The sequence below is a fragment of the Balaenoptera physalus genome (assembly GCF_965194825.1).
Source record: "Balaenoptera physalus genome assembly, chromosome: 6".
NCBI lineage: Eukaryota > Metazoa > Chordata > Mammalia > Artiodactyla > Balaenopteridae > Balaenoptera > Balaenoptera physalus.
In genome coordinates, this window is record NC_138885.1 from 99,705,277 (window position 1) to 99,827,172 (window position 121,896).

Genomic DNA, 121,896 nt, shown 5'->3' on the forward strand with positions numbered 1-121,896 from the left:
CCTATTCCAGCTTACTAATTCTCACTTCATCTGTTAATGATGTGCTGTTTCAGGCATCTATTAAATCAATTTCAATTACTATGTTTCTCACTTTCTCAAAAGCTTATGTGAAATTCAAGTATTCTCTTGAACAAATATTTTTCTTTTAACTCTTATTTTTCAACATATTTTATCTTCTTATTAAACAATTTCAGTATCTATTTAACTTTGTTGGTCCAGTGCTGCTATGACATATGGTGCCTTACATCCTTGTGTGTTTAATGATTTTTTTATTGGAAGCTTAAGAAGCTTGCTTTTAGTGCATTACTTCAGAGAACATTTGCATTCACTTCTAGAAGGTGCTTAGAGAGAATAATAGCCTGAGTCTACTTTAAATTAAACTTGGGTCACACATGGACATGTGGCTAGAAATATCAGGAACATTTTTTTCTCCTTTCCTCCACTCTACACACCCACACACATACATACATACTCCACGCAGAGCCAGGATTGAAACAAGTAATTTACTTTCCAAAGGATAGGTCACACACTAAGGCACTATGGGTGTTATTATTTGGGTGACTTGTCCTTACATGGATAGGAGGGTGTCTGGCTTAATTCTCCATCCTTCTTAGGCCCTTGGTTTCCTCCAGTGTTACTTTACATTATCAGAACCGAGGCTCTGAGTCAGCAGTGGCAGCAGAGACACTCAGGAAACATTTCTAAGGAATTTTTCTGAGGAAAAATTCTAAGAAACAGCTGAAGAGATTTTCTAAGAAAACCCTGAGGAAACATTTCTGGCCTCAAATTTTTCCCTTTATTTTAGAGCCAACTATGTCAAACTTAAAAAAAAAAAGTCTCTATTATTCCAGCCTCCATTCAAGATCAACATTCTCTTCATGGCTAGACTCACGTATTTGTCAGGAGAGGGCCTCATCAGCCTCGTGCTCTCCTATGAAGCACACATGATATTGAAGATGTGAAGTCAGCTAATAAAAAGAAATTATGAGGAATTTTGTAAGAGCTGTTTTTTTTTTTCAGGGTTGGAGTCATAAAATTTGGAGCTGGAGGAGACTTCAAAGATTATCTGCTCCAACATTGTCCTTTCAGTGTTCTTTTAGAAGTTCAACAATATTTATTACATGCCTACAGTGTGTTTGACATAGCATTAGGCAATGGAAAAAATTAAGATCAAGTCTTTACTTGGTGCAGCCTACGGTCTAGTAAGGGTTGTGGACACATTTCACTGTATTGTGTAAGACTAACCATAGAAGTACTCACTATATATTGTAAAACCACTGATAAGGAATTTTAATTTGTCCTGTGTATCATGGATGACTTTCTGGAGAAAGAATTGCCTAATCTTGAGCAAGGGTGGGTAAAACTGAGATAGGTAAAGAAGGAGGTAAAAAGCATTACAGTCATAGAAAACAGCATGGACAAAAGAAAGCGAGAATTAGCTGTACACCACCTCATTGCACACAAAAGAATAAATAAACCAGGTATCTAAAACTGTGAAAATGTGAATATTATGAAACATTAAATGTGAAAATAGATAAAATATTAAAAGAGAAAATTTTTTGGCGCTCTTTTTACGTGAAAATACGATATAATTAAACCTGGTAAAACTTTGTCTATATTTAGGTAAAATTTTCCAGTCATATTACTAATGAATTTAAAAATGTATTTGGAAGTTTTATCACATTATTTTAAACAAATAGAATAAAAATTTGAATTTACAACTTAAATTTAAAAATTATTTGGACATTTTACACTTCCTGAAGCCAGATGTTATTCTTATGTTGGTAAAGTCCACGGGAAAATAAAAACAATGTTTTTATGCATTTTTTGATCTTCATCTCGTTCTATATAACATCCAGTCTATGTTATATCACTAAGAACATAAGAGAAATGATTAAAATGGACTTGGGATAGGAATAGTCCCTTAACCAGGCACTTGAGAATTTGTGGTATTATCCTTAGGTTGGAGTTACTGTGTGTGTATATGTGTATGTGTTTATAAAATAAAAAACCAAGTGGGTAGTTATAAACATGATTTTTTTCTTGGCTCATTTGATTGCCTGCATTTTGATTGATCTATATTATTCCTGGCAGAACTTTTTTCTCTTGTTTTAAAGATGTGATTATCATTCCATAAGATTAGGTAGCTGATGATTTTAGTAGAAAATTAAAATTTAGAACTATAGAATTAACAAGATGCAGGGCTTGAAATAGGTCTTCTAAAAGAAACTTAGAACAGGGGAGACTGAGTTGCCCAAAGAATCACAACCCGTTGATGATCAGCTATAAACTAGAGTTGTGATCTCGTAGCTCCATGTCAGTACAGTTTCCATTATTAACTATCTATTAAGCTTCCAAACTTCCAAAAAGTTATTTGTAAAGTTACATATGATGGTATGAAGTCATTTAAAAATTCTTGGGAGTTAAATTTCTAGAAGAAAAATGTATCGTGATATATGCATAAGGTGCTAGGAGTTGTGATTGTTACTTAATAATTAACTGATATTTTGGAGGGTGGAGAACACCCTCCAACATACAGAAGTTGACTCTGAATCAGAATTTTCTGTGTGCCTACTGATGCTTCTTTGAGGGGGATGAATGGATTGGTAGAAAGTTGCACTTAGCATTAGTGAGCCAAACTTTACTTCTTGATGTTATCCTTTTCTAATACAAATGACTAGCAATTTAATTGGTTAATTCGTAAAGCGATGAAAGATCTTCACTTTTGTATTTCATTGATCATCATAATTAATCAATCTTTGGAATATTTTTATATAAGCTACAATAAAGCTAACCCCACACTGAGTTCATATAAAGTACCTCAAAAGACATTACACTTTCATTGGCCGAAATAAGCATTTATTGAATATTTACTATGTTATGTGATGAATTATATCTGTTCTAAATGATGACAAACTCAGCCTTTAAATTACTAATAAATTATGGTCTTAATTAGTTTGAACTGCTAATTATGCTTCTGAATTTTACTTTTTTTTCAACATTTATCACAAGAAGCACAATAAGTAAAGGTAATTGATGTAACACCTAAAACATTTCAGATAAAAGTGAAAAATAAACATTTGAAGACCAACTATTTCAGTATAAATAACCTAATTGTATGTTCTTACTTTACAATTTAAAGAGCGTTTTATCCTGCTTACAGTAATTTGAGAAAATTTAAGAAATATAAATTATGTTTCCATGGAGTTATTGATGTGCCCTAGGGCAAAATGATATTACTTATTTAAAATATTTTATTTAGTTATTTTATTATAGTCTATAATTGTTTGTGTCATAAAAATATTATAAACAAAGATTAGGGGAAGCAATATGAATATATTTACATACATAAAATGAGTTTTTTCACTGTGGAAAGATAATTGGGAGATTTTGAGCACTTACTACATTATCGTCTGAATCATCAACAAAGTAACCATTTTAAAAAAGAAGTGAAATATTGCTAAAGTAGACCACAAGATGATCAACATTACTTTTAGTATAAGAATGTATAATGATGAAGAAAATATAATCCCTTATGATAAAATATATTTTATTTCCAAAGGATAGGTTTCTCTTTGGAAAGCAGTCTGACAAAATATGTCAAAAGCCTTCAAACTATTTATATCCTTTGACACTGTGATTTTACTTCTAATAATTTAGCCTAAGGAAATATTTTAAAATGTGGGGCATTTTTAAAAAGGCAAATATGAAAAGAGATTTAAATTTCTAAGAAAATATTTGGTAAAGGAGAATATATTCACTCAGTACAATAGTATGTGGCCATGAAAAATTATGTCTAAAAAGTTTATAATAGCATGTGAACTTTTTTTGTTATAGAGTTAACTGGAAAAATAGTAGCATGCAAGCTTGAATACAATTTGTAAATCCAATTACTTGAAACCAAAAGAAACTATTCATAGAAAAAAGTTTAAAAGAAACAAAATGTTGACAGATTTTTTTGTTTGTGAGAATTTGGGAAATTATTTTATCCTTTTCTTTTTATTTTACATGTTAAAATATTTTCTATAGGGAGTTTTATTTTTTAATAATTCAATCAATATGTAAAAATCATTGTTTAATAATATAATGAAATAATATTCCAAAAGTAGCGTATACTTCGGTCCTCTTTCTTTTCCCAGCATTATAGGGGGAAATTAGTGTAAAGCATTCCTTTCAACTTCTAAGTCAACTTCTTTCCCTCCAGCAGGAGTTCTTTGAATGTCTCTCCAGCATGTGCACTGTTGTATATGCCGTTTATTTCAGTTCTGAGGCTGTGGATATTCTCGTCATTAGTATTTTGGGTGAACAATTGCCAAGCAATGTCTTTTCATAATGGGACAGATTTAAAGTTCTCAGAACCTTCTGTGCAACTAAATATTTCACCAAATCACTATTTTAATACTCAGTGTATTGATATTCTATTATTTCACTTTGAAAAACAAAATCTTACTGCATAGACTTCCATGTTTGGCCAAGATGGTATAATAGGGATCAGAAACTCTCCTGCCTGAACAACCACAAAACTAACGTATATATATGTGCATGTGTGTGTGTGTGTGTGTGTGTGTGTGTAACAATGATTTTCAAGACACTGAACATCAGGCAACAAAGGACAGTGATCTCTGGGAGATGAGATTCATATTTCCCAAAAGAGTTTGTATCACTGGACAGAAATTTGACTTGACATACAAAAAGGAAACATAGATAAACCTGCACACAAGTAATACAGTGTCATACAGTATCAATTTAGTGTTTTTTTTAAGGCATTTAAACTTTTGTTCAGTTTATAACAATACAGAGATAGGCTGGGAAATGTATTAATGAAAGTCTATGACTGTGATAGGTTTTCTTTATTAGAAATACAAAATAAACCATCTATGCTTTAAAATCTTATCTTTCTAAACACTTGAGTAGTTTGTCCTTCCAATAACTTGGAATAGGAAGTTGTATTAGTGAGTTTACTGAACAGAAAAGGAATGCATGTAAGCTCTGGTTTTCACACAAGTATTGGTAGAGTTGGACCTATTTGCTAGGTTATCAGAGATTTTTCTGTAACATTTGTGTGTTTTTTTTAACAATTCCAAAGATATTTATGCTAACTCTAAAATTCGAAGACATTTATGTTAGCTCTAAGCTTTTCTTCTTGATTCTATTTGCTCTTGAATACACCCAGGAAATACATTTCAACAGCCTATTAAAAAAGAAATCAATAAAACTTCTCATTTTTCTTTAAGAAGCATGGATAGGAAATGTGAAAGATCCTAGTTTTAATGATGTTTAGCTCCCTCCCATGATGGTTCTTTTTTGAGCATTATTAACTGAAACTGAACAATTATGAGGGGGTTTATACTGCTTTACTTTAGATTAGGGTCAAAATAAAAATAAAGTAGGATCAAGCTGAAATGAGCCTGCAAATAATCATACTGTAGTTATTAGCCTAGTTGTTTTCACTGGAAACACAGAACTATGTATTTCCTTTCATCGGCTTTACTAAATTTCTGCTTTTTTATGGAGGTGGAGGTCTCACTTTTACCTCTTCTCTCTCCATGACTAATTTTATCTAAAACTATTAATTTAGTATGTTCTCTTCATTTACATTGCACCATGAACCATGTCCGCATGCCCTTATTTGTGACTTTCATGCTGAGAACTATAAGGACATAGTGACCATGATGACAGGAGAGTAAAGGAGCTGGGGTCTCTGATAGTGATCAATGGCATTAAAAAGGAGACCGAGCAGCTGGGTCAGGGGACTGAGCAGCTGGGTCTCAGGGCAGTTCCAGGAAGCCATGCCTGTATTGCCTATACCAGCCACCACAGGTCGCCCTGCTCCGCATCAATGAGACTGCTGTGCTGCATGGGGAGTGCGCCTTCAAGAACGCGAGCTGGGGAGTAGACCAGGGAATGGGCAGATTTGAAGAGGAGCTAGAACTTAAATCTCAGCTAAGAAACCTTATTAGATCTATATGAATCATAATGAGAGTACTATTGATAATAGTAAATTCAACTGAAATTGAGTTTACTGTTTGAGTTTACTATTAATTTAAAAAACACGGGGGCTTCCCTGGTGGCGCAGTGGCTGAGAGTCTGCCTGCCAATGCAGGGGACGCGGGTTCGAGCCCTGGTCTGGGAAGATCCCACATGCCGCGGAGCGGCTGGGCCCAGGCGCTACAATTGCTGAGCCTGCGCGTCTGGAGCCTGTGCTCCGCAACAAGAGAGGCCGCGACAGTGAGAGGCCCGCGCACCGCGATGAAGAGTGGCCCCCGCTTGCCGCAACTAGAGAAAGCCCTCGCACAGAAATGAAGACCCAACACAGCCATGAATAGATAAATAAATAATAAATAAAATTTAAAAAAAAAATAAAAAACACAAGATCAATGTTGTTTGTGCACGGAAGACCCATCTCAGTTTCACTGGAGACGGAGCAAATATGATAGGGAATGTGCAAATGCAGGCTTCAACTGTATAGATAAGGTTTTATTTACTTTCTAAAGATCTAAAACACAGATCTAAAGCACATTTGGAGAAATATTGACATCTCTTAAAATCAGGTGTGAAATGCCTGTTTATTTGTTACACTTTTCTGTGGAGTTAGAAGTATTTCATGATGATTTTTTTAGTACTATTGTTGTCAATTTTTTTCAGTTTTATTGAGGTATAATTGACAAAACTGTAAGATACTTAGAGTGAAAAAAAAAAGGAACATGGGATAACTATTTTTAGAGGGATATGCCCCACAATAAATATACTCATATGCAGTACAGTTTGTGACTGTTTAAGATTGCTGCTATAGGGTAAAGGTTTAAATTGATTATATTAAAAAATTATTGTTATGAAAAGGGCACAGACTTTTCTACACAGATTTTTCTACCCATTAAGATATATAGACACTGGTCTGGTCTCATCTTTGAGGCAAATTATTATGATAAAATAACAAATACATGAAAAAATTTAAATAAAAGAAAACAAAACAAAAATCATGTTAAGGCTAACTTACAAAATTAGAATTCTCCCCAAAACAAGGAAGTATTTTTCCTCAATAGTTGCTGTAAACTAAAATTTTTTTCATAGCTGGGACAAGATATAGCCAAAATATTTAACTAAAGAGTTCAAAATAATATTATACAAGTTATTTATTTATCCTTTTGCATGTAGTCATTACATTGAAAAATCCTTAAAATTTTATCTAAGGGAAAAATCATTCATAGCATAATTATGTCATTAGGACCTCACAACTTGGGAAATAAGTTATCCCTGGGAAATGAGAGAGAGAGAAAAATCTCTATGAATATAAAATGACCTATCCTTACAATAAACTAAGGTTATTTTCCTGATTCCAAACTTTAAATTCAAATATGTTCATACATACATAAATTCTGATTACAATCAAGGAAAGGCTTTTTTTTCTGTGCATAAAGTATCTCAAATCAGATTTATCAATTTGAAATACTAGAAATTAACTGTGGAGGTCTTATGATACTTAAAATCATGGTAAAGATGAATGAAGCAAACTGCAGAAGACTCTAAAAGGGAGAGATAAGAAAGTAGACTGTCAAGAAACTTCGGGCATTCAAGGAGAAATTCGGTGGTAAGCCCCCTGTTTTTTGTTTTTGTTTTGTCTTCTATCTGTCCTGCTCTTGGCACAGAAGAACTGTGCAACCCTAAAACACTAACAGGCACAGACAGAAAAAAAATGAAAACAAAGCAGGATAAGCCTGCTGTTTCTGGGCAGGGGACCAAGTGAGAAGGAGGTCCTGCAGGATAGACATTTTGATGGCGCAGGCTTTGGTCCAGCTGAACACCACAGAAAAAACTACACCCCTCCATCACCTACTGCATGTGGCTGCAGACACAAGGACTGTATGAGCACAGCTCTGCCTCCTGGTTGGAGGGAGTCTTAGAGATTGTGTGACTCCATTCATCCCTGGACGTGATGGACTGGCTTAATCTAATGATTGTTGAACATCTACAGGGGCTGTGGGCATGAACAGAGCCTATTAAGTGTCCTGCCCAGGCAATGAGGCAGCTCCACCGGAAGTCCTGGGGTCCCTAGTTAGTATGCCTTTCTACCTTTCAGAGTAATTTTATGATTACGTGTTGTATTATGTCCAAGGATTTCAGCTGTACCCATCAGAGAGAAATGAGGCTACATCATCTTACAAAAAATTGCAACTCCCAGTAAACTTTTTTCATTTATTTTTTATGAATGTGGTTAGCCAATTGTAAAATTTGTATGACAGCGCCAAAGATCTAGATTAATCCAAACAATTGTTAAAAGGCAAAAGAAAGTTGGAAAACTTACATTACTTGATTTCAAAGGTACAGTGTACTGGCATAGGATATTGATTAATGGAACAGAAGTGCAAGTTTAGAAATAGGCCACTATATATGGCCAGTTTATTTTCCAGAAATATGCTAATGTAATTTTTTTTTTTAAGTTTTTATTTATTTATTTATTTATTTATTTATGGCTGTGTTGGGTCTTCGTTTCCGTGCGAGGGCTTTCTCCAGTTGCGGCGAGCGGGGGCCACCCTCCATCGCGGTGCGCGGGCCTCTCACTATCGCGGCCCCTCCCGTTGCGGAGCACAGGCTCCAGACGCGCAGGCTCAGTAGGTGTTGCTCACGGGCCTAGTTGCTCCGCGGCATGTGGGATCCTCCCAGACCAGGGCCCGAACCCGTATCCCCTGCATTGGCAGGCAGATTCTCAACCACTGCGCCACCAAGGAAGCCCCTGTGCTGATGTAATTCTGACACATGGGAAAAGATAATCTTTTCAGTAACTGGTACTGGAAAAACTGGATATCTACATGTTACCTCTCACCATTGACAAAAATTAACTCATAGAGATCATAGACCTAGATATAAAAACTAAAATGATAAAACCTTTAGAAAAAATAAAGCTTTGGATGTAAAAATTGGCAAGTAAAGATAAAATCTTTTGGATGGTGGGAAGAAAGGGGCTGAGCCAGAAAGGCTAGGGAATTCTCATACGTTGTCCCATTACTGGAATGAGCGTAAGTAGTATCAGAAATGAAACAGCAGCTGCAGAGGGTGGCTTCAACAGAGTAAAAGTCAAGCTTTTCCTCCTGGTAGCTGTATGCAGTCCTGTGCCACGAAAAGAGACTCTAGACCTTAGTGAGTTAGTTCTTAGCCTGATTAGATGATCTCCTGTTATGTAAATGCGTAAGCATCACTGCCCCAACACATTTTCTGGTCTTTAGGAAGAGCTCTGAAGTAGCTATTACAAACTGCGTCTTAATCATTACTTTTTAAATTTTATTGATTCTTATCTTTTTTTTTTTTTTTAAATTGAATGCAAACTAAGACCACTTGACTGTTACTGAAATGAATAGCCCAGTTTGCTTTTTTTTTTTTTTTTAAAGAAATTCACGTTCTTTTATTTTATTTATTTATGACTGTGTTGAGTCTTCGTTTCCGTGCGAGGGCTTTCTCCAGTTGCGGCAAGTGGGGACCACTCTTCATCGCGGTGCGCGGGCCTCTCACCATCGCGGCCTCTCTTGTTGCGGAGCACAGGCTCCAGACGCGCAGGCTCAGCAATTGTGGCTCACGGGCCCAGTTGCTCCGTGGCATGTGGGATCTTCCCAGACCAGGGCTCGAACCCGTGTCCCCTGCATTGGCAGGCAGATTCTCAACCACTGCGCCACCAGGGAAGCCCTGATTCTTATCTTGATAGTGTCCAGGGCACCTATAATAACTATCCTCTACTCCACCCACTGGTAGCAAAGAGCTCAGAATATTTTCACAACTGTCCCCAGGTGCATTATGATTCATGCTCAAATTAGATCCTAATGCTATATAAATGCTATAATCAGAAGTTGAAGGAGAGTAAATAAGCTATAAACTCTGGGTGTCTTCTGATTCCTCAGAACCCCTTATAGTTTAATGAACAGAAAAGTTTTCTGTTTATTCCAAAGTGTCAACTATCCACATACATGATTTCAGTGAGTAAATAACAGACTTACAGTCAATGGTGTCTTCAATTCTATTCTTCCCCAAACGTTTTTTTTTTAGTAGTGAAACATGTTTAAAAAGAAAACATGGCAATATATTAAACATAAAAGCAGATGAACCCGATTCCTCAGATTAAATTTTAATTGTTTGTCTGAAGATGCATTACTGATTAACGAACTTGAGAAGAACTTCTGAGAAAAAGCAGACTTGAAAAACACTGCTCTGTATATGTGTGTGTGTGTGTGTGTGTGTGTGTGTGTGTGTATGTGTACTTAATATGACTTCAATCCTACTTTCTCCCTTTTTTTTTTTGCACAGTTCCCTCTTGACTTAAATATATATACTTAAAACTAGAAATGGATGAGGAGAAAACTTCATGTGTAACAAGGTAGATATGTAATCAAACACCTAAGGTTCAAGTCCCAGTTCAGCCACTCATACCTTATAGAATACTTGGACTGAGATTTGGATTACTAGTTGTAGCAAATTCAGTTTATGCTCAACCTAGACAGGTACACTTGTCCAGTTTTCTGGATGGAGATGTTTGAGAAATAGTTTGTGTTTTGCCTAAGATCGGGAGCCAGTGTGCCACTACAGCTACCCACACAGTGCCCAGTGGCAGGGTAATCATTACCTCTGTACACTGGCTGGATCAGGTCTTCAGGACCATTGCTTCTCAAACAACTCTTTGGAGAGGTCAGGTAACTCTACCAGAAAGTGTGGAAGATTTAGCTTGGACTAATGAGAGACAGGGGAGAGGAGGAAGTCAGTGGACAAATTCTCCTCCCTTTTCCCCAAAGATATCTTGGGAAGATGTCACCTGACACAGAGAACAAAATGCACTTGTTATAAAGATGTAATCTGTTCAGTAAGATTGCCCTCATATTTACTTTTCTTGACTCAGTCCTTCTTTCCCCTCACACTTCCATCCTGGAATTGCTCTTTCCATTCAAGTATTATCAAATAAGCTTCCTTCTCAAGATGTGCTTTCTCAGTCATCCAGAGTAAGACATTCCTACACGAAATTCATGTATGAAATCATAGTAATGACACTATCTAAATCACTAAATATCTGTCAGTATCCAAAGAGATTAAATGAATTAAAAATGAATGGATGGGGACTTCCCTGGCAGCTCAGTGGTTAAGAATCTGCCTGCCAATGCGGGGGACACAGGTTCGAGCCCTGGTCCGGGAAGATCCCACATGCCGCAGAGCAACTAAGCCCGTGCTCCACAACTACTGAGCCCACGTGCCACAACTACTGAAGCCCGTGTGCCTAGAGCCCGTGCTCCACAACAAGAGAAGCCACAGCAGTGAGAAGCCTGTGCACCACAATGAAGAGTAGACCCCACTCACCACAACTAGAGAAAGCCTGTGCACAGCAACGAAGACCCAACACAGTCAAAAAATAAATAAATAAATAAAATGAATGTATGGATAAATTTGTTTATTTCTTCAATAAATATTTATTGAACTTTGCAGTAGGCACTGTTATGGGCAATGGGGATTCAGCAGTAAACAAACTGAAAATATGTTCTGCCTTCATGGAATTCACATTCCAGTGATAGAGCCACTGTGTGTAGCCAAAGACTCTTTGCCCATGTGGATGAGATTAAGAATGAACTCCTCTCATTCTTGTTCTTAGGGGGAAAATGCCTGTAAGATCATTGAGTTGTATGAAGAAAAATGTCTGTGTCTCTGAATTCCTGCTACTGACTTATAACCCTGGGAAGGGACAACAAAGTCAGATCTACAAAAGTCTTCAGATTTGGGTCTCTGAAAAAAAATCACTTCCACTGATTTCAAACTAGGGTTAAGGTTAGATTTTTAATCTTTAGAGAATGACTGAGAAATATATCATGTTCCTTTCCAACAGAAATCAATAGAGAGGATTGAAAACCTCATTATTTCCCAGCACTAATAAGAAGCTGTTATCCTTTCTCTCAAGGCGTTTATCTGGCAAGAAAGTATTATGCCAAATATTTTAGCCTTGGCTATCACATTTATAAGATGCTCAGTATATATTATAAGAGTATGTTGCAGGGCGATTGAGGAACACATAGGTCCTTTTCAGAATTTACAGGAGCCATAGCTCTGAAGCCAGACTCTTCCCTGCAGTGTTTTCACAGAAGCCATTCTCCAGGCAAAGCAATGATTGCAGAGGAAAGGAGGCACTTCAGTTTGTGTTCAGGAAAAAGCAACAAGATCATACTACTTTCCAAATGATCTATAAAACAGAGCACTTTTAGATTTTATTCAACAGGGCCTGCTTGGCCAGAAGCACTAAAATCCAATTACGAGATAAAGCTAATGTTCAGAGCTGCTGAGAATTAGAGATGAAGAACATCCAAAATGGAATTGTTCAAGCTCTTCCTATGTCTTGATGGGAGATTATGTCCTTTTTATAAAACCAATTTTTATAAAATTGGCTATGATTATAAAACCAATTTTTGTTCTTTTTAATTAGAGTTAAAAAAATAGATAGTTCTAGATTTATATAAACAAGGTAAAAAATCAATCAAAATAATTTCCTTTTTAATGATGCATATTTTACTTGCGACTACAAAACATATTTGCAAAATGGGTAAGGAAATACTTTGTTTAATTTCAAGAGGAAAATATTGTCCCAATGCCAATATTAACTAGACCAAAATTCAGAGCGTGTGGCTTCCATTATTGAGCAGTAATGTGCTATATTACACACTAGGGCCACAACAAGTGGATTTTTAAAGGAGTTGGAAAGAATATTGTAGTAATAATAATGAAATAATGAATTTCATGTTAAAGAATGCTATAACTATATTGATACAGTAAGTAATTCTTTTACCATGTGTTAACTCTTATAGAGTAACTTTAAAGAAAAGCATGATTGCTTTATAGCAAATAAAAAAAATTTTTTTTCTCCTTACCCTGTTTTTCTGACCTTCATTTTTCTGTCTTCAGTTTTCTGTAGAGGTTCTAACATATTCAGGGAAGTTCTTTGCCAAGGTACTTGGGGGTGAGGATGGAATTCTGCATTCTCTGCCTTAGATGGGAGTTCCACTGTAGTTCTGTTACACCCACGTTGCTTTTAGAATTAGAGAGAAAATAAACCTCCTCAAGTGTTCTTCCAAGAACCAAACAAGGGTAAAACAGGGTATACTAAATTTCTTTCTGAGCCTCTGAGAGAAGCATAGAATCATGAGATTGACAGTTGAACCTATAACCAAGATTTTTCTCCTAGGAGATGTAAATGTTTGGCTCTGGGAATGGAGTGGGAAGGAGCTGAACGTGGAAGAAAGCCTGATCAGTAGAATTGATTTTTGTTTTTAACTTTAAACATGTAGCTAAGATGGGAAATGAAGGAACAAAGCTACATCAAAATGTCACTCAACTTTTTTGTGAGCGAGCTGTTTACAATATAGAATAATAAGCTCTGGAATAGGACTTGATTGCAGGATAGTGATAAACATGAGATGTAAGAAATGAAAGGAAGAAGAGAGAAAAGGAATTAAGATTTCCTACTCAAAATGAGCTTTCAAATGAAAATTCCAAAGCATATAAGTGAAAAAAGGTTTTGGTAACAATAACATCAACAAGAGATTTATATACAGAATATGCATTTTGTCTGGCTGAAATTAAAACATGAGGAATGTTTGAAAATTTTCTTTTAGACTCTAGAAGAGACAAATTAAGAAATGACGTTAATAAAAATGAATGATAATATTGCCAACATTTATGAGGACACTTTTACATGCCAGACATTGTTCTAAAAGCTTTACATTTAACAACTCAATATTTTTACAAAAACCTTAAGAGAACAATTTCCATTTAGCAATGGAAAAACTAAGAGAGGGAAGTTTAAGTGATCTGCCTGGCCTAACATAGTAAGTAAGTAGTGGAGCTCAAATTCAAACCCATGCAATATAGCTTCAGAAACGGGATTCTCAACTACTGTGTACCAGAAATTTTTTTTAAAAATGAAAGAAAACAGTGAGTAGAATTCAAATAAGTACTAGTAGATATAAAAATAATAAAAAAGAAATTTTGGCAATAAAAATTTAGTCATTTAAATAAAAAAATAAGACACAACCAAGATAAACTTTAGTTTTCACAGACATGAAAAACAATTAAGTTGGAAAACAGAATTGAGGTGTTGACTAAAAAGCATCCAGATAAGTGAAATAAAACGTCTGAACTATTTTCAGGCATTTAAAAGAGATTTAGAAACTCCAAGATCTTTCTAATAAGAATTAGAGAAGAACAGAATTGAGAAAATGGTGGAGAAGCAAAAGTGGAAGAGATGAGATAGATGATGAAAATTTTCTGCAAATGGAAAAGACAAGTGTACTAAATGGAAAGTTCAATCCAATGATTAATCTCATAATTTATGTATTTATTTATCTCTTATGTATTTGTCCATATAACTAGGGACAGTTTCATTTTTTCCTTTCCAATATGTATGCCATTTATTTCCTTTTCTTGCCTTATTGCACTGTCAAGGATATCTAGTACTAAGCTGAATAAGACTAGTGATTGTAAACATCCTTGACTTTTCCCCAATCTTAGGGAAAAACCATTCAGTCTTCTGCTATTACATATTATGTTAGCTATGTTTTCTTTTTTTTGCAGATGCTATTTATCAAGTTTAAGAAGTTCCCCTTTATTTTTATTTCTCTGAAAGTTTTTATCATAATTGAGTGTTAAATTTTGTCAAAGTCTTTTTTTATATTAACTGATATCATCATGTAATTTTTCTTCTTTAGTCTGTCAATATGGTGGATTGCATTGATTGATTTCTGACTATTGAAAGACTTGCATCCTTTCAATAAACTCTACCAGGTCAACATATATAATTTTTATATATATTCCAAATTCAATTTGCTAACATATTTTAAGGATTTTTGCATCTATATTCATGAGGAATATTAGTCTGTAGTTCCCTTTTTTGTATTGCCTTTGTCTGATTTTGGTATCAGGGTAATACTAGCTTCGTAAAGTGAAATGAGCTCTATCCTCTTATATATTCTAGAAGAGATTTTATAGACTTGGTGTTAATTTTTTACATTGGTGGTATAATTTTCTACCAGAACCATCTGGACCTGAAGATTTTTTTCTGGGGGAGAGTTTTTAAAAATTATAAATTAAATTTCCTCAATAGTTATTGGACTATTTGAATTACTTCATGCTGAGTGTGTTAATTTCTGTTTTCAAAAAAAATTATCCATTTGTCTAACTTGCAAAATATGTGTATATAGTTGTTTGTAGAATTTCCTTATTATCTTTTTGATGTCTGCTGGGTCTATAATGATATTCCCTCTTTCATTCCTGGTATTAGAGATTTTTGTCTTCTCTTTTCTCTGTGGCAGTCCTGCTAGAGCTTTGTTCCCCCTTTCCTGATCCTCTGGCTAGAGAAAGCAGGATTTTGTTGAGGCATTCTTTCTGTGCCTGTTGGTTGCTTCCAGTTGGCTGGCTTCTTCAGCCAGCCTCAGCCTCAGATACATGAGAAGAAAAACAAAACCCTCATGAACTCCTCACCATGTCTTTCTTTTGGACCCCCAATTCCTAGCTTTTCTGCCTTTTATCTTTACCTTTCAAAGGCTTATGTTTGTTTTACTTCATGGGAGGAACAGGGGAAATGATGTCTACTTTATCTTCCTGAAAGAGGGAATCCTCTTATTGTTGTTGTTTTAAGCAAGAAAACTTTGGGCTTTTTGTTTATTTGTTTGTTTGGATGCAGCAATAGATAACCAAAACACTTGCCAACTCATTCTGTGAGTTTTTTGAACCTCATAGACAAGAACAGTATGAAAATGGAAAAATCAGGCTCATCTTATACTTGTCCAGCTTCATCCTCTCAACTCTAAGGTGATTCTAGTGCTTCCTCAGCTCTGGGTGTGCACTGCATTATCCAGGCTTCCTTGGCCTGAGAAGACCAACATCTGGCAGAGTCTTGGTGGTCTCCACAATCCACAAGCACAGTGAGATATCAGACACTCACTGTTCCATTGCAATGCCCTGAGCTACACCACCTGTGTCTACTCAAGCAGCCAGCTGTGCACTGTCCTCTTGCCCATCACGAACAAGAGGCCAACTGAGACTCAGGAGAAGTTCATGTTCCAGGTGCTCACTGTAGCTCAGTAAGCACCAGAATTGGTGGGTAGAGTGGCCATGAGAGCACACTTCTACAGAGGGGACTTGAAATTCTGTCTTTGTATATTTCTGGTACTTCTGCCCTTTTGAGGCATCTACACTAGGTGCATTATGACCAGTCTAACAGACATATACATTCTACCAGTGAGAGCGTCATCCTTATTTTGAAATACTTGATTTGAAAAAAGGTTGATTGGATTATAATTTGATTTGAATTTTTACAAACTCAAAGCATGTATTTCATTTTCTTCTCACTTCAATGCTGTCTTTCTTGTCCATCAACTGGACTGCCTGAAGTGTGGCTCCAGTCCACATGTGCAATGCTGAGTGGGTCTGGTAAAGGAGAGGAGAAGATAATGAAGACCAAGAGAGAAGATGGGCTACCAAAAATGAAAGGATCCTTTGGCACAAAACCTCATGATTCTGACAGAAGTCACCAGAGAGATGTAAACTGTGGCCAGTTAAGTCATCCTGCTCAGACAGCAAATGAAGTCTACTTAACAAAGTTATTTATATTGGCTGGGCTGGATTAGAAACCATCTTGAAAAGTTATATAGGTCAACCCTAGGTCATCACAGCCCAATAAAATGAAAATGAATCAACTATTAAATTTATCTTCCTCTTTCACTTTACCTTCTCCAAACTCTCCTTCTCTGATGTTTGGCTAACCAGAAAGAATGACAATTTCTGCTAACCAAAATTGCATTTAAACACAGTGAAACTAAAAGCACTTTTCAGGAAGCCGAAAGGAAATATCACAGAGATGTTTAGTGACCTTTCAGATAATGAGGCTACATAGGTGGGTAGAAGAATAGAGACTATGCTTAAATAAAAAGAAATCCCTCTTGCAGTATGGTCTGTTCAGCCCCATTTCTGATAGAAAGGAAGTTACATCTCTGGCAGAGACACGCTTAGTGAGAAACATGCCTTGGTCTATATAATTTTTAGAGACTGTGTTCTTTCCTATTACATTGTAGTAATCTCATAAAATCTATGATTATGATCACCAATTCAGTATGGTGAGCAGACAGTGTGCAGTAAGAAGAATTCATCACCGAATGCATTTTTTGCAAAATTCTTATTCCTAATTAGTATTCTAAGAAAAGTGGCTCTAATACATTTTAGGGGAAAATAAACACATTGAGAGATATTTTGTTTTAAGTGAACTACGTGTGCACAGCTTACTTCAAAGTCAAATCAATTTCCAATATCATGGAACTAATGTATGCAAATGTTACTCTTTCAAAATGTATGGCTATTTTTTCTATATCATTTTAATGTTCTATTCGAACATTAATGTTGCTTTAAAGAGAAATCTAGTATATCTGACAAAATGAAATAAATTTGATGCCATCAAAATGAAACTAGTTTAAAGCTGAAATCCTATCAAATGTTTTCAGTTTGGTTGTTTGTGGTGGGTCAGGGACTCTAATGCATCTAAAATTCAAGCTTTTCAAACATAGAGCAGAAGCATAGAGTCTTTTTTTTTTTAATTAATTAATTTATTTATTTATTTTTGGCTGTGTTGGGTCTTCGTTTCTGTGCGAGGGCTTTCTCTAGTTGCGGCGAGCGGGGGCCACTCTTCATCGCGGTGCGCAGGCCTCTCACTGTCGCGGCCTCTCTTGTTGCGAAGCACAGGCTCCAGACGCGCAGGCTCCGTAACTGTGGCTCACGGGCCCAGCTGCTCCGCGGCATGTGGGATCTTCCCAGAAAAAGAGGAAAGTACAAACAAAACGCAGGGGAAAAATAGCTATAGTAGGTTATTAGAAATTTTCTAAACATTAGCAAGCTTCATTGAATCACTAATAGTTCAAGTAAGAATTAAAAACAAAAAACAGACAAAAAAACACCTGTGTCTAGCAAAAAACTACCCAAGAGCTGAGGCATATCAAGATCTAAGCAAAATAAGAATTTTAGTAGAAATATGTTTGTATTCCTACTTTTCTTCTTTGAGCTGCGGGCGCTGGTATCCTTTGGAGCAGCATCTTTGTGTCAGAGGCATGGGTAGGAAATTTTAAACCTCCTGTGAATTAGAAAAAAGAATATATTGAGTGAATGGTCTTTTTTATGTGTGATTCTTTCATATTTTAATATTATATAGGCACATGTAAAGCAAGCCTCTCTAAATATTATATCTTTTTTCAGGAAAGGAAATAGAAATGCAGACTACAGGCTAAAGTTTATTTAGATATTGAAAAAAACAAGCACACAAATTAAAAAGGCAAGAAATTTGTCATCAAGAAATATGGAAAAAATAAACATCTACCATAATTATTCCAAAAACACAGTGACAGAGAATATTTTACAATAGATTTTGACACATTATAGTTGGGAGTTCTGGCAATAACCATCATGACCTTAGGTAACTCAAATAACCTTTCTAGTTTCTTTCTCTAAAAAGTGAGGGAGTTTAACCGAAAGATTTGAAAATCACTTTCAAATCTTAACATTCTACTGTTTTACTTTACAACAAGGGGGAGGAAAAGGAAAACTCAGAAATAAACATTCCAAATGGCTTTAAAATCCTCCCTTTCATTTTTATTTTTTGTAGGAAATACGGTTTAAAAAATCAACTTTATTAGACTGCTTCTAATATTTTTAGATTACATCTAATTTTAACAGATAAAAATCTACTACTGACCCTGGGATTATGCAACAAAGTACTATTATTCTTTAGAGAAAATTACTTCAAAAGCCTTTTATCATCTTAGTAAGTGTCATAACAAACTGTCTACTCTTAAAGATCAAGGAAATCAATCAGCAGTCACGGTCAAAATTTTACTCTTGGAGAATATTTCCCTCACAAATTGCAGCATAATAAATATTTAATTTCGAAAATGATTTTCAAGTAACATCTTGCTCCCGGTTTTCATTATTTTTTCTACGTGGAAATAATGTACCTCATCTCTCTGAGCTGGAGTTAAATAACCATTGTTAGTAACTCCTAACGTAATATAAAATAAAATAAAAGTCAAAACAGAAGTTAAGATGTTATACTCTGTAACATTAAGATTCGTAAAGAAAGTGACCTTGCTAGAAGAGGGGAATGGAAAATATTCGTGATAACTTTTTCATTCAGTAGGATCTGAGCCCCTGATCAACATGGCCTTCTCGGTCCCAGATGCTGCATTTCTCTATTTACTGTCAGAATTGAACAGAGGGGAGTACCAAGAGGTGACAGAGGATCACCTGGATGCCAAACATCCTATGCTGTCTTCTTGACTGCTGGTCCATGGACACAGGCTGATCGTTCAACAAGACGCATGTTGCAAACCCTGGTAAAAGGGTTCATTCTTTGGGAACCAGGGCATCTAACCCCGGAGACAGGAATGTGGAGACAATAAGCACAAATTTCCTAAGTTGGTCTTTGAAAGGAGAGGTAAGTGGAATCACTCCTTTCTACCCCTTTGCTTCCAGAACCATGTATTTTACTGTTGGGGACTTGGCATCATATAACATTCTTTGATTCCAGAAGAACTCCTGGGTGGTGACTCATGACTATGACCAGTGGGTCCATGATCACAGACCCTCTCCCACACCTTTTTTTACTGTGCAGCGGTACTTTTGGTTGATACGATGTTTTACAACATCCTGTGACAATGGATCAAATGCTCCATAAACCCTTGGGTAGTGGGACTAGCCAAGGCCCTACATACAGAAAAGGCAAATTCATACCCAACTTGCATATCCTTCCCGGCATAGTGAATCACTGGCTTAAGGCAGTCAACTTGCCACCAAGTGACTAGCAGTCTCCTCAAGGGAAATGTGCCATATCGGGGGCTCAACATTGGCCTCTGTTGTTGGCATGTTGGGGGCAGTTGGCAGAGGCAGTAGCTAGATGGCTTTTGGAAGGGAATAGGGCATGTTGTTGAGCCTATGCATGGTCTCCATCTCTGTCACCATGGTCACTTCATTCATAAGCCTATTGTGCCAGCCGTAAGGTGGCAAATGCTGTTTTGTATCAACTCAACAAGGCATTTTATCTATATGTTTATTCTTGTGCCTCTTTATTGTAAATGCTCTTTTACAGTGTTGGGCATTTACATGTGATATAAAGACTTCTACACTTCATATCCATTCCTATACATTCATCCACATGCCTCTGCCCCCAAATTTCCACGTTTTTCCTTTGTTACTACTAATTAGCTGGACAGACCACTTGCTACTGCCCACATGTTCCTGTACATTCTAACTTTTGGTCACTTATCTGCCCATAGAAAATGGATAAACAGGTACATTGCCCAAAATACTGCTCAGTAGGAGGATTTCATCTGTCACTATCTTTCCAGGCCATTCATTAGTGAGGGTATAATGCAACTGCCACTATCTATTTTCAGTTTGTACCCACATACCAAGCTGACCTATCCATGATGCAAAAAGCTTGGGCCATTGGGTCACTTCCTTGTCCAACAGCTGATCAGAAGTGACTTCCCACACAGCTCTAGGTGTGAGCTGAGAGAGAGCTGCTGATGTAACAGTCATGGATGACATGGAAAGTTGGAATATCTGTTCACACTGGCAGCCTTTTATGTCACCTGGCATAAGAGCATATACTGCCAGAGCAGTAATTCCCAAATTGGAGTATTCCATCTTGAGGAAGCAAAGAGCCCTACCAGGGATTGTGCTTTCATCTCTGTACTAGTGTATGGGTTTTCTACTGGTATGAATTAAATTACCAGAGAATCCATGCCTTGCAACAACATATGTCTATGATCTCAGTTTCTATGGATCAGGAGTTGGCAATGTTGGCAGAGGCTTTCTTTCAGATTCTCACCAGGCTGAAATCAGTGTGTCCGCTGGCTATGTCTTCATCTTCAAGCTCTATTAAGGAAATATGTGCTTCCAAATCCCTCAGGTTGTTGGCAAGATTCATTTACATGGGACCATGTGCTTGAGGGCCCTCTTTTCTTGCTAGCTATTGGCTGGGGAGCACTTCCAACTCCTCGAGAGTACTCTCAGGTATTTGCCACCTGGCCCGCTCCATAGGCAGTTCTCAACATGGGCTTTTTTATTCTCTAAGGCGAGCGGAAGAATGTCTCTACTTTAAATCTCTTTACAGAAGGCCTGGACTCCCTTTCTAAGGGCTCACCTGATTAGATCAGGTCCACCCAAGGTAATCTCCCTTTTGATTAACTCAAAGCCAGCTGATTTAGAGCACTAATAACATCTGCACAATCACCCTACCTTTGTAGTGCATATTAACATACCCCTAATCAAGGAAGTAACTATCTCATCAGTCTATACCCAAAGGGAGGGCATTACACAGAGTGTTACCTCAGGGGATAGGAATCTTGGAGACCATCTTAGAGTTCTTCCCACTACACTTGTCAGTCACATTCACTTGTTTATCCCCCTAATCACCAATCTATGATGTACATCTTAATCAGGCCCGTGAAACTAACTGCTGATTACTTTAATTTTCAGTCTTTCAACATGCCATATTCAATCAGTAGTAGGTAGTTCTGAGAAGCACTAGGAAATGTTCTTGTTGCCAATGATATTTTTACATTAACACAGTGAGGTCACTAAAGTGTCCATTTCGCTAAGCCCATCAAAGTAAAACTGTTACCAGTGAGGGAGTGATATGACTAAGCTAGCTATTTCAACAACAGATAATGCAACAGATCGGTACCAGTAGGAATAGAGTGTTTTGAAAGAAATTAGAGCACAAATAAATATATTTTGATGAAGATTAGTCTCTAAATGTCTGGAACCTATAAGCTCTGCGACGAAGTGAGGGGTAAATAAATATGCAAAGCATACAAGGATTCAAAACGATGCTTTGTTTTGTCTACAAAAACATTATTAGCATAAAAATTTAGTTATAAATTTAAAAAAAATAATTCAGCATTTACAGTGTGGTATGTATATATGTAGAGTAATTTTTATCTACATTAAAGGAGAAGTTAGTTAAATTTGAAGTGTCTCAATTAGAAAAACACACTTTAAGACCAGGAAACAACCAAAAGTCTCTAGCTGCTTTGGCTTACATTTCAAATCTGTACACTAAGGAATTCATTAGTAAATATGAGGAATATTAATCAAATTATTCATGAGTTGAGTAACTTTCAGAACATGTAAATTGGCTACATGTGGTACAGGCATCTTTACCCTACTGTATGAATGGGGTTTATGAACCAAGTGAGGCTGGTGGTTAGGTTTTATACCTACCTTTGGAGTAGCACGTGCAGTTCAGAATTCCTTTTTTGCTATTGTCATCCATCATGTGACAATAGATTATGTTGTATGATCCAATCAGAATGTTAATAGATGACAGCGAAAGAATATTGTCATTTTGGCTTCTGAATAAACTAGCACGATGCTACTCAGAAAGCATAAAAGGAAAGAGAGAGGGGAGTTCAAGTTTACAGTAACAGTTAAACTCCTTTTGAAACCCTTTCCTAGTAGATTTTTTTGATGTATGGCATACTTTGATCTTAGGACTTACTTTCGTAGTAACCTACCACCAGGTGTAAGGTATTGATTTCTCATCTTTTTCTTACCTAAAAGGCTTCCGATATTCATTAAAAATAGACAATTATGAAAGATAAAATTGGCTTAGTCTGATTCACAACTGAGATAAACAGCAAGCAACAACTATATATTCATTATATTTCTATTACAATGTGTACAGTTAAAAAGATTGGGCATATAAAGTAAATCCTTATTGATGAACATTTATTGTTTACAGTTTTTGACTTTTGCAAATATAACTGACATGGACATTTGCATACAAATATTCAAATCTTTGTATGAACATATACTTTCATTTTTCCTGAGTAGAGTGGAAGGGAGGATCATATGGTAGGTATGTGTTTAAGCTAAAAAAACAAACTGCCAAGCTGTTTTCCAAGGTGGTTGTATAATTTCACATTCCCATCAGCAGTGTATGTGAGTTCCAGTTTCTCTTCATGATCAGCAGTATTTTGTATGGTCAATCTCTTTAAGTTCAGACATCCTAATATGTGTGTAGTAGTATCTCACTGTGGTTTTAATTTGCATTTCCCTGAGTAACAAAAGATGTTGAGGATCTTCCTATGTACTTAGTTGCCATCTATATTTCTTCTTAGGTGAAGTGTCTGTTCAAATATTTCACCCATTTTTTGGGGGGTGGGCTTTTGTTTTCTTATTATTGAGGTTTGAATGTTCTCTAATATTTTGGACAAAAACAATTTACCACATATGAGATTGCAGATATTTTCTGACAGTCTGTAGTTTGTCTTTTCCTTAAGAATGGTGTCTTTTGAAGAACAGAAGTTCTTAATTTTAATGAAGTTCATTTTATCATTTTTTTTTCTTTTAAGGATCCTGATTTGCTGCTGTATCGAAGAAATAATAGAAATATTTAGAAATAATAGAAGTATGACAGAAATATTTGTCTAACTCAGGGTCACTAAATCTTTTCTCCTGTTTTCTTCTAGAAGTTTTGTAATTTTAAGATTTAACTTTGGATTAAACTAAAGGGAAATCTTTAAGTGGGGGGGTTGCTGGGGAGGTAAGAGTCCTGCCAAGGCCCTGGTGCTGTAGAGGGAGAACCGAAGGAGGCAGTGGGCTACTGAGAGAGAGGACACATGTCTGAGAGGAGCCCACTGGGGCTGCCCCTGCAGCATTGCGGACCAAGTGTGCGGAACAGGAGTGGGAGAGCAAATGGTAGCACCACCAACACCAGTAGCATCATGGGCGGAGAAAAGGAGTGCTGTCTGGGATGCTGTATCTACGTCCATGAGTGCTGGGACTCAGCTTTCTCTCTAAAATCCAGTATTTAAGTTTAAATACTAAATTTAAATAAGCCTGATTTACCGAAAGGTAAAGTATCCCACATGTACATATGATCCATTTTGAGTTAATTTTTTATATGTTGTAAAGTATGCATCAAAGTTTTGTTTGTTTTTGCATATGACCAGTTATTCTAACAATATTTTTTGAAATGACCTTCATTATGAACAGAACTGACTATGCTTCTCTGTCAATTGATTGATTATATATGTGTGGGTCTATACCCGGACTCTATATGCTGGTCCACTAATTCACTATATGCTGGTTCACTAATTCTACCTTTATATCGATACAAGTACCATACTGTGTTGATGACTGCAGCTATATAATAAGTTCTGAAATCAGGTAATGTAAGTCCTACAGCTTTATTCTTCTTTATGAAAGTTTATTTTTTTTCTAATCTAGGTCATTTGTATTTCTATGTGAATTTTTTTTATACATCTTTATTGGAGTATAGTTGCTTTACAATGCTGTGTTAATTTCTGTTGTACAACAAAGTGAATCAGCCGTGTGCATACATATGTCCCCATGTCCCCTCCCTCTTGAGCCTCCCTCCCACCCTCCCTATCTCACCCCTCTAGGTGGTCATAAAGCACGGAGCTATCTCCCTGTGCTATGCAGCTGCTTCCCACTAGCTATCTATTTTACATTTGGTAGTGTATGTATGTCAGTGCTACTCTCACTTTGCCCCAGCTTCCTCCCTCCCTGCCCGTGTCCTCAAGTTCATTATCTACATCTGCATCTTTATTCCTGTCCTGCCACATCAGTACCATTTTTTTTTTTTTTAGATTCCATATATATGCATTAGCATATGGTATTTGTTTTTCTCTTTCTGACTTACTTCACTCTGTATAACAGACTCTAGGTCCATCCACCTCACTACAAATAACTCAATTTCACTTCCTTTTATGGCTGAGTGATATTCCATTGTATATATGTGCCACATCTTCTTTATCCATTCATCTGTCAATGGACATTTAGGTTGCTTCCATGTCCTGGCTATTATAAATAGTGCTGCAATAAACATTGTGGTACATGTCTCTTTTTGAATTATGGTTTTCTCAGGGTATATGCCCAGGAGTGGGATTGCTGGGTCATATGGTAGTTCAATTTTTAGCTTTTTAAGGAACCTCCATACTGTTCTCCATAGTGGCTCTATCAATTTACATTCCCACCAACAGTGAAGAAGGGTCCCCTTTTCACCACACCCTCTCCAGCATTTATTGTTTCTAGATTTTTTGATAATGGCCATTCTGACTGGTGTGAGGTGATACCTCACTGTAGTTTTGATTTGCATTTCTCTAATGATTAGTGATGTTGAGCATCTTTTCATGTGCCTCTTGGCCATCTGTATGTCTTCTTTGGTGAAATGTCTATTTAGGTTTTCTACCCATTTTTTAATTGGGCTGTTTGGTTTTTTTTTTTGATATTGAGCTCCATGAGCTGTTTGTATATTTTGGAGATTAACCCTTTGTCCATTGTTTCATGTGCAAATATTTTCTCCTATTTTGAGGGTTGTCTTTTCATCTTGTTTATGGTTTCCTTTGCTGTGCAAAAGGGAAACACAAAAGACCCTGAATAGCCAAAGCAATCTTGAGAAAGAAAAATGGAGCTGGAGGAATCAGGCTCCCTGACTTCAAAGTACACTACAAAGCTACAGTAATCAAGGCAGTATGGTACTGCCACAAAAACAGAAATATAGATCAATCGTACAGGATAGAAAGCCCAGAGATAAACCCATGCACATATGGTCAACTTATTTTTGATAAAGGAGGCAAGAATATACAATGGAGAAAAGACAGCCTCTTCAATAAGTGGTGCTGGGAAAACTGGACAGCTCCATGTAAAAGAATGAAATTAGAACACTCCCTAACACCATAAACAAAAATAAACTCCAAGTGGATTAAAGACTTAAATGTAAGACCAGACACTATAAAAGTCTCAGAGGAAAACATAGGCAGAACACTCTTTCACATAAACCACAGCAAGATATTTTTTGACCCCCCTACTAGAGTAATGAAAATAAAAACAAAAATAAACAAGTGAATTTTAGAATAGGCTAATCATTTCTGTTTCTAGAAGCCTAATGGGATTTCGATTGAGATTGTATTGAATCTATAGATCAACTTGGGAAGAAGTTACATTTTAACTATGTTGAGTTTTCTGATCTATGAATATTGTTCTCTAATTTGTATCAATGATGTTTTGTAGTTTTCAGTTTATATAATGACAATTGTTTTTGTCAGATTTATCCCTAAATGTTTCACATTTTTGATGCTATTGTAAATGATATTATATTTTAGTTACAATTTCCAATTTCCAATTGCATATTTCTAGAGTGTAGAAGTGCAACTGATTTTTGTGTATTAATAAACTCAATCCTTAAGTATTGTAATTTTTTTTGTAGATTTCATATGTTTTTTTTTTGTGTAGACGATCAAGGTGTTTGTGAATAAAGAACATTCCGTATCTTCTCTTCTAGTCTGGATTAATTTATTTCTTGTTCTTTCCTTACTGCATATGGTAGAACCTCTAGTAAAATGTTGAATAGAAGTGGTGACAGCAGATAACACTTGCCTTGTTCTTGATCTTAAGGGTAATGATTTTAGTATTTCATCACTAAGTATAATTTTTACTTATAGATTTTTCACAAATGTTTTTAATTAGTTTAAAAGGCTTCCTTCCTATACTTAGTTTGATGAGAGATTTTCTGTCATGTTTATAACTTACAACATGTGCAGGTAGAATGTGATAGGAGCACAATAAAGGCATTCTTTTCTTAACAGAATAAACATGGCACTGTAGAAGATAGTAAACAAAAAAAACCTATATATCATTGGGACACGCACACATGATACTGCCTGTCATCTGACCTGAATCCTCCAAGATATTATGCAACACATCTTACAATTCTTTAAAAATGGTTCCTGTGCTGTTTAAGTACAATATTTGAAAGCAACCAATCATAAAAACAAAAGCAAAAACAAAGAACACATGCAATCTACTTTGTGAGTCAAAGAGAGATGTGAACTCAGAATCAGCCTTATTTGGTAACATCTTCCTTTCTGAGAGACAGTTTTATTTTACACTCTTGCAGTTTCATATTTTTATTTAACACTCACTCTTAGAGTTTGGATCTTACTAGCTGAGGACCCTGATACCACGGGGTCCAGGCAAACCATCCATGCCATTCCTTACTCAAATTCCTGACCCACAGGATTCTTGAGCATAATATGGCTGGTTTACATCACTAAGTTTTAGAGGTGGTTTATCATGATAGCAATAGATATTGGTTTTAGTACCAGGAGCAGTGTGCTAATATAACAGAAATCTAAAATATGTAGGTAGCATTGGTTTTGGGACTAGGAAGAAGCTGGAAGAACCTTAAGGAGATTGTTAGTCAAAGTTGGAGTGGTTAGGTAGAGGTAGAAGTTTAGAAAAATTATTTTCTGCAATAACATGAAAAAAGAAAATATACCTAATAAATATGAAGAACTAGCTAAGAATAACAAGTAATGTTGAAAAGACATCTGGCTATCAGCTTCTTACTAGAAAATGAGAGAAGAGAGAGATAAGCTAAGAAAGTGACTTAAAAACAAAGGAGCCAGGACTTATGGGATATGAAGATAAAACTCATTCTCACAATTTGATGAGTCTTGGGGACATTGTGGGAGAATATAAGTGTATTTTATGTGGGAGAGAGGTGAATTGTTATGCCTCTATGGAAAGACTGCAGTAGGTTGTATTTCCAAAAGATAGTCATGCTGATCTATACTCTACCCAATATCCTATTCTTACAATGGGACTGTGCCACTCCCCTATGAAGGGCTGGCTCTATATCCAACCACCCTGAACCTGCTGGACTTTTGTGAGCTCCTCAGCCAATAGCAGAGGGGAGAAGAAACACTATGTGATTTCTGGGGGTTGATCATAAAAATGTCATGCATCCAGGTTTGCTTTTTGAGAACCTTGTTTCTTAGCAACCACTTGCATACTGAGGAAGACCAAACTGGCCACTCAGAGAGATCACAGAGAAAGGTCACATGCAGATACTCTATCTGAAAGCCCACCTGAGATCCATGATATACTTGACAGTAACACTCTGACGTGTGAGTGAAAGCATCACCATATCCTTCCAGTCACCATCCATCAAGTTAGCTCAGCCTTTGAGTCTTCCCAGCTAGGGCCCCAGAGACAAGTTGTTCCTGATGTGTGCTATACTTATTCTTGACTCACAGAATCCATGAGTATAACGAAAATATTGTTTTATGCCACTAAATATGGAATGATTTGTTACACAGCAAGAGATAATTGATGAACTTTGAAATTATTTTGAAAAACTAACCAAGCACATTTTACTTTGATGTTTAAAATTTTTTCATTATATGTTTAAATATTTTAAAAGATTTCATTTCTGATTTCTTATAAATATGAAGGTTTTCCTAAAAATCTGAGATATGACCAATACACTTTTCATGTATTTGAAAAATACATGAGCATATTTTTCTTTAGCAAAATAGGAAAATTTGTATTGTTTATTTTTCTTCATGAACTCAGATTTCTTTCATAGTTCTTTTATAAATATTATACTAATGTAACATATGGTACTGTTAACAATTTATTTTTCACAGCATTTTGGAGAATTAAAATTTGAGGATAGATATTTTGTTAAATAGGCTTAAATTGTACGTATTCCACCTACTCACATTGCTGGAGAGGTTTTTGATTATCTGATTACTTGTGAAGTTCAGCCCTGCTGTAATTAGGTGCAGGAACAAAGTGCTTCACCATGTGAATCATAGGCCCAATTCAAATACTGCTATAAGTCTTAGGTAAACAACATGTGTGATTTATAAAAGTAATTTATTAATTTGTTTTTTACAAAGGTGCAATTTTTCAGAGTAAAGGATGGGGTAAAAAGAAATGTCCTATAATCAAATTCCAGTTCAATACAGTATAGGAGAAAGCAAGCTGACATAACAAAAAGAATGGTTTTACCTTAAATGTAATAATAATTTTAAAAGAACTTAGGATACCTTCTTAATGTTTTATCAACAATACAACTATAAAAGCATACTAATGTATAAATAAAAACCCAAACTGTAATGAACAAACATAGGTAAATTACACTTATATTGTTATTTTCAGAACATATTATATTGCATAATACACTCTGCGAGGTAGTATGCTCATACCCTTTGTCACAAAACTCCTATATATCCTAGCTACCCCCATACCTCCTTGGAGCAGTTTTCTCAGGGTTACTTGAGATGCCGCCTCCCAGGTTTGAAGTCCTCTGTACATGTCTGCTGAATAAAACATAACTCAACTTTGAGGTTGTGAATATTTTTTAGTCAACACAATTATAGTGATCAAATCTATATTCATAGGCCCATAAAGCTTTGAAAATTAAGGCTACATACATCTTTGCATACATACAATTATTCCTTTAGTACAAATTCTTAGAAGTAAGATTGCTAGGACCAAGGCATGCATATACAATTATATACAAATGCATTTATACATAATATTATATAAATGGGATACTAAACCTATTGTCATGCAACTTGTTTTAAAATGAAATACAAATTGTACAAAAATAGTATATATAACATGAGTGAATAAGAAGAATAAAAAACAAATACAGTATCCAATATATGTGCTAGAACATTAGTCACACCTGTGAATCTACTGGAGGGCTTTTCTAATCACATCTTCCTCTCTCTTCATCACAATCCTAAATTTTGTGCTCATCACTCCCTTGCTTTATAGTTTTACTATTTTACTATAGTTTTACTATTTTATTATTCCCTTGATTTATAGTTTACATGTCTTTACATATTATATGTTGTTTAATTTGCCCATTTTTTGGTTTTTAATTAAATAAAATCATTTTTTGTGTGTATTTTTTGCTTGTTTAAGATTATGTCTCTGTTCACATATGTAGCTATTCATTAACTCTTCCTGTTTTATTGTGCCCCATTCTATGACTATATCACAATTATTTATTCTGTTTAATGGACATTTTGATTCCTTCTTGTTTTTCACTATTATGAATAAAGTTGTTTTGAATATTCTTTTACATTTTTGGTGTTCCTGTTCAAGAATATCTTTAGAGTTTATACGTACTAGGGGAATTATTGGGTCGTAGAATAGGTACATCTACAACTTTTACTATAAATTGCAATATTTTTTCCAAAACGGTTGTGCCAACTGTAATTTCCAATAATAGTGTTTGGGCTCACATTTTTATAACTTACTTTTACCACAAAATGATCACAAACATGTTCTGATATTAATCACTATTTTTAAAGATTACAGAGTATTTTCATCCCATATTGGTCAATATTTATGTGTTTTCTTCTATGACAAATAATGGAATGATTTCTCAGGATGGATTCCAAGAACGGAAATTTTTTTATCAAAGCGTATTTCAAAAAATTCCACAGGTATTTTTGAATGGCTGCACAATAAGGTTCTAATTTACTAACATTTATAGTACTCGTGCTTTACTTCAGATTGGTTTGTTTGAGAGACTCTTGTCCCTTAAAAGGCTGAAGGGATGGGCTTCAGCATAGTCAGCCTCTTACTGGGCTCTCTTACTTAGGGACAGTGTGGCTTATCTGACACCTATTGAATTCCAGGTCAAAGACCAAGCTAGAGCTACTCTATAGGAGGATTTATAATTTAATGAGAGAATATAAACACACAATGAAGAAGGGAGGAGGGAACTCACAGGGAGCAATGAACTGACGAATAGATTGTTCTGTGTTCACTGCTCCCCAGGAACTCTGCCTCCGGGTCATAACACCAAGCTGTAGAAACAAACTCTGGCGGCTAGGAAAAAGCTTCTCATTCTAACTACAAAGTGAATTTAAGTACTTTTAAAAAAACAATACTGAATGAGGAACCTGAAGAAGGAACAAAGGGATCGAAGCCAATGACAAAAATGAGTCAAACTGTGACACTAGATACAAATAAAAGTGAGAAAATAATGGAGATTTAAAATTTAAAAAAACAGTTGGGTTGGATTGGAGGATTATATTTTGAAACAGTAAAGGTGTTTTAAAGGTGAGAAAGAAAAAAAAAACCCAGCATGCAGCGATTCTAGAAGCAATATTGAGTGCCTACTTGTGAACGTTCTCTTTACAAAGCCCCAATAATGTGGGGGGTTGAGAAAAGAACGAGTCTCAGTCTATTTCTGAGAACAGTTCTCAGAAAAAAGTAACCTATTATCACTTAGGGCTTACTGTGGTGCAAATACCTGCAAATCCAAAGCATGGTGTCTTAAACCAAAAGGTAATTTATTACCTCATGTGATTGGAAGGCACAGTGTGAAGACAGGCCTGCTGGTGGTTTAATTCAGAGACTCAGCGGACTCACCAAGAATCTGGGATCTATTTTCTGTTTTCCATTTTGTCCCTTAATTCTTCCTTTCCAGTGTCAGCTTCATCTTAAGGATACCTCCTTTCCTAAACACATGATTGATGCTAACAGTATCCAGGGCACCATGTTTCCTCCTTCACCTTCAGGGAGATTAGATAGCGTCCTTCTCCAAACCATCTGAACAAAAGACCTGGTTTTCATTGGTATTGGATTATTTTAGATCACATGCCTATCTCTGAACCAATCACTGGGGGAGAAAAGTATGGGATTATCTTAACTGGTTTAAACTAGTTCAGGTTCACTCCTGGAGTTCTGAATGCAAACACTCAAACACTAGGAGTATCTGGGCACTGTGAGGAAAGGGAAGGAAAGACTGATGTTGGGGCTGTATAGGCAATCAAAAATACGTTTACCACACAGTCCTGGCAAAGAGCAATAATCATGTACATATATAATGGCAACCCAAGGCACAGTTAGCAGGTACACCAAAATCAGAAGAGTATACATGGCACGTTTCTAATGTAAATGCTGCCTCTTCCACCATCATGGAAATATAAAGTTTGGCTTTGTTCAAAGAGAGCTTCCATGCCCTTCATGGTTTCATTCAGGTTTTTTTTTTGGTTTTCTTTTTTTTAACACTGTAGTTAGAACTACCTATCAACACTATGTAAAAGAAATCAATACGTTTTCCTGATAAGAGTGTGTTGCACCCTCTATATGTCTTTTTCCCCATGGTTGTCAATATTTATGTAAATCTCTATTACAACGTGAGGCTTTGCCTTAGAAAAGAGTCTTTTATAATATATTTTTTTAAAACATGTTACCATATTTGTTTCATTTCTTTTGACAGATTTTCTCTCATTTTGTTTACTCCCTCCCACAGAACTCCCAGCCTGAGCATAGGATTAGGGGCTCTGTAGAGTTCATTAGCTGTTTGTGCCAACGAAAGGGACAGTAGCAAGTTGTTCGTTTGGAAAATTAGATAAAAGAAAACAAGGAAGTATATTCCAGAAATGTCTTGAAATGTTACCAAATTACAATGGCAATACTTTCTGAATATTTCTATAAAAGAAACCAATAGCTTTGGACACAAAGCTTTAAGTATTTACCAACAACATCACCACTCAGCAAACAAGTCTCTATCCCCTGAAGCTCTTTTCTGCCAATTTCCTTAGACTTCTCTACAGCAGAGGGCACTCATACCCAATGTCTTTGAAAGAACAGTGTTTAGATCAAACAAAATAAGTAGAAATATAAGCTTAATTTCTCTATAGGAGAATGGTTATTATGAAAATTAAGAAAGTTCTGCTTCAGCCAGAGGCTCCTTGAAGAGAGGCCATGTCCTGGTCAGTGCATTTGGAAGCATCTCTCTTCACAGCTTTACTACAAAGAAGGTTCCAGATTATTTGTCACCATACAGTGGTGGCTCTAGGCCAGAATGGACATGTCTTCCTTTGCTTCCATTTCCATGATCTGTGGAGAAGATGATGGAAATGCTCTGGGTTCAATAAGAACTAAATAAAACAGAACACAACAAAAAACCCCAAAACATAATCATTAATTAAGCAAAAATGATTAGTGAATATGCATCATTCTGTCCCAAAGAGAAAAATAACATTTCTAACTTGGCTCTGCTGAAGAAACAGTTTTCAATTCAATGTTCCTTTACTAATTCTAAATGTGCAGATAACTTTACAGACCCAAATAAAATAAAACTAAAAGGAAATGCTAAAAAAAAAGAGACTCTAGTCTTGTTTTATTTTTAGACCCAATGGCTAAGTGGAGCTGAACACAATTAAGAGACTTCTAAGCAGACGCTACAACTTCTAGATCTTGGGCTCTTTGCTTGAGTGAATTTTAATTTTCTCCTAAATTAGAGCTTTGATCTTAGTTATGAAACCACATTTCCAATACACATGACAGTCTTTCCATGCTTAGGCTTCACTGGCTTCAAGAGTGGGTAAGGAACGTGGAAAGAGCTAGGGTTCTGTCTTCTTTGTAAACTGCAATCCTCAGACCCATCCCTTGAAGTGTCAGCCTCCAATGTCGGAAACCAAAGGACCTCCTTATGCCAGGAGTGGTTTTGAATTGTTTTTCTACTCTTTGTTCTAAATTTCTGCAACTGAGAGTATGGGGACCCTGGGAGACTTCTGAAACTTTTTTTGTTTTCGTTTTTCCTGTGTACATTCCTCTATTGTATTTATGCCTCTGCCGCTTCCAATTATTCTGCAGGGTGTCAGAAGTAACAGTGATGTGTTGGAGCTGGCTCATACTGCATCAGGAGACTGATGGATAAAATTTTAGGAATCTGTGAGCTGGTTATTAAAATATTGTCGTCTTGGAATGGGTCATGGCAAAAGTATTTCTACCACAGAAACTGTCAATTGCAGAAATACCTTGAGTAACAAGGTCATCTGTTGGGAATGAGTATAAACTCTTCCTGCTCTACTACAGGCTTCCTTCCCAGAGCAAGTCTCCCTGAAATATGAAATGAGAAGTCGTGCAAATTTGATTCAGTCTTAAGAGAAAAAAATGCAATTTTCTATATGCAACCCATCAAATTAAAATTATTCTCATATAGAAAAGTAAGTATATATACTTGATCATAAATATCTGGATCCATAAAAATCTGGAAACACAAAAACTATTCAGTAATTCTTTTTTATTATTTAGTGTGTTTGGAAAATGAGATGGTCTAAAAAAATACTATCGTTTTTTAAAAAGTGACCAAAATGCCTAGGTTTAGATTTGGATTACTAACTTTGAGGAAATCATGTACAAAAATATATACTTAATAAAATTGTACAGAATACTACTTGGTTTTGTGATGGTTCGTATGGCTCCTCACTAATTAAGAATCATCACTGTGAGCAATGTATCTCATCATATTTTAGATGTTCAGAGATTACTGATGAGCAGAATGTCAGGGGCAGAATACACACATATATGTCACAAAGGTGACAGTGGAGAAATTCAGATTTCAAGGGAAGTCACTGTTAGAGATATTCTGCCAATATTTGGAGGTACCTAGTACTCTTCAGCCTAGCTTTTCAAACACTTTTACCCAATCTCCTGTGTTCCACATATGTACATCTGGGTTTCAGCAGAACAGACACACTGTAAGTATAATGGGGAAGGGGTTTAATATAGGAATTAGTGCTTAATTAAAGGATGAAGTTGCTGAGGCAGTAAAGGTTTGGAATGCTGAGGCTGGATGGTTGGAAAATCAGTCACCAACACCCTCAGGCTGAAGCACTGCACTGAGTAGTAGAGTCACTGCTCTTGGGGAAGTCTAGAGGCCCTGGCCACACAGCTCTACTACTCTGCCGGACATCTGTGAAGCCACCATGTTTGGGCACCACAGCCTCCTGAGAATAGTTGCTTCTTCTTTACCTCTGCATTCCAAATCTTGCAGGAGTTTCTCTCACTGGCAAACTACAATCCAGAGTCATGTGGGGAAGAGATTCTGAGAGACACAACTCCAAGACTTAGAATGGAGCAATGGTGGTGTCGAGTTGATCACACGCAATCTAGCACAGCATCTGTATTCATGGTTCTCCAGAGAAACGGAGCCAATAGGATGTATATATGTATGGAAAGAGATTTATTATGAGGAACTGGCTTATGTCATTATGGAGGCTGAGGTTGAGAGGTGCCACAGTCTGCCATCTGTCAGTTGAAGACCCAGGAAATCTGGTGCTTTAGTTCCAGTTGGAGTCTGAATGTCTGAGAACCAGGAGATCCAATGGGGTGAGTTCTAGCCCAAGTTAGAGGGCCTGAGAACTGGAGGGCCAATGGTGTAAGTCCCAGTCCTAGGGCAGGAGAAGACCAATGTCTCAGCTGAAACAGTCAAGCAGAGAAAGAGAATTTTCCCTTCTTCTACCTTTCTGTTCTATTCAGGCCTTCAGTGGATTAGATGATGCCACCCACGTTTGGGAGGACATCTGCTTTATCCAGTCTACTGATTCAGATGCTAATGTCTTCTGGAGACACTCTCATGGACACACTCAGAAACAATGTTTAACCAGATATCTGGACATCCATGGCCCAGTCAAGTTGACACATAAAATTAACCATCACAGCATGCTATAGGGCAGTGTCTCCCAAATGTCCCTGCTTTACATATCATACTCAACCCTTTACCATTTCAACCTAACATCTGTTCTAATAATGGCTTACAATTTTTCAATTCACTTTTATGTTACTACCATAAAACCACAGGTATGCTGTACTAGTTAATTAAAATAATGACATAACTGTAACAGTGTAGAATGCCCATTATAAAAAAAAAAAGAAAAGCAGCCATGACAAGATGGTCAAACTGATTACTGGTTGGTGCCATCCGTCAGGCATCAGTGGTGCCGGGAGTTGGCCTTTCCTCATGGCTAGCCTGGCCTTACAAACAATTTCTCAGAACTCCAGTGTCAGACAAAGCGATTTTGTTAACTGAGATGGATTAAGACAAAATAAAGCTGTTCTAAAATCAAGTATGAGAATAACAAAAGCATGAACACTGTGCAAATTAAAAATATGACCAACATTCTCTTATTCTCACATTCTGGCTCATACTATAAGAAAATGCTGATTTTTTTAATCCAACTAAGCTCCAGTCTTGCTCCATCCTTCTCATCTAGATAAGAACTGTTACGATCCTCAATCACAGAATTACCTTTGCTTCCTGACATCATTCAACCCAAGCAAAGTCCTGCTTCCTTAAACCCTCCCCCAGTCACCTAACTCATGTCTGAATCCTAAATATCCTTTCTAACACCCTCTAACTGAAACCATCCATGCTTTCCCATGGTGTATATTTTCTATCATTTCAACAAGGCCATTAGTTTAACTCTGTTCAATTGTTCAAATACAGACATGTTTGGTTGGTTTTGGTTAAAGATCATTGACACCATGTATTACTTAAACCAATCTTCAATACTTACATAATGGGACAACACTTCTACAGGACATTTCCACATGGACATATCATTGCCTATCACACAGTTTCTCTTTTAAATCAAAAGGTCTTCCTTCTCTAGCATACAATTTCCTGCATACAAGGTTTGTAACTTTGTAGACAGCTTTGTTTTTTGCTCCCTCTTTCTTACTTACCTTCCATGTTTTGATATAGATATTCTTATGCATTATAATCTTGGATTGACCTTTTCTCCTTATTTCTCAGCTCTAATCTATTAACACCTGAACTAATACGCTATCTTCACTGTACTCCCTTAATTTTCCTTCGTTTTTATACTATTACAGTCACCTGATTCTTTAAATATAATGTACATAGTCACCTTTGCTTGGTGACTCTCAACTGCTTGTCACATTTAATTAAAACACTTGGCACTATTCTTAACAGTCTTCACATATTGGTCCTTCCTTTCAGCTCTGTAGGGACTAGCCACCCCCCGTGGCACCTCAGAACCGTGCACCACAAGGAGTAGTAGAATGATTCCATATGAATGGTACAGCAATGATAATAACTTTTTTTTTATTATTATTATTTATTTATTTTTGGCTGCGTTGGGTCTTCATTTCTGTGCGAGGGCTTTCTCCAGTTGCGGCAAGTGGGGGCCACTCTTCATCGCGGTGCGCGGGCCTCTCACTATCGTGGCCTCTATTGTTGCGGAGCACAGGCTCCAGACGCGCAGGCTCAGTAGTTGTGGCTCTCGGGCCCAGTTGCTCCGCGGCATGTGGGATCTTCCCAGACCAGGGCTCGAACCCGTGTCCCCTGCATTGGCAGGCAGATTCTCAACCACTGCGCCACCAAGGAAGCCCCAGCAATGATAATAACTTGATCCAAAGGAATCTTCCAAATGAAGTAAAAAAATCTGTGATTTGTGTGGACCACTAATTACGATGTCACTTCCCAGCTGAGTGATCTTGGGTGTAAGTTACTCAGTCTCTTCATGCGTTAACTGTAAACTGGGGTAATGATAAAATAGTAGCTACCTTATAAGGTTATTGTGAGATATGAATGAAATTAATACAAGTAAAGCATTGAGAACAATGCCTGGCATATAGAAAATACTAAGTGACAGATATTTATTACTATTTGTATTATCATCATCTTCATTATCATCATCCCCATTTCACATATATGGGAAACAAAGCACAAAGAACTGTTCAGGTATAACGTGTGTGTGTGTGTGTGTGTGTGTGTGTGTGTGTGTGTGTGTCTTTCCCATTCCATTGTGAGGGTCTCTGACATATAAGTTTCTTTTTCCTTGTTATCATATAAACATCTCTATGATGCCTAGTATAGTTCCCTGGACTAATTGTTTACATCAGTATATCCTTTACTTGATCTAATTCCCTAACAGATCCCTTCCAATGTTCAGACTTTTCACATTGATATTGCTTTTACCCATATCATGTATGCTGTAAATGCAGGATAGACTGATCCTTGGGAGATCCTAGATGAGGTCAGAGGACACTCTGCTGTGCCAATCTTGTTTAGCCAGTCTCAAATCTGTGCTTGTCTGAGATTTGGAACTCATGGAGGAACTGGAATGGAGAAAAGGCTTTAACACAACCTCACCCCTCTGCTTTCAGAAGAATTAAGAGCAGTGAATTGGCAATTTGCCTATTTATTGGATCCATTTCCATTGCACACTGCATCTTCAAGAACCTATGTGGATTTGGAGGAGAACTACCTCACATGACAATGGAATTTAATTTTATTTTTATTGGATGGAGAGAGACAAAGTCATCAAGTGTGTGAAGCAAAGGAGACCTTAAGTAATTTAAAAATAAACTTAAATTGGTATTTTTAGTAGGAGAAGAGATTCTTCTACCAGAAAGCTTGATTTTTTTCTCAAATATAATAAACTCTTGGTAATATCACTTAAATTCAACTGTCCCTTTGAGTTTGCAACTACTTTCAATCCTGGCTGGTCTTTTTAAAATCTAGTGTACATTTAAAATTAATTTCACATACCCTTACCAACATCCACAACATCCTTTTGGTTTATTTTACAATTGTCATGCATAGTTCAATCTCTAAGCCCTCAAATTATTTTTCTTTAAAAAGTTCATTGCTGTTTTGTAACATTACATATGTCTGTGTGTATACATGGATGTATGACTCAACCTTGGGGTCTATGTACTGGAAGCACTATAATAAGGGAGTTCACAGCAGTTGGCTGTGGGCTTGTTGCAACTGAAAGGTTTTTATTTGCTGACATAATCCTAAAGCCTGGTAGTACCAGGCAGAATGATACTAATTTTCCAATTTTCAAGGATGGTCTTTCTGAGTTGGGTCACTTTACATTTTCCCTTCCCAGGACACACACCTCCAAACTCTTGCCCTCTTATACACACTTTCTCAAAATTTCTATCAAATTTCCCAACAAAAGAAAAGGAGAAAGAAGTCAGCCATCACAGTAGCTCTGAAAAAATCTTTAAAAAGAAGAAAGAAAAAATGGATTATATAAGGCATGGATATTTGTTTCTCTCATTTTAATAAACGAGGAGAAATAAAGGAGAAAAGACTAAAATTCGGAAAAGGGTAAAACTTCCATTCTCATTACTTCATGCCCCACCCTCCACTTGCATTAACCTTGATTTTTCTTGCATTTTAGAAATCTGAATATTTATCTATCTTAGCTTTCAAGTTGTTTCTAGAGCACTTGCAGGGAAAATTATTTGTAAGTGCCAAAGCTCCCCTCACTCCACAACAAGCAGGTCACTGCCACAGTTTGCTTCATCTCGAATTCCCACCCCCATTATCTGTGCATAACTCTATATTCTTACCTCAGGTAACAGTAATCCCTGGCGCTTTAAAGTGGTCCTTAACAAGGTGGCACCCTCTTTTTCTAGAGCCCAGTACCAACGTCTATGATGACACGTGGAGAGGCCGAGACTGATGCTTCTGCCAGGTGGGGGCCCAGACGGCTCGGTCCACCTGGCCAGTTGCCAAGGCATGGAGACCCCTCCCCCACCTTTTCCCAGCTGAGGCTTCCGCTGCACAAGAGACACCCGGGAGAGGGATGTGCAAAGCGCCCTACACAGTAGCAGAAGTAGTGACAGATATCTTACCTGGGCGCAAATCGGTTGGAATCTGTGACTTGGAGAACAAATGCTGTAAAGTTAAGGAAAAGAAAAAAAACAAACGAGAGAAAGGGAGGCCGGGAATGGAGAGAGAGGGAGAGGTGGAAGAGAAGAGAGAGGTGGAGAAGACAAGGAAGAGCAGAAGGTGCCCCTGCTGTGGCCGCGGCCGCCAACAGCCCCGCCCAGTCTGAGCGCAGCCTGGGCAGCAGACCACTCGTGCGGTCGCCACGCCCCCAGCAGGCCCGCCTCCTGCACCTCGCAGGCTCCGCCCCGTAGAAGCCCCGCCCGACTCCCTGGCCCTATGGGTGGGCACAGCGGCAGCGTCCGGGAGCGTCCGGGAGGGGAGGGCAGCTGTCCCGCGTGCCCCGCACCCAGCCCGACGCACGGCGGAGACCGCGAGTGTGGCCGCCTCAGGGCGCTAGCCGAGGCCGGCCACATGCAGGCCAGGGGATGCGGGGCCTCCACTAGAGACTCCCGCTCCACCACCGTGACCAGCAACAAAGTGAGACCAGCGCCCTCAGGACAGAGGGACCCAGCGGACCTTCTTTTCTGACGTCCTTGGGCATCTCAGGGGGCGTCAGCTTTAGTCTCTCAGGTAGGAGTCCCCCATAGACGCCCCTCCTTTCCGTGCTCCATCACTGTGAGGCTGGGGTTCTGGTACCCCTCAGTGGACAGAGCTCACTGGCCTTGCCTCCGCAAACCCAACAACAGCTGCATCGAGAATAGACGGAGGAAAATTGGGGGAGTGTGAGGACAGAGAAGGACTCTTGCCAGTGTAAAGGTGCAACATAAAAGTTTGCAGAACTAAATTCTATTCCCAGTTCTTCTTCTAATCAGATTCGTTGATTATCCCACATAAAGTTTTTGGCACCTACTGTGTGCCAGGTATTGTTCAGGGCAGGGCATGCATGAGTGACCAACTTACCAAATTACCTTTCCTTATGGAGGTTTCATGACTGTGAGCCAGGTTAGTGATTCAGGGACATGTCACTCAATCCCAATCAAGCTCTCTCTCCACCCTCACCCACCCTTTCTTAGTTGTGAAAATAATGCCTGTCCCACACACCTTATATATTAAATTTACAAAGATAATGAGAGAATACATAAGAACACAGAAGACTTTGAACACTATAAAGAACTCTATAAATGTAACCCGTTAAACTGCACTGAAAAAGAAAAATTACGTCCTAAGCATTTTCTGAGTTCAAAGTCCAGCTGAGAAAAAATGGACAATATGTGACAGCATCTGGCACTTTGATCAGTTAGAAAACCTAACCAGTAAAAAATGAAATTCTTAGATTTTATTTTAAATTTTGAGTTATTGGATTTCTCTCCCGTTCACACACAGAAGGCAATCTGAGAGTGCCCTGGAATTGCCTTCACTTTGGCTCTCCTGAGTTGAGGTATCCCACTCTCCTTGGTGGTGAAAAATGACGGCAAATAAACAATGGTGACCTTGTTCGGATGGTGAAAGATTTTTGTAACCAATATCATGACTTCACAGAGAGTTGCAAAGCTGGATTACTTCAAGGAGTACAAAAGAAATTTGTCGATTTTAGAATTTGGTTATATTAACTATACGCCCCATCATCTACTTTACTTCACACATGATGGTGTTTATAAGATCTTGGAGCAGTAAAAACTGCTAAAATCCCCTTCAAAATAACTCATAATCAACTTTCAAACTGACCATTAGAGCTATCCTGGAATTATGGCCCATAAAGTCTCGGTGTAACAGAGGTTAAGATGACAGTGACCATCAGGACAGCAGCCTCTGGACAGCATTCTTGGCCACATGTTGCTCTCCGTGTGTGGTAGTCACACAGTGTTTTAGGTCAGGCCTCCGGAGACTGAGGCTTCTATCAAAGTTCAGTCAGCTTCAAAATTACAATGAGGTTCTGCACTCCCTTCCACTTGCTCTATTTCTCTCCCAAATTTACAGTTTTATGCCTGTCAAAAGAGAAGAATTTGGAAAGTAGGGGATTAAAGTCAGGTACCCTGGTGACTCCTACAAAGACTACTGTAATAATTCAATAATAATGGCAAACTATCCTATATTGTTTATACACTTTCATTGAATGCTTACAATAACCCCATGAGATAGATGGATCAGAGAGGTGTTTGGTTTTTTTTAACATCTTTATTGGAGTATAATTGCTTTACATTGTTGTGTTAGTCGCTGCTGTATAACAAAGTGAATCAGCTATATGTATACACATACCACCATATCCCCTCGCTATTGCGTCTCCCTCCCACCCTCCCTATCCCACTCCTCTAGGTGGTCACAAAGCACTGAGCTGATCTCCCTGTGCTATGCAGCTGCTTCCCACTAGCTATCTATTTTACATTTGGTAGTGTATATATGTCCATGCCACTCTCTCACTTCGTCCCAGCTTCCCCTTCCCCCTCCCTGTGTCCTCAAGTCCATTCTCTACGTCTGTGTCCTTATTCCTGTCCTGCTCCTAGGTTCATCAGAACCATTTTTTTTTTTTTAGATTCCATATATATGTATTAGCACACGGTATTTGTTTTTCTCTTTCTGACTTATTTCACTCTGTGTGACAGACTCTAGGTCCATCCACGAGAAGTGGGTTTTTGGCCCAGTTAGACTAAATTCAGAGAATAGGCTCTTAACCATTAGGCTACATTGCCTCCCAGCAAAAACTAAAATGATGACAAACCTGTGATGGTTAATTTTATATGTTAACTTGACTGGACCATAGGTTACCCAGATATCTGGTTAAACATTATTCTGGGTGTGTTTGTGAGGATGTTTCTAGATAAATTAACATTTGCATTGGTAGACTGGGTTAAGCAGATTGCTGTTCCCATTATGGGTGGGCCTAATCTGTTGAAGACCTGACTAGAACAAAAGGCTAAGGGAGAATTTGCTCTCACTGCCTGACTGTCTTCAAGCTGGACTCAGACTCAGACTGATACTATACTATGAGATCTCCTGGTTCTCCAGCTTGCAGACTGCAGATCTTGGAACTTCTCAGCCTCCATAATCATGTGAGCCAATTCCTCATAATAAATATCACGAAATCTCTTTTTTTTTTTCTGTCTCTCTCCATATACACGTGTATATATATATATACACATATGCATGTGTGTGTACATATCCTATTGGTTCTGTTTCTCTGGAGAACCCTGACAAAACCCATAGGTTTACTGTCAGCCAGAGTATCTCTACTGGATTTATTGGAAATAAGGAGCCCTTGGATCTTCTTCCAAGGTCAGAGATGTGTGATAAAAAGGACACTAATTTCTGTTTATTTATTTTTTCCTCTAGATCCAGAAGCAGACCAAAGCAGCAAACAGATGATCACAAAAGTAACATGTGCTCCTCTGTGTGTGCCAGGTTAAACCTTGATCAAGAATGTTCTGGATGAAAGACAGTACAAATAGTTAAAAGGTGAAGTACAAAAATAGATTCTTTCTGACACATGAGAAGTCTTCTCAGTGGCAAGCTGGATATGCCACTTTGTTTTAATATAATTTCTAGTTCCTTTTTCTTAAGGAATTGAGCGGAGATAAACATCAGTACTTATTTGTAAAAGCAAGAGTGTATCAAAGTTATTGCAAACTTTGAAATGGAAATATAATGATCCACCTGCTATGGATGTTTTATGCAGATATGCACACAAAAGTGAAAATGCTTGCATTATGTTTACCTCCGTATATATGAAATTGAAGACCTGTGTGCCCTACACCGAATGGCTGCATGCCACCAGTGAAATTGCCTGTCTGATCTGCCTGCTTCTTTCATTTCAGCAGACGTTCCTTTAGTAATTGCAGTTTTTTAGTTTCTATAGTTGAGAAATGTTAGTGAAATCCACTTACATTTTTTTCCAGGAAAGTCAGAGGTAGAATGGATTCCTTCTAAATTAGCAGCATGTGAATATCCCACAGCATAGTATACAGAGAACTATTTCAATAAGTATAACCAGTTATTTGGAGACAAAACGTGTGACAAAGACACTGCTTCTTCTTGGAAGAAGCATTATCAAAGTGAATAGGACTGCTGCTTAAAAGCTGACAAATGGGTTAAACATAGTCACCTGATGCAAACACTTATTATCAGTGTGAATAACTAAGAAATTAGGTGTGTATATGTATCTTGCTTGTGTGTTATCGCCTGGGATGTTAACACTGGACCATTTTATGTACAGAAATGTCATGGACTTGATAAAAATATATTGCAATTAATTGTTTTTGTTTTCAGCAAAAATATTTGCAGGCTCCATGTGGCACAGTCCGAGAGCTACTGTCCTACAGGAAGCAGGAAATGATGGATGCGAAAATACAGGTGGAAGTGTTACCTAGGCAAGAGGAAGAAATATTTATTCATCTGAGACAAGAGTAAAAGAAGATAGAGAGGTGAGAATAGAATGTGCATTCACATATGTAATTGAATACATTGCTTTAAGGAGTATGACATACTGTGGGATTTTAGGTATAACCATAACCAGGGGAGATATTTTTGGACAGGGGACCTATTTTAAGAGATATTACCTATAAAAGTGACTGCCTAGGTTGCCATGCAAAATTAGCTCTGAAGTACCCATCAGAAGTCAGTCACATTATGTGGTATTTATAAGCATCCATTTAGAGTCAGAAAGAGCTGAGTTTGAATTTCTTAATAGCTGTGTAACTTTGAATAATTTCTCAAAATTATCTTGAATAAAATATATTTATGTAATAAAACTTACCTCATGGGATTGTTGTTAGAATAAAATTTAGTATGGTCCTAAGTGTTCAATAAATGCTGGTATTAGCTAAATAACAAAGTTAATGTTGTGTCAGTAAAAAGATAACTTGGGTCATCTTCTAGGAATTAAAAGGCTTCTAGGCTGTCTCCAAAGAGTGAGGTAGAAGAATCATGCATTGCAGGTAGAAATTAAACATTATGTGTGTATATATAATATGTATATGCACATATAAAACGATATAATCACACATGTATTTACACATACATGCATATACATGTATATGCTGTATGTAGAGATTCTGTTATATCCTTTAATAATTCACACTTTTTATATGGTTTTATAAACAAAATTCAAGGGAAATACTCCAAAAAAAGCAGGCAAGAGTTTTAAGAAATATTTTGGCAGTGGGTAAGAAATATAGTTAGTTTGGTTATGTTTCCTGCTTTTGAACATGTGTTACGTAAAAAAGAATTCTTAAAAATTTGGATTGTGATTATTTTATTTTGATGAGATGAAGAAAAGGGAAGAGAATGTAGTAGCCTATGAGTATGAGGGATTTCCCAAAGAATGTTGGTATTCTTACCTGCCTTTGCAAAAAGAGAAGTAAAATCAAGTATTGAATATTTCAAGTTTAATTATTGAGTATATTCTATTTAAAAAATGAACGAGGAGATCTGGCTGTCAACCGTGTTGACCCTTCAAGTAAAATAAGATAGTTATGACAATAATTCTGGACTTACAGGGACTTAAGAAGCAAGTTAATGAGGGACAAGCTTCTGTTTCTGATGTAATTACCTTGGGGAAGTGGAACTGTTTATGAGATGGCCCGTTTCTGACGGACAAATGTGGGTGTATAGGAGTGGGCCCCCTAACCTGGGAATGGTGGGCTTTCAAAGTGTGCCTATGCAGGCAACGCTCTAACAACTAGCTACACCTCCTCTGTGATTCCGCTGAAGCATCCATGTCATAATCTAAGAACACCATTGATCTCCCATCTAACTCCAGTCATATTTACCTTGAAAAAGGAGTATCTGGGCCAGGCAGATATCCTCACCTCAGTGAAAACAATTAAAACAGAGGGCATCTTCATTTCTTCCTTGTCCTTAGTACTCCTTACAAACCTTGTTTTTCCCTTTCAACTTTGTTTTGAGAAATGCTCAAATCTCCTGAACCAGGCTGAGATGAGAAAGGATTTGAAAAAGAAATCTTGAAGCCGTTCTATAACACACCAGTTTTGTTCACAAAGCCAATGTTTCTAAACCAGGAACTTAAGAGTGCTGGAGCCAAATAAAGTAAATGGATTCTTGTCTTGTGCTAGGAATAGTGATGCTTTATTCCATAAAGTAGTGTTTATATTATTCTTATTCTTGAGCTTTCAATGCGATACTTGCTCCAGAGGACAGACTAAGAATTGTAAAAAACAGATTGTCATCTTGCTACCTTTTATAACTTACACGTTCTTATACATTTATACATTCTTTAAAAGTAATTTGAAGGACTTCGTTGGTGGTCCAGCAGTTAAGACTTTGCCTTCCAATGTAGGGGGTGTGGGTTTGATACCTGGTCGGGGAGCTAAGATTCCACATGCCTCCTGGCCAAAAAAGAAAGAAAGAAAGAAAGAAAACAGGAGCAGTATTGTAACAAATTCAATAAAGACTTTAAAAAAATGGTCCACACACACACAAAATCTTTAAAAAAAAAAGTAATTTGAATTTTTAAAGTGTTCTGAGACTCACTTGTCTCCACTAATCTCAAGTTAAGAAGTGAACTTAAAACCTAAAAGTAAAAAAGAGGTTCTAATTCAATATAATTGAAGTCTCTCTCAATTATATTAAAATATTGAATTAAAGACAACATTTTTTCATTTTATGAAAGATAATTGATAATTATCAATTATTTGAACATGGTATTAAACCAAGTTAAATTATTTCTGAATGTTAGCACAAAAGCACTGTGAGTTTTGGATAGAGAGAAATTTAAATTAAGCATCAAAGCTGAAAAGAATATTGTTAGAAATGTTCCATCAACATTTTCCACCCGACTGTTGTGAATCCCATATCTGCTTTTGAGGAGATATCTTTTCTTATTCTTGCCCTTGAACATATGTATTCTATTTCCAAGTAAATAAACAGCCATCCTTTTGAGCTAATAGAAAAAGGAAATGCTTCTCTTGCCTCCTCTCAAATTTGTTACAGTTGGGAATGTTTCCAATAGTAATTTAACATTTTTGAAGCAATTTTGAAAGATGACTTCCAAATATCATACATTTCATTTAGTTAACTTTATGAAAATTTTAATTAGTAGAAAACCTTTGAAATATGAGTTTGTTAGCAGCCCATTAGGTCATCCATATTTACACAAACCGTGTCTATTTTCTTTCCACTAAAATTAGTTTCTTTCATCTAATTGCCTGTCAGTTTAGCTAATGGCAGTTCTCATAAATTATGTCAAATTACTTCCTGAAAGATAAATCGTTATTCTATTAAACTTCAGAGATTTTGTGCAAATGCTCTAGATTTGTTGATGATTTTAAACTTATGTTTTTGCCTGATTAGTGATTATTTTTTAAAGTCTCTTGAGAAGTTTACGTACTTTTATATCTGCATTCATTTGGCCATTTAATAAGGCATTTACTTTAAATAAATATGTTTAAAATTTTTACCTTTCTTATTAAAATAATTCACAATCCCAAATCATCTGTAGTGGCACAAACAATATATAAAATTTATGACTATAAAGAAATAAACATGTTTAATATGTGCCTAATACTATAATCCTCTGCTAAGCACTTTATGTGGTTTATCTATTTTAACCTCATAATCCTTTGATCACTGATAAAGACAACTAAAATGTTATATGCTATTAACATATACATGTTAATATATGCCTTTATGTGTACATATATATATCTTCTAAATATATATGTACCTGCATATATATATATACACACACATATATTGATACATATATATTTATTGATATATACATATGTTTAATTTACATATTTATAAATGCCAAGCATTTGACTATTGCTTTACTGCCTCTACAGTACAATGGCAAATACTAGCATGCATACATTTAGATATGTATGTTCTTGAAAGAGTCACCTTAGGAAGTTATATGGCTATTCCAATAATATCCCTTTGCTTAGCATATGACATCATTTGTGACTTGCCTTTAGAATTAGCTTATGAATCACACAGAAAATCTTTTCTATTATATTTTGTATCTATACCCCCCTGTTTATCCAAATCTATTTTGTCCAGTGTAATAAACTACTTTATTTCATACTAGTGGTTCAAAAAAAGTTTAGTCTTTTATAAGAATCAGATCTACCGTCAAATGAACACATTTTTGTCTCAATTAAAGGCACTTATAATGGGAAGCATGTTTTGAAACTGTGTGAATAGTTACATAGTTTTTGCTTTGTATTTAACAGGAAGGAAACATAGCATATAGGCTGAGAAGTCAGGCTACAATTCTAGATGTCCTTCTGTCACTTTGACAAGTAACTAATTCCTCTGGGCCTCAGTTTCTCATCTGTAAGATGGAACTGTTACCAACACCTTAAGTTTGCTGTGAGGATGCAATAGCATTGTATAGATGCATATGTCTACTGTAGTTCCATTATAGTTCCATAGGAAGAACCTCATAATTGACAGACTGGTCTTACTCATATACTTGTGCAATGGCATAGAACACTAAAACAGGCATGTTCCTAGTGTCTTCCCTTTCCTGCAAGAAAAAGTTATGCCTTGCCTGATAAACTATTTATGATAGTAGATCAGGCGCAAAAGGGGAGAGTAAGTGTAGAGAGACAGGGAAGTCAGGGTATGAGGAGTGAGGAGTTTGGAGGCATATGGGTGTCGCTAGAGCAGAGAATCTTAAGATCAATTGGTGGGAAGAAAAATGGGTAAGAGACGAAAAAGTGGGGAGGTTTTAAGATGTTTTGATTGGGACTAGGTGTGGCCTTCATATAATTCAGGAGATCAATGTTAAGGTCTTTAATAATTTTATAATTAGTTATTGTGAGTTTTTAAATTCTTATTAAAGAATTAAGTAAAGTAAATATACTTAATTGAAGTATATTTAATTTACAATGTTGTGTTACTTTCAGTTGTACAGCGAAGTGATTCAGTTATACATATATGTATTATTTTTCAGATTTTCAGATTAATAACCATTATAAGTTATTACAAGATATTGAATATACCTCCCTGTGCTATACAGTAGGTCCTTGTTGTTTATCTATTATATATATAGTAGTATGTATGTGTTAATCCCAAACTCGTAATTTATCTCCCCCCTCCCCCGCCCCCCCGCCCTGCTATCCCCTTTGGTAACCATAAGTTTGTTTTCTATGTCTGTGAGTCTATTTCTGTTTTGTAAATAAGTTCATTTGTATCATTTTTTAGATTCCACATATAAGTGATATCATATGATATTTGTATTTCTCTGACTTCCTTCACTTACTATTATGATTTCTAAATCCATCCATGTTGCCGCAAATGGCATTATTTCATTCTTTTTTATGGCTGAGTAATATTCCGTTGTATATATAAACCACATCTTCTTTATCCATTCATCTGTCAATGGACATTTATGTTGCTTCCATGGCTTGGCTGTTATAAATAGTGCTGCAGTGAACATTGGGGTGCATGTATCTTTTCGAATTAGAATTTTCTTGGAATATATGCCCAGGAGTGGGATTGAAGGATCATATGATAGTTCTATTTTTAGTTTTTTGAGGAACCTCCATACTGTTCTCCATAGTGGCTGTACCAATTTACATTCCCACCAACAGTGTAGGAGAGTTCCTTTTCCTCCACACCCTCTCCAGTATTTATTTTTTATAGACTTTTTAATGATGGCCATTCTTACTGGTGTGAGGTGATAGTTATCTCATTATAGTTTTGATTTGCATTTCTCTAATAATTAGTGATATTGAGCATCTTTTCCTATAACTGTTGGCCGTCTGTATGTCTTCTTTGGAGAAATGTCTATTTAGGTCTTCTGCCCATTTTTTGATTGAGTTGTTTGGGTTTTTTGATATTGAACTCTATGAGCTGTTTATTTTGGAAATTAATCCCTTATAGATCAAATCATTTGCAAATATTTTTCTCCCAGTCTGTAGGTTGTCTTTGGTTTTGTTTGTGGTTTCCTTTGCTGTGCAAAAGCTTTTAAGTTTAATTAGGTTCCCTTTGTTTATTTTTGTTTTTATTCCATTACTCTAGGGGAATGATCCAAAAAAATATTGCTGTGATTTATGTCAAAGAGTGCTCTACCTATGTTTCCCTCTAGGAGTTTTAGAGTATATGGTCTTACATTTAGATCTTTAATCCATTTTGAGTTTATTTTTGTATATGGTGTTAAAGAATGTTCTAATTTCATTCTTTTACATGTAGCTGTCCCTTTTTCCCAGCACCACTTATTGAAGAGACTGTCTTTTCTCCATTATATATTCTTGGCTTTTTTGTCACAGATTAATTGACCATAAGTGCGTGGAGTTATTATTGGGCTTTCTATCCTGTTCCATTGATCTATGTGTCTGTTTTTAGCCAGTACTATACCATTTTGATTACTGTGGCTTTGTAGTATAGTCTGAAGTCAGGGAGCATGATCCCTCCAGCTCCATTCTTCTTTCTCAAGATTGTTTTGTCTATTTGGGGTCCTTCGTGTTTCCATATAAGTTTAAAAATTTTTTGTTCTATATCTGAAAAAATGCCTTTGGTAACTTGATAGGGATTGGGTTGAATCTGTACATTGCCTTGGGTAGTATGGTCATTTTAACAATATTGCTTCTTCCAATCCAGGAACACGGTATATATATCTTTCTGTCTGTTTGTGTGGTCTTCAGTTTCTTTCACCAACATCTTATAGTTTTCAGAGTTCAGGCCTTTCGCCTCCTTAGGTAGGTTTATTCCTAGGTATTTTATTCTTTGTGATATGATAGTAAGTGTGGCTGTTTCCTTAATTTCTCTTTCTGATATTTCATTATTAGTGTATAGAAATGCAGTAGATTTCTGTGTATTAATTTTGTGTCTTGCAACTTTACCAAATTAGTTGATGAGCCCTAGTAGTTTTCTGGTAGCATCTTTAGGATTTTCTATGTACAGTATCACGTCATCTGCAAACAGTGACAGTTTTACTGCTTCTTTTCCAATTTGGATTCCTTTTATTTCTTTTCCTTCTCTGGTGGCTGTGGCTAGGACTTACAAAACTACTTTGAATAAAAGTGGTGAGAATGGGCATTTTTGTCTTGTTCCTGATCTTAGAGGAAACACTTTCAGCTTTTCACCATTGAGTATGATGTTAGCTGTGGGTTTGTCATATATGACTTTTATTATGTTGAGGTGGGTTCCCTCTATGCCTGCTTTCTGGAGAATTTTTATCATAAATAGGTGTTGAATTTAGTCAAAAGCTTTTTCTGCATCTATTGAGGTGATGATATGGTTTCTATTTTTTAATTTGTTAATGTGGTGTATCACACCAATTTATCTGTGGATATTGATAAATCCTGGCATCCCTGGGATAAATCCCACTTGATCATAGTGTATAATCCTTTTAATGTATTGTTGGATTCAGTTTGCTAGAATTTTGCTGAGGATTTTTGCATTTATGATTATCAGTGATACTGGCCTATAATTTTCTTTTTTTGTGACGTCTGTCTGGTTTTGGTATCAGGGTGATGGTGACCTCACAGAATGAGTTTGGAAGTGTTTTTCCCTCTGCAGTTTTTTAGAATAGTTTCAGGATAGGTGCTAACTCTTCTCTAAATGTTTGGCAGAATTCACCTGTGTAGCCATCTGATCCCGGACTTTTGTTTGTTGGGAGTTTTAAAATTACTGATTCAATTTTGGTACTGGTAGTTGGTCTGCTCATATTTTCTATTTCTTCCTGGTTCAGTCTTGGGAGATTGTACCTTTCTAAGAATTTGTCCATTTCTTCTAGGTTGTCCATTTTATTGGTGTATAGTTGCTCATAGTAGTCTCTTATGATGCTATATATTCCTATGGTGTCAGTTGTAACTTCTCCTTTTTCATTTCTGATTTTATTGTTTTGGGCCCTCTCCCTTTTCTTCTTGATGGGTCTGGCTAAAGGTTTATCAATTTTCTTTATCTTTTCAAAGAACCAGATGTTAGTTTCATTGATCTTTTCTATTTATTTTTTTGTCTCTATTTCATTTATTTCTGCTCTGATCTTTATGATTTCTTTCCTTCTACTAACTTTGGGTTCTGTTTGTTCTTGTTTCTCTAGTTGCTTTAGGTGTAAGTTTAGGTTGTTTATTTGAGATTTTTCTTGTTTCCTGAGGTAAGCTTGCATCACTAAAAACTTCCCTGTCAGAAATGCTTTTGCTGCATCCCATAGGTTTTGGATTGTCATGTTTTCATTTTCATTTGTCTCTAGGTGTTTTTTTATTTCCTCTTTAATTTCTTCAGTGACCCAATGGTTGTTTAGTAGGATATTGTTTAGCCTCCTCATGTTTCTGTCTTTTGCAGTTTTTTCTTGTAGTTGATTTCTAGCCTCACAGCATTGTGGTCAGAAAAGATGCTTGATATGATTTCAGTTTCCTTAAATTTACCAAGGCTTTCTTTGTGGCCCAGCATGTGATCTATCCTGGAGAATGGTCCCTGTGCACTTGAAAAGACTGTGTATTTTGCTGTTTTGGATGGAATGCTCTATAAATATCAATTAAGACCATCTGGTGCAATGTGTCATTTAAGGTCTGTGTTTCCTTATTGATTTTCTGTCTGGATGATATTGTGGTTATTTTTAAAAATCAAAGTAACATGGGTATATTTTGTAATAAATGCCCTTTTAGTTTTTTTCTTCCCATTAATGATGTTAGTAAATATCCAGCTACATTCCTTTTGAATTCCCTTTTAAAATGCAGTTAGTATGTTTTTCTCAAGCTGGAATTTTAGAACTTTCACAAAGCATTTCCATTAGATATTGTATAATTTACTAAAAACATGATGTATAAAGTTGACCACATTTTCCAAGCTTAACTGATTATAGGTGCTAAAACAATTCTGAATTATTGGGTTCACAAAAATTGCTAAACATCTATAATATGCATTGTTTCAGCAGCGTCTCATTCAATTTGATATTTCTCATTCAATAATGATACTTATAAATTTTGATAGCTGTTGGCCACATTTGGGTGTAATCTGAGTCTATGATAATTAACAAAGCAAAAAGACTTTTTCATGACTTGAAATGGAGCTCTCATATTTATTAGTTTGTAGTCTAAGCAAGCTATCGTGATTGTGTGTGTGTGTGTGTGTGTCTGTGTCTATGTGTGTCTGTTTCTATGTACTTTGGTATGAATATAAGTTATTTCATAAAACACAACATATTGACTCTAAATGTCAAAAAAACTACAAGGGGATGTTGAAATAAGTATAATGTTGAATTAAGAGAGTAATGTGCTGACTTGTTTAACTATTTTGTACAATCCCAAGGAACTACAGAAGCAAACACATTGTTCCAGAAGCAGCAATGGAGTTATAGTTATTTAGATATTTCAGTAGATCCAAGAAGGAATTATTCATACATGCCATGCTGGTTTCAAAGTTGTTTTCTTTTATAATACCACTTTGACATTTCATAGAACTCAGAACAATAGTGAAAGTTAAAATAAACCCTGTTTTCATTGTACTGTCTTTTTGAGAGCAAGTGATGCATACTTTAGCTGCGGAGAATTCTGGCATATGTCACATACAGCAGTAGAAAAAAAGAAGCAAAGGAGAGGGGGGAAAGAAAAGAAAGAAAGAGAGAGGGAGAGAGTGTCATGGCTCAGAAATTATGTTAAATACTATCCTATATATTATTCACTTAAAATTCAAAAAATCCTATATATTATTCACTTAAAATTCAAAAAATCTGCTCATTACATTTTAAAGGAAAAAGCAGGCTTAGGAAATTAAGGTGGCTTGTTCAAATTCACACACCTGATAAAATGTAGAGCTGACTCTTTTCTGATTTTAGAGTCCTTGCATCCTACACTACACATAGAGTCTGAAGATTGATGTATGGCACAATAAATATTTATTGAGACCTTAGATAAATATGGCTGCACATTAATTTTATTTTAACTAAAAATATACTACAGTATACAAATTTCATGAAAAATTATTTAATACAGTTTTCAAAGTTCATTATATCAGGATAAAAATAACAGACTGAGTTATTATGCTTCTTTTCTCCCCTCTGTGAAAAATCTTTAAAACTATAATATATATAAAATCTGTGACTCCATAGAAAATGAGAAAGGCCATCAGTGATAAACTAAACATTTGGGGAACCCTGAAAATTAGAAAATGAACTGATTTGGATTAAAAGAAGAAATTGCACACAAAATAAAAGTAGCACTGTTAAAAGCAGGAGCAACTCTAGGTAATGCCCAGATTTTTATGTTTCCTATGTTGGGAGAGGGAGAGAAGCACTGTAGCACTTATTAGAAATATTGACTCATGAACCACATACAGAAGTGCTAAGCAGCAATTAGTATATGTATTTGCCAATAGCTGGAGAATTTCAGGTGAACACTTAAGCTGAAGAAACAGGGTAAAGATCCAGGTTGCTGGCAAAACCCAGGAAAATTTTGGAAGAAAACATCTATTGGCAAACTGTGCCTATCAGCATGTCTTCTGGTCTTCTTTCCATCAAATAGTAATCACTGGAGTATAGAAACTGTAAACCTAAACAGTATCCATAACTGGGCAGATAGAAAACTCCAAACAACAAAATGGACATAAAGAATCATTGAATATTTGAGGAAAACCAACAGCCAAAAGAAGGAATAAACAAACTAAATAAGAGCACACAGAAAGCTGTTAAAATAAGTATAATTTATATCTTTAAACAAATTCTTCAGGACATATTTATTAAGAAGAACAGAATGTCATAAAAATATAAATGTCATAGAAATGATATTTATGTAGAAAAATATAAAATGTCATAAAATTTTATATATTATATATATCATATATATTTTTAAATACTTGAAAGTGGAGTTGAATAGTAAAATGTACACTGCTTAAGAGTGAATTAGAGAGCTGAAAGAAGACACAGAATGGAGGATTCTGTAAGAATATGGTACAGAGTGCAAAAGAACAAAATTAGGAGCTATTGAGGTAAAATTTTAAAGTTGCAATATGCATGCAATTATAGATCCAAGATGGAGAGTAAAGTGTAGAAGGAACTTTCTCAAGCATAAGAAGGACACTGACCTTCAAGTTGAAAGAAATTACTTAGCACTTAGAAAGATACATTTAAAAGACCAACATGGTGAAACTTTAGAAAAACATGGATAAACAGAAAGTTATAAATGTTTCTGCATTTGAGGAAAATGTAGAAAAATATTTGGCACAGAGTAATTTAGAATTCTGTTGACATCAGGTTTCTTATCACCAGGTTTGGATATAGGTAGACAGTGGAGCTGTGTCTTCACAGTCCTGACTAAATGTGATTTTCTATAATAATTGTATGCAGTCAAACTAGAATTCAAGTGATGGAAAAAATTCTCACACATTTATGGATGGAGAACAATTATCAACAGTGGTTACATATTGTCTGTGGGGCAAATATAGGGATTGGTTTACTGTGGTGTTATAAAGTATGTGTATATACATGTATTAAAATTTTTTTAACATCTTTTATTGGAGTATAATTGCTTTACAATGGTGTGTTAGTTTCTGCTTTATAACAAATCAAATCAGCTATACATATACATATATCCCCATATCTCCTCCCTCTTGCGTATCCCTTCCACCCTCCCTATCCCACTCCTCTAGGTGGTCACAAAGCACCGAGCTGATCTCCCTGTGCTATGCAGCTGCTTCCCACTAGCTATCTATTTTACACTTGGTAGTGTATATACGTCCATGCCACTCTCTCACTTCGTCCCACCTTACCCTTCCCCCTCCCAGTGTCCTCAAGTCCATTCTGTACGTCTGCATAGAGACATAGAGAATGGACTTTATTCCTGTCCTGCCCCTAGATTCTTCAGAACCTTTTTTTTTTTTTTAGATTCCATATATATGTGTTAGCATACGGTATTTGTTTTTCTCTTTCTGACTTCACTCTGCATGACAGACTCTAGGTCCATCCACCTCACTACTGATAACTCAATTTCGTTTCTTTGTATGGCTGAGTAATATTCCATTGTATATATGTGCCACATCTTCTCTACCCATTCATCTGTCGATGGACACTTAGGTTGCTTCCATGTTCTGGCTATTGTAAATAGTGCAGCAGTGAACACTGTGGTACATGACTCTTTTTGAATTATGGTTTTCTCAGGGTATATGCCCAGTAGTGGGATTGCTGGGTCATATGGTAGTTCTATTTTTAGTTTTTTAAGGAACCTCCATACTGTTCTCCATAGTGGCTGTATCAATTTACATTCCCACGAGCAGTGCAGGAGGGTTCCCTTTTCTCCACACCCTCTCCAGCATTTATTGTTCGTAGATTTTTTGATGATGGCCATTCTGACTGGTGTAAGGTGATATACCTCATTGTAGTTTTGATTTGCATTTCTCTAATGATTAGTGATGTTGAGCATCCTTTGATGTGTTTGTTGGCAATCTGTATATCTTCTTTGGAGAAATGTCCATTTAGGTCTTCTGCCCATTTTTGGATTCGGTTGTTTGTTTTTTTTGCTATTGAGATGCACGAGCTGCTTGTAAATTTTGGAGATTAATCCTTTGTCAGTTGCTTCATTTGCAAATATTTTCTCCCATTCTGAGGGTTGTCTTTTCATCTTGTTTAAGGTTTCCTTTGCTGTGCAAAAGCTTTTAAGTTTCATTAGGTCCCATTTGTTTATTTTTGTTTTTATTTCCATTTCTCTAGGAGGTGGGTCAAAAAGGATCTTGCTGTGATTTATGTCATAGAGTGTTCTGCCTATGTTTTCCTCTAAGAGTTTTACAGTGTCTGGCCTTACATTTAGGTCTTTAATCCATTTTGAGTTTATTTTTGTGTATGGTGTTAGGGAATGTTCTAATTTCATTCTTTTACATGTAGCTGTTCAGTTTTCCCAGCACCACTTATTGAAGAGGCTGTCTTTTCTGCACTGTGTATTCTTGCCTCCTTTATCAAAAATAAGGTGACCATAGGTGTGTGGGTTTATCTCTGGGCTTTCTATCCTGTTCCATTGATCTATATTTCTGTTTCTGTGCCAGTACCATACTGTCTTTATTACTGTAGGTTTGTAGTATAGTGTGAAGTCAGGGCACCTGATTCCTCCACCTCTGTTTTTCCTTCTCAAGATTGCTTTGGCTATTCGGGATCATTTGTGTTTCCATACAAACTGTGAACTCTTTTGTTTTAGTTCTGTGAAAAATGCCAGTGGTAGCTTGATAGGGATTGCATTGAATTTGTAGATTGCTTTGGGTAGTAGAGTCATTTTCACAATGTTGATTCTTCCAATCCAAGACCATGGTATATCTCTCCATCTGTTTGTGCCATCTTTGATTTCTTTCATCAGTGTCTTACAGTTTTCTGCATACAGGTCTTTTGTCTCCTTAGGTAGGTTTATTCCTAGATATTTTATTCTTTTTGTTGCAATGGTAAATGGGAGTGTTTCCTTAATTTTTCTTTCAGATTTCTCATCATTAGTGTATAGGAATGCAAGAGATTTCTGTGCATTAATTTTGTATCCTGCTACTTTACCAAATTCATTGATTAGCTCTAGTAGTTTTCTGCTAGAAACTTTAGGATTCTCTGTGTATAGTATCATGTCATCTGCAAACAGTGACAGCTTTACTTCTTCTTTTCCTATTTGGATTTCTTTTATTTCTTTTTCTTCTCTGATTGCTGTGGGTAAAACTTCGAAAACTATGTTGAATAATAGTGGTGAGAGTGGACAACCTTGTCTTGTTCCTGATCTTAGAGAAAATGGTTTCAGTTTTTCACCATTGAGAACAATGTTGGCTGTGGGTTTGTCATATATGGCCTTTATTATGTTGAGGTAAGTTCCCTCTATGCCTACCTTCTGGAGGGTTTTTATCATAAATGGGTGTTGAATTTTTTCGAAAGCTTTTACTGCATCTATTGAGATGTTCGTATGGTTTTTATTCTTCAGTTCGTTAATATGGTGTATCACATTGATTGACTTGGGTATATTGAAGAATCCTTGCATTCCTGGGATAAACCCCACGTGATCATGGTGTATGATCCTTTTCATGTGCTGTTGGATTCTGTTTGCTAGTATTTTGTTGAGGATTTTTGCATCTACGTTCATCATTGATATTGGCCTGTAGTTTTCTTTCTTTGTGACATCTTTGTCTGGTTTTGGTATCAGGGTGATGGTGGCCTCGTAGAATGAGTTTGGGAGTGTTCCTCCCTGTCGTATTTTTTGGAAGGGTTTGAGAAGGATAGGTATTAGCTCTTCTCTAAATGTTTGATAGAATTCGCCTGTGAAGCCAATTGGTCCTGGGCTTTTGTTTGTTGGAAGATTTTTAATCACAGTTTCAATTTCAGTGCTTGTGATTGGTCTGTTCATATTTTCTATTTCTTCCTGGTTCAGTCTCGGAAGGTTGTGCATTTCTAAGAATTTGTCCATTTCTTCCAGGTTGTCCATTTTATTGGCATAGAGTGGCTTGTAGTAATCTCTCATGATCCTTTGTATTTCTGCAGTGTCAGTTGTTACTTCTCCTTTTTCATTTCTAATTCTATTGATTTGAGTCTTCTCTCTTTTTTTCTTGATGAGTCTGGCTAGTGGTTTATCAATTTTGTTTGTCTTCTCAAAGAACCAGCTTTTCGTTTTATTGATCTTTGCTATTGTTTCCTTCATTTCTTTTTCATTTATTTCTGATCTGATCTTTATGATGTCTTTCCTTCTGCTAACTTTGAAGTTTTTTTGTTCTTCTTTTTCTAATTGCTTTAGGTGTAAGGTTAGGTTGCTTATTTGAGATGTTTCTTGTTTCTTGAGGTAGGATTGCATTGTTATAAATTTCCCTCTTAGAACTGCTTTTGCTGTATCCCATAGGTTTTGGGTCATCATGTTTTCATTGTCATTTGCTTCTAGATATTTTTTGATTTCCTCTTTGATTTCTTCAGTGATCTCTTGGTTATTTGGTAATGTGTTTAGTATTTAGTAGTAGCCTCCATGTGTTTGTATATTTTACAGATTTTTTCCTGTAACTGATATCTCGTCTCATAGCGTTGTCATTGGAAAAGATGCTTGATATGATTGCAATTTTCTTAAATGTTTCAGGGCTTGATTTGTGACCCATGGTGTGATCTATTCTGGAGAGCGTTCCGTGTGCACTTGAGAAGAAAGTGTATTCTTCCGCTTTCGGGTGGAATGTCCTAAAAATATCAATTAATTCTATCTGCTCTATTGTGTCATTTAAAGCTTGTGTTTCCTTATTTATGTTCTGTCATGATGATCTGTCTATTGGTGTAAGTGAGGTGTTAAAGTCCCCCACTATTATTGCATTACTGTCGATTTCCCCTTTTATTGCTGTTAGCATTTGCCTTATATATTGAGGTGCTCATCTGTTGGGTGCATAAATATTTATAGTTGTTATGTTTTCTTCTTGGATCGATCCCTTGATCATTATGTAGTGCCCTTCCTTATCTCTTGTAACAGTCTTTATTTTAAAGTCTATTTTATCTGATATGAGAATTGCTACTCCAGCTTTCTTTTGATTTCCATTTGTATGGCATATCTTTTTCCATCCCCTCACTTTCAGTCTGCTTGTGTCCCTAATCTGAAGTGGATTTCTTGTAGACAGCACATATGAGGGTCTTGTTTTCGAATCCATTCAGCCAGTCTGTGTCTTTCGGTTGGAGCATTTAATCCATTTACATTCAAGGTGATTATTGATATGTATGGTCCTATTACTATTTTCTTAATTGATTGGGTGTGTTTTTTTGCGTCTTTTTCTTCTCCTGTGTTTCCCGCTTTAGAGAAGTTCCTTTCGCATTTGTTGTAAAGCTGGTTTGGTAGTGCTGAATTCTCTTAGTTTTTGCTTGTCTATAAAGCTTTTGCTTTCGCCATAAAATCTGAATGAGATCCTTACTTGGTAGAGTAATCTTGGTTGTAGGTTTTTCCCTTTCATCATTTTAAATATGTCCTGCCACTCTTCTGGCTTGCAGAGTTTCTGCTGAAAGATCAGCTGTTAACCTTATGGGGATTCCCTTGTATGTTATTTGTTGCTTTTCCCTGTTGCTTTTAATATTTTTTCTTTGTATTTAATTTTTGATAGTTTGATTAGTATGTGTCTCGGCGTGTCTCTCTTTGGGTTTATCCTGTATGGGATTCTCTGCACTTCCTGGACTTGATTGACTATTTCCTTTTCCATGTTAGGGAAGTTTTCAACTATAATCTCTTCAAATATTTTCTCAGGCCCTTTCTTTTTCTCCTCTTCTTCTGAGGCCCCTATAATTCGAATATTGGTGTGTTTAATGTTGTCCCATAGGTCTCTGAGACGGTCCTCAATTCTTTTCATTCTTTATTCTTTATTCTGCTCTGTGGCAGTTATTTCCACTATTTTATCTTCCAGGTCACTTATCCGTTCTTCTGCCTCAGTTATTCTGCTATTGATTCCTTCTAGAGTATTTTTAATTTCAGTTATTGTGTTGTTCATCACTGTTTGTTTGCTCTTTAGTTCTTCTAGGTCCTTGGTAAATGTTTCTTGTATTTTCTCCATTCTGTTTCTGAGATTTTGGATCATCTTTACTATCATTACTCTGAATTCCTTTTCAGGTAGGTTGCTTATTTCATCCTCATTTATATGGTCTTGTAGGTTTCTATCTTGCTTCTTCATCTGTAACATATTTTTTGTCATTTCTTTTTTTTTTTTTTTGATGTGTGGGGCTGTATTCCTGTCTTACTGGTTATTTGGCCTGAGGCATCCAGCACTGTGGTTTGCAGGTAGTTGGGGACCTCTGGGAGGCCTCGCTCTGATTAATATTCCCTGGGGTCTGAAGATCTCTGTTAGTCCAGTGGTTTGGATTCGGAGCTCCCACCACAGGAGCTCAGGCCCGACCTCCAGCCTGGGAACCAAGATGCTGGAAGCCACATGGTGAGGCAAAAAAAAAAAAAAGAAAATAAAAAAAGGAGCAGTACAATAACAATAAAAAACAAAATAAAATTAGAAAGATAAAAGTATATTAGGAAAAATAAAAACATAATTGCAACAACTGAAATAAGGTAAAACAAAACCACAACAGAAAGAAGAAAAAAAAAAAAAAAAGTGGAACAAGCCAAAAGGAGCAGAACAATAACAAAGTATAAAGAATAAAATAAAATTAGAAAAATTAAAGATTTATTAGAAAAAATTAAAATATAAATGAATCAACAACAATGAATCAACAAGGCAAAACAGAACCCCAATCTAAAAGAGGAAAAAAGAAAACAAAAAGAACACCTTGGCTATGGGGGAGCGGGGTGGAGTTTAGGTGGAAGTGGAACTCAGGCAGAGTCGGGGCCTCTGCTTAGGACCCCCCCCTCGGAAGCAGAGAGGCAGCACATCCAAAGGGCTGCCTCTGGAATGTGGAGTTCCTGAGTTTGGAGGTAGGGCCCTGAGTGAGGGTGTGTGGGTGAGGTTTAGGCCCAGCTCGGTTGGAGGGGGTCCCTGAGGGGGTCTCTGAGTGTAGAGGTGGGGCCCTGGTTGGGGTGTAGGGGTGGGGCTTGGGCTCTGCACAGCAGGAGAGAGGTTCCGAAGGCAGAAATTTAGGCCCGGGAGCCCAACAGGGTCCCTGGTGCCTAAGTGGACAGGGAAGTCACTAGCTGCGTTCCCTTCCATTCCTCCGCATCCCCCCACGTCTCCTCCAGGGTCTCCCCCGTTGCCCCTGGACCCCTAGCCGTGGGTGGGTCCTGCTGGGTGTGGAACTCCTCCCCTCCCCCAGCTGCTCCTCAGGGGTGCCAGTCCCAGACATCCGACCTTTACTTTTGCTCCCCCTTCCCTCCCTCCCACTCCCTCAGGATCGACGCAGCTGGAGGGGGCCTTAGTGGGCAGAGGATCAGGCCCGAGATCTCAGCAGGTTCCTGGGGGGCCAAGTGGGGAAGGGAAGCCTGGCCATGCTCTCTTTTGATCCTCTGCCCTCCCAGTGGTTCCCCAATTTCCCCCTTCAGGTGTGGGATCCCTTCCCCTCCCCCAGCTGCCCCTCAGGGGCACCAGTCCCATCCCGCCTCCACTTCTCCTCCCCCCTCACTCCCCACCACTCCCCACACCCTACCCGCTTGCTGGGGGTTCCTCCCATCCCCTTTGGTGTCCGTGGTCCCCCACCGGTGCCTGGTAGGTGCCCTAGTTGTGCAGAGACGCGAATTCTGCATCCTTCTAATCTGCCATCTTCACTCCTCTCCAAAGTTGTTTATTTTAATAAATCAAATTACTTAAAAATATCACTAAATCAGATAATGTTTATTAAAAGAAACTATGTGTTTACAGACACATCACAGAAATAATTGCCTGATCAAGGAATTATAAAAGAAAAAGAAGATAAGAGTCCTGCAAGTGAGAAAAGTTTGTAGCCTGTTCAGAAAACAGAATAAATTGATGTTAAGCAAAAGGATACCTAAGACACCTATAAAAGAACAAATGTACCTTTGGTAGGACTATTTTAAACACTGTGTCATATGGAAACACACATGTTCCTCCTGTCATTCTCTGTAGTATCAATTGTAATCATAATCATAACAAATCATTCTGGTTTACTTTCTTCAATGCACTTATTGCTACCAGAAATTAATTAATTAATTTTCCTTCCACAAGTTTCATGAGAACTGGAAAACTATTTTTCACAGCTGTGTCTTGGTAGTCTACAACATTTCTTGACATATAATAGACAGAAATGCTTAGTTGATGTTTAGGTGGATTGATGTGTGAGCAGAATATATAAAAGCTGATGCTAAGCAGGGCTTCTGGGACCGCTGAATGAGGAGCTAAGCAAATTCCCTGCCCTGTAGCGAAACTGGAGAAAAAATTTCCAGCAGGCATATTAGTAGATAAGCAGAAAGCCTATAAAGTTAATACATGGCTAAAGGCTGAGTGTGGGCTACTGTGACATAATAGAATAGGACCCCTGGGTGGCCCAAACAAGAAGAGAAAATCTTATTTGAGGACCATTGTCCATGGTCCACCAGGTGCTAAAGAGTAAGACCGGGGCTGGCAGGAGGACCGAGGGACACTGAGAGGCACCAACCCATCCCGTCCCCTCTTTTCTTTCTTACAGAGTTAAAACCGTAAGCCACTGGACAGAATCAGGAAACACTGTTGCTTATATTAAGGAGATTGACTAAAAGTGGAAAAGAGGGAAGGCTTTGTAGTGATGGAAGCGTCTTATAGCTCGATTTTGGTAGTGGTTACACAACTACATGTGCTTACCAAAATTCATATAAAGGTATACCTAAAGAGTATGAATTTTACTGTAGGTTAAATATTCCTCTAAACGTGACTTGAGAAAAATTACTTTTCAACTGTACAAAGTCATTATTATGCATCTAGACTATTAAATTGTGCAAGTTTTCTAAATTAAACATCCTTGGTGAAAGAGGGAATGAATGTTTTAGGGGCAGATTTAGGAAGAAGACCTTCTCCTTTTTTGTGTTTTGTTCATGAGTTTAAGCATGGAACTTAAACATGTTGAGGAGTAAGGGCAAATAAAGCTGGAGAAACTGAAGGTGAAAAAAAAGATAGATGCTACTATGTAAGCAAATACAAATTAAAAATAAGAGGCTTAATTCTCCCTGTTGAAAATAAGGACAGAGCTTTCCTTACTCTTTTTTCATCGTGCATTTACTTTAGAAAACTTGGTCATTTTAAGTTCTTTCTCTGTCTCTTTGAAAAGTATCTGAGTCATTTTAAAAACCAAATAAGCCTCTTAGCAGCTTTACAAACCAGGAATGTCTTTCTCAAGAATCTGGAAACTGTGTCTTTGAAATGTAATCATCAAGGAAGACAGCACCCCTGTCTCCCAGTCTCTGTGGGAAGGTAGGAGCCTCACCTCAGTGGGCACCTTGTTCCAAGTTGCAAAACTACTTCCTGTCATAAAGACGTGACAAGTTTATTTTTCCTTTGAATAAAGCCAATTAACCAACACAGAAGGTCATCACAGGTAGCAGGTGAATTTAGGATGAACTATGTGTGACAAAGGATGCTGTCAAGTCCTGTTTCTTGAGGATTATCTGTCGTTTCTCTTGAGAACATGTGTGTAATGGGTTGTAACTGCTTGGCTGTAAAAAGGTGAGATTTATGACTCTGCAGCCTCTTTAGTGGGCTGCCTGCGATGTGCCTCACATTCTGGTTTAATGCTTTTTCAATAATGAAACTGTTTTTCTTTCTTCTACATTTATAGAGGGCTGAAAGAAGATATGTTTTTAATTATACTTCCTAAACACTAACTTTTAGAGAAATATTCATCCAGAGACAGAAATGAGTGGAATAAGGAGCACAGATGAGGGAGTAGTTAATTTAGAAAACAAGGAAGAAAAAAATTGGTGGACATAAGATTAATGATAAATGTCTTAGTCTGCTCAGGATACTGTGACAAAATATCACAGGCTGTGTGGCTTAAGTCACAGAAATTTATGTTCTCATTGTCTGAAGGTGAGCCAATTCAGTTTCTGGTAAGAGCTCTTTTCCTGGATTGGAGAGACAGAAATAGAAATAGATGGAGAAAGGGAGAGAGAGAGAAACAGAAAGAGAGCACTCTGGTGTCTCTCTTTTAAAGGCCCTAATCCCATCAAGAGGGCCCCATCTTCATGACCTCATCTAAACTTAATCACCTTGCAAAGGGCCTACCTCCTAATACCATCACATTGGGGATTAGGGCTTTCATACATGAATTTTAGGGAGACACAATTCAGTCCATAGCTATAGTAAATACAGACAAAGTGAATCCAGTTATTACAATGGATGTATATTACATTGTTATATATTATATTATATTATACATTCACTATTAGAAAGAGTCATGAAAATTCTCATGAAATTGCACAATTATAGTTACAATAATCTAACAGGAAGCATCTTATTCTGAATATATTTTTTGTCTTCCTAAAAACCATCAAATTTATAGATAGATAGATGATAGAGAGATAGATGGTAAAAATTTAGATATAGAATATTTTTGTCCAATATGATGAAACAAAATTTTTATTATGCAAAATTAGAGAATGCTACAGTAACATATATAAATTTGATTAGATAATTAAAGTATGCAAATTTCAAATTAGTAGTTTATTCATATTCATATATAAATGAATATGTTTTGGTCAGAAATAGCTTCTTTTATATACAGTTTTTCTTTCTGCTTAATGAATCTTGATTAGAAAAAAATCAGCAAGATGTATGCATCATATTTATGATTTTTTTCTTTGAATTTGCATACATATATATTCATTCTCCCTCACACACACACGTCAATTAAGGATCATTTTTTAAAAACAGAAAATAACTGAGGACCCGCAGTGAAACTAAGAAATTAAGCTGTGGTTAGTATATTCTAGAGAAACTCTATATTTATTCAGGTCTGCCTTCCTGTCTGCCTGCCTTCCTTCCTTCCTTCCTTCCTTCCTTCCTTCCACTGATGCCATGGGAGTTAGGGAGGCCTGCTTACCACCTGGCTTCCCACTTTACCCTCTCTGACTGGTACCATTTTGGTCGGGGATTGAGGCACCTCAGCAAAGCCTAGCAAGGGTGGAAGTCTAGTCTCTCCTCTCAGCCTTTGCTGGTGGAAGTGGGCGTGGGGCTGTAGTTTTTCTTTGTGTTTGAAAGTTTTCTGTCTTTCTAGGCTGCCCTTTTCCTGGTTCTTTTCTAGGGAAAGCAGGCTTTTCTTTTCTTGAGACTTTTTTTTGTCTGAGCCCATCGGCAATTCCATGCTGCCAGCTTCTCTAGTACCTGGGCTGGGTTACACAAGGCAAAAAGAAAACCCATGGAACTCACCAGCATGCCATTTAGGTTTTTAGGTCCCTAGATGGTCTGTCTTCTTGTTTTTAACCTTTCAGAGTCTTCTTATGTTTGTTTTATGTATAATGTCCAGGGTTGTTAGTTGTACTTAATAGGAAGAATAGGGAAAATTACGTCTATTCCATGTTCCCTGACACTGAGCCCAGAAACTGCGTTTTTGTTTAGGTTCACTTATATTTTCTTATTTTCATATAATAATGCTTTCTTCTTATCTGGGAATGAGATCTGCAGCTCTCATAAAAATGGCATGTGAAAAATTAAGTAATATATGCGAATTACCATAGAAAGAAGTAAAAGTATTGCCATTAAGAGCTAAGCACATTTTATATAATGTAAAAAAAAATGACTATGGGAAAATGAAATAAGTGGTTTTCACCATGGCAAGTTGGTTATTTAAGGCTTATGTAATTGATCTCTCAGAATGCAATTAGTTTTTCTTACAGAAAGTTATTAGGACAATGTCCAAATATAAATTTTATGTATCAAGCTAACTACATAAAGATTTAAAAGTGAAAACTCTAAAATTGCATGTTCTTTTCAGTTCTATGTTGATGCAGTAGCAGTATATCAAGTTCTTTGCTGAGCCTTTTAGCAAACAGATTCCTGCAGATAGAGCCAGACAGCGTTCAGTGACCCTGGAAAATGAGACAATTAAGCAATGACATCATCAATCATGAAGATGAGATTCTGATGCTATAAAATTTCCACCAGAGGCTCTTTAACATTTATTACAATAAGAACTGCTGCCACGATGTAGGAGTATCTGTGCACTTAGGTTCAAACTGTGGAGAAGCTCAGCAAAGGAGAGAAGGAAAATGGGTAGGAGGTAAGATGGCACAATGGTTAGTGGCATAATGGTTAACGTGGTCCCTGGATGGAAATTTCCTATGTTTGAATCCTAGATCATATCCTGACTCTGAAGGCACTGGTGTTACTTAACCACTAACCATTAACCATTTTATTTATATAAATATCTTATCCCTCCATCTGTCGACGGACACTCCAGGTGTTTCCATGTCTTGGCTATTGTGAATAAATGCTGAAATCATAAAAGAGAAGATTGGTCATTGCCAGGGGCCTGGGGTGGAGGAAATGGAGGAGCTGTTGGTCAATGGTACAAACTTTTACTTACAACATGAGTAAATTCTGAGATCTAATATACAGCATGGTGACTATCATTAACAACACTGTATTGTATAGTTGAATGTCGCTACCAGAGTAGATCTTAAATGTTCTTACCACCAAAAACAATCAAACAAAAACTATGTGAGGTGATGGATGTGGTAACTAATCTTATTGTGGTAATCATTTCACAATATATACATATATCAGATCACCATGTTATGCACCTTAGACTTACACAGTGTTATATGTCAATTACATCTCAATAAAACTAGGGAGAGAAAAGAGCAATGAGAGGTTAGTAAACAGGTGAGCAGTGGGTGGGGAGTGTATAGGAAGAAAGAGCAGAATTCAAACAGATAGGATTGGGGACATTTGGTAAATCTCTTTAGTATCTCAAACATGATATCATGGACTTCTCTTTGCACTGACTTATTCCTGCAGTTTCGTCGAAATTACCACTGTAACCCACACTTCAGGGTTCATATCTGCAGCCTATATCTCAATAGTGGAAATCTCTGTGTTCTTATCACAGTTTCCTCCTTCTGCAAAACAGTGCAGCCAGCTTAGACACAAGCTTGTCTGTGTCTCAATACAGTTTCTAAATGGACAGGAATTATATTATGAACCAAACAGGCTTGATTTAGGGGTTCTGAATAAATGATCAGTCTGGGAAGATGCCAGACCTCCAACTTCTCCAACTCCTTCTTATTCTAGTTCCTGCTCTCCTGTTTATTTCTTACCTCTTTTACTCGCCTGTTTTTCCAATCCTTGCCTGACACCTGACTAATAACGCCATCTGTTCCACCAGCATTCTGAGCACTGTGAATCTTTCCTTTCTTTCCTGCTAATTCCTGTGTAAATTAATACAGACTATTCAATAACTTGAAAAAATAAAATAAGACATGAAAAACAAAGGTCACATATTACCCATATTTTCATAATTTAAACACAACTGCTAATTACTTACCAATCTCTTTATTCTAGTCTGTGTTTTTCTCTATCTAAAGCTAAAGATTTACTGAATGCATAATTTTGTATATTGATTGGCTGAGCATTTGTCATCTTGAAGTTTCCGTGTGACTCCTGACTAACATCCATTTTCTAGTTAAGTGTTAATGCCCGGCTTCATGATATATAGGAATCTATTTGCAAACCCTGTCCGGTGTATAATGTGAAGCACGTGGGTCACTTTCAGTTTTTCTTAATGAAAGCTGGAAATTCAGAAACGCACTCAGTGTTCTTTTATAAAAATAAATATAAAAAATTTTAAGATTTTTAAACAAAATATAAAGGTTAAATATGGAAAAGCAGTGTAAAGTCTGGAGCTCACTGATTTGTTTCTTCATCCGCCTGGATTTAAAATCACAAAGCTAAACATATTATAATTCTGTGCCCATGTCAATCAAAAACATAGGTAGTTAGCTGTATACCATTATTCCTTGACACAAGAAAAATTTTAAAGTTTCTTCAATAAAAATGGGGCTGGATAAAATGTAGCATTACTTAAAGACAAACAGAATAAAGTGACATCAGCATAGTTTCTTATTCTTTTGTGGGCGGGGGGGGGGCGCGGAGAAGTTTAGCTACAGCTCTCTGTAAACCAAAAGGTGTTGAACTTGAAACAAAAACAATAGCATGCATAGGGAGAATAAGAAAAGTTGTGTATTCAATGGATTAAAAGATAAACCGAAGAAATGCTAAAAACTGAAGAATAAACTTAAGAAAAATGAAAGAAATTATTAGATTGATAATTAGAAAAATAAAAATCAAACAAACTTAAATGAAGACATATGGTAATAGAAAGTAGATTTCATTAAGAATGATTTTTGTCCTACTTTGAAGTAAGACAAAGTCTAAGTGGCATTATATTATAGTTATAGGGAATTCAGTTTGAGAAAGTTTTAAAATCTCAAAAGAAAAGTAACATTTTAAATTATATAGCTTACAGTAAGCATGGAAAGAAATTGGTGTGATTTCTTTTCTTTATGGAAATATTAAAAACATAAATAGCATGTTTTAATAGCAGAAGTAAAAATATAGCCAATTAACTCTGAAAATCTGAAAAGCATTTTTCAAAACTGCCTATCATCATTAAGTAATAAGTGGGTTCTGAATTAAAAGTCAAAAGCAAACATATTGAATAATATTGTGAAGTTTGAATTAGAGAACTTATAAATGACATGTTTCATCATCTACTTTCCAGTGCTTTGAAAACTTACTTTAAAATAAATCAATCACACAAGATTTACTATTGTCATCCAAAATAGGTTTGCCTATTATCCTTTAATAATATTCCCAGGCTAAATTCTAAAGACCTGTGGTTTTCCTCTCTCTAGGAGAAAAAGTAACACTGACATTATGATGTTAATGTCTTGGAAACAGAGACCACCTTTCATATAAGCAGGGTAGATAGTAAGCCCATATTCATATGACATAATTTACAAAAACCATTTATGGAACAAACCACTTTCATATTTCAGTTCCCCTGAGCATAATACTTCCAAATTAAAGTTTGCTGCAAGGAATTCCAAAATTAACAATGGATCTGGGCTTCCCTGGTGGCACAGTGGTTAAGACTCCGCCTGCCAATGCAGGGGTCCCGGGTTCGAGCCCTGGTCGGGGAAGATCCCGCATGCCGCAGAGCAACTAAGCCTGTGCGCCACAACTACTGAGCCTGCGCTCTACAGCCCGCAAGCCACAACTACTGAGCCCACGTGCCACAGCTACCGAAGCCCTCGCGCCTAGAGCCTGTGCTCTGCAACAAGAAAAGCCACTGCCATGAGAAGCCCGTGCACCGCAACCAAGAGTAGCCTACGCTCACATCAACTAGAGGAAGCCCGCGGGCAGCAACAAAGACCCAACGCAACCATAAGTAAATAAATAAATACATACATACATACATACATACATAAACAAACAAACAAACAAACAAACAATGGATCTATTGATCTGACTTCTTTTTCTCCTTTTGTATCATCAAGAAATTTGGTTGCAAGCAACAGAAACTGGCCCTGATTTTCTTAAAAAAAAAAAAAAGGAAATGTATTAGAAATATATAACATTGATAATGGAGTAGAAAACCAGGCTTGGAAAATTGGCCAAACTTGGGTAGATATAAAAAGTTAAAAAAGCACAGCAATACTTTTCATTTAGAAACCTATCAGTAATTGGTTAGCCTGGGTATCGCATCAACTGATGGATACTGCTTCTTTATCTTTGCCTCCCAGGAAGGAGATGAGACTAGACTAGTTAAGGTGCTTAAGCCCTGTCTAAAATGGTAAGGAAAAGTAGGATTTGCCTACAGTACTTCTACAAGGCAAAGTGGGGAATTCCTTTGTATCAGCCAGTTTATAGTCAACAAAGGAGTACGGAATCTAGGTATTTCAGATAGGATAGTGTTTAGGACAAGAATTTAGGTGCTTAGAAAAACCACTGGAGAGCATGAGATTAGAGAGTAAGGGGCACTACCTCCAGTTTCACATTTTCCTTCTATCCTTCAGACACTCAAGATGTACCAATATGTTTTAGGGTCCAGAAGGGCAGCTGCCTGAGTATTTGGGTAGGCAATTTGTGATGGAATTCTTAGATGATGCTCTTAAAACAGTGTCTCCTGAAGCTCATTGCTGCTGGAAGAGAAAAAAGAGCTTCTGTGTTCTTTCAACTTTCCAAATTTTGTGTAACGCCTTATTGTTTAAATATAGGCAGAACTCTGCTGGAAAGGGATTCTGGGAAATGTAGTTCCTAAACATCCAGCCCTTGTGATAAATGGAGAGCCTAGAAGTGGGAAAAGATGTATCTGAGGGCAAGCAGAAATTCAGGACACGTTCACACGGTCTAAACACATAACTGGGAAATTCCTCCGTATAGAAATGGAAGTGGTATATTGGTCAGACAAAGAATGACAAAATGGCTTACAACTAGTCAAATCCAAAGTTCTCTGAAAGATATGATTTATCAAATCATTCGCAAAACAAATATTATCAAAAATAAAGTTACATCAATAGGATGTTGTGGGGAGGGAGCCCGACCTTCCGGCAGCAGCTGGGAAAGTCAGGATGTGAGATATGCAGTCTAGTCCCTCACAGGGGACAGACCAAACCTGAGAGCTGGGTGTTTTTGCTTATTCACTCTGCGCTGAGCCAGAGGGAAGTGTTGCTCAGAGTGCTTGTGCACATAATTAGAGCCACCTTTTTATTTTGCACGGTCTCCAGGGACTCGTGAATGCCAAGCCCCATCAGCAACCAGAACGAGGTGGCAGCTGTAACAGTTGGGGTGCTAGATGTGGAAGCAATCTGCTTCAGGGAGAAGCCCATGGAGATGTGGTTTTACTGTTGGAGTGAGCTTGGGGGCTTAGTGGAGGTTGTGTTCACCAGCTCTATCAGGCTCCTGGGAGAATCCTAGTCAGCTCCTACATGCAGGCTGATGAGAAACCAGAAGAATCTCAGGCAGCGGCTAGTAAAGTATGTAGTCAAATTCCTTCCAAGGAGAAACTGGGAGATGAACATTTTCACTTTCTCCCTCTGCCCTGGGCCGGGGGGACAGCTGCAGAAGGGGCTTGCGTACCCATTTGAAAGCTCCTTCTTGTTTGATATGATTCTGTGGGATTCATGTATGCTGAGCCTCATCGGCTATCAGAGCTAGGTAATTGGAGGGTCCTTCTCTCTGGCGGAAACCACAAAAGTTAGGGTGCTAGATGTGTGGACAAGCTCCTTCCAGGTTGAAGCTGGAGATTTGGTTTTAATGTTGGAGTGAGCCAGGGAAGACAGCCGGGGAAGTGCCCACTGGCTCTCGTAGGCTCTCGGAAGCACAACAGTCAGCACCTAGATGCAGGTTAATTAGAAGCTGGATCCTCTGGCAATAGCTGGGAAAGGCGGTCAGAATCCTTTGAGAGAGAAACTGGGAGAGAAGTGATTTTTGCCTGCTCCTTCTGGGCTGAACCTGGGTGTGTAGCTGTGCAGAGTGCTTGTGTGCGTGTTGGAAAACTGTTTCTTTGCTATAGTCCTTCGGACTCATGAATACAAGCCCCACTGGCTCTCAGAGTTGGTGATTTGGGGGCCCGTCCCTGGGGTGGCAGACGTAAAATTTGGTGTGCTAGTGGTGTGGACAAACTCTTTCCCAGGAGTTCTGGCTACTTGGTTATATCATTAGAGTCAGCCAAAGGGAGAAAGGAGGGGGAATTGCCCAACAGTTTTTGCAGGCTCTTGGGAGACTAGTCAGCTCTAAAATGCAGGCTGATTAGAAGATAGGAGAGCATATAAATTCCTCCAGGAAAAAAACTGGGAGATGGGTGTTCTTGCTGTTCCTTCTGCACTGAGGTGGGGGTCAGGGGGTGGGGGGGTGAGGGGTTAGGAGTTGGGGGGCATTGGAGGGGAGATAGCTGAGGAGAGTGCCTGAACAACAACTGCTTCTTTGTTTGCTATAGTCCTGTGGGACTTGGGAACACACCCAGGAGATCTGGGGCCCTGTCCCTCAGGTAGCAGCCTTTAAAGTTGGGGTGCCATAGGTGTGGTCCAAACCTTCGGCTTCTCAGGGAGGAGCTGTGAGCTGGGGTTCCCTCCAGGTTGTAAGGCGCTGGGCCGTGGGTGAGGTTTACAGCGAGAGTGTGTCTCAGCCTTTCCTACCAGTTTTGATGCGGGTAGTTTCTCATTTGCTTGATACCCAGGAGTTACTCAGCTAGTCTCTGGATTTCTGTCAGAGGGAATTGGTTTGTATGTAGCTGTATATTCGGTGCATCTGTGGGAGAAGGGAAATTCAGCAGCCTCCTATGTCAACCATCTTGGTGACGTTCCCTAAAGGTTTTTTTTTTTTTTTAATAATTTCACAAAAATAGAATATAAAATCACAAATTAAAAGGCAAGACTTTCTTTTTCCTTGAGAACTTGCCAAGTTTGTTTTATGGTTATAAGTGCAGATGGCCTGTGTCTTCTTCACTGGGTTAATGAAAAATGTAATCAATTATTAATTGATATAAAGGCAGACTACTTTGTTTTAAGAGGTAATTTCGTTTCCCACCTTGCTGGTATTTAGCAAAACTTTCTTAGATGAAGCACTGACAAGACACCTTTGTATTTCATAGATCTTTTGTATCAAAACTTTCATGTTATATTTTCTCTTAAATTGAAGTTGAGCAGTCATGAATGTAATAAAAGTGTTGTTAGCAACAGATAAAGTCAATAAAACTGCTCCCAAAGTAAAATAACTAAGGTTATCTGATTCACTTCTACACTCTGCTACTATCCACATAATATGGTTAAATTGAAGTGAATTATTGAGTAGTTAAATGAATCATGCATTTACCTCTGAATCAAATCCTCAATTACTTCTGTTTAAGTTTTGTAACTCAATTTTGCCAGAAATATCATTTCCTTAAGACAAATTTATGACAAAATATGAAAAATTTAAGCTGATAATAGCAAGTTTGTTTTTCTAAGAGCATTAACCCCAACATTTAAAAAGAAAAAAATAAACAGCTTTCAATTTACCTTTTGCCTGCTAAAGAAATTAGAAGATACAAAATGGTCATCATTAAAACACAAAGGTAAAGGAAGAATTAATTACAAGAAATAAATTATTTAAATTCTCTTCCTTAAATCAGATTATTTTCTTCTAAAAAGGTTTCTGAGATCATACCAATCAATTTATCCTCATCTTTTCTCTAAAGACTAATCATCCAGACTTCATCTTTTACTCACACACTTAGAAATCCCATTCACCTCAAAATGATAAATTAACATATTTTTCAGAGACACATTCACAGGTGTGCATAATGTGACTCACTAGCATAATCCACCTGCTTATGACATTTGGCAGTTCAGTGGCAAGTAATAAATATCTATTTAGGGTTAAAAGAAATTCATGATCCATAAGCAATACCTCAAAAGCATTTGAATCTGTGTATCAAGCTCGTTAACCTGCTTAGTCTTGATGATTGACTTATTCTTAGATTTTTGGAGCAAACATCACTGTCTAAAAATGTGTAGACACATTTATTATTAGGCATCACTTTTGATTATTTGTCATGTGAACCTTCTGTCTCCTGTATCGTCATCCTTCACACACTGTTGCCAGTGTTGCCACAAATATGAACACCACCTGCGAGTGCAGAAATTGTTCTCACCCCAGAGACATCTGTTCCCACCATGTTAGCAGTGACTTGGTTTTTAACAACTCTAAGAATCTCTAGTCACAATCTGTGAGCAATTTATTGAATACAAGGGAATGAACAGTGTTTCCTGATGAGAAAGTTCGTAAACATCAACTTTTTCTCAAAAATTCTCTAATCAGAAAACTAGGAATCTTCTTCTTTAACACTTACCAGCAATAAAATACCAAGCCCATTAATTAGCCTAAATATGTGGCTTCCCAATTAGTCTCACTGAGTCCTTCTTCTCTGTTAGGCTCTTTCCACCTAATGTTTACTTCTATTAAACTAATATCCATGGCAAGTTGTCTTCAATTACTGGGTTCTGGAGACACAGGTACAGTGTCATGTTTTGTCTCCTTTTACCTGGGTAGTTGCCCTTGGAATTACTTAGTATGGATTTAATTCAGTGTCTATGGTAAAATAAAGTGTTTTGGGAAATCTCGTTCCTCATGCCACTTTCAGTTTATTGTGACCCCTTGTCATATAACATTTTATGTAGAAATGTTAGAAACAATCAACTTAAATCAACTTAAATAAAAAAAGAAAAACTCAAACTTCAAAGAGAAGCGGAAAGCAAGATGTTTTGAGGATACCGTGTGTGATCTGGTGGGGAAGAAACATTACAAGTAAAGGAATCACAGAAGGAAAGATGAGGATGTAAAAACTATAAGCTACTAAAGTTTTGGAAATGACTGGCAAGACTACATATCTTCATTATATTCAATTGTACTTTTAATTCAATTTTGTAGCTCAAGAGATGATGGGGAACAATATATTTGCAATTTTCCAAGTCATTCTGAAAGCTTGAGTCTATATCGGAAATCCAAGTATTCCAACAACAAAGCCAAATGTTCACCTTTTCATTCCAGATAAACTTGGAATAAAAATGTTTAACTCTTTCAAAATCAATGTTATAAGGCAGAGACAAGAATTTAATTTCTTTAAATTTGTCTAAAGATTCTCCAAGAAGTTTAGTTACAGTCCCTTGATGGTTTCCAGTCTAAGTTCATTCTTTCATCTCAAAGCTATTCATTTGGTATTAACAAATGTCACCATCATATTTATTAGCGGTCTTGGAGAAAACACATGCTTTCTGCTCTCAAACAGCTCAGTCAGTAGAAACTTGATGCAAACAGTGGTTTCCATACAACGTGGTAAAGGGTAAAGTGAAATAGTTGGTGGGAGTATAGAAGACAGAACCCTTATGTTTGCATTTCTGCAGGCTGGTCAGAGAGGACCGCAGAAAGATAATAATGTCTGCACTCCTGCTTATAATCTAAGGGTTTTCTTCCTTCCTCCCTCCCTCCCTCTCTCCCTTCTTTCTATCTTCTTTCCTTGCTCTCTTCTTCTTTTTTTTTTTTTTAATAAGATTGGAGTTGAGAATGATCTTCCCAACAGATAATACAAGATGTGCAGATGTTTTAAACATAGAAAATGTAAAATGTAAACATAGAAAATAGAATATTTTTGTTACATTTTCTATTCCAGTTCCACTTAATATTAATCACCCTATTACTCCTTTAATTGAAGATTTGGTGTTCCTAAGAAAAATAGAAATATTAACTAATCAGATGAGTGTAATGCAGTCTAAGGGATGACAAGAATCCCCAAAATCTGAGCTTACAGCATAATTACAATATGAGCAGAAGTATATAAATGTACTCTATAGATATATACCTTGGAGGAATATTAAATTACAAATCCTTTATGAGTTAGGACTCAAAATGCCATACCGTAGTCATCCTGCTCTCATTATTATTTAAAAACAGGTTCTTTTCACTGTTGAAATGACTGTCATAGAGAACTCGATGTATGCTATGAAATCTTGAGGTAACCCGGGTAACCTTTGTCAGCAGATAATTATTATTTATAGAAATAGCACATAAATACTACACTTTCAAGTACAAAATACTTAAGGCACAATAATGTATACTAAGATTTTGCAGATTTTTCACATTGATATTAATATAAATTCAGACAGGTGACTTTTATTTTTTAACATCTTTATTGGAGTATAATTGCTTTACGATGGTGTGTTAGTTTCTGCTTTATAACAAAGTGAATCAGCTATACATATACATATATCCCCATATCTCTTCCCTCTTGCATCTCCCTCCTTCTCACCCTCCTTATCCCACCCCTCTAGGTGGTCACAAAGCACCGAGCTGATCTCCCTGTGCTATGCGGCTGCTTCCCACTAGCTATCTATTTTACATTTGGTAGTATATATATGTCCATGCCACTCTCTCACTTTGTCCCAGCTTACCCTTCCCCCTCCCCGTGTCCTCAAGTGCATTCTCTAGTAGGTCTGCGTCTTTATTCTCGTCTTGCCCCTAGGTTCTTTGTGACCAGTTTTTTTTTTAGATTCCATATATATGTGTTAGCATACGGTATTTGTTTTTCTCTTTCTGACTTACTTCAGTCTGTATGACAGACTCTAGGTCCATCCACCTAACTACAAATAACTCAATTTCATTTCTTTTTATGGCTGAGTAATATTCCATTGTATATATGTGCCACATCTTCTTTATCCATTCATCTCAGACAGGTGACCTTTTTGAAGCTATAAGATAGTATAATTAATATGCATCTGGAAACAATAAAAATACATGAGGGTTTATTTCTTAAAAAACAATCAACATGAGAACTTCTGATTTCAGCTCCAACATTCCTTCCCATCCTTATAAGAAAAAAATATACAGAAACTGAAAATCATTGACTTTTCTTGGACCCCTCAGAGACATAAGGTCACAGGGCAAACCACCAACCTGAAATTTGGAGAAACAAATGCCATCCAGAGAGATACAGCCAATATCTTACCTGGAGCTGGGGCCAATAGAGCTATAAATAAGTAATACCACGTAAGTGACGATTTTGCCAATTTTCTGGTGGTTGAGTGTAGACTAGTGTGAGAAGCTCCTGAGGGCAGCAGTCTTCAAGGTACCCCACAGTTTTGTGGGCTTTATATCAAGGAACCATACCATGTTCTTATAATGAAGATCCCAGAAAAAGATTCCCTCATGTCCCTGAGAAGAGGAAGGGAGAGTAATATTTTAAAAATACATTCGGAGGCTCTCTAGAACAAAGTCCTGCTCTGCAGGGAAAAGGACTTTGCCAGAGCCTTATCAAGCTGGAGGAAAGAAATTCCTCTCACTCCAACCCCCTGCAACCCTCCCCTCTCACCTGAGTGAAAACAAGAATGGTCAACAGGGATCCAGAGCAGCTAGGAAAGATGTAGGGGACAGAGGGAAAAAGCTATAACAACGAGTAAGCCTGGTGAAGGTCACAGCCCTGCGATCCTGGCCCACTAGAAGACTGAGATTTGCACAGAAGATTATAGAACACTCCTCCCCATCGCCCACCTTAACACCATACCAACAAGGCTCTAGTCTAAGAAGAGTGGATTATAGCTGAAAGGTCTGCAAATCACAGACTTGTTCTGAGGGAGAGTATCTAAGGAAGTCCAAAGTCAAGAAGGGTGACAAAAACAGACACTAAGGGAGTTTGAAGCCTTTACCACCTACAGCTGCAGCAAATATTAAGCACAGCCCAACCCCCAACAAGATTATCAGAAATCCTCACACTAAAGATCTATTTACCTGAGTATCTTTTACTAGAAACAACGTCAGACTAAAAGCAGAAGGCACAATACATAAGGTTTTCTAAAGGTGTGTCACACGGGGTTCAGATTAATAATTCTGATAATGCACCACATACAGACTGGCACTGAACAATTAGGTAAATGAATGGAGGTGGGTGGGAGACAGGTTTCCTACTGTTAGAATGGGAGGTCATAGATGAGCAAAGGGAGGAGGCTTAGGGTTGGAAATATCAGTATGAACTCATGTTCAGCATAACATAGATACAGGTGAATATCTATCTAGAAGTATTTAGAGCTATGTATTTATATGGGGGTTAGTATAGAAATATATGCTGACTTTCAATGTCAGCTGATGGGCTGAGAAACAAAATACACCAGTACAATAAGTGTATCTAGAATCCAGATCTTGGTTTCTAATAACATTTTCCAATCAAATGAACCAACATTCCTTGCAGAAAATGGTGATTCTAGGGCAGGATAAGGAATATGCAAGATAATCCTTGAACATCTTCTATCCTGAAAGAAAGGAGGTGCTTTAAAAAGAAAAAGAAAAAAGCACAATACTGATGGTATGCCAAAAGGACTCAGGAGCCACCTGGAAGAGTATCCAATGGCCAAAGCTAGAACAGTTAAGCAACAAAATATGTAAAATAGTATTGGATTATAATCCAAAATATAAATATCCATGAGCACATACTGATATAAATACATGATTGAATAAATAAACAGAGAAAATTAGACAAATCTCCTATACAGAGGTATTTCAGATAATCCATGTAGATACTCCACCCTCAAGGAGATGAGCATAATTCCCTGCTGCCTAAGGGTGGGCTGCACATAGTGCCTTCCTTCCAAAAAGTCTAGTATGGAAAGGAAGAAACAAAGAAGGAGTAACATTATAGTAGAGAATCTTGGTGAACACTGACTCAGCCAGAGGATCAAGGTTAACATGAACAGTGGTAAGTCATGTTAATTGTATATACTCTTGAGATGATGATATCTCTGTGGTCTTCCTTCCAAAAGCCTGTAAACCCAATTTAATTACATGAATTCCCAGTTGAGGGACAATCTACAAAATACCTAGCCAGTGTTCCTCAGAACTGTTGAGGTCTTCAATCAAAAGGAAAGTCTGAGGAACTGTCACAGCCAAGAGGAAGCCTAGGAGATATGAAGACTAATTGTAAGATAGTATCCTGAATGGAATCTTGGAATAGAAAAAGCACAGATATAAATTAAGAAAATCAGAATAGGGTCTGGGCTTTAGTTAATAATAATATATTAATATTACTTCATGGGTGAAGGGGGTCAAAAATATTACTTAATTGTGACAAATGTACCATACTAATGTAAGCTGTTAATAATAAGAGAAACTTGGTATGCTGTATAGTGGATAGGACTGTCTGTACTATATCACAACCTTTCTGGCAATCTAAAACTATTCTAAAATTTAAAATTTATTTAAAAATAAGACTCAAAAATGATCAAGGTTAGAATGATCACTTGTCACATGAATCATTCAGTAAAAGAAATTACTTTTCCCTTGAATTCTGCTGAGTATGTTATTTGTCATATTAAAATGCAGTACCCTGACAATTACTTTCTAGAATTATTCCAAGAACAAGAATTATATAAAGGGTAATTCTGCAGGGGGAGGAAAAAGGAAAAAAATCTAAGCAATACAGGTGGGTGAACCAATTTAGAATCAACAAAGATTGACTTGTTCTGTATTCAGAATTCAAATTAGCCCTAAGATTCAGTTAAGAGGAGGAGCTATGAAAAATATTGTGATTTTTCTTATGGCTGAAAAATGAAGAAATCATGTTGATTGATATAAATTTAGCTAAGAATTAGATTTTAGAAACAGAGTACCAAAGAATTAAAATATGAATTTGGGAGAAATACCCTAAGTAGAGTTAACAATTAAAAATGGATAATTTTACTGAGAGCTGTGGACAGCAATCTATACTCTCTTACATCTAAAGATGCTATTAAAGCTGGATGCAAAATAAACAAATCAGAATGATATTTGTTTACCTTATCTTTTGGTCAACACCAGGATCAAGAAAGTATTATCATGCTAGAAAATGAGTAAAGGGGAAAAAACAGAGAGTCCAAGAGGAAATACATAGGGAAAAGGTGGGAGTGGGGGGAAGTGAGGATATGAAAAGGAGACTGAAAATGTTAAAACCAAAAGACAATTTACATAATTCTTTAGCATCTTCAAAAAAGTACACAACTTTTCAGACATGGAAAAAAAATAAAGAGTACAATAATACTAAGGTGAGGGGAAAACATGGCATGGAAGGAAACTGGATGAAATTAAGACTCCATAGGATAGGGGCAAGGGAAGCAAAAGCAAATGAAATGGGACATGGATGAAATAAGTACAGATTTTAAGTAATTCAGTGTCATTGAGTCTACCTAGTTTGAAAAAGGAAAAAAATGTGCAGATGATGTAGTATAGAAATTTCAATAGTGGTATAGAACATATACTTAAAAATATGTCAGGTTAAGGTCAAAGGAATAAAAATAGAAAAACACTAGTTATGGAGAGCAAATAATGGAATAGCAACAACATAGATATAATTGGTCTTTGATAAATATCAGAGAAAAATGTTACAGAAGCAATTTTTTATAATTTATGGATAAATTAGTGGGAAGTTTCCTCTCTCCCCCATAATTATTATAATTATTGTAAAGTTTAAAATGTCTTGATTTCAAGATGTAGTTTAAATTCATTTTTAAGGCATAAGTATATTTATATAGAGGAAAGTATAGTAAATGACTATAACTGAATACCAAAATCTGACAAAGAAAGCACAACATGGAATGTTATAAATCAAGCATATATACTAAGTATATATAATATGTTATAAACCAAGTGTATATACTTAGTATATTAGTCTATATATACAAGTATAGAGTATATATGCAACAATATATATAAACACACATACACACACACTTGGAATATATACTCTATATAGAGAGCATATATATATGTATACTATATGCATGTTTTGTTTACAACATATATATTTCTGTGCAAATGCATATATTCATTCCAACATAAAATATTATCAGTTTTAATACAAAAACAAAGTAACATATCATTTCAGAAATAGTTAACTAACATGTTTAAGACCAATTTTTCCAACCAAGAACAATTAGAAAATCTAGGAGAAAACTTCAAAAGAAATGTTTAAAGTCAAGGGAAACCTTGAGGGGCCAAAATCCTGCAGTGAAAGGAAACCCAGAGGAAAAGTGCAGTATTTGGCACTGTTTTTCTTCTTGAGGAATTTGTTGTGAAATGAGCAACCGAGAGACAGAGAATGTAAATAGGACTTTAGCAGCCTTATGGGGTTAGTGGGAAAAATAGGAGGTCCGAAATTGCTAAGCAGGAGGTGCCATGGTAAATGTCAGGCTTTAGGACTCCCAAGGGGTTGTGTGCTAAGAATAACTGAAAAACAGAAATAGACCAGCCCTCAAGACTGAAGTTAATGTTCAACTCTCTTCAATCATCGATTGGGTTAAGTTGATTTGATACCTTTATCCTACTTTGTTTTCAGAAACAAAGGGAACTCCTATTTGAAGGAAGATAATACCCCTAGCCTCTGTTTATCTCCACAACTTTTCATAAACTTTATGTGGCATTCAATAAAAAGTTACCAGGCATACAAAAAAAAGTGATCATAATCCTGGTCCCCTTTCCATGGTGACCATGGAGCTGAGCCACCTACTTCTCCCATCTAGAACATTCTACAGGGAACAGAGCTGACTGACAGCATCCATCAGCCACTCCTTTAGAGCCACTAAGGTGGTCACATCAAGGCCACACTTTCCCTCAGGCTGTTGCCAGGGACTTCCCTGAATGAGTCTTTTAATTTATCTCTGAATGAATCTTTTAATACACACACACACACCCTCACAGTGGTGCTTGTAACATAGCTCAACATATTAAGACTTTCTGCTTTTGAAATTCCAACAACAGTGAACTATCTTGTTAAGACCAATTTTCCCTCCAAGAACAATTAAGAATTTAGGGGAAAAATGTCAAAAAAAAAAACACCCGTTTGGAATTAAGCCAAGACTTGAGAAGGAAAGATCCTGGAGCACAGGGAAGCCCAGAGTGTGAGACACAGTTTACCAAAATTGACACAACAATTCTTGTATCAAGAAAGAAATTGAATTGTAATTAGAAATCTTCCCACAAAAAAACTTTAGACTTAGATTACTTCACTGGTGAATTCTATAAAACTTTTGAAGTATAAATACCCAAGTTATAACTCCTTTAGAATATAGAAGAGGAGGGACATCTTCATTCACTTTATAAGAGCATCATAAACTTGTGACCAAATCAATAAAGAACATTTCTAGGAAAGCAAAACATAAACCAATGTCAGGAATATTGACACACAAAATGCTCAACAAGATATAAGCAAATCAAATAGGGTAATATATAAAAATAATAATGTAACATTAGGGATTTTCCTGGAATTAGTTTGACTTTGCATTCAAACATCAATTATTGAATTCCAGTGTCCACATGGGAAAGCAGGGAACAAGAAAGAATGTCATTCCCATCCTTATAAAAACAACAACAAAAATCTGAACAACCTGAGAGGTTGTGATTTTTCTTGAACTCATCTGAGATCTGAGGTTGTAGGGCAACCAACCAGACCAAAATCAGAGGAGAGGCAGAAGCCTGCAGGCAGATTAAGGGGGCAATCCCAGGTGAAGCTACACAGGGCAAGAAGAATTCAGTTAGAATAGTTAAGCTGGTGGCCTGGTGTGTGACGGTGGGAGACAACGGATCCTATGGTGACTGAAATTATAATGGGAGTGTGCAAGTGGTCCCTGATTAGCTGGAACCCTGAAAAATGTCCTTCACTCAGGGTGCAGACTTAGGAGAGGGGGACAAGAGCTGCTGCAAAAGTGTCCTAAAATTTGGCCAAGAATCTTCTCCCCTATTTTCCTCCCTTGTGGCACAAAAATGACTCTTTGTCATTGGACAGTTTCTTTGCCTCTGGGGTCACTGAAAGTGTGGAATTTTATAATCTCTAAAACTAGGTAATCTAAAATGTGATATTAGCTTCTATGGGAAGAGAAGGTGGAAAATTTCTGAATTTACATTATGCATGTAATGAATAAAAACAAAATATCTTTCTTCTAGTTTCTCTGAAATTTGTGGCTGTGTCCTGTGCTAAGAACTTAATGAACTGTATGGCATTAACCTGTTAACTCCGTCATTCTTCCAACTGAAGTCTTGCTGGAAACTTCCTGAGGAAAATCTTACCTTTGCCAAGAGGCATTTTGTGCCAAGAAGGAAGGCTGGTTAATTCAGACTATAGTATAAATCTAGAGAAAATGTCTTGCTATGATATTTGCCAATTATTATTTTCCATGTTCTTTCATCCAATATTTGTTTAGTGCCACTAATGTGTCAGTCACTCTCTTATATAATGGGGATTCATAGAACTCATATATTTATTGAGGGGCAGAGAATTTATCAAATAATGAAAAGAATAAGTTTATCACACCTGAAATGAGTGTTATAAAGGAGAGTCTGGTCATTCTCTGACAGTTTAATACAAAAGACTGACCTGGAATGGGATGTCACAGAGGGCTTCCCTGAGAAACAATGTGAGTTGAGATCAAAAGAATAAACAGAGGAGGATGGGGAACAGGGTTGATTGGGGAATGTTCTATATGGGGGTGCATAGGGGTTGTGCAGATGTGTGTGCAATAGCCCTGCAACAGGAGGGCCACGAGATCAAGATGCTGAGAGAAGGCATGTGACTAGAACCCACAAAGCAGAGTTCAGAAGGCTGCAATAAGCAGAGAGAGAGAGAGAGAGAGCACCTGACCTGCAGAAAGCTAGCGGCTCTCTGAAAGAACTTGGTCTTTGTCCTAAAGGAGCCGAGAAGCTAGCTACTGAAGAGCTTTAAGTTAGACAAAGCTGGGAACAGCTATCTCCTCCTAGTGGCCATGCTGGGAACAGCTCTGAGGGAGCCAAAGAGGATGATGGAGTGCTAGGAGACCTCTGCAATCACCTGGGCTTGACATCACCTAGCCTTGCAGCATGAGCCTTTGTGGTTGTAGCTGCTGTTGGCTGTTGGCTTGTTTGTTTCATTGAATTTCTCAGCTGACTCACAAACTGTGTTCACTTTTTTTCTATTTCAGGAGAAATAAATATGCCAAGAAGTAATGTACAAGGTGATGTCTAAGAGGAGTGTGAACTTGGCTGTGAGCAGCTACCCAGTGCTTCCTGTTGCGAAAATCCCCAACAACAGTAATTTTAATAAGCAAAACCATTGCTTTTCCTTAAGGGAACTTGTAAACCTTCATTTTATTATCATAGCAGAGATATTTGACTATAACTGAAATAGAGTCGAGATACATATAGTTAGTTCTTTTTTTTTTTAACTTTTGGGTTTATTTATTTATTTATTTATGGCTGCGTTGGGTCTTCGTTTCTGTTCAAGGGCTTTCTCTAGTTGCGGCAAGTGGGGGCCACTCTTCATCGCGGTGCGCGGGCCTCTCACTATCACGGCCTCTCTTGTTGCGGAGCACAGGCTCCAGACGCGCAGGCTCAGTAGTTGTGGCTCACGGGCCCAGTTGCTCTGCGGCATGTGGGATCTTCCCAGACCAGGGCTCAAACCCGTGTCCCCTGCATTGGCAGGCAGATTCTCAACCACTGCGCCACCAGGGAAGCCCCCTAGTTAGTTCTTTAGAACTGCTTTTTCAACCACACCATAATACCCTAGCCTAGGCAATGGCACTGTAATTAAATGGTTGACCTTTGTTCCTCCATTCAAGGGAAGAAGCCACAATTCTCAATCCATGATCTCTTCCGTGAGCATAAAACAAAATTATTGGCAACTTCAGACCCATTTTTAGAATGGATTATCAGATACATGAATCAAAGAAATAGCTGCCTATCTGTTAAGGGTTTGTGATTTGTCTCTCTTTTTTTTTTTTTTAATTTATTTATTTATTATTTTTGGCTGTGTTGGGTCTGCATTTCTGTGCGAGGGCTTTCTCTAGTTGCAGCGAGTGGGGGCCACTCTTCATCGCGGTGCACGGGCCTGTCACTGTCGCAGCCTCTCTTGTTGCGGAGCACAGGCTCCAGACGCGCAGGCTCAGTAATTGTGGCTCACGGGCCTAGTTGCTCCGCGGCATGTGGGATCCTCCCAGACCAGGGCTCGAACCCGTGTCCCCTGCATTGGCAGGCAGACTCTCAACCACTGCGCCACCAGGGAAGCCCCTGTCTCTCTTTTTTAAAGAGATTTATTATGATTTGGATTGCTTAAAAAATATTAATGTCATGCTTATTGCATAGTGGCCAGAGGATTTGGAAAAAAATCACTGACTTGGCAAAATACTTATTTAATATTAACACTTTAATAGACAAACCATGACCTATGCTGCTACGAGTTAATAATGGGCATGACCTTGGAGAGCTCCTTGCCCACATTCCCATTGGGGTGAATGTTGGCCTCTCCTTTTCTTTCGAAACAGTACAGAAGATATGATGACAGTTGCTGCACTCGGGGATGGTGTGGTCATTTGGGGTTACCATCAGGGCAGAGGTCCTTAACATTGTTGTCGATCCATATTTTCCTGAAATAAGCAAAATATACTTTAAAACATTTACTGCATCATATTTGTCTTACCACCAAGAAAGCTTCTTTTTTCACTGATCAGGAAGACAATGCAAAAGTAAAAATAAATGACCTCCTAAATGAGTGGTTGACTGGTGTGCCAGCAGAGAATAGCTACAGGCTGAAAGGCAAAAGAGAACTCACTTCCTGAAAGTCACAGAACCATAGGCAAGGGCTGCTGTTATCAACCTGTGAGGTCAGTGAGGAGAGAGAGGGCAGGCTGGACAGAAAGCTGAAAAAAAGACCTTGAGACAACGTGATGTCCAGGTCAGAACTCTTGAAATCACAGTTTGGGGAAGAACCCTGGAAATAAACAGTGACCAATGCTTTTCTCTCTGAATGACTTTATTTTCTCCTTGTTATACTTTATTTGGAAGCAAAGTAGAATCAATAAAATATCTTTTCAGGTAATCCATACATTTCAGAAAACTTGTCATATTCATCCTGGTTTAGGCATGGTAGAAAGACTGGGATTTCATAATCACAGTTATTCCAGAAGACTGTGTAGGCCTTCGATAACCTGAAACCAACTCTGCCCCTGTGTATCAGGCACATGTGCTCTGGCAGTGACTTTGTCATGCCCTTTGCCTCATCTTCTTCCTTACCCATCAGTGATGAAGTGGGAATTAATTTGATAAGAAAAGAAAAACTATTCTTTGGTAAATATTTTATATCAATATATTTTTAAGAATTTCTAAGAGGGCTTCTGAACAGGAAGTATGGTCAAGAAAAAGTAGATTTAATTTTTCTCTTTGCTCCCAATATCCTGATGTGGTCATACCTGCATATAAGGTATCCTGATTTAAGGGTGTATAGAGGAACTATGGAGTGTTACAGCCCTTCAAAATTGTTTGGAAACTTGGTTTTTTATTAATTAGATTTTTATTAGAGAAAACTGTGATGTGGCTCTTTTTTTTTTTTTTTACTATGACTGTGTCTTTAATCATCATTCTTAAAGAGTGTGAGAGAACAAAAGAGTGATGGAGCCCCTAAGAAGTGTGAGCTTGAGAGTGTATGTGTGTGTGTGTTGTGTGTATGTGTATGTGTGAGAGAGAGAGATTTTGGTGGGTAATGTGATGGAAGCTCCTTCACATTTTCACATGATGGGCTCTTTCCTCCTTTCTCTTTTTATCTTACTCCTTTATGTTTATTGAACATGAGTTGAACAAACAATAAAAAATGTTTTTTGAATTAACATTTTGATGCTAAGCTTTTGTTAAATTATTTTTCAAATGTCATTGTACACGTGAAGACATAACAGGAATGATTGGGTCTGTCTACGTGTGGAGATAAATAAGTTCTATCTGGTGTAGAATCATGAATCAGTGAATCATCAGTGACCACTAAAGGCAGCAAATGGCCTCATATGAAAACAAGCCAGATGCACAAATCAAGATACTCTAAGAGCAGTTCTTTCTTCCATTGTGGGGTGATAGCAAATTTGGTTAACAAATATTTACTGTAACACATTTTGTTTACACTGATAGTTAGTGCCAAATAAAAATATCCAGTGAGGAGATCATTTGAATGGGTTTAATAAAGTGAAAGTATGAAAAGGGGTTTGAAATGATATTTAATTTGCACAAAAAGTATCATTTGCTTATTCATATTGAAGCATTCCCTCTAAGAACTAAGCAATTTGTTAGCTGGATTAAAAGACCACTGTCTCAGAGCAGACCTTCAGATGGTCTGTGAAAGCACCCTAGAGATAAGATAAGTTAGAAAATGTCCTCAGCATTTGGTTATTGAGGGGCATATGTGTTTCTCTGTGATGAGGATTGTGAACTCTAGAAATCTCAAGCCTCAGCCCAGGTAAAGGGCCCATCATGTGACCTGAGGTGTTGAATAGAACACAGGAACCGCTATGTATGGAAAAATGATTGAGTCTGTTAGCCATCTTTATTTTTAAAGACTCACTTGCTGAATCTGAATTTTTAGAAAAGAAAATCCATCCTCAAGTCTCTGTTTTTATTTTTCTTTAGGAAGAGAACCATAAAATTGGAGAAAAAAATAGCAAACAAAAAAGAACCTTTTTTTTTTTTTTTCTAAAGTAGATTAGTGGTTGCCTGGGTCTGGGGGTGGGAATGGGCATGAGGGCTTTTTTTCTGGCTGCTAAGCATGTGGGATCCTGGGATCCTAGCTTCCCAACCAGGGATAGAACCCGTGCCCTCTGCGTTAGAAGCACGGAGATATTTTCTAAAGACGCCAGGTTTCTATTGACATCTACCTGAGAGTTGAAACTGGATTTTCTTACTTTCCTCTAGCAAGAAACCTTCCTTAGGATTTTACCTCTCCAGTAGCTCACGTTTTGTCTACACTTTAGAAAATGTGGGTGATCAGCAAAATTTAAAACTTTCCCACTTGTTCCTTACTCAGTCTTTAGAGTTTGTGGAGGAGCTGAGATTTGAACATAGAGACTTGTTTTTTCTTGGAGGTAGACACTTAAAAAGAAGGAAATAATTAAGATTTTTATTTTTATTTTATTTTACTTTTTTCACATCTTTACTGGAGTATAATTGCTTTACAATGTTGTGTTAGTTTCTGCTGTATAACAAAGTGAATCAGCTATAAGTATACATATATCCCCATATCCCCCCGCTCTTGCGTCTCCCTCCCACCCTCCCTATCCCACTCCTCTAGATGGTCACAAAGCACTGAGCTGATCTCCCTGTGCTATGCGGCTGCTTCCCACTAGCTATCTATTTTACATTTGGTAGTGTATATATGTCAATGCCACTCTCTCACTTCATGCCAGCTTACCCTTTCCCCTCCCCGTGTCCTAAAGTCCATTTTCTACATCTGCGTCTTTATTCCTGTCCTGCCCCAAGGTTCTTCAGAAACATTTTTTTTTTTAGATTCCATATATATATGTTAGCAAACAGTATTTGTTTTTCTCTTTCTCACGTATTTCACTCTGTATGACATACTCTAGGTCCATCCACCTCACTACAAATAACTCAATTTTGTTTCTTTTATGGCTGAGTAATACTCCATTGTGTATACATGCCACATCTTCTTTATCCATTCATCTGTTGATGGACACTTAGGTTGCTTCCATGTCCTGGCTATTGTAAATAGTTCTGCAATAAAAATTGTGGTACATGACTCTTAGAATTATGGTTTTCTCAGGGAATATGCCCAGTAGTGGGATAGCTACCAGTTCTATTTTTAGTTTTTTAAGGAACCTCCATACTGTTCTCCATAGTGGCTGTATCAATTTACATTCCCACCAACAGTGCAAGAGGGTTCGCTTTTCTCCACACCCTCTCCAGCATTTATTGTTTGTAGATTTTTTGATAATGGCCATTCTGTGTGAGATGATACCTCATTGTAGTCTTAATTTGCATTTCTCTAATGATTAATGATGTCGGGCATCCTTTCATGGGTTTGTTAGCACTCTGTATATCTTCTTTGGAGAAATGTCTATTTAGGTCTTCGGCCCATTTTTTGATTGGGTTGCTTGTTTTTTTGATATTGAGCTGAATGAGCTGCTTGTAAATTTTGGATATTAATCCTTTGTCAGTTGCTTCACTTGTAAATATTTTCTCCCATTCTGAGGGTTGTCATTTCGTCTTGTTTATGGTTTCCTTTGCTGTACAAAAGCTTTGAAGTTTCATTAGGTCCCACTGGGTTTTTTTTGTTTTTATTTCCATTTCTCTAGGAGGCGCGTCAAAAAGGATCTTGCTGTGATTTATGTCATAGAGTGTTCTGCCTATGTTTTCCTGTAAGAGTTTTACAGTGTCTGGCCTTACATTTAGGTTTTTAATCGATTTTGAGTTTATTTTTGTGTATGGTGTTAGGGAGTACTCTAATTTCATTCTTTTACATGTAGCTGTCCAGTTTTCCCAGCTCCGGTTATTGAAGAGGCTATCTTTTCTGCATTGTATATTCCTACCTTTGTTATCAAAGATAAGGTGACCAAATGAGTGTGGGTTTATCTCTGGGCTTTCTATCCTGTTTCATTGATCTATATTTCTGTTTTTGTGCCAGTACCATACTGTCTTGATTACTGTAGCTTTGTAGTGTAGTGTGAAGTCAGGGAGCCTGATTCCTCCAACTCCATTTTTATTTCTCAACATTGCTTTGGCTATACGGGGTCTTTTGTGTTTCCATATAAATTGTGAACTTATTTGTTCTAGTTCTGTGAAAAATGCCATTGGTAGTTTGATAGGGATTGCATTGAATCTGTAGATTGCTTTGGTAAGTATAGTCATTTCACAATGTTGATTCTTCCAATCCAAGAACATGGTATATCTCTCCATCTTTTTGTATCATTGTATCATTTACTTTGATTTCCTTCATCAGTGTCTTATAGTTTTCTGCATACAGGTCTTTGGTCTCCTTAGGTAGGTTTATTCCGAGGTATTTATTCTTTTTGTTGCAGTGGTAAATGGGAGTGTTTCCTTAATTTCTCTTTCAGATTTCTCATCATTAGTGTATAGGAATGCAAGAGATTTCTGTGCATTAATTTTGTATCCTGCTACTTTACCAAATTTATTGATTAACTCTAGTAGTTTTCTGGTAGCAACTTTAGGATCCTCTATGCATAGTATCATGTCATCTGCAAACAGTGACAGTTTCAGTTTTTCTTTCTGATTTGTATTCCTTTTATTTATTTTATTCTCTGATTGCTGCAGCTAAAAGTTCCAAAGCTATGTTGACTAATAGCAGTGAGAGTGGGCAACCTTTTCTTCCTGATCTTAGTGGAAATGGTTTCAGGTTTTCACCATTGAGAATGATGTTGGCTGTGGGTTTGTCATATATGGCCTTTATTATGTTGAGGTAAGTTCCCTGTATGCCTACATTCTGGAGGGTTTTTATCATAAATGTGTGTTAAATTTTGTCGAAAGCTTTTTCTGCAACTATTAAGATGATTACATGGTTTTTATCCTTCAATTTGCTAATATGGTGTATCACATTGATTGATTTGCATATATTGAAGAATCCTTGCATTCCTGGGATAAACCCCACTTGATTATGGTGTATGATCCTTCATGTGTGCTGTTGGATTCTGTTTGCTAGTATTTTGTTGAGCATTTTTGCATCTATGTTCTTCAGTGATATTGGCCTGTAGTTTTCTTTTTTGTGACATCTTTGTCTGGTTTTGGTATCAGGGTGATGGTGGTCTTGTAGAATGAGTTTGGGAGTGTTTCTCCCTCTGCTATATTTTGGAAGAGTTTGAGAAGGATAGGTGTTAGCTCTTCTCTAAATGTTTTATAGAATTCACCTGTGAAGCCATCTGGTCCTGGGCTTTTGCCTGTTGGAAGATTTTTAATCACAGTTTCAATTTCAGTGCTTGTGATTGGTCTGTTTATATTTTCTATTTCTTCCTAATTCAGTCTCGGAAGGTTGTGCTTTTCTAAGAATTTGTCCATTTCTTCCAGGTTGTCCATTTTATAGGCATAGAGTGGCTTGTAGTAATCCCTTATGATCCTTCATATTTCTGCAGCGTCAGTTGTTACTTTTCCTTTTTCATTTCTAATTCTGTAGATCTGAGTCTTCTCCCTTTTTTTCTTGATGAGTCTAGCTAATGGTTTATCAATTTTGTTTATCTTCTCAAAGAACCTGCTTTTAGTTTTATTGATCTTTGCTATTGTTTCCTTCATTTCTTTTCCATTTATTTCTTTTTTTTTAAAATAAATTTATTTATTTATTTATTTGTGGATGTGTTGGGTCTTAGTTTCTGTGTGTGGGCTTTCTCCAGTTGCGGCGAGCGGGGGCCACTCTTCATCGCGGTGCACGGACCTCTCACTATCGCTGCCTTTCTTGTTGCGGAGCACAGGCTCCAGACGCGCAGGCTCAGTAGTTGTGGCTCATGGGCCTAGCCGCTCCGTGGCATGTGGGATCTTCCCGGACCAGGGCACGAACCCGTGTCCCCTGCATTGGCAGGCGGATTTCTAACCACTGCGCCACCAGGGAAGCCCTCCATTTATTTCTGATCTGATCTTTATGATTTCTTTTCTTCTGCTAACTTTGGGGTTTTTTTTGTTCTTCTTTCACTAATTGCTTTAGGTGTAAGGTTAGGTTGTTTATTTGAAATATTTCTTGTATCTTGAGGTAGGATTGTGTTGCTATAAACTTCCCTCTTAGAACTGCTTTTGCTGCATCCCATAGGTTTTGGGTCATCGTGTTTTCATTGTCATTTGTTTCTAGGTATTTTTTGATTTGCTCTTTGATTACTTCAGTGATCTCTTGAGTATTTAGTAGTGTATTGTTTAGCCTCAATGTGTTTGTATTTTTTACATTTTTTTCCTGTAATTGTTATCTAATCTCATAGCATTGTGGTCAGAAAAGATACTTGATATGATTTCAATTTTCTTAAATTAACCAAGGCTTGATTTGTGACCCAAATATGATCTATCCTGGAAAATGTTCCATGAGCACTTGAGAAGAAAGTGTATTCTGTGGTTTTTGGATGGACTGTCCTATAAATGTCAATTAAGTCCATCTTGTTTAATGTGTCATTTAAAGCTTGTTTTTTGTTATTTATTTTCATTTTTGATGATCTGTCCATTGGTGAAAGTGGGATGTTAAACACCCCTACAATTATTGTTACTGTCAATCTCCCCTTTTATGGCTGTTAGCATTTGCCTTATGTATTGAGGTGCTCCTATGTTATGTGCATAAATATTAACAATTGTTATAGCTTCTTCTTGGACTGATCCCTTGATCATTATGTAGTGTCCTTCTTTGTCACTTGTAATAGACTTTATTTTAAAGTCTATTTTGTCTGATATGAGAATTGCTACTCCAGCTTTCTTTTGATTTCCATTTGCATGGAATATCTTTTTCCATACCCTCAATTTCAGACTGTTTGTGTTCCTAGGTCTGAAGTGGGTCTCTTGTAGACAGCATATGTATGGGTCTTGTTTTTGTATCCATTCAGCCAGTCTATGTCCTTTGGTTGGAGCATTTAATCCATTTACATTTAAGGTAGTTATCAATATGTATGTTCCTATTACCATTTTCTTAATTGTTTTGGGTTTGTTTTTGTAGGTCTTTTCCTTCTCTTGTGTTTCCTGCCTAGAGAAGTTCCTTTAGCATTTGTTGTAGAGTTGGTTTGGTGGTGCTGAATTCTCTTAGCTTTTGCTTGTCTGTACAGTTTTTAATCTTTCCATCGAATCTGAATGAGATCCTCGCTGAGTAGAGTAATCTTGGTTGTAGTATTTTCCCTTTCATCACTTTAAATATGTCTTCCTACTCCCTTCTGGCTTCCAGAGTTTCTGCTGAAAGATCAGCTGTTAACTTTATGGGGATTCCCTTGTATGTTATTTGTTGCTTTTCCCTTGGTGCTTTTAATATTTTTTTCTTTGCATTTAACTTTTGATAGTTTGATTAATATGTGTCTTGGCATGTTTCTCCTTGGATTTTTCCTGTGTGGGATTCTGTGCGCTTCCTGGATTTGATCGACTACTTCCTTTCCCATATTAGGTAAGTTTTCAACTATAATCTCTTCAAGTATTTCCTCAGTCCTTTTTTTTGCTCTTCTTCTTCTGGGACCCCTATAATTCGAATGTTGGTGTGCTTAATGTTGCCCCAGAGGTCTCTGAGACTGTCCTCAATTCTTTTCATTCTTTTTTCTTTATTCTGCTCTGCAGTAGTTATTTCCACTATTTTATCTTCTAGGTCACTCATCCGTTCTTCTGCCTCAGTTATTCTGCTATTGATTCCTCTAGAGAATTTTTAATTTCATTTATTGTGTTGTTCATCATTGTTTGTTTGCTCTTTAGTTCTTCTAGGTCCTTGTTAAACGTTTCTTGTATTTTCTCCATTCTGGTTCCAAGATTTTGGATCATCTTTACTATCATTACTCTGAATTCTTTTTCAGGTAGATTGCCTATTTCCTCTTCATTTGTTTGTTCTGGTGGGTTTTTACTTTCCTCCTTCATCTGCTGTGTATTTCTCTGTCTTCTCATTTTGCTTAACTTACTGTGTTTGGGGTCTCCTTTTTGCAAGCTGCAGGTTTGTAGTTCCCGTTGTTTTTGGTGCCTGCCCCCAGTGGGTAAGGTTGGTTCAGTGGGTTGTGTAGGCTTCCTAGTGGAGGGGACTGGTGCCTGTGTTCTGGTGGATGAGGCTGGATCTGGTCTTTCTGTTGGGCAGGACCACATCCAGTGGTTTATTTAGGTTTGTCTGTGAACTTATCATGATTTTAGGCAGCGTCTCTGCTAATGGGTGCAGTTGTGTTCCTGTCTTGCTAGTTGTTTGGCATGGGGTGTCCAGCACTGGAGCTTGCTGGTCGTTGAGTGGAGCTGGGTCTTAGTGTTGAGATGGAGATCTCTGCGAGAGCTCTCACTGATTGATATTACTTGAGGCAGGAGGCCTCTGGTGGTCCAATGTCTTGAATTTGGCTCTCCCACCTCAGAGGCTCAGGCCTGACACTCAGCCACCCAGCATCAGGACCCTGTCAGCCACACAGCTCAGAAGAAAAGAGAGAAAAAAAAGAAAGAAATAATAATAAATAATATAAAATAAAATAAAGTTAGTAAAATAAATTAGTAAAATAAAAAAATTAAAAACATAAAAAAAGAAGAGAGCAACCAAATCAATAAACAAATCCACCAATGATAACAAGTGCTAAAAGCTATAGTAAGATAATCATAAAAATCAGAAACTAGTCAGTTGCAGACAGCAAACCCGAAGTCTACAGTTGCTCCCAAAGTCCATGGCCTCAAATTTGGGATGACTCGTTGTCTCTTCAGGTATTCCACAGATGCAGGGTATATCAAGTTGACTGTGGAAATTTAATCTGCTGCTCCTGAGGCTGCTGGGAGAAATTTCCCTTTCTCTTCTTTGTTTGCACCGCTCCTGGGGTTCAGCTTTGGATTTGGCCCCACCTCTGCATGTAGGCCACCCCCTGGTGTCTATTCTTCCCTCAGACAGGACGGGGTTAAAGAAGCGGCTGACTAGGGGGCTCTGGGTCACTCAGGCCAGTGGGAGGACGGGGTACGGAATGTGGGGCCAGCCTGTGGTGGCAGAGGCCGGTGTGACATTGCACCAGCCTGAGGTGCGCTGTGTGTTCTCCTGGGGAAGTTGTCCCTGGATCACGGGACCCTGGCAGTGGCGGGCTGTACAGGCTCCCTGGGAGGTGAGGTGTGGATAGTGACCTGTGCTTGCACACAGGCTTCTTGGTGGCTGCAGCAGCTGCCTTAGCATCTCATGCCTGTCTCTGGTGCCCGCGCTGATAGCCACAGCTCGCACCTGTCTCTGGAGTTCCTTTGAGCGGTACTCTTAATCCCCTCTCCTTGCGCACCCCGAAACAATGGTCTCTTGCCTCTTAGGGAGGTCCAGACTTTTTTCCAGACACCCTCCCGGCTAGCTGTGGCACAGTAGCCCCTTCAGGCTGTGTTCACACAGCCAACCCCAGTTCTCTCCCTGGGATCCGACCTCCAAAGCCCGACCCTCAGCTCCCAGCCCCCGCCTGCTGCGGCGGGTGAGTAGACAAGCCTCTCGGGCTGGTGAGGGCTGGTCGGCACTGCTCCTCTGTGTGGGAATCTCTCCGCTTTGCCCTCTGCACCCCTGTGGCTGCGCTCTCCTCCGTGGCTCCGAAGCTTCCCCCCAGCCACCCGCAGTCTCTGCCCACGAAGGGGCTTCCTAGTGTGTGGAAACCTTTCCTCCTTCACAGCTCCCTCCCCGAGGTGCAGGTCCCATCCCTATTCTTTTGTCTCTGTTTTTTCTTTTTTCTTTTTCCCTACCCAGGTACGTGGGGAGTTTCTTGCCTTTTGGGAAGTCTGAGGTCTTCTGCCAGCGTTCAGTAGGTGTTCTGTAGGAGTTTTTCCACATGTCAATGTATTTTTGTTGTATTTGTGGGGAGGAAGGTGATCTCCAGGTCTTACTCCTCTGCCATCTTGAAGGTCGCTTCCATAGTTAAGATTTTTATAGACTGCCTAAACACTGAGCCCAGTGTTTTTTTGTAATGAAGTTCAATAAATCCCTATTGAATGGGTGAATGGACGGGGGCATGAATGAAAGATGAAAGGGAGAAAAATTAAAATTTAAAGGAGACTACAATGAAGTACTAGGAAAGGGGGCTGATCTGAAAGGTCAGGGGGATTCATTAATTCTGATCACTCTTGTGGAAGTATCCTGCAGTAATTTGGAAATAGAGAACTGAAGCGCAGTTGAAAAAATAGGACTAGACTGTTTTTCACAGTCATGGTTTTTCTGGTTATAAAATTTACATACATTTATTGTAAAATATTCCAAAAGTACATGAAAATGTAATAAAGCATAAAAATCCCTACTGCCTTACCTAGAGATAAACATTATTAACATTTTCTATATCTATAATTAAAAACAAATCTTTGTAAGTCAGAGAACAATTAGTTTTTTAAACCAAACTTGATTGTGACTCCTTTTATATGCTAAAGGACATCTCATGATTTGTATTAATGGATAATATAAGTCTGTTTCTTACAGGCACTGGTGTGACAATATGGAAATTTCAAAGCATCTTCCAGTTTATTTATTTTTGCTGTTGCTGTTCTCATGTGGCAGGGCATAGCAGAATCTTTTAGTATGCAATGTTGGGCTTGTAGCTGAGAAGAGATTTCAGAGCTAAACAGCCCAATAAAATAAAGTGGGAAAGATGGTATTTGGATGAAGCCAAAGGAAGGAGGCTCTCAAAAGAGATAAGTGAAAGTCTTTAGAAAGCAATGAAACATGATTATAGGATGGGCCAAAATATATATAATGATATATTTTATCTAACATTCTCTTTACAATTGTTTCTATTGGGCATTGCCAAACACACCCATCTCCCCTAATTTTCAGCAGAGTATATATTCTGGAGTCTATGTCCATGGAAATCTAGTAAAGAGATGATTTTTCCTATCTCTGGTAACATGGCATACAAGAGGGACCCTGTTTATTGGATGATGATCTAATCCATTTACTGAACTAAAATAATGAATGCTGTGGCTTGTACATGGGAAGAACCTTTAACAACAGGAACCATTGCCTCCCCCAGAAGCTCTTTCTCCCTATGCCCTACTGCTGGTTATAATAGGTGATTACACTGTAAATTATCTAATGACTTATTCCCTTAACAATAAAATTTATGGGACTTCCCTAGTGGTGCAGTGGTTAAGAATCTGCCTGCCAATTCAGGGGACACGGGTTTGTGCCCTGGTCTGGAAGATCCCACATGCCACGGAGCAACTAAGCCCGAGTGCCACAACTACTGAGCCTGCGCTCTAGAACCCGCAAGCCACAACTACTGAGCCCGCATGCCACAACTACTGAAGCCTGCGCGCCTAGAACCTGTGCTCTGCAACATGAGAAGCCACTGCAATGAGAAGCCTGCACACCGCAATGAAGAGTAGCCCCCACTCACCGCAACGAGAGAAAGCCGCGCACAGCAGCAAAGACCCAGCACAGTCATAAATAAATAAATAAATTTATTTTTAAAAATAAATAAATAAAATAGATTTAAAATCTCAAGAGGTAGACCTCTGTCAGTGTTTCTCAACTCTGCCTGTACATTCCAATCACTTGGGTAGATTTTAAAATATATGATGCTCAGTCCTTACCCAAAGTTCCTCATTTAGTTGCTTTGTAACTGATTTAGTCACACCTTGTGGAGATGTAGATTTTGGGAAGATCAAGTCAGAACATGAAGAGAAAACAAAACTATAGAGAGAAATACCCAGAACAAAGGAGAGAGCATTTGAAAATACCCACAGTGAGAAAACAGAAAAGGAAACAGAAAAACTAAAATTAGAAAAGAAAGAAACAAATCTGGGAGAGGATAGCTTATGATATAACTTCCAGATGAAGAATCGAAAGTAATGAGAAGGGCATAGTGTCAGATGCTGTTGGGAGTTAACTCAAGGACAAATCCCCTGGATTTGGTTAGCAGAAGGTCACAGGTGGTTTCAGACAGAAGAAGCTATTTAGGTGTGGATGGGGAGATTCAGGGATGGCATAGGCAGGGTCCGTTAAGAAAGAGATGGCGTAGGGGGAGGGTGGACATATCAGGTAAAGAGAACATCTTCAGTGAGTTATACACTTGAAGGAAAGAGGGTAGTACAGGCCAGCCCACATATAGGTGGTGGATTCAAATGAATATTTTTTTAGAAGTGAAGAGAACAGAGTATTTGAGAGCAGGTGGGAAGCAGCCCTTGGAAAGAGAGCTTGAGAAATAATGTAGAGCAAAGGGCTATTTTGAGACGTGACAGTGCTGAGAAAGCATGAACTTTAGGGTCCCAGAGGAAAGAGTGCAAGATTCAGAATCAGATTGCTCAGCTTGACTACATTTTGCGAATGCCACATAGGATGTGATTTTCTGTGATCAAAATGTGAGATTATGATTAAATTCCTTCACCTCCCTATGTGTCAATTTTGCTTCTATAAAATGGGCATAAGAATCATATCTTAAAGAGTTATTGTGAAGAATACAAGAGTAAATACAAATAAATACTTTAAAGCTGTGTGCAGCTGTATCAGTTTGTTGTTATTATTACTTATATCTTTGACCCATACTAGCTTTTACCTCCATAGAAAATCACACCTAAAAAATATCCACACTATTTCTAAGAAGATTTTTCTGAAAAGAAAACTGGTGTAGCTGGAGCTCCTATAAATTGAATCTGGTTAGTGAGTAAATGAGAGTCAAAGTCAGGCCAGTGGAAAATCCAAGTGCCTGTGAAAAGGGAAGAATGTCCTTCCCTTCACTGTAAAGTTGAAGAGATTTTGGAATTGATGACTGCATGGAATCATTTCCTTCCTTTCATAACTACTTTGCTTCTTTTAATTCAGATTCAGTAATTATCCTATGGCTTTAATGATCTTTAAAATACAGAGCATCTCACACGAAAGGCAGTGCAAAGGGACCTGACGCCATTAATGTTTTCAGTATCAGACAGAAAGCTGGAATTACAGAGGTGATTTCCCCCATGCTTTGATAGCAGGCTGTTAACATTATGCACCTCCCTTAACCTCACAGACGAGCCTTTCATTTTCCCTTTTTCCAAGTAATAACTTAGGGCATTAGATGTGAGTGCTATTATTTTCCCACTGTGGTTGTTCTGATATTGCACAGTCTGCTCATTACTTCTCACTTCCATCTTTTTGCTGGACCCCAGTGATGTTATTTCCCCGGTGGTTCCTCTAGTGGCCATCTCGGGGTAGTCACCCAGCGGACCCTAATTGTAATACATTTCCTACTCTTAGAGACTCATTCTTATTCCTGTTATTCAGTAAATAATAGACCTTTGTATTCATACAATATTTTTAATGCTTCTGAGCTCTGTGCATTCTACTCTGCTTGCGTATTATTTGACTTTAAAGATTTTTATTATAATTTCAAATCCAAAAGGTCTATGGAGATGGATCTGTTTAAAGCTCCTATTTATTAAATATTGTTGCTTTTCTAAATTATGGCTAAAGATAACTGCTACTTTAGAACAGACTAAAAGTATTTCCTTCTGCTGCCATTAAAAGCCTTCTAATCCTATCCTGGAGGCAGATGGATTGCCTACAGAGCCCCGCTAGGTAAACAGATTTGTGTAGTAAAATTGAAATCTAATGATGTATATATTGCAGAGGTATGTTCGGTGTGGGCAGGATGGCTATTGGACTGTAAGCCAATGGGACAGAAGTTGCTATCTGGTCAACAGAGGTAAAAATGTAGAAAGAAGAAGAATAACTAAGAGGTTGAACAACAGCAATGGGATTGAATAGCTTTTTTCTGGCAACCCTGGAGAGGATTCTTAAACTCTCCAGCCCAGAGAGTTATATGTGTAAAGATTTTACTGGAGGAAAGTCCTATGGGAAAGAAGATAGAGAAGGTGCTGAGAAAGGACTGGGAGAGCTGTCAGACTGTGAGCAAGTGTGAACCTGAGTGAAGGAAATGAAGAGGGCAGGATGGGAGGAAGTACCCCACACTAGCATGCAGCCCTCTCCACAGTGGGGAAATCTAAGGAAGGTTCAACAAGGCCATTGGGGAGTCCCTGAGCCAAATTCAGTCATCAGACGAGTCCCATGTCTCTATCAATGGGCCTGCCTGAGTACCCCTGCTGCTGTCAGTCATCAGAAGGTAGTGATGAACTTCAGTGTAGCAGCTGGGCCCATGGTCAATGACTGTTTCAGTAGTTGGTGGTCTGCAAGGCATATTCTCATGACAGCCATAGGATTCCTGTGAAGTTTACACATTTGATATTTAAGGTATGTATTTTTTTGAGAATTATGCCTCATATACTTTATGGCAACAACATATTTCCTGCATTTCTGATGTTTTTCAGGAGGGAAGGAAAAGAGGAATAAGTCCCTGGCAATACTGCACTGAAGAAACTATAATAATAAAAAATTGTGTAGGGCATGTGACTAAATACTAAATAATATATATGCAGAGTGGCTACTCTTGTTTTTCTTTTCTTAAATAGTGATATCCAGAAGGACAGGGTTCATGCCTGAGTCTGCATGATTTGTCACAGACCAACCAAAGAGAGAATGAAAAAATGTTGATCAGTGTTCCTGGTTCTGTCACACACTAGCGGTGAGATAATGGAAAAGTTACATCATCTGGGCTTTGGGTTTCTCCTTAATGAAATGCTGGGGCTGGATTAGATTATCTTTGAGATATCTTTCAGCTCAAAAATGTTGAATTTTGAATGCTCTCCATTTGAATATCAAACAATAGCTCAAAAAAGTAACATACGGATTAATTTTACTTATAATTTGGAGAGGCACCAAACATTTTGTTAAAATATGTGGAGGAAATTAAGCATGTTACTTTGATGATCCATGAAACCCACATGATTGTGTAGGGTCTGGAGAGGAAAGCAGACATAGAGATTACCGCAAATAGCTCCAATATATTCCACCGAGTTAAGGCTGTCCCAGCCCTGAGCCACACAGCGAGGAACCACAAATTCCCACCTGCTGAGCATCTTGCTGAATGTGTGCAGGCCACACTGTGGCCTTCGATCTCTGATTTGCTAGTTTGATTCCTAAAAATTATCTTTCTCAGCACAAGAAGCATGACCATTGACCACATCACTAATAGAAACAGTGTTTTGTTGTTTTTAATGGAAGAAATTTTAAAAATACCCCTCACATTTGAGGATTTTTGCCTGATACATTTTGAGTCTAATATGGGTAGTTGGTTCTGAGGCTATTCTGGCTTCTTCCATGGATTAACTGGCTGGGGATAGAAGAATTTCGGGTGCCAAGAAGTTTTTTTGGGTAAAGAAATTTTTATAAAATCATCCTGAATCCACATTTGAAGGTCTATAGCTATTTTAATTCAACAAATTTGATCAAAATGCTGTAGGCCTTAATTAAATCAAAACACATTTACAATTCTGGTTTTACATGTTAGAAATCAGCATAACGTAAATTCTCAGAGAATTAAATTCTTCAGAGGAGAACTAATGCATGAACGGTGGCAACCAGAAATAACAGACCTAAATAATTGCTAAAGCTTTATTCTTAGAAGATTTACATGCTTTGAGATCATAGTACCTAAAAGTTTTAGGCACAAATCTCATAATATAACTTACTGATATATGGTATGGGAAATCTAGTCAATATTCAAAATGACACTAAAACATACCTTCATTATGAATTAGAGGAAGAATTAGCTCAATTAAATGGGGACAGTAAGTCATAAAGTATTTTTGATGTATCTTGCAATTCTGCAAATAATAAAGAAAATAAAGAATAACATTTAGTTAAGTCAGTTTCTGTGATAAAACATTATTCATTAAGGCAACAAAGATAATGGGGAACATGCCTGAGATAAATTTAATACTGCTGAAAATCTTAACAGGAATTAGATTGAATAGAATTTGACTAAAAGACCACAGAAGGTTCTGAAGGCATTGCCAGAGGTCTCCTGTAACTGGCTGAAATGTCAGTGGTATGCTATTTCTCTAATGAATCCAAAGCAATTAAGAAAAAGTTAAAACAAAACAAAAGGACATCTACCTGTTTTTCGACATTCGCCAAAATTGTCACCTGGTTCTTATCTGTCCTGGTCCTGTTATTGATAGACCTAATAAAGTTCTAATTCCAAGAACTGGGCAGTAAGGAAGAAGGTGACCAAAAAGGAGAAGACCCAAGCCAATGACTGATTATCATAGACACTCACCTAAAGTGAGATTCTTCTTCATAGAAACAAAAGGAAGAGCAAATTTCTATTCCAGTCTCTAGTATCAAATAATAAACTACTCTGAGACACATGGTAACTGGGTTCTAGACCTGGTTCTCCTGGCACATGTCACTTAAGCTCTTTGGGTTCCAGCAGCGTCTGTAAAAGTGAGAACCTCACGTGTGGCGCTCTCCCTTCTACCGATCACCCTATCCCTTCAGCTGCAACACTTCAAGACCATCACCATACAGTCTAGAGTACATGACCATGAACTGGTGGAACAGCTAACTGGGAAAAGCAACACTAGCTCATTTTGCCTTTTAATTCTCGCTATTTTTGTTGAGGAGTTTTTGCTACTCATCCACCTTTGTGAGCCTTAGCCAATTTTTCTTGCTAGGCAGTTCGTTTTATTTCTGAGAAGAACTAAACATTAGAAACCTTTTTGCTGCAAACCAATGACTCTTAGGTCAACCAGCCTTCTGAGGTGTTTTATTTGGTCCTACAGACCTGCACACTGATTGAAAGGCAACGTCACTAGGCAGGTGCTTTGCAGTGCAGGCAGCTGCCCACTTGATGTTTCATGCTTGACCACTGTAGACCTGAGTTTTCATCCCTTGCAGTGAGATAAGCTTTGCTTTTACAGAAGTCAGGAAAAGTAGACTGATGCACAGAATATTTTTTAAAATTATTTTTAAATAATTAGTATTTTTCCTTTCTCCCACAAAACCTCAAGGAATCATAAGTGCTTAGGGAAGCCACTAAGAAGGGACCCACACACACAAGCAAGAATAATTCAACTTTGATGAAGTTATAGAGTTTTACAATTAGAAAAATCTAAAAAAGAATCTCAATTTTTAGCACATATGTACGTTTTTGTTCTTTTGTTGAACAAAATCGTATTTTACCTTTACATGTAAAGATGGGGAGCATGGGATGGAGACTGTTAATTGGGGGAGAACAAAATCTTTCTGCAGCTTCTGAGTCACCAAAGTCACCTTCTGGCCTGGAATTGTGACATTACGCTCTTCACTGAGCAGACGTGTAGTCATGGCCCTTTTAATCGTTTCTCCCTAATTTCCAACCTTCACTCCCACTTCATAATTCTCAGAGTATCCTGCTCACAGAGAACCTTATTCTGGGAATTGAATTACTCCAAATCCTGTACACAATAGAACTGCCTTAGTTCCTTTACTTCATTCCAATTGTTCATTATAAGCTTGTATCTGTGCAGATTTCTGGATTTAGATATCTTTAGGGGTTAATTCCCTCCTTCCTGAGGAACCATTACAGAGCAGTTCAAAGGTCTTCTTGGGTTAATTAATTATTTTTGGAATCCTAGCATCTCAGAGTAGAAAGATTTCTTAAAGGTCATGTAGTCTAACCATTCATCAGACACTTAAATCCCATCTATCCTCTCTTGTTGATTGTTAAAATATAGCATGTTGATTTATCTCTACTGAAAAATAACTCACTCCCTCATAAAGTATGCCACACCAGCTCTGAGCAGCCTTGTTAAAAATTCTACTATGAGCTAACATCACTCTTTGTTTTCTACTCATGTTGTCAGTTCTACACTTCGGAATGTGCCTAACAGTGACATTTCTTAACACATTTCAACACAACTATGATGTCCCTGCATTGCTGTCTTTTTTCTGCATCCTAGAAGTTTCTAAGCCCTTCAACCATTGCTTTACCAGTCTGATGGTTCTTTAGTAAATTTGGTCTGATCAATTTTTGCTGAAGGGTAATGCCCAGCTCAGAACGGAAGACTTTCTACAGCTTCTTTAGTTCCTGGGCAGAAATTCCAGCTCAGTCCTGGATGTACTAGTATCTAAATCAGCTTTCTGGGCAATGACCCATCCTTAACTGTTCTGTGAAACAGAAAAGTTGGTTTCATTGGGGGGATTAATGAAGCAGGACACAGCTGCTAAAAGTTTCCTTCCTGGAGAAACTTACCTGAGATTTATATCTCTTTCCCAACTCTTAAAAACTGAACATAACTATTAACAAAAAGAAAATGAAAATTTGGTTCATTTATGTTCCAGGTTAAAAATTTTTTATTCAATTTTTTATATCTGCAATTTCTTTGTCAATATTTAATTTAGATTTGAGTAATATATTCAGTTTTCTTTGTGTGTGTGTTGTTGCAGATATTTATATCTGCAGAAATGTTTTCATTATCATCATCTATTCTATTCTAGTATTTTATATGAATGTCATCTCCATTTTCTGCTCATTTTAATCCCATCCTCCCAGACTAGCCCACAGCAGTTGTACGCAGAGACAGCTGACTAGGTTTTTCTAGGCTAACTTGGGTTCTTGTTCAGAGCAAAGTCTTCTGGTTCATGCCCACAGCCAGGTTGCAGTCACAACCATAAGTGTGAAGCTGGTGGAGTGCAGGGTGGGCTGCACCAAAGAGACGTGGGAGAGTTCATGCTCTGCAGGTTCACACCACTCACAAGAAAAAAACAATTGTAACTATGTATGGTAACAGATGTTAACTAGACAGTGTGGTGATCATTTGCCAATAGTATATACAAAATATATTCCTTAATAAAAAAAAAAAAAATAACCCAGGAAACCCAGAATCCTCAGGAAGCAAAGAGAAAGCAGAGAAATCCACCCCCATATGATCTCAAACTCATCACCTTATTAATCAGGTTAGGCCCTGAAGAAATGACTTTTCCCCCCTCCCCCACCCTGCCCCCATTTCCCCCCCCAAACATTTCCAGAAATGCTAGTACTCCGCTTCCCCCACCAGCTCATTAGGGCCCGCCAGTCATGCTGTGGGAAAGGATCTTCATCTCTGTGTCACCAATGTTGCCTTAGAAATTGCAAAAATTTAGAAATTCACACACACACACACAAACACACACACAAAAGCCTGTGCCATCAAAAAATGAGAATTTGTCAGATTTGGATTCTGGGGGCCTTTGGTGCATCTGGAACAGGTGAGGGGGGATTAACATGTGTTCACTCCCCACAAGGCTCCTTCTAGCCTGTTCACAGATTATCTCATTTCATCTTCACAAAAGACCTGCAAAGCAGTTATTGTTAGTCTCATTTTATAGATCAGGTAACTGAAGTTCAGAGAGACTAAAAAAATTACGCAGAATATTATAGCTACTAAGGTTATTAAGAATGGTGCTCTCATGGGGTGATGTTCCACCTACCTGGAAAGCTATGCTTTTCGTTTAAATTGCACTAAATTACCATGAATCCTGTTTTTCTAAGAACATGTCCTTTATATAACGAAAAATGAAGCATTATGGCATGCCCCAAGGGAAAACAAAAACAAACAAACAAACCAACAAAACACTCAGTGAAATTTCTCACCCCAGATCAGGAGTCTTCAAACTTTTTCTCTAAAGGGCCAAGCCAATAATTTAGGCTTCGTGGCCACATGATCTCTGTTGCAACTACGCAACTACGCCATAGTGGGATGAAAGCAGCCAAAGGCAATATGGAAACAAAGGAAAGTACCTGTAAAAGTTTAGTCACAAAAACATCTTTACAAAACTTTATTTACAAAAGCAGGTCTGAATTTGACCCTATCCTGGGGGATCCATACAGCCTTGAAGTACTGGGCTGCCCACGAAGACCTCTCTCCTCCCAGCCACTGTGCTACGAGGCCATGCACGTGCCCAGGAAGATCACCTTTTTAGGTGGGTCAGGATAACTGAGAGGTCTGACCTATTTTGCACAAGTCAAGAGAAGCAAAACAGAATTAACTTCTTCAGCTATTCAATATGTGCTTTTCATAGGCGGCAAACATATTTTCCAAACTTACATGAATAATATTTTTGACAATTTTTCAAGGAAAACAACTAAATCAAGAATGAGCATAATGTTTTCTAATCGATTTCAGCAGTACCCTACCCTAATCAGAAATTATGTGCATAACTGCAGCTAATCTGAAGGTTTACCTTCATAGTATTTTGTCCCTGTCTTTTAGTTAACTTTATTTTCCCTTATTCTTATTAGATTTTCAATTAAGCTTGACAAGGAGAAGCAACTTTGGAAAAAAACAAAAATCATGAATTCTACTTTTATATTTTCAATTTAAAAATTATAAGTTATGATCTGTACAACGTTTTCACCCAGAACAAATAAATTTTAAAAATAATTAATTAATACTGGGCGAAAAGACAATGGAACAATAAGTAACTGTCATTGTGTGGGAGGTTGACATGTAAAAGATTTAAGTGTAAAATTATATTTTTGAAAGGATAATATTTCTTTAATATGTTAATTGAACTACTGCCAAGGAACAGCTCAAGAAAGTCAAATTAAATTTATCAATGTTTTCTAAAATATCCACGAATGTTATTAACTCTCTTTCCTTGTAATGGGCATAACCACACTTAGACATAAACCAGCAACTATTCAATCTTGCTTTCTCTTAACAGATCAACAATGGAGTTTAGATATCCACCCAGAAAATAAACATAGGATGACAAGTATATATTGATTTGATAACCCACAGAAGGAGACGATTGCATAAAATCTATTTGGAGATGCTCAAATTCTACAATAGGACATCATTCTATTACCAACCACAGTTAAAGTTCTTCCAAAATTATGTAAGCTAGAAATGCAGAATGGATTGCCATATTCTCTGTTTTCCTAGAAAACTTTTAGTGTTTGATAGCCCAGCCAATGGAGATATTTCATGGAGGATTTTGGCAAGTGTCTATTTGAGCTTATCTGGGGCCATCTGTTGACTGTTCTGGTTTTTCTCAATCTCATCATCATAAACTTTTTAAACTGATTACTCCCACTGTTATTTTGTGATATTTTGTGCACTTACAAAGGAAATAATAAGCTTTCCATGGATTTGTCTTCCAGTTTTACAAACATTTTAATTAACCAGCATATTTAGCTTTTGATCTACTAAAGAATTTCCTGTAGCTCTTAAAGTAACTTTTAAATTCATGAATTTGTTATTTACTTTTTAAAGAGTCAACAGAGGAGTTAGAAATGAAAAGCTCATTGATTCCTTAGCATTCCAAAGTCATGAACTACTCCAAAATCATACTAGCTATCAGTGTATATGTTTAATCTTACTATTTAACGCATTAACACGCTTTGTAGAGTGACACATGTTTGGCCAAATTAAACAAAATATGCTTTTCATAAAGAATTGGATACTATAAGAAAGTCTAGAATAGTTATTGTATATTAACTCTTTTTTTTTGCATATTAACTCTTATTGCTTATTATTTCATTTTCATGATAAGTCCTATCAATAAACAATATTAATTTAGAATTTGGTAAAGGAAGTTTCAAAAGATCCATTTTGTGAATGGACATATATTGAATGAACACAGTCATGACATTCTTATTCATTGGATAAGGTTAGTAAGGAAGGAGGGTTGATTGTTACACTGGTAAATAGTTATTTGAAAAGGAAAAAGTAAGACTATTTCATAATGCTGAATCAAACGTAGAGAAATAAATAATCATTTAACCTGCTTTTCAATTTACATTCCCACGAGCAATGCAGGAGGGTTCGCTTTTCTCCACACCCTCTCCAGCATTTAGAACACTTGCTTTGAATAAATTTATAGTATTCATGCTAAGAGCAGAAAATAATTTGAAAGCAATTCATGCTTGATCAATTTGTGAGAGCAGTTGTGAAATACAGACTGTAAAAAACATGTATAAAATATCTGCCCTTTATGTCAGCATGCTAAGATAGATGCTAAAAATGAAATAAAGTTTCCAATTTCAAGGCAATAAGAAGAAGAAAGAAGAAGTACATTGCATCATATGGATTTTAAGTTATTCAAATTCTACATACATCTGTGATAAAAAATATATTTACTAGAGCAACTTCCCCCATGCTCCAGTGGTTAAGACTCCACCTTCCAATGCAGGGGGCACGGGTTCAATCCCTGGTCAGGGAACTAAGACCCCACGTGCTGCATGGTGCTGGCCAAAAATTAAAAAAATATATATATATATATATAAAATATATATTATTATTAAGTTTAACAGATAAATTTACTCTTCCCTCATATGATATATATATATATATATATATATATATATATATATATATACTCAAAAAGAATTCTACCCCAAACTGGCAGAGGAGAAAATAAAGTTAAATTTAAAGTGTAAGATTAAGAGAAGAAAAAGAAATAAAAGGAATCCAAATCAGAAAAGAAGAAGTAAACCTGTCACTGTTTGCAGATGACATGATACTATACATAGAGAATCCTAAAGATGCTACCAGAAAACTACTAGAGCTAATCAAGGAATTTGGTAAAGTAGCAGGATACAGAATTAATGCACAGAAATCTCTTGCATTCCTATACACTAATGATGAAAAATCTGAAAGTGAAATTAAGGAAACACTCCCATTGACCACTGCAACAAAAGAATAAAATACCTAGGAATAAACCTACCTAGGGAGACAAAAGACCTGTATGCAGAGAACTATAAGACACTGATGAAAGAAATCAAAGATGATACAAACAGATGGAGAGGTATACCATGTTCTTGGATTGGAAGAATCAACATTGTGAAAATGACTATACTACCCAAAGCAATCTACAGGTTCAATGCAATCCCTATCAAACTACCACTGGCATTTTTCACAGAACTAGAACAAAAAATTTCACAATTTGTATGGAAACACAAAAGACCCCGAATAGCCAAAGCAATCTGGAGAAAGAAAAACGGAGCTGGAGGAATCAGGTGCCCTGACTTCAGACTATACTACAAAGCTACAGTAATCAAGACAGTATGGTACTGGCACAAAAACAGAAATATACATTAATGGAACAGGATAGAAAGCCCAGAGATAAACCCAAGCACATATGGTCACCTTATTTTTGATAAAGGAGGCAAGAATATACAATGGAGAAAAGTCAGTCTCTTCAATAAGTGGTGCTGGGAAAACTGGACAGCTACATGTAAAAGAATGAAATTAGAACACTCCCTAACATGATACACAAAAATAAACTCAAAATGGATTAAAGACCTGAACGTAAGGCCAGACACTATCAAACACTTAGAGGAAAACATAGGCAGAAAACTCTATGACATAAAACACAGCAAGATCCTTTTTGACCCAGCTCCTAGAGAAATGGAAATAAAACCAAAAATAAACAAATGGGACCTAATGAAACTTAAAAGCTTTTGCACAGCAAAGGAAACCATAAACAAGACCAAAAGACAACACTCAGAATGGGAGAAAATATTTGCAAATGAAGCAACTGACAAAGGATTAGTATCCAAAATTTACAAGCAGCTCATGCAGCTCAATAACAAAAAAACAAACAACCCAATCCAAAAATGGGCAGAAGACCTAAATAGACATTTCTCCAAAGAAGATATACAGGTTGCCAACAAACACATGAAAGAATGCTCAACATCATTAATCATTAGAGAAATGCAAATCAAAACTACAATGAGATATCATCTCATACTGGTCAGAATGGCCATCATCAAAAAATCTAGAAACAATAAATGCTGGAGAGGGTGTGGAGAAAAGGGAACACTCTTGCACTGTTGGTGGGAATGTAAATTGATACAGCCACTATGGAGAACAGTATGGAGTTTCCTTAAAAAACTAAAAATAGAACTACCATATGATCCAGCAATCCCACTACTGGGCATATACCCTGAGAAAAGCATAATTCAAAAAGAGTCATGTACCAAAATGTTCATTGCAGCTCTATTTACAATAGCCAGGACGTGGAAGCAACCTAAATGTCCATCATCGGATGAATGGATAAAGAAGATGTGGCACATATATACAATGGAATATTACTCAGCCATAAAAAGAAATGAAATGGAGGTATTTGTAATGAGGTGGATGGAGTTAGAGTCTGTCATACAGAGTGAAGTAAGTCAGAAAGAGAAAAACAAATACAGTATGCTAACACATATATATGGAATCTAAGGGAAAAAAAAAAAAGGTCATGAAGAACCTAGTGGCAAGATGGGAATAAAGACACAGACCTACTAGAGAATGGACTTGAGGATATGGGGAGGGGGAAGGGTAAGTTGTGACAAAGTGAGAGAGTGGCATGGACATATATACACTACCAAACGTAAAATAGATAGCTAGTGGGAAGCAACCGCATAGCACAGGGAGATCAGCTCTGTGCTTTGTGACCACCTAGAGGGGTGGGATAGGGAGGGTGAGAGGGAAGGAGATGCAAGAGGGAAGAGATATGGGAACATATGTATATGTATAACTGATTCACTTTGTTATAAAGCAGAAACTAACACACCATTGTAAAGCAATTATACTCCAATAAAGATGTTAAAAAAAAAAAAGAACACTCCCTAACACCATACACAAAAATAAACTCAAAATGGATTAAAGACCTAAACGTTAGGCCAGACACTATCAAACTCTTAGAGGAAAACATAGGCAGAACACTCCACGACATAAATCACAGCAAGATCCTTTTTGACCCACCTCCTAGAGAAATGGAAATAAAAATAAACAAATGGGACCTAATGAAACTTAAAAGCTTTTGCACAGCAAAGGAGACCATAAACAAAATGAAAAGGCAACCCTCAGAATGGGAGAAGGTATTTGCAAATGAAGCAACTGACAAAGGATTAATCTCCAAAATTTACAAGCAGCTCATGCAGCTCAATATCAAAAAAACAAACAACCCAATTCAAAAATGGGCAGAAGACCTAAATAGACATTTCTCCAAAGAAGATATACAGATTGCCAACAAACACATGAAAGAATGCTCAACATCATTCATCATTAGAGAAATGCAAATCAAAACTACAATGAGGGCTTCCCTGGTGGCGCAGTGGTTGAGAATCTGCCTGCCAATGCAGGGGACACGGGTTCAAGCCCTGGTCTGGGGGATCCCACATGCCACAGAGCAACTAGGCCCGTGAGCCACAACTACTGAGCCTGCGCTCCACAACAAGAGAGGCCGCGATAGTGAGAGGCCCATGCACCGCACTGAAGAGTGGACCCCACTTGCCACAACTAGAGAAAGCCCTCACAGAGAAACGAAGACACAACACAGCCAAAAATAAAATAAATAAATACAAAATAAATAAATAAAATTTTAAAAAATGTTAAAAAAAAAAAAAACTACAATGAGATATCATCTCACACCTGTCAGAATGGCCATCATCAAAAAATCTAGGTCACCACTAGGTGACCACCTAGAGGGGTGGGATAGGGAGGGTAGGAGGGAGGGAGACGCAAGAGGGAAGAGATATGGGGATATGTATATTTATAGCTGATTCACTTTGTTATAAAGCAGAAACTAAGACACCATTGTAAAGCAACAATACTCCAGTAAAGATGTTAAAAAAAATAAAATAAAGAAATAAAACTCATTCATCTGACCTTAAAAAAACAAAATGAATAAAATAAAGTGTAAGATTATTTTTTCTATGTTAAATTGCTAAATTATTTTTTTCCAAAAGGATTAAAGCATAATATATTTTAAATATCCTATGTCAAATAATTTAATAAAACCAAGAAAAAAGATATTAAAAATAGGGAGCGAAATTGGTGAATTTTTTTATTGGAAAATTTTAGCCATTATCTTTCTTTACCAAATAGTCATAAACAGTGTAACCAGAAATTATAGAAGACTTCTGAAAAAGAAGTCATCTTAAAATATTAAGATCTAAGCAAAATAAAAACATAAGCCAAGAAACACTGCAAAGAAATCATGAGTCATATTTCACCTTTCATTTCTTTGTGCTGTTTTCACTCACGTCCTAAAAAGCATCATCCTTTTGACAAAATATAAATAAGAAAGTCTAATCATATTATAGCCTAGAGAAAATTTTTGTCAATTGTTTATCTTTTTTTCTCTAAGAGCTTTTTGTATGTCATTATTAAATAAATAGTTATGTAAATCAACCTCGACAAAATGAAATCTACATTTTTTTCTGAGAAAGAAAATGAAAAAATACTAGTATAATTGGCCTAGATATCAAAAAATACCAGAAGTTTTTCATTTATAATAGGAAAATTTTTTAAAAATTGGGTGCCACCGGGTTCGAGCCCTGGTCTGGGAATATCCCACATGCCACGGAGCAGCTGGGCCCGTGAGCCACAACTGCTGAGCCTGCGCGTCTGGAGCCTGTGCCCCGCAGCGGGAGGGGCCGCGATAGTGAAAGGCCCGCGCACCGCGATGAAGAGCGGTCCCCGCACCGCGATGAAGAGTGGCCCCCACTTGCCGCAACTAGAGAAAGCCCTCGCACGAACCGAAGACCCAGCACAGCCAAAAATAAATAAATAAAAAAAAAAAAAAAAAAAAATTGGGTGCCACAACAGAAAATAATACTGAATTCTAACATTAAACAATATTGCTTACTAAAACACTGCAACAGAATATATGATAATATATTTTAAAACATTTGAGTTGTGATATATAATAATATGATGTATGATGAAAATACATTTAGTATTATAATTAGCTCTACATTAGTAAATAACTCACAAAACCTCTCTGGTTTACTTTTTCTACGAAATGAGGGTGTTCAGTTTAGAGATATCAGAAGCTTTAAAGGTTATCTTTATCACATAAAATTCTATTCATCACTAGAAAAAGAGAAACAAGTGTCAGCTAGTACAAAAATAGCCAGACATGTTTTATGATCCTTTTTTTTAAACTGAAAATTAGGATACGAAAAAATTGTACTTTCTGTTGTTCTGTCAGATTATTATTTAGTTTAACAGATAAATTAACTCTTCCCTCATATGCAAATTACCTTAACAGAGAACTACTGCATCTTAGAGAAATTTATTTCAGACTCCTATCATCTTAGTGCTGAGACAATCAAATTACCTTATCTTAGAGAACAAGAACATAAAGCAGCAGCTAAAATAATTGAATGAGTCTTCTGACAGTCCCACCCTAGTTAATATCTAATTTCTAAAATTCTTCTCAGTCTTCTTCCTATTAAATTGTTTCCATCAGAACAAAGTATACCTCATCTATCCAAACTTGAATTAAATCGCCATGATTATAAAACCCACCTCAAAAGAGGAGCTAAACTTTATCCTTTTACTATTATGATTTGGAAAGAAAAGTTTATTCTTACTGAACGTTTGTACTGCTGTCCTAGATGTTTGGAATAATTATTGTGCAAAATAGGTGGAGATCCCCACCCTCTTGAATTTTATTCTAGCCAGTGAAGATGGATGTTAAAAGTAGACAAAATAACTAAATTATAATTTTAATGTAATAAGTCATGTGAAAGCTAGAAAAAGAAGGTTTTCCCACACTGGATGGTGAGATCATGAACTAATATTGGCCCTATGGGAGCTCCTAGAATCATTTAACCTGCTTCTGAAAAGGGAACACTCTTGCACTGTTGGTGGGAATGTAAATTGATACAGCCACTATGGAGAACAGTATGGAGGTTCCTTAAAAAACTAAAAATAGAACTACCATATGACCCAGCAATCCCACTACTGGGCATATACCCTGAGAAAACCATAATTCAAAATGAGTCATGTACCAAAATGTTCATTGCAGCTCTATTTACAATAGCCAGGACATGGAAGCAACCTAAGTGTCCATCATCGGATGAATGGATAAAGAAGATGTGGCCCATATATACAATGGAATATAACTCAGCCATAAAACGAAACGGAATTGAGTTATTTGTAGTGAGGTAGATGGACCTATAGTCTGTCATACAGAGTGAAGTAAGTCAGAAACAGAAAAACAAATACTGTATGCTAACACATATATATGGAATCTTAAAAAAAAAAAAAAAGTTCTGAAGAACCTAGGGGCAGGATGGGAATAAAGACACAGACGTAGAGAATGGACTTGAGGACACGGGGAGGGGGAAGGGTAAGCTGGGACGAAGTGAGAGAGTGGCATGGACTTATAAATACTACCAAATGTAAAATAGATAGCTAGTGGGAAGCAGCCGCATAGCACATGGAGATCAGGTGCTTTGTGATCACCTAGAGGGGTGGGATAGGGAGGGTAGGGGGGAGACGCAAGAGGGAGGAGATATGGGGATATATGTATAGCTGATTCACTTTGTTATAAAGCAGAAACTAACACACCATTGTAAAGCAATTATACTCCAATAAAGATATTTTTTAAAAAAGCAAATATTCTCATACTAAATATGCAGCTGGTTTGTAAGGCCTTGATAGAAGACAATTGTGATGGAAAGAGTTTCCTTTGTCTCAACTGATTAACATCTCAGGCTAATAATGCTTTGTATGTATATACTTAGCTCCCTTGAGAACCTTGGTACCTTTCTGTGACCAGTGTTAGGGAATTGCAGCTGCTTTTGATTGAAACAAACTCAATTGCAGAACTTCATGGTATAGTATATGATTTAGAGTAAAGATATAATTTGTTGGCTTTAAGTAATAATATTTTATTCTCAGGATGCCTTAAAAATACTTCAAGAAAGAATACAATTACTAGGAAATTCATTATTTGATACACATATCTTGGGAAAATAAACATTGATCAAAAGGTTCAAATAATAAGTCAGCTGGAAGAAAGTTTGCCACATCCTTTTGGGAAAACCTTTAGAAGACAGACTCTGGTGATTCAAGTTTTTCACATTTTCTTGCCAACATACTTAGTATTACATGCTTTATTTGACAGTCCTTCAATTCCCCCACTTTACCCTGCATTATTTTCTAAAAGACTGTTGTTGTTTTTCCCTAAGAGCTTCGACGAAAATCTTAAATGCCTTAGTAGCACATTTGGAGTACACAGGATAAGAACAGACTATATTCTAGCTAACCTCTGTGCCCAGTGTCTCTATACTACCTGTCTTTTTCTGTTCATACAGTACTAAAATCTTTCCCCATGATTTCCTAACTAATATAAATTGATGCTATCCATTTTCAGTCTCCTGAAAAGTGTTACTTAAGAAGAAATCTACTCAGCACTAAACTCAGCAGGTTAGAAGATGGAGGGTAATGGTGAAATTAAAAAAGGATCATGAATAACTGTACTAATCGTCAACGATCTAAAAAACAAACAAACCAATAAAACCCTAAGTTAATCTTCAGATGAAGATTAGAGCCCCAAACTGCAGCTTCTAGACCAGATTGTGAATTTGTGAATTTGTCAAAGCCCAGTTTTAGTGCATTCTCTTTGCCAGCCCTTCACAGACCCGCTTCCCCAGTGCACTGTTCACAGGCTAATCTCTGGTCGTCCAGAACTATCCATGTGATAGCCATCTCATTCTTTTTCTCTTTGGCCTAGTGCCATGATCCAATGTTTCCAGACTCTATCACATCAGGATTTATCAGGGCTGTGTTTTGTTCTCTCAAGATCTTTTCACAAGAAATTAGCAAGCTGTCCTGGGAAACTCATCTACACTGATCTGTAAAGGGAAAACAATTTCATTATGTCCTGTGGTTAGTAGGTAAAATATTTGTATTTTGAAGGGCATTATGAGAATCACAATACCTTAAACCAATGGTCTTCAAATTTACTTTTTTTAAAATTATCATCATCTAGTGATAAAACCCTGTTTTCAAACAAGGTTTTATATAAAACAGGTACAAGTGAAAAAGCTCTGGTTAAAGTAAGGGATAAGATAGGCACACTCCCTTTTTCCCTCCTCCTTGCTTTTTGAGTGGCCCCAGAGCATTTCTGAGGAATTTCTGCAGTTCCACAAACACAGCCTGCAAATGATCTCATTAATGCAGTGGGGTAACTGCTGGTGAGAATGCCTGGTATACGGCCAGCACTTTTAGATCAGTGGTTTTCAACAGGGATTGATTTTGTCCCCCGTGGAGGCTTTTGGAAATATCTGAACACACTTTTGGTTGTCATAGCTTGGGGAGGAAGGAAGCGGGTGCTGCTGGCATCTAGTGGGTAGTGGACAGGATGTTGTTAAATATCCTACAATGTACAGAACAGCCCCCCACAAGAGAGAGTTTTTCAGCCTGAAATGTCACAGTAGAACTGAGGTTGAGAAAGCCTGCTCTAAAGAGAGGAGGGCACCAGGAGCTGCTGGGGGTGAGGGGAGGAAAGGGGGACTTTGAGGGGAGGGAGGAAGCCTGCAGCCCCTGGAGTCAGAGCCTTAACTAGCGAGTGCCCAGGGCTTGCCCAGGGCTGGGGAAGGTAGAGAAGGCAGAAGCTTTGCAAAGTGGTGGCATTTAAAAGTTTGTTACATCTGCAGGTTAACTTGCATTTGTCAGTAGCTAGATCCAAACAAATAAGCTTAGCACTCAGCAAAAATATTAAATAGAAATTTACCTGTGACTAACAACCACCCGTTAGTCCCCTCATGAACTCCAAAGTTGCGGGCTTCCTGCCGGTGGGCTAGAGGTAGCGGCTGAGTCGGGAGGTGGCCCTGGTCCAGTCTCCAGGGAGCAGAGCCGAGCCAGGTGCTTAAACAGGGCTTCCTGGGGTCCAACCCCCATCACCTTTCCTCCGGTGTGTTGTCTGCTGCACCCGCTCAGCAGCGGGGAGGCTGGTAGGAGGTCCTCTTAGAGGAGAATCCCATCCTCCTTCAGACGTCCTGCGGAGAAGGCAGGTGCATCCCACGTCCCACATCCTCACACCAGGGAAATGCTCTCTCATCTAAACGCCTCCCGCTGGAGCCCATCCTGACCTCTGACCCGGTCACTACCCGGTGCTGTTCCTCAAAAAGGGATCATTTCGAAATTCAGAAAGGTTAAAAAATATTTCATTACAAGTATTAACCCGGTTAGGCGCTTTTGCTCGCTTCCAATCTCCTGAATAGGCTTCATTTAAAGGCCCCAGAGGCACCAAGTGACAGTTTTACGCGGGTCATCAGTTCGAAAGCTCTGGAGAGTCTAAGAGAAAACATACAATAAGTCCCCCGCCCACCCCCGCCGTCATTATATAGAAGAGAGAGAGGAAACCCTCCTCACCCGGGGGCCCCTTTTGTGTCGTTCCTGCCAACGCAGCAGCCCTCCTGCTATATAGACCCGCGCGCCCGCCCCTCCGCACTGAACTCGCGTCCCCGCATCCAGCAGCCATGGGGAAGGTGAGCCCCGCGCCGGCGGGAGGGGCCCGCAGCCGGGCTGGAGGCCAGGCCTCTGAGCCCTGTCCTTCCCTTCCCTGCAGATCACCTTCTACGAGGACCGGGGCTTCCAGGGCCGCCACTACGAGTGCAGCAGCGACCACTCCAACCTGCAGCCCTGCTTCAGCCGCTGCAACTCCATCCGGGTGGACAGCGGCTGCTGGATGCTCTACGAGCAGCCCAACTACTCGGGCAGCCAGTACTTCCTGCGGCGCGGCGACTACCCCGACTACCAGCACTGGATGGGCCTCAACGACTCCGTCCGCTCCTGCCGCCTCATCCCCCACGTGAGTCCGGTTCCCCTGGGCCTGCCGTGCCCTCGGGTCACACCAGTGCTCCAGACGCAGTGGTCAGGCTGCAGGACGGTGGCCTTCTTTTGCTGGCTCTAACCGGGTTCTCTTTCCCTTTATTAATATCTTTAAGGTTTCTTTCCACTGAAAAATTGAGTGATGCAATGCTCTTAATTGAAATTGTATTCTCCTTTGCTAAAATTAAACTCACCTCTACTGGGCAAAAGTGGTGCACGGTATTAGAGTGTCTGTGCCACAGCTGAGGAATAAGCAACAGGTGAACTCCTCACACTCAGGTGGCCTTAGGCTAGTTACTGGGCTACTTCTCTCCTTCCTCATCTGTAAAGCGGGGTTAATAAGGGCAGTTGGTTCATCGAGCTGGGATGAGTTCAGAAGGAGGTTGCCCAGCACCTGGCAAACTACCCCCTCCTCCAAATATTAACCATTATGAACATCAAGGGTCCCTCAACTTCTGCTTTTTGATTAGGCAAAACAAATAACTAACAATGTGATTCCAGTAGCACCTGCAAAGCTCACTGCTACCCAAGTAAAGCCCGAGTAGCCTGGAATTCCAGTTAGGGATGCTTTAATTTGCCTATGACAGAGTCCTGTGGAAAATGTACCACTCTGGGGAAGTTTGAAACCCCCTCAGAGGGTTGAAAGCCTTGATAGGACCCAGACTGGCATTAGGAGCCTGGAAATCTGGGCTTCCACTTTCCAGCCCTGACCCTTTGATTACAGCCGGAAAGCTCTAGCCATTAGTTTCTCATAAAAGAAGAAAAGACTTAGAATGGTTGCTCCACGTGTGTCAGGCTGTTGTGAAGATCAAATTAGATAACGCACATGTGAGTCCTCTGCAAACCATGGAAGATACCTTATTAGCAGTTTTTTATACCTCAGAATGAATTGCTTATGAGAACCTTTCCTAATGAGGATTTAATGGTGGAAGAAGGAAGAAGGAATTGAGTGGGTACCTGCTGGGAAGGAACAAGCAGATAAAAGAACAAGTGCTCTGGAAGAGACAGACAGGATTTGCCCAGGACTGACAGCCTGCCCTTCCATTTTTCTAAAGGTTTTATAATCTATTGATCTAGACAGGCCTCCTTCATGATCTTGAGCTTCTGTTTTTATTAATTACCTAAAAGTGTTTTGCCAGACCATATATTAGAGGTGAGAACTGAAAGCTAATTGTTACGATAGCTCTTGCTTTTCAGGATTTTAGAACAGCAGGACTCAAAGCAGAAAGGAAGGGATTAAGGCGTTGCCTGGGCTGGACTGCCACCATCTGTGCTTCACTTTGGGGAAAGCAATTCCACTTCCTCTCTCCCCAGCCTCTTCTAATGCTATCGAGATTGAAAATAATGCCTTTTGCCAGGGATAGATTTGTCTTTTTATTTTAATATCTAATTATTTTTATATCCTCCAAGGAGAGCTCCAGACCACCGTTTAAGTCTATAAAGGAGAGAGCACAAAGTATATATAAAAGTTGTCACTTAAGAATGGTACTGAGTAGGTACTAAATATGATTCATGTAGGTTGTGGCCCTAGAAAACTATGCAGCACCATGCAGATCTTGATCTATGTGAACGGCCCCCTCTTCAGTTTGGCAGTGTGCAATCTACCCAGCTGTACACAGTGGCCCTGGTGGTGGCTGTCTTTTTAATTTGTCATCTTTGATATAGAAAAGATTAAAAAATTGCCCATTCCCCCAGCGGTGTGAGTGACTGGTTGCTAAAGGCTAGGTTTTCTGACTCATCCCATCTGCTGATTGCTGAACCCAGACCAGCTCCCACCGGCTGAGGATCTACGAGCGGGAGGACTACCGAGGCCAGATGGTGGAGCTCACGGAAGACTGCTCCTCGCTCCGCGACCGCTTCCACTTCAGTGAGATCCACTCCCTCCACGTGCTGGAGGGCTGGTGGGTCCTCTATGAGATGCCCAACTACAGGGGAAGGCAGTACCTACTGAGGCCGGGAGACTACAGGCACTACCACGACTGGGGGGCCCTGGATGCCAGAGTGGGCTCCTTGAGGAGGGCCGTGGATTTCTGTTGAAATATTTTTACTCTACCGTTTTCTCCATCTGAAAGCTAATAAAATATTTCCTGTGTGTTTGATGCAGTAACGTGGTCCTCTTTTCCTTTCAGACTCATTGGAAGGGCTCAGAAAAAATAAAACTGGGAATAATGTGGATATTCTTACAAGTGTCAGTGGAAAGGGTGGTGTGGGGTAGCAGTTGAGAGGACAGGCTCTGGAGCCAGAATGCCTGGGTCCACATCCACTTACTAGCTTTAGGTGGTCGGCAAGTTACTTAGCATTTCTGTGCCTCAGTTTCCTAATTTGTAAAACTCGGTGTAGTAATACTCTTCATTTCGTAAGTTTGTGGTGTGGATTAAATGAGTTATTATTTTAAAATCACTTACACATTTTAGCTTTGCATATCGTGTAATAGTTTCTAGGAAACTGTTCTGTAAGCTTGCTGGTGAAACAGCTGGTCACCTTTTTAGTACCCTTTTCTTAGGAGAATTCCCTTTTGGAGTTTGCATTCAGTAAGATGGCTAAGTGAAATTGCAGAGGGAGACAGAGTTAGATAGAGACAGGTGTGTCTGACACATCTTCGGTGTAAATACATGTGACTGCCTGAATCGATTTACTAATATATGCATATCCAGAGCACAAGTATAAGAATCAAGTGCCACCTTAATGAACAGCCCAAAGGACTCTTCCAAACATTTTTCTACTTAAGGGAGGTACAAAGCATTCAGGTAGTGTGCACTGATAAAAATGAGCACAGTGGGACAGAAGTAAAGACATAAGGTACGTGATCAGGAAAATAACATACAATCATGCAAAGTTCTTAAATCTACTATTGGCTATGCTGATACTATCACCAGACTTGGATCAATTTTTATTACCTCTAGCTCATGAATCAACATTTGATAGTAATCATAGCACCAAGAAAGAAAAAGGTAACGTGGGAACTAATCATGTAATTGAATTCAAAATTTCTTTGCAGGAAGATGAAGTTTATCAAATGAAATCTAAGTAGGTATTCTATTACCCTACTGGATTTTCTTTAATTGACTAGACTTCTCGATTTCAGATGTTTACACATAGTTGAGAAAAAACAAATTACTTCCCAGCTGAGAGGTTTGAGTTAATTGTGAAAATGGCAACCTCTTGTTGAAATAAGTTCTTGGTGAACTGAATGGCCATGATTAGGAAAGAACCACTGCAAATTATTTTGTACTTGAAAATATATACATATCTAGCAGCTAAGAAATAAGTTGTTCCCTAAATCCTAAATATTAAAGGAATAAAGTAGTCAAATTATTTAACATTTTACTTCCCTAACACACATGCACATTACAAAATATTTGAAGAAGCTCTAAGGACATTTAGATCTGTGCTAATACAGTAGTGACTATCACATGACTCTATTTGGCTAGACTTCATTTGGCTAAGTCCAAATGAAGATGTGTCATAAGTGTAAAATACACACCAGATTTCAAAGACTTAGTATGAAAAGTAGAAAGCAAAATATCTGAATATTTTTCAAATTAATTTAATGTTGAACTGATAATATATTGGATATATTAGGTTTAATAAAATCTGTTATTAAAGTTGATTTTACTTGTTTCTTTTAACTATTTTAATTTGGTTACTAGAAAAATTAAGATTACATTTATGCCTGTTTTTATAATTCTATTGATCGGACCCCCAGGCTAAAAAGGTGAGTTGTAATTTGTATGCAGATACAGCTCAGTCTGAAACTTGACTTATATGAAATCCTAAAAATTAGGAGATGGCAGAGAACATGTTTAAGTGTTACATAGTCATTGAACATCCATTGCCTTATGAGGAGATACTCAGTGAAATTATAATTTTCACTTATCACTGACGGAGGCAGTGGGGGAGTGGGTCCCCATCTTGTCTCAGCATATGGATGTTCCATTAACTACACTGAATTTGAAGTTTCAACAACACATGTGAGTGACCCTCCCTTCTACAGACACAAATCCCTTCTTTCCTCAGCTAATTTCCCCTCCTCTCCCTCTCCCTGTCCAGGGATGGCCCTTCATTTATAGCATTTTCATTCTGGAAGCTGCCATGTTTCCCTCCCCTAACTTTTCAAACACTGTTGTCATTGTTATAGATTTTATAAAGAGCTTGAAAAATAACTGGCTAAAAATATTCATCTTTGACTCTTTAACTACTCTGGCCAAATCAATACATTAACCACTGTTGAGCAACATCACATGCTAGTATTTAGAACAACCAGATTTTTTAAGAGATGTAATGATGAGAAAAAGACAGGAAACTGCTGAAGAGATAAAAAATGATAAGTACAATGGAAAGTGAGAAAGAATAGTTGAATGTTCTGGAAGCCACTGTCATCCAATGCTGGAATGTCAAGAAGAATTACAGCTGAATACAGGCTGTACAATTCTTTTTAAAAAAGGTTATGTAGGGTATTGTGCATAGAGTTGAGATTGCAAATGTTCAACAAGAGGACACCAGGTCTCATTCATACACAGGGGTTTTCTTTTCCATCTATGTGTTTACTTTTTCAGCTATTGAAAAAAATCAGATAAGATGGAGTTCAATTTGATAATCCTTGAAATTTAAAGGATGTATATATAGTCCTGGAGGAAGGATAATAAAATAAGAGGGATGCTTCCTGCCTTATTAATGGTCCTGACACATCCATGGGCTTTTGCTAGGTACAAAGAATAAATTCTGGCTCCAAATATGGGATGACAGTAAAGTCCCGAATTTCAGTTATAGAGTAATTCAAAGGGAGAAATTTTCCCTTCAGGATGCAAGCCTTGATATTTTGCAGAAACACTTGAAAATATTTGTCAAATAGCTGTATGAGAGTAGCGTTTTGTGGAATTTGAAAAATAAAACCTAAAGAATTTGGATAATCCATGAACTATTTATTAACATGTGCAGCAGAATACCTGAATATTGTATGCTGCTCTTTGTGAACAAAATGCTAATAGATTAAAGGCAAAGAAAAAGACATATCAAAAAGGGAAACTTTTTTTCTGTTTTAAATCAGGTGCTGGTTTTCAACACTCAGTTCAAGTACTTTTTTTCTAACAAGATGAGGCCAATGGAAAGTTTCCAGGATGTTTGTTCTGACATGCAATTATTTTTACCCTGCCACATTTGTAGCCATAGAGAAAGATGCTGTCAGGCTGACTGACTGAAGGAGTTCTCCACAGTCAAGGAAACTAGAATTTTGATAAAAGACTAAATAATGAGGTGATAAATTGTTTATGGCACTTCAGAGGTAAAGAGTTACTTTTGCAAGAGTTATGTGTACTGATTGATTTCATGAAAAACCCTTTACCCTAGACAATAGAGGAGCTGAATGTCATACTTAATAATTAAGTGGAAAAAGAAAAAATGAAATATTTGATTCCTAACAAATATACATTAATAATAGCTCAACGTGACAAGCAGTGTGCATTTCACACAAGAGGCTCACTTGTGATACATATGTACAGATTATGTTCACTCACATGTTTATGTCAGACGTTAGCCAAATCGATTATAATATCAAATTAGAGAGGGAAAAAGGAGCATGCAGAACGAGTAGATTCATCAGCAGGATCCAGAGTTTATTTACTATTTTGTAGTTTATATTTCAACTTTGTGAAAAAGGAAGGCAGTGAAGCATTTTCAAAACTACCTTTTCAGCAACTCTCAGACTACAGACATGCTGTCCTCAGAACAGCCATTAGTGGAGGAGAGGACGTGACACATCCCTCCACTGATGTGAAAAGCTACGCCTTTCCCATGTCTTTGTCTTTAATTGTGCCTATGTGCTTTATATCTGTTAAAACTGGTATTCCCAACTACTAACAGCTCAGCTCTTGGAAGAATACCTCAATATTAGTCTGCTGTGCTTCAGCACAAGTTGTCATATGATATAATGAAGTGAGAATGACCTTGGGGTCAGAAGCCCTTGACTTGAGCTCCTTGCTCCTCCATGCACAGACCTGTGGCTTTGGAAATAT

At 37.6% G+C, this 121,896-nt stretch overlaps 1 protein-coding gene and 2 long non-coding RNA genes across 7 annotated transcripts; 1 reads left to right on the forward strand and 2 right to left on the reverse strand.

The window, feature by feature from the left end:
• Positions 1-8,427: 8,427 nt before the first annotated feature.
• LOC309663461 lies at positions 8,428-9,679 on the reverse strand. Its single transcript, XR_014265297.1, has 2 exons — positions 9,474-9,679; positions 8,428-8,552 (listed from the first exon to the last, which is right to left on the reverse strand). It is a non-coding gene; the product is annotated as an uncharacterized lncRNA (long non-coding RNA).
• A 22,089-nt stretch (positions 9,680-31,768) lies between these two features.
• Positions 31,769-39,602, reverse strand: LOC309663033. Of its 2 annotated transcripts, XR_014265082.1 has the most exons (3): positions 39,304-39,591; positions 38,559-38,664; positions 31,769-37,770 (listed from the first exon to the last, which is right to left on the reverse strand). It is a non-coding gene; the product is annotated as an uncharacterized lncRNA (long non-coding RNA). The 2 variants fall into 2 exon arrangements; XR_014265081.1 differs by having other exon boundaries at positions 31,769-38,664; positions 39,304-39,602.
• Positions 39,603-39,697: 95 nt separating this feature from the next.
• Positions 39,698-121,570, forward strand: LOC309663377 (gamma-crystallin F-like). 4 transcript variants are annotated; one of them, XR_014265206.1, is made up of 6 exons: positions 39,698-39,910; positions 42,608-42,730; positions 43,541-43,695; positions 83,005-83,113; positions 91,816-91,916; positions 94,902-96,911. XR_014265206.1 is itself a non-coding variant. In XM_082467372.1 (6 exons), the coding sequence occupies exons 5-6, from the start codon at positions 115,743-115,745 to the stop codon at positions 117,920-117,922; spliced, it is 396 nt and encodes a 131-aa protein (XP_082323498.1). In that variant the 5' UTR covers positions 39,698-39,910; positions 42,608-42,730; positions 43,541-43,695; positions 83,005-83,113; positions 115,623-115,742; the 3' UTR covers positions 117,923-121,570. The 4 variants fall into 4 exon arrangements, 1 of the variants encoding a protein (XP_082323498.1); XM_082467372.1 differs by lacking the exons at positions 91,816-91,916; positions 94,902-96,911 and adding exons at positions 115,623-115,865; positions 117,650-121,570; XR_014265207.1 differs by lacking the exon at positions 91,816-91,916.
• Positions 121,571-121,896: the final 326 nt, after the last annotated feature.

Excerpts from the sequence above, each read along its gene's own strand:
- LOC309663377 (XM_082467372.1), top strand. The coding sequence starts at position 115,743 with ATGCTCTACGAGCAGCCCAACTACTCGGGCAGCCAGTACTTCCTGCGG. Across the intron at positions 115,866-117,649 it reads CCTGCCGCCTCATCCCCCAC|ACCAGCTCCCACCGGCTGAG; the intron begins GTGAGTCCGGTT and ends TGCTGAACCCAG.